Here is a 144,179-nt window from a genome sequence, read left to right on the forward strand (position 1 = left end):
AGAAGGATTCTACTGCCGTCAACGCGCGTTTCGCGTAAGGACCACGAAGATAAGATACGAGAAATCAGGGCTCACAAAGCGGCATACAAACAATTGTTTTTCCCTCGCTATATTTGTGCACGGTACTGTTCGTCACGCACCGTGCGATTGCTTGCCGAGTATGTATGTAGATGTGCATGTAGATGTGCGGACCAAACAAGGAAAAAATTTCCAGTAAAAATTGGCTCTAAACTGCATACCGTAAGATCTATGGGTACTGGTGCATATTCGATACTGTGAAACTTATGTCTTCTGTTGCAAGCTCTCTGCTTTTGATATCGTTGGAGGAGGTAGTATGGACCAAAACAAGACAAAAAGTCCACTAAATATGGACTATAAAATGTATATTTTAAGACCTATGGGCACTTGTTCAGTTTCACAGTAGCGAAGATAAACAAGTGCTCTAGCTCTTAAGGTGTATTTACTAGACTTTTCTTCTTGTTTTGGTTCATACTACCACCTCTGAAAGATGCCTATCCTACAGTCTTAGCAATAATAGCATCGGTACATGTATTCCATTGCCAGAGATATCAGTACAATATTTGCTCATAACTTGCGACTTCGTCTTTTCCGCACCAGGGCCCCTTACCTCAGATTCATAAAGTTACCCTTTCCACCACCCATGAAAGTCTGTAACATCATCGCGGAATCACCCTGCAAGCAATTTTCCTATACGAAAAAAGTATGTCTATTAGAAAGGAATTCACGCAACATATTCTTTTTTTTTACATTGTTCAAGAGGAACTTTTCACAGACGAAAATAAATATTTCTGTAACTCTGTTTATGTCTTTTTTTTACCAACTCATCTGTTTCTATTGTTTTCCAGTTTATTTGCTATCGATTTGAAAGGCTAACGGATCCATTTGAATTTTTGTGTACTTCTACTTGCTGATAAATGAATGTCTGTACGTTTCCTTCAGGTTCTCCATCAGACGACACAGGAGGCAGATCTATATCGATTCTCACATGCTTTTATTTTAGGATGGAGCAATTTGGTTCTGAAATGTGAACCATGCAAGCTGTATATTAATAAATACAGTTTAGTGGATAAAGAAAAAGAAATGAAAAGAGGGAGTCAGAAAGTATTATTTACCCTCCCTGACGTTCTTATGAGTTGACATAAGCCACTTTTTATTGCTGTGGAAGGTGTAAGTAGAAGATTATTTGTGGAAGCGTCAGTATGTATCAAATCAATAATTACAAAGAAGTATTCGATTGCAAGTAACAACTGCTATTGTTGTGGATTCAGCTGAAGTTTTACAGGGGTTTGATACAAAAGTGATGCTGCTACTTGCGCAAGGTAGCCGCGTGTTTAATTTCGAATCCACGACAATAGAGAAAGCTAGTCCTCTTACCTGGCCCCGAGCTCATCTCACAGGGGCAAGGGCTCACTAATTAAAATTAGAAATACGCGTTCGGTGCCCGGGGGTCCCCCCCGGCCCGCAGATTTATGTGCTCGCCTCCTGCCTCCCTCTCAGAAAAAAGGGTGGAAATTGAACGGCGTCTGATAGCCTGCCCCGACCCCGCGCGCTCGTAGCATACGCCTTCACTGGCGCCATGGTCCTCACTACACGGCTCAGGGGCAGCCACCAACAGACACCGACTGAGCACATCTTTTAACTTAAACAGGTCACGGTGTAAAGTCATTTTGCTGCTTTCGTAGTCGCTTTCAAGGTACCTCGGGCGTTAGAGGTTGTGCTGGTTATTTGCCCCTTCACTGTTGCCATTAGTCACGGTTGACGCAGCGCATGGTCGGTATGCCAACGTCCAACGGGAGGATAATACCACCGAGTCGGGCCGCCATCCATTTTCGGTACCTACGACGGGAAAATTAAGAATAATGTCTCCATTTTCATTGTTAACAGAGAAGAAAGGCTTCAAGTTTGGTTAAGAAACATCTGCGAATATTACCGTAAGGCAAGGTGATGCAAAGTGACAGCAAGTGATTGTTGAAATCTTCAGTCCGAAGAGGAATGTGGTGTAGGCCTTCACAACTAGTTAACCTGTGAGCACGCACACACACACACACACGCACACACACACACACACACACACACACACACACACACACACACACACACACACACACACACACACCTCATTATCCTAACTAATTAATTATTTATTAATGTCCTAGAATGTGTCCTATACATTTGGGTCTCCTTTTAGTGTTAACTTATTTCTCTTTGGTAGAAAAGCTTCTCTCTCCTCCAGAACAGCTTCTCTTCCTACAGCCGGCTGGGCAGTTCCACAGGAATCTAGCCCCTTGATTCGGCAGCGGCTTCTCTGTCTGTACCATTTCTCTGAAGCATCAGTTCTCTGACCGATTTGATGTGTTCCGCTACAATTTCCTCTCCTGTGCCAATTTAGTAATCTCACAGCAGCAACTACATCCAGTCTCTTCGATTATTTGCTATTTAATTAGCAATCTCTGTCTTTTTTTTTTTTTACAATTTTTGCCCTCTGCGGTTCCCTCTAGTTTCCTGCCTTAATATATGTCATATCATCTGAGCCATTCTTCTACTTAACGTTTCCCCCGCGAATTCACGGGAGAACGTCTTTTTTTATAATTTATAATTTTATAAGTCGACTTAATTTTCAGCAACCTTCTGTAGCACCATAACTACATCGGTGTGTGAGGAATAGCGTCCTGAAATCGAGTTTCGAATTCCAAGATTTCGTCCAGATATGGAGCTCCCTTTTTTCGGCACGACATTTCCGTACCACATACGAGCGTTGTGACATCTTCGACAATCCGACGCCTTGGGTTCACTATAATCGACCATCTACTTGGGCTTATCCGTTTGAGGACTTGACTCTCATAGCGATGAAGCGGTGCAAGCAGAGGTGAGTTGTGGCTCCGCCAACAAAGTCAAGCACTGTACAGTGTCGGTATCAACAAGTTGGTCTCCCGCTGAGAGAACTGTGTTCGTCGCCGGGGTCACTATGTTGAGAAGCAAATAACAATGTCTGGCATGGAGTGCAACAATATTATGAAAAGGATAGTTGCTACTCACCGTACAGCGGAAATGCTTAATCGCAGATACGCACAACAAAAAGACTGTCAGAAAGTGAGCTTTCGGCGAACTAGACCATAGTCGACGATAGTCGCTATACACACTTTTCGTAATATTGAGAAATACATAAATAGACATGGAGAACAAAGATGTAGAAGGTTAATAAGATTTGTTTAATTTAAATAACTTTAAGACTTTTAGACATAATAAAATCACTGGCATTACTTTTCAGCACGCCCTCGTGTCATGCAAGTGAAATCTGCAGTTAATTTCCGTTTCATAACGCGAGCTTTGTGTCCTGCGTGTCACTGTTTAGTTACGATGACTGACGTTACGTTTTGTCGCCTTATTGGCGATGACGATCTAGAAGAGAAGTGGGAGGATGTTGGCACATAACAACAGGAAAACAGTCGTCCAATTTCCCTTCATGAGACGTGTCACCGTCAGCAATATCATACGCCCTAACTGGACAAGTCAAAAGTCAAAAAATGGCTCTGAGCACTATGGGACTTAACTTCTGAGGTCATCAGTCCCCTAGAACTTAGAACTACTTAAACCTAATTAACCTAAGGACATCACACACATGCATGTCCGAGGCAGGATTCGAACTTGCGATCGTAGCGGTCGCGCGGCTCCAGGCTGTAGCGCCTAGAACCGCTCGGCCACACCGGCCGGCTGGACGAGTCATTGTTGATAGTTGTGTGACTTAATCGGAACCTTGGCGCCCAGTCTGATGACCGGGAATTGTGTACTAACATCTCTTATCCTTTCCGACCAAATACAGCTAGGATTCGAACTTGCAGCTCTCGGGTCAGGCACTATACACTAAACGATTGATGTTATCGTCTTTGGTCGTGGAAGGACATTTAAACTGTGAGCTATTCGCCGAGTTGGTCCTCCCTCTTTTAACGGGCGACCACGGCGGACGCCGCTGCACCGGCCACAGTGGCCGCAGTCCCCGTGCCGGCGACAACAAGTGCGGACAGCTGGCAGCAAGCGGCGGGGGTGGGGGATGGCCGAGGACGCGGCCGGGGAACAATGCGGCGGGCCCAGCCCGGCCCCCTCTGCTACATATGCATGCTGCGCGGCCCCCTCCCCTCCCGACGGGCGCGCGGCCCTTCGACGAACTATGACGGCACACTTCTCTCTCTCCAGCGGTCGGCCGCGTTAACAAATGCAACATGCCGCGCCGCCAAATGTGCCAGCGTATTAGGCACATTAACAAATTATTTACAATGGCTTTTGGCTCCGCTTCGGGGAACCGGACGCCTTTGACGCCAGAGTGAATAAATCCGCAGGAGATCGCCTCGCAGCCGAAATTTCATTTGAGCCAGTGTTGCGAGCCGCTCTCGTTCTGCGCAGAGAGCTGCCGGCACGCCGGGCGGCTTTCTTCCTCGGCACAGGTGGAGCGCGACGGCCGCGGCTGCGGCTGCGGCTGCGGCGTGACGACTGCTGCAGATCGGGTCGAGGCGCCGGCGCGGCCCACCGCTGCTGAACGGAATCCCACACACTTTCCTCAGAGTACAGCCTTTACTTGCACAATACAGGGGATCAACTCTATCTGCATATTTTATTTACGTAATGGATAAATTCCATTCTCAAATTTTTATTCCATGAAATTTCTGGATTTCAGCCGGATAACGTCGACATCTTGCCACGATATTTCGGCTGACTATCACTTAGCCATCGTCACGTAATTGTTTTGCACTAGGGAATTGCTATACATCGCTAACCTTATACCAAAAAATTGGCGCGGAGACATGCGCAAAGGCAACCGCTTACGTGAGCGACCTCTGTCGAGTTCCGCGCCCTCTTCGAATATTGCTCCATCTAACGCATAAAGGAACATGTGTAATGCTGGTCTGTTGGAATGTTGGCCTGTGAAGTTAAAATTCAGATGCAAAATTAATAAAATTAGGTGTCGCTAGACGTGTCACTAGTCATAAAATGTTTCCTTTCTGTAGATATTAAGGAAATCGCCGGGTCCCATGCCTTATCCACTTGAAAGTCGCCATTATGATTAGCACGAATTTCTGCCAAATATATTTCCACTGATTGCTTAATAACTAAAGCCCAACGGTATCACGTTGAGACCAAGATTTCTGTGGCCGAATAATTCATGCAATGTCCTGTGGAGATACAATGCTCGGCTATGACTGACTTACCGGACTGCGAAAGGCGGTGAAGCGATCATGTTCAAAGCATCTGTCACGCACTGTACGCGTTGTCTGACCAATGTAGACTTGGCCACACTGGCAAAGAATTCCGCAGATTCTAGCCTTCCGCAGTCACTGGTCGTCCTTTGCCGAACCGAGAAGAGCACAAGTATTTCTAGATGGGCAGACAATTACTTTACCGGCCGTTTGGCAGAGCGGTTCTAGGCGCTCCAGTCCGGAACTGCGGTGCTGCTACGGTCGCAGGTTCGAATTCCGCCTCGGGCATGGATGTGTGTGATGTCCTTAGGTTAGTTAGGTTTAAGTAGTTCTAAGGCTAGGGTACTAATGACCCCAGATGTTAAGTCCCATAGTGCTTAGAGCCATAAGAACGATTTCAATTTGAATGTTTACTTTGACACAGTTTTTCCTTAAGATTCGGCCCAATTTCAAAGAAATATTTCCAACCTACGGGAGGACTACCTTGGCCTTGAACCGCTCCTTCAGTTCTTGATCTTGTGAGTGGTCATATTTCTGCTTCCTTAAAGCTGTGCTGATCTGATGTGGAAACTATCAATTATCTTTGAACACTTGCGGTTGGTGTTCCAGCTCCTTTACAAGGCTGTCTCCATTAGACACAACATGTGCCCTGTGCCCTGTGTTCCATAGGCAACCGCAACCTTTTTTCCATAGAGGTACTGATCGTCTTGTCTTACTGTGGAATAAATGTATCAATAGGTATGGCAAGGTGTTTTTTCCATTTGTCTCGTTTTCATTCGACTACCCCTTATTTTGTCATGAAAAGCTAAATGTGACACAATTGAAACATAAAAAAAACCAAGCTGATATAATTTTATGTCAGAAATCCAGCATAATACGTTTATTTTTATGACAAAATTACTCAAATATTGTTCATGTTTTTGCATTCCCTTACAGGGTCCTGATGATAATACCTATGATCGAAACCGGTAGTCCATAAGAAAAGTTTTTATTCGAGCAGTGGTAACATCCGTTGAGCGTTAATGCGACAGCGTAACCGCCGTACAGGTTCTAACAGCTCCGCGCGGCTCGCACGGTGGACCAGTGGGCGGCGCTGATGCGGCGGTCTGGGCTGCGAGCGGCCGACCGGCCGACCGGCCGACAGGTCGGTGGCCGCCGCCCACGCGGCGCCTGCGCCGCGGAACGTTTCTATTTGCAGACCGTAAAACAGAGAGCAAATCACGCGCCTGACAGCCGGCGACGGCGGCACAAAATGTGGCCGGAACCGCACCCTGAATTCGCCCGCCAGACCTCGCTTCCCTCTATTATCCGCTCATTTTGCTCCTCCGGCAGGCGGACGCCAGGTGCACGCGCTCCTGTCTTCCGCGCCGGCTTCTGTGTGTGTGAGCGGGAGACGCTTCACCGCTTACTGCTGTCGCAGAACCACATGAGAAGTGGTACGATATTCGCCACATGAGAAGTGGTACGATATTCGGGAAAATACCGTTCACGAAGGCAGCAGCATATGAGAAATGGTGTTTATATTGCAAGGGGTAGTTTTCTGCAGTTTACTGGGTGCCTACAGGCTGGCGTACCTACGTTCCGCCTTGAAAAGTCCTGCCTGGCCCATGACCTGCAAAACATAAACATTCCGCTGAAAATTTCGCTTTCACTTACAGAAAGTGATGGACACTTCCGTTGAACAGAAAGTAGTGTGTGTGTAATTGAGAAAAAATGAATAAGATGTGCGGCTTTGTTTACGTGAGCAACAATTATGTGGGCGAGGAATACACAGAAAGAAAGTGTTCACTAAATGTTCACCGTGAATTCTCTAACGCTTCTCAACCCTCACTTCCGTTTTGAAATTTAAGCCAAGAGCTTCTTCAGGCTGTTCGCGGATGATGCTATTTTATGTAGGGAAGTCGCAACGTCAGCAAACTGTAGCGAAACGCATCAAGACTACGTCCACATCTGCATCTATACTCCACAAACTTCCTTGCAGTGTGTGGCGGAGCGTACCTTCTGTTCCAGTGGAGAAGATCGATTGCCGGTAAGCCTCCGTGTAGGCTTGAATCTGTCTAATTTTGTCTTCGAGCTCTTTTCGCGACATATGAATAGGAGGAATCAACGTATTTGTGGTCTCTTCTGGAACTGACGCTCTCGAAATTTTTACAGTAAACCACACCATGATGCAGATTTCCTCACATCTAACGTCTGCCGCTGGAGTTGGGGCTGATAATCTCCCTGACGCTTCCGTGCTTACTAAATGAACCTGTAACGAAACGCACTACTCTTCTTCGGATCTTCTCTATTTCCTCTATCAATCCTGTTCGTAGAATCCCTTGTGTTGGCAGAAGAGCCAACATCGTGTTACTAGAGGAGGCCGAAATGCACGCGTTTTAGCTCACGCAGGTTGGCGTGAGGAGGGAAAGACTCTACTCACGTGAGGTCTGGAACATGACAAGGAATTAGAATTCAGAAAGCGGACGTAATTAGTTTATACTTAACTTTAATCCATTAATGATGAACGTCGGTCTTGACGGTACATGATTCACAATATTATCTGTTCAGAATAGTAGCTGAATATGGCGCCTTGCTAGGTCGTAGTAAATGACGTAGCTGAAGGCTATGCTAAACTGTCGTCTCGGGAAAATGAGAGCGTATTTATACAGTGAACCATCGCTAGCAAAGTCGGCTGTACAACTGGGGCGAGTGCTAGGGACTCTCTCTAGACTAGACCTGCCGTGTGGCGGCGCTCGGTCTGCAATCACTGATAGTGGCGACACGCGGGTCCGACGTATACTAACGGACCGCGGCCGATTTAAAGGTTACCACCTAGCAAGTGTGGTGTCTGGCGGTGACACCACAGAATCCTGCACTGACGAGCAATATTCAAGTACTAGTCGAAGCTCAAGTAGTTGTAAGTTACCTATCTCTTTTTTCTGAGGGTTCTTCCAATGAATCTCAGTCTGTCATCTGGCTCTCCTGCGATTATATTTATGTGGTCGTTCCTCTTTAAATCGCTCCATACGCATACTCTTACAAATTTTATGGAGTAACTGCTTCCAATGATAGTTTTGCAATCATGTAATCTTACAATAATGGCTTTCTGCTTTGTATACGCTTGGTGTAGGGACGTACAATTGTCCCTTAACACAAACATTTGTGATAAACTGCGTATAAATAGGCGGAAAGTCGCAGTACTGTATATTTACACAATTAACGATCGGCAAAATATACACGAGTATGCATCCAGAACAACCTTAGCAGGGCCGACAACATAAAAAATGTAATTTACCTACGAAAAAGGCCGCTTACTAAACCCTAGTTCCACGTACTCTTGAGTGTTGCTCCCCAGTTTGATATCTTTTCAAGGTAGGATTAATCGGGGGGTAGAGAAGATCCAAGTAAGAACTACGTGTTTCATTACAGGTTTCGTAAGCTCAACTGTGTCTCGGAGGTGCTCACTCGACTCCACTGGCAGGCTTTACGGGACAGATGGTGTATATTACTGCGAGTTCTACAACTGAAATTCTGTGATCGCACGTTCTAAGACGAGTTGGGCACTATATTATTCACTCCCACAAAAGTCACTGGAAATCACCATTACGGGAAAGTTTGAAATATTGAAGGGCATGCCGCCGTTTACCGACACTCGTTCTTTCGGCGCACCTTTCGCGACGGGGACAGAAAACGGAAGGCACCCGAAGTACTCTCAAGCATACGCCGTAAGTTAGTGGTTTTTTGCGAAAACACGTGCAGTGATCAGGTGGATAATCTCTCAAAACATTTCTCTCGATCCCGTAGTCACTGTTTAACGTGTGTCACTCCTACGTGTGATATCCATATAAATGGATCTCCATCAAGCTAAATCGTCTGCGAATTGTGTCGCACAAAACGACCTTTGTCGAGATACATAGTTTTCAAATGTTTGAGTTTTCTCGATCTTGACTTGGCGACAGAGTGGTGAGAACGCGAAACGAGAGTGATGCTCTGCAGACGCTGAGGTCGACGCAGATCGTCGGAGTGGCGTGCTCAGAGGAAGCGTCATGTGCCGGGGCGGCGGGGTGCGCTGGGAGGTGGTGCGCGGCGCGGCCAGCCGCTTGCGTGACGCCGCCACGGCCCCGCGGCGAGGCCTCCAATTATTGTTATTACTGCGTCACATCTAGCGCTGCTTGCACAACACCGCTCCGTACGCTACCGACGCTACTTTGTAATGATACACTAACAATCTGAGGTGCTACCACAGGGCTGGGAGTGGCGCTCGAACCGAACCACTGGACCCGTCCCGGTGCAGTCCTCAACTGTTCTTAAATTTGCGCAGAGCTATCTCCGTGTGAAATACGGTTACCAAATACGAACCGAAAAGGACGCGGAAGGACACGATATTTATGCTTACCGCCCTGTCGATGATAAGCTTATGAGAAATGGAGAGCAAGGTCTGGCTGGACACGACTCTGTTGCCGTCTCTTCTTGGCCTACCCAAAGCAACTACACTTGCAGTCGCCTCAAGATATTTAAAGACTCTTAAATTTTAAAAAATTTAATTTTAACTACTTTTAAGATCGCTGACTATCTTTTCAAAAATATTATATTTACAGAGACAGCGGTAAAAAACTAAATATGCATGTCGAGACGGAGAAATGAATCGGATTCCTCCCGAATTCGAGTGTAATGTCTTAAAGAAGGCGTCATCTCAATCAATACAACGAGAACATGTCGATTAGGATGTATGGATGTATCTGTATCTTGAATCATAATTTTAAGAACAAAGTCCGTACCTATTTACATTTTTTGGTTTTCTACGCAATTAAGTTTGTTGAGTCATTTGATCACCGCGCCTCGTTCTTGGTGGAAGAAATTCTCAATATGATACTGTTTGATTGCAGTTTCTGCACTGTTTTCAGCGTCCAGTAGCCTGACAACTATGTCAGAGCCCCCTGACACTTTTTTATTTCCTGTCACAGTAGCTAAAACACTCAAATCTATTTGTTATTCGTTTCGAACAAACACAATGATCATTTTGATAGCACTATGTCAGTCTTAACCACGTGCAATCTAGTAGTGTATTTGGATACAACACTTGTGAACAGTTCACATTTATACATTTAATATATTTATCCTCATGAAACGTAAGTAAGCTTTGTTGTCGAAACTATTAACAAGTAAGCTTGAATGCGAGCGTAGCTACTAGAGAAAATAACATTGTAGCAATAATATCGCCAAAATGAATCTTCTGAAGCGGAATGCGCGCAGGTGAAACTTCCCAGCAGTCCGCCGGACCGCGACTAGAATTCGGAACCTTGCCTTTCTTCTCCAATGCTCTTACAGGCCGTTTTTCCTTTTTTTTCTCACCTCCTCCCCTTCGGCTCTTTGCTCTCACCAACACCCTGCCTTCTCGGCCTGGCTTCACCGTCGTTATTGTTCTTCTCTGGAACCGTAAACTACAAGGTGGAAACTACTGAAATTTAAATTCTTAAAAATATTATTTTCTTAACAAAAAACCGAAAATTTTCATTGGAACTTTAAAAAAAATCTTCAGTGACAAAACCGCCAGACCGAGTTGTGCTAAACCTTCTTGAAGCAGTTAATCTGAATGTCCAGTAAATGAGGCAGGTGCTAGGTGCAGAGCCGTTGCCTTTGTGTTCCGGAGTCGTGTGCGTAATATCTACTCTATAATTACATTAAACATAGTAAATTAAGGAAATCCGTTTTTAAGCAGAGAGAACGTTCCGTTGCTCTGTCATTCTCTTCGTTACCGATTGAGCTATTCAGAAGTGAGTCACGATCTGCCTTGTAAAGTAGGAGAAAGACACTAGCAGAAGTGATCCGTGAGGGTGGGCGTCGAGTTGCACCTGGATAGCTCACTGGGTCAGAGCGTTGCCCGTAAAAGGCAAAGTTCCAGTCCGGCACACAGCATTAATCAGCTACCAAGTTTCGATACTAGTTGCCGATTCTTCCTTCAAAGTTGCGTTGAAATTTCGTAAAACTTATTTTATTCAGAACGACTCACAATTCGATCAAGCTTACTATGAAACCGCTACGCAGTTTCTCTCTTAGAATAATAGGACTTTGTAGTATCTCTCGCACTGGTGATCGTTTCGTTTTGCTTCTGCTCTTCTGAGCAGTGACTTTCAGAACATCGTGTGCAGAAAAAGCAAGGGGGGGGGGGGGGGGGTAGGGTCACAGGGCCCGCTATCTGTGGTCAACCACCAGCTGAGAACCGTGATTGAAAATGTAACATACGTTTCAACTAGCGCCGACTAACAACTTGCAAATACGAAAAGTCGCTGAGCGCATTTTATGCAAATGCCGGCCATAACTCATGCGGCCACGGGCGTGAGATATTTAAATTTATGTCTGACGACTGCAAACAGAACCAATACTGGTAGTGGGAAGCAGCGGCGGCGGCGGCGGCGGCGGGCCCGCACTGATTAATGCCGGTCATTACGCGCCCGACAACGGGTACGGTTTCACAAAGTATTTTAGTGTGAACGGCTGTGAATGGGCGGTCCGGTGCGGCGTTCTGCGCGCGCGCGCACAAACACGCACAAATCCCGCGCGGTCCACAGTCGCTGTAAGCAATTAACACGCAGCCGTGAGGTAGGCGGCTATTCGAAAACGTCGGCTGCGCCGCCGTGGCGCAGACTCGAGGTGTCGACGAATCGACGTTGTTTGCCGGCGCAGATGCCGACTCGAGATGTAGGGAGTTAAAGGACCCGGCTGGACACTACAGCTGCGATATAACAGCAAAGAACTACTTACATTACGCAAATCAATAGCGTATTCCGGCATTCTGATAAGAACGCACATGCAAAACATCGCTACTTTTCATCTTTTCGCTCCATTTTTTACTTTTTATCGCCGGGTATGGGGTCGGTGGTTCAGTGGTTAAGTACCAGAGTACATACCCAAAAGGTCTAGGATTCGGTCCCTTGTCAGTTCTAAGATATGCACCCGTCACGTATCATTTCTTTCTCCTCAGGCAGTGTTTGTTAATGGAACAAATGCCCATCTGCACCGTGGTTCGTGACCCCCACCTCCCACCCTCGGCAAACGCCGCCCACCACTGTGCAACTGGCTCGGTAAGTCACTACAGACGTCGAAGAAAGGAAAGAGTATACCAACCCCAATTGGACAATGCCCAGTAAAGTACTGTAGTTTTCAAATCACCTTCGAGGTGACGACAGATTTGTCTTATGGCCGGGTAGGAACCAAAGGTACCACATGCCAAATCGAAATCCTTCCCATTTCTTGTTTCCTCTTCACGATGTCCGCTTTTTCTATCTTCAGACCACTCCACACTTCTTTTCTAACTGGTGCTTACTCGAAACCATTCTAATTTAAACATTGTCTCTCTGAAAACTTATTTCTGTTGCCCTTTCTTCTTTGATGTTTTATATTTCTATAGCTACTTTTTAACCTCTCAGATCCAGCTTGTTAATCTCTTTTCCAAAATACAGTCTAAGATACGTTTTATTACGATGTTGTCAGTATGTGTCTATAAATGTCGACAAAATAATAGTCATCTTTTCCATACTGCTGCCCTTTTTCTGCATTTTGATATATTTCACCACTGCTTCTTAATTTCCGGGCTTTTTGCCTCGTATTTGAGGAAAAAATTTCCTCCCACTTCTCCTCTCCTGCTAATTCTGGTTCGTCTTGTTTATAGCTCAGTGATCGTCGATTGCAAAGAGGTATTCTGGTTTTATTCCAGTGTTTTCATGTGAAAGGTTTGCATATCTCGAAAGAACTTTCTATTGCAAACATTCTTAGTTATGCCAAATCTCCTTCCTATTGAGTGAAACCTTTCACCAATTGCAATTTTTTCAAACCCATTTCCTTGCGTTATCTCTCCTAGATAATTACACTTTTTTTTTTGTTCTGGCTCTGCTGCCCTCTTCTTCCTTCTGGTTATCTGTTCGAAGAGGTTGATTTCTACGTCTGCTAGTTATTCAAGCAGTACAGCCAAATCATTCGCACATGCCATATATTTTATTATTTTTACAACACACAGCCTTTATTTTCTGATAATTATATACTTGCAAAAGGAGGAGGAGCAGGTGATAGTAATTACTACGATCAGTTTGTATTGTTAACTGGAAGCTACTCCTGTGACACACAGCAGTTTCATCAAATGCGATAATCAGTCCGTCCGCTTCCTACAAATGGCGACGGACGTGGAATACCGCAGTCGGTACCTGTGCTTCCTCGTTGTAGATGGTCCTTCCTGCTGTGAAATGTTTAATACGGTAATCGTTGCGGTTCCTACCGTCGAACCCGAGACGATAAGCGAGTTCATTTCCTGTCTGAAGCTGTGCAGTTTGCATCAGTTGTCTGGAGTTAACGCAAGGCCTGGCGCGGCGTGGCGCAGCGCGATTGGTCAGACACTGAGTCCACGTGCTTCGCAGGAACAGTAAACAATTAAAAACAATAGAGCGCGGCATTTAAGAGGCCGCTGGGGGAGGGGGGGGGCGGTGTGCGTATCAATGAGCGGCGCGCGGCGTCGGCGTCGGCGTCGGCGTGGGACGTGCGCGGCGTCCAGGCGCTGAGCGGCGTCCCGCCACTGTCGTATCTCACGCACGAGCGGCGGCCGTGCGCCGTCCAGCACGCATTGTATTTAAATACAGGAAACGTTGCCCGTGCTGCGCTGCGAGACCGACACCCCACCACCGTCGCCTCTGTTTTTGTTTTCGCTCGAGTGACAAAGCCGCCCTTTTAGACCCGTTAATGAACGAGCCTATTTTTTTCGGTTCATAAAGAGACATGCCGTAGTTGCAACTGGCCATAGTCGTACTTCAGGACGTTGATATTCAAATGCCTCTCATATTGCCTTAAGCTGTTTCCGCAGTATCCATGTAGGATTTGACGCTGTTCACTGCGATATTCTTCACTCGACGTAGTTGCCGATTCCTTTCGTCATCATTACAAAAGATTTCGCAAAGTAATATTCCACAAAGTGGGTTAAATTTCGCATGGTAAGACACGGGCTGTGATAGTTCAGCTGTCGAAGTAGAAAGAATTCCTCTCGCTTACTTCAACGAATACAATTTTCGACGAAATGTGACTCATACGAATTAAATGTAACCGCTAGGCGTAGATGGCCACCAATAAAAGATGTATCGACTGCTTTTTGTATCACCATAGTGAAGATAGCGGGACGTTTTCCATTCCTCCTGTTTGTTATTTTCGACTTCTCCAGCAGTCCATCTTCTCGCCATGTCTCGTCCTTTCCTTTCATCTGTCCTTGTTGTTCCTGATTCCTCATGTTTTCTGCTTCGAATGTCGTCTAATTCTAGTATTTCGTTCTTAACAAAGCTTGTTTCTGTTAATTCTATGATTTTCTTTTTAGTCTCCCCTCCCCCCTCCCCCCATAGTGGTACGAAAATGTGAATGGAAACACTAAGTTATACTAATTGCCTTGCCAGCCGCTGAGGAACCGAAATGTCTATAGAGGGGCGAGGATCCCATCCCGACTTCTTCGGAAAGCGAGTCAAGTCTTGAGCACTACGACTTCTCTTGTGCTACTGGCGACAGGTCTTTCGTATTTACTTTGAGAGTGGCACGCTGTGTGTTAGTCTCGAACTGTAAATCATAAACTCTCACCCAACTGCTACCAAGATGCCGATGACGGAAATTCATTTCCGATACCGAAATTCATAGCAGTGCAAGAGCACCCATTTGATAGTTTGGAGGGTAGGGTAAACCGGGAGGACGGGGGATATGAAGTAGCTATAAAGATGTTCCAGTTCCGACCGTGTTAAAAACCTGCGAAATAGAGACTTTTAATTCATTCTATTGAAAGAAAATCACCTGATTATACTGTATTTATCCTTTCTCTGAGTGGGAGGTGGGGGGTGGGGGGCTGGGAGCGGTTCTCCCCTTGACTCCTCGTAAGGGCGCCTTTGTATCATTATTCGCATTGTAGCGCAATTCCTTTTTCATTTTCCACTTTCAGTCGTTAAGGCGATTCCCACTGTGAGTTACCACCAACAGTTAAAGGCTGACATTTTGTATGTCGCTACCTCTCCACACAACTAGTAGAAAATGGCGCTGTCGCAGTATTACTGGTACGACAGCGGTCCCTGTAGACACAGTGAAACGCTGAAATAATTATTGTGATAACCATTTCAGCATGTAGCTAACCAGTGTACTGGGCAAAATGATTGAGGTCCATTTCTTCAACATAGGTGTTGCGCTATATTTCAGACGGCAGTAAGAAGACATGTGTAGTATGGCCCATGAGGCCGTAGTGTGACCGAACAACTTGATGCTACCAGGAAGGACTGTCAACTTCGCGAAAGTCATGCAAAAAATCATTCGTAGGCAACCAGTGTTATAGGAAGTTGTTCGCACTGGCTGTCGGTACAATTTACAGAAAGTCACAGAGCTATCACAATAGTACTACTTCCCAACACCACGAGGGAGAAACACGATTTGAATATTATGTACCTTCAGGATTTGAAGTGTAGCAGCGGCATGAGGCACCGGAGACAAAAGGACCCAGTCTTTTTCTCAGATGCGATTCTTGTTCCTTTCCGTCTCAAGGAAAAATAATACTATCGCTGTACATCACTGGGGACGTTAGCATTCACTAGAATGGACAATGTCCAAAATGAAATGCCTGACAACGCCAAGTATCATTTCGCCTGCAAATCACCGCGTTTGTTTTGATAATGGCTGCTAGTAAACTGTTTTGCTTCCTCGTATTGATTCTCACTGGAGACTAGCGAAATGCAGGCACAAGGCTCATTCTAGTGGCTGCGTCGTGATAGGCGTTTCACAACAAACAACGAACGTAGGCACCGCTTGTGCCTTGTCTCTAGTTGCCTGTCGACGACTTCTTTAACACTGACACACACATGTGCACCTGTATTCATGCACCTTCAAATAAATGTAGGCTATAGGTATATATGGTTTCCTCATACTCAATAGCGGTGTTAGTGAGGATGCAAGTAGGTAAACACGCTCTCTTGTTATTGACGTCAGCACAGGTAATACGGTAAATGCAGAGCACCGCCAGGTCAAATGGGAAATTTTATCACCTCACTTGTCCACAAACTTTACACGATATTTAGTAATGGCTATCAAACCCTCTTTCGGTGGATTCATCGTGATCATTAGTACGAATAAGGCCAAATCGTGGCAACTTGTTTCGTTTGTTCAATTTTTGAGACACCAGAAGAAGTCAATAGTGTTGCTGTCTTCCCCGGAAAGCAACACCGACCCGTTGGACGTCTGCTGCGAAACGCAAGTACAGCAGCAAAGAGGTTGGCTGGCTGGGTTCCGTTTCGGTCGGCTTGTCAGGCACAATTATCGGCCACAGAATAAAGAAGCCCGGGGAAAGCAGCTCGTATAAAACGGACTAACCACAGAGCAGGCGATATAAAGCACGACTGGCCTCTGTCAACACGCTCGCTATCGGCCGACGATGTACGCGCCACTCGCGAGCTAATTTTATCGCACACCATCGGCCGCTCAAATTACGATGTTTACCGCGGGCGAGATTACAGTATAACGATGACTTACACCGCCTAGCGTACAAACGAATCTGTAACGCGCACTCTGACACGGTAAATCCACGAAATCGATATCGCGACGGGGCGGCTGGGAGCCGATAGCGGTTGCAGCCAATTTACTTCCAGCCTACGGACATCTCCCCTTTGTAGACTGCCGCTGCAAAGATGGGTCTTCATTTTCGGTGAGTACCTACACACCACAGAAATACTTTACTGCGTTTCTTCACGCTACGTACATTGCTAGGCAATACCATGTTGAGCGTTTCAGATATTTTCCCAGTGAAATGTAGATGAACATCGCTCGCTACTAAGGACTAGGAGCGAGTTCGTAACAGATAATATGTGATTTGTACACAGACTTGCTAAATAATAATAGTTCACCCAGAGAGTCACAAACCATCAGAGACAATCATCTGTGGTGACGAACGCAGTATGTAAAGGTTGTGGTGCAGGGCCACTCTCATTTATGCTATTTCATTTAAGTATGTATTTACAGACAGTGAACAACTCTCCGATTGTCTGATAAGTATGTCTATTTTAGGTGAGAGTGGGACAAGTATGGAACGAATTTTAAAACTTTGTGTAGAACTCAGATTTTTATGAAAGTGCGTTTTCGATGCCTTTGCTATTTACTTTTCTTGCTAATGGCCAGTCCAACAACGTATTTCAGTCAGCATATGCCTGTACATCACTTATTTATTTGTGTGTGTGTGTGTGTGTGTGTGTGTGTGTGCGTGTGCGTGCGTGTTTGTGTGTGTGTGCATGAAAGAGAGAAGAGTGAAGCGGGTAGTACCTTTAGATTGAATTTTCACACGACATGACTGAAGAGCATTACTCCCTGGGTACTACATAAACGTTGTCACGCATGTTATTCCTCATCACAATGTGCTTTTAGGCACTGAAAGGCCTTGGATAATTGACACTAACATCTGTGGCAATCCACCTCAAACCGTGTTCTTAGCCATTTTACTAAATACGCAGTCCATCAGTGGAAGCGAATCATTATTTCCGGATTCAGTAAACGAAGTGTAGCGACATCTATGTAAACACAGTCTCTGTACTGTAATATTTTTTACCGATAACTGTACGCCAGAGCTTTTCCAGCAACGTAATGATGTCCTCAGTATGTTTCCTGAAAATGCCTGTCTGTTGCAATGTAGAAGAAAGAGTGGTACGTATCGGTTCAATTATAGCTAAACTTTCATTGTAAATGTCCACACTGCTGTGATGATAAGCGTTTAACTTATTCTGCCATTGAGAATGATAATATACGCGATCATTCCCATCTAGAAACACTGGATTATCAAATGGCTCTGAGCACTATGGGACTCAACTGCCGAGGTCATTAGTCCCCTAGAACTTAGAACTAGTTAAACCTAACTAACCTAAGGACATCACAAACATCCATGCCCGGGGCAGGATTCGAACCTGCGACCGTAGCGGTCTTGCGGTTCCAGACTGCAGCGCCTTTAACCGCACGGCCACTTCGGCCGGCCACTGGATTATCAATTCTTCGCTATTTTTATTGTAATATTGAAATGAAATGCTCGTTGGATTTTATTCGTATTTGTCGAAAGTTATAATGAATTAATATATACTATTCCTAAAGGGAAAGTGATTGCTATTACTCATATTGTCAAAATTTCATAGATGCATGTTTCGATTTTCGATTTCTGATATATTCGTTCATAGCAGCTCCGCATATAATAATTGATGTGATGTCATATATGTATTTACCTCATAACCGACGAATTTTCATATTAAATCAGATGGATTTCCTGGATTCCCGGCTGGCTGTTGGGATAATTCTGCTACTATCGCTAAAAGCACTGCATTGCGTAGCTGCTGCTATCAACTCACCAACACAGTTTCAAATGGTCCAAATGGCTCTGAGCTCTATGGGTCTTAACATCTGAGGTCATCAGTTCCCTAGAACTTAGAACTACTTAACCCTAACTAACCTAAGGACATCACACACATCCATGCCCGAGGCAGGATTCGAACCTGCAACATAACACAGTTTCGATTTGGTAAATAACGTATTTCACTGTTCTCCCATTTGAAGTATTGGCACATTACCCTCGCTTAATTTTTTTGTAATCTCTAATAGTTTGGTTTCTGGCACACCAATTCGATCTCAACACTGCATCTACGGGGAATGGTGTGCAGAATTATAACCATCAAGAATAATTCGACTGACTTCTCATGCGTTCAGATCTGTTGTATTTCATAACTGCTATGTCGTTCTTAGTTGCGAATGCAAAGTCGGTTCTGGACTATACCGACATACTTCATTACGTACCAGCGAGGACCATTCTAAAGAGAAAACACGTTACCGTTTGTTCTGTTTACAACTGATTTATTCTTATTTGCCCATGACAACTAATATTCAAATAATGGTACCATTTTCGCTGAATTTCGCCTCACGTTGACAGACACTGTGTTTGAAACTACTTCTTCTTTAATGCTCTGACGGGCTTTTGAAACGAGACTATGTTATTACTCTCTTGTAGATCACTTTTGCCTGTAAGCTTTTAACTTTGGACAACACCCAAAAAGTTATCTAGTTGAGAAAGATCGGATTGCTTCGATGGTTGCGCGAAAACACCGAGCAGCCGATACAATGACCACGACTGTTTTTCTTTTTTTTATGTGGCAATATGCAGGAGCTCCGTCCGGCACCATGTATGTTGCAGCATTATGGCAAACTGAGTCAGAGCACAACAGGTAAAATCGAGCGAGGTGGCGCGGTGGTTAGCACACTGGACTCGCATTCGGGAGGACGACGGTTCAATCCCGCGTCCGGCCATCCTGATTTAGGTTTTCCGTGATTTCCCTAAACCGCTCCAGGCAAATGCCGGGATGGTTCCTTTGAAAGGGCACGGCCGACTTCCCTCCCCGTCCTTCCCTAATGTGATGAGACTGATGAACTCGCTGTTTGGTCTCCTCCCCCAAACAACCCAACCCAACAACAGGTAATGCTTCGTTAATTTATATCATCCCATTCCCGGCGTTTCAAATAACTGTCTTGGTAATCATTAAAGACAGAGCTAACGTTTATATGATGTTTTTCCTGCATAATGATACATACCGTCACATCTTGGTCTTCGCATTTCCTTCTTTAACGTCACATACGTTCCAACGTTTTGGGCGCAATCCGCGCAAAGTGAAAATGTTAGTAATGATTACCGTCTAACCTCAGAAACTGGATAGTTTTGCGTGGATTATGCACAGTGGCCGCCTCGCAAGTTACCCGTTTTGCACTGGCAGTTTGGCCGTTCGCGAGCGCGCGCGCCGCCCGTCCGCCGCGCGTGACGGGAAGCTGGTGACGCGTCTGACGGCCGGCGCCAGGGCCAGGCGCCCCAGGCGGCGCGTACCTGCGGTAGCGTGTGCGTGCCGGCCGCGGCGGCGGCTGCTGCTCCTGCTCCTGCTGCTGCTGCCGCCGCCGAAGCCACCGGCCGTCAGCACGCGCCTGCCTGCTCCTCCAAATTCCGTCTCACTGGAAACTCACCCACTTCGCAAACCAGCTCCCGACCATCGCCAACAGCGACGGGTGCGCATGACTTACTACTGTGTACCCCACACACAAAGACATACATGACAAACAACAAGGTTGCTCACGATTTTTGAAAGAATGCCTCTCAAGAGAACACGATCAGGACAGGAACATTACGCACTTTAGCCCGTAACAATTTGTTGCCACTGTAACGTCTCTTAGCTTGCAAAGCATAGACGCAGCTTCCAGATGACAAAAGAACCAACTAAAAATTGCAGAAACATAAGTTTCGTTGGAATAGGAGGCACTGTTGTGTCAGAATATGTATTTCGATATTGAAAAGCAAACACTTGCAACAAATTTGCCACATAAACGTAATCACATTTCTGCTGCAAGCAACAAGTGATGCGAAAAAGGTTGACATAAGTGGTGTTCATACGAGCGTTAAAATCCGTCAGATCCCACGCTTTCAGGTCGATTTATATAGTAACAAACAAAGGTTTCGAATACTGAACCCCTATCTTACAGCCAGAGTATATAATCAATTAAATACCGAATTCAGTACGGAGACTTCAACGCCTGAGGCAGAAACGAACTCAGAATATAAACGGCCGGGAAAGTCAAAGGTCTACATTCCATGCCTTTTGATGTCAAAGTCAGCCTTTTGATATCAAAGTCGACACGGATACGTCCTTATTCAAGCTTTCTCCTGATTCATCACTCCGGCAGTCATCTCGTTTCAGTTTACTGAAGTGACTTAAATGCGTGACTGAGAACCGAACTCAGAATTGAAATAGTCAGGAGAGTCAGGCGTGCGCATATATTCACGTCTGATCATCCCGTTGACATCGAGTTCGACATAAATGTGGGAGGTAGTGCCGAAAAACAACGCCTCTGAAATTTTTATGTGAAACTTTATTAACATTTTACATCATTATTCTTCATGTCTACATATTTATTTCTCAACATGGTTATCCTGGCGACGAACGCATTTCTCGGATTCAGAGACCAGTTTGAATAGCCACTGTACAATGTTTGACTTTGTTAACTGAGCCAAAACCTAACCTCCACTTGCCTCAGCACCTCAAAGTGAAGTCCTCGAAGGCGTTCTTTGCGTTTCGGAAACACTCCAAGGTCTGTTACACACGTGGATGATAGCACCACTATTTCCTTCATTACGACCATGAACAGCCCAACTTCGTACATTACTGCCGGCCGCGGTGGCCGAGCCGTTCTAGACGCTTCAGTCCGGAACCGCGCGACTGCTACGGTCGCAGGTTCGAATCCTGCCTCGGGCATGGATGTGTGTGATGTAGTTATGTTAGTTAGCTTTAAGTAGTTCTAAGTTCTAGGGGACTGATGACCTCAGATGTTAAGTCCCATAGTGCTCAGAGCCATTTGAACCATTTCGTACATTACTGAATTCGATACAGTCATCAGCGTATACAGCTTTCATTCTTCTATGGATTCAAATTTGAGGCACCTTTTCTGAGGCTACAAACTCTATCATAGCACGTTGTTTCGCACGCAATGACATAGTTACGCTTCCCGAATTAAATTGCATCACTATGACAGCAGAGTGCCGTCTCATTACAGTTTATTGTCCCTGCCTGAAAACAAAAATTAAACAGTCTGGAGTGGCAGAGAACGTGGTCACATACTTTGTGTTCCAACGTCACACTGACCTCGAGTTCAACACAAACATCTGGTTTGTTCCGGGTCAATAGTGAATGGTAGCTCAAGACAGCTAGCCGTCCAAATCAGCACTTTAGTTTGTTTCAGTATGATTGAAAAACACGTTTTATATTAGTTCTAAGGATGACGTAGTTCCCCTCCCGCCGGAGGTTCGAGTCCACCCTTGCAGAATACTGTTGATTTATGGTTTACTAGTTGGAGTTTGTTATTTGGCAAAGACTTTTACTCTTCCACACGGGTGTACAATTTACCTACACATAAATACAATACTTTAAGGTATATTTTGTCACTAGAGTTCAACTTCTAATACTGGATAATCTAGCATCACATAACTTAACCTCCGAAAAAGTCTTCCGGAAACTTTAAGCTATGTTATACAGATGTGATTTTGATACCCGAAGACTTAAACAAGTAACACGTACTGATTTACTAACAGATTTATTTCTTCCCTGAAACAGTAGCGTCACTCGAATGTAATAGGTGAAACATTTCGTTTGGGAGCAGAAAGAGCGTGAAGTTTCTCCGGAGAAGTCTGGGCGAATTGCGGCGGGCAGGAAAGCTCGCACCGGACGCAATAAATCTGAGTCACCAGACGTCGCGTCTGTCGGCCGCTGACAATTTCACAGACCATAATTGTTAACCTGAGGTACACAGGGGACCCTGTCACAGAATTCTTCTTCTTACCCAGTTTTAATACGGAGGAAGTGTCGTTTCTACTGAACAACTCGATGCAACTATATCGTGTAACAACGTGTGGCGAAGACAAGTTAGATATGCAACACCGGCAACCCTTTTACATGCAAAGAAGACATCAACGCGAGTCAGTGACCAGTTTCAACTCCTTTCCTTCGCTTTGAGATTACCCCTGATTTCCTGCAACAAGATGACAAGTATGGAAGCAAAAAGCGTGTTGTGTCTGCTACCCAAGAGCACACGTCTTGCTCTCAAATTGTAGCACTTCATTCTGGGACTGTCCAGCTTTGATTATTTCACTGCCTTTGGATTTTCTTGTGCAGTAAATGGGAACCAAATTGCTTTTTATGGCAAGAAGAGTTCCGGAAAAAAAGAATCAGAGTGGATTTTCTGAACAGAACTTTGATACAAAAGCACAGACTATCGCTTCAGAAACGTTCCCTCTTTGTGCGGAATCTGATGGAATGAATATTTAACGGTACTGTATACCTTAACTAAAGCACAGACTTCTACATTGTCGTATGCAGTAAAACGACCGGATACTGCGTGGAGGTGGCTTTTAAGCAATTAATTCGTGTGACAGTGCCTTTGAAGTCGACGTTCCTGAAATGTTTTCAACAATCCTTTTCAGAAAGCTGTAGTCTCTCAGAGATACTGCCAAATTTCAGTTTTTACACACAGATGTTTCGATAATACTTGCACGATTCACGAGCAGATGGCGTGACAAACACATTCGCAACGGAACGAATGAGGATGAACTGAGTGAACGAAAGCTGTTTCCCAGTCTCAACAAAAGGTTGCTCCATGTGACAATACCGAAATTATAGGTAGCCGAAATATACAGTCTATATGGAGCCTTCACGTATTTAACAGACTGCAGCGGAAGCCAACGCTTACACAATTCTCTGTTGCTTAACTCTTTCTCCCAATCAATTGACTTGGCCTTGAACTCCAAGTGTTCGGCCTTGACTTTTACATCCCTTTATCTTTCCCGAAATGAATTTTTTACTATCTCGAAAAATTTCCACTTCTTCTCGTCCACATTTAACACCTCAATACTATTCACAAAGTCGGCATTGTTTGCTCTATCCAGTTCTGGTGCATCTATACCGATACATTCCACCAGATCTACACCTACACACAGTTCATACACTATGTGATCAAAAGTATCCGGACACCCCCAAAAACATACATTACAAACCAACAGACCCTTTTTCTGTATCCAACCCTTTCAATCCTGTGGAACCTCTGACCTCCTTCCTCTAACTCTATTCTTTACCAATAAATTCTAGTGGATGCCCCGTAATTCTTTAAAAGATTATCTCCCTTTATGAGTCATCATTTTCTATTTTAAAGTGAAAAAATGCCATGGTTATATTGTAAATGCAATCGAAGCAAATTATCATTCAGAATTTTAAAAACACCTGTAAATAATTCACCTTTATAATTGAATTAGACCGACTTTATGTGATTTAAAACTCTTATGTTGAAGCCGAAATGTTTGTACCGCCCACAGCTCACTCTGACACTCCACAGAGCATTTATGGCGAGGGAGACGAACCTGAATAAAAAGAAGTAATCGACCGACTTTGAAGAAAAAGATATAGCTGTCGTCAAGCCGAAAATTAGTTTGAGCGCCACAATCCTCTTCTAGGAGGTAATGTTGTTCCCTCCTACGACCTTTGAAATTACTTACTCAGCCTTTTTTGGGGGGGCATATACCTCAACGTGAAGACCCAAATACGGTGCAATCCGACATTTTTCACATTAAACAACACTACGAGCGATTTGGCAAAGATGTGCTGTTCTTCCTTTGTAGACCGGTGTGTTCCTCTGTCCCAGATGCTCAGTCCGAGTTTCAACTCCGTACAGCAGTCACGCGATTTTTGACAGCTCAATCAGAGAAGATGTGTTTTTGTTGTGTTTTATGAAAATGGAACAGCGGAATTCAGAGCAACGTTAAGCAATCGGTGTTTGTGTTAAACTCGGGGAATCCGCGAATGCGACCTCTGAAAAGGTGAAGCAGGCCTATAGCGCTGGCACAGATCATCTTTGGAAGGCGGAAAACACGTTGAAATGCACCTCACTCAGGGCGACCTTCAACTTCAAAAACCCACGAAAACACCGAACGTTTGTGCGCTCTTGCGAGATCAGACCGACGTTTAACAATTTGACTGAAGATTCGCACATTGCAGACAAATGAATGCTCCATCACGACAACGTCATATGTCGCACGGCCACGGCAATTTTTGGCCTCAAATGGCATTCCTGTTTCCAGAATGAGATTTTCACTCTGCAGCGGAGTGTGCGCTGATATGAAACTCGAACTCGGGACCTTTGCCTTTCGCAGGCAAGTGCTCTACTGGCAGAAGTAAAGCTGTGAGGACGGGGCGTGAGTTGTGCTTGGTAGCTCAGTTGGTAGAGCACTTGCCCGCGAAAGGCAAAGGTCCCGAGTTCGACTCTCGGTCCGGCACACAGTTTTAATCTGCCAGGAAGTTTCGGCATTCCTGTTGTTCCACAGCCCCCCTATTCAGTTGATCTGAGTCTCGTGGATTTTTACTTTTCCCGAAATCGTAAAATGACTTCAGTCAAAAGAGTGTGACCCTACCAGTTGAAGCCCTTCAGCGCTGCTAACAAGACTGGTAAGAACGACTCGATAGGTGTATAGCTGCCGAAGCGAACTACTTTGAAGGGGCCAATAATATTGTTTGAAAAAAATTAAAACTTTCGTAGATAAAAAAATCAGTCTCGTTACTTTTCTCACGCACCCTGTGTATCTTTCCAACATTTGCTCGCAGAATGACTTCTGGCCATCTCTACTCCTGCAAGTATGCGGACTCTGTCATGTGTGCGGCATTCAGGTAGCTGAGCAGCCGAATGAAAGCCGGAATCTAAGATAGTTGCGCACACTCTCGGTCATGTACGTCCGTTTGGCGGAGTGGCGCGGCTAGGTGCGGAGTGCGTCGAGCGGCGGGCGAGTGACATTCCTGGGTGCACTGCGAAACCTGTTGCGGCGGGCGCAGCGCAGCGCCGCGCCGCGCCGTCGAGCCATCGCGGGGTAGGCGGCACACGCGCTGCGCCCGCCACTGTGCGGCGCGCTCGTGTGTGTGTGTGTGTGTGTGTGTGTGGACGTGACGGGGCCGCGGGACAGCCACTCGTCCGCCTGTCACTTGCGGTTACGCCGCCTCTGACGGCTGGAATCTCAAGCAGACTCGCGTCGCAATCAGTACGGTTAAGTACTGATCTCAAAGTGCACCGTGCCGCAGTCGCCGTTTCGCCGGCAGAAATTTATTGCTGTTGCGTCATTTCGCTCCCTACTTCGACGGCAAAAACGGCACAGAGAATCGGCAATGTTGAGCCACTGAGAATGTTGCGTCTTCACGGAGAGGTTATCGAGTAAGCTGTATCGAGACGAAACAGCTATGCCTTGTCTAGCTCATACAATTAAAGTTTCTATCTGTTTACCCCCAGTTTCACGTGCACGTTTGGTACATTAGAGACCTTTACTTAGCCCTCGCCATGTCGCCAGAGGATCGCGGCGAGCATCTTCTTTCAGCTCGATGCTGACACTGATAAGTACGAGGTCGGAGAGTAGTAGCTACTGTTGTCATTTAGATGGAGACCCCTCAACATCAAACGCATATCTTCTACATTATAGCATTTTCTTATATATTCATTAATACTCTGTCCCTACGTTTAAGGAATATGAAAATCTGTACCTATGCTCTATTCAGCGAATGCAACATCCGTCTTCTCTCTATTTATCTTGCCCGCAGCTCGTGGTCGTGCGGTAGCGTTCTCGCTTCCCACGCCCGGGTTCCCGGGTTCGAGTCCCGGCGGGGTCAGGGATTTTCTCTGCCTCGTGATGACTGGGTGTTGTGTGCTGTACTTAGGTTAGTTAGGTTTAAGTAGTTCTAAGTTCTAGGGGACTGATGACCATAGCTGTTAAGTCCCATAGTGCTCAGAGCTATTTGAACCATTTTCTGTTTATCTTACCCCGAATAACGCTTCAGTGCCAGTTTTTGCTGAAAATGGTTCAAATGTCTCTGAGCACTATGGGACTTAACTTCTGAGGTCATTAGTCCCCTAGAACTTAGAACTACTTAAACCTAACTAACCTAAGGACAACACACACATCCATGCCCGAGGCAGGATTCGAACCTGCGACCGGAGCGGTCACGCGGTTCCAGACTGTAGCGCCTAGAACCGCTCGGCCACTCCGGCCGGCTTTTCCTGAAAGACTTAACCTCTCTCTCGATCTGGACATCTGTTCCTCTCTTCGTGTGTAACTTCGCTTACGTACATCATTTGCTTGTCTGTTGAGTGACTTAAACTCGATTTACACTGTGTCGGACCTCAGAATATACGATTCACAGAGCAAGATAAAAAAGAGTGAAAAATGCGCAATGTGCTCCAAAGAGTTAACTACTAGGATATACAGAACAATATTTCTCAACTGTCAAACTGAGCAGCGTGCGCATTACGCTGGTCACTACAACTCATTAAAAGCTCTCGTGTGCACACTCACTAAGGATTAATTACGTAATTTTTTTCTTATTTTTCAATTATTTACTTCACGCATTGTATTTATCGGTCCCTCCCAAATTTATTTAGCAACTTTGTTCCTGCTAAATTTGATCATTTTCACCTTACGTTTGCTTATCCTCAAATCAAACCTATCGTAAATATGCCGTGCATTCTATTCGAAAGTTCTACTGGAGTCTCATTCAATTGCGGACAAAAGTCGTCCGATGTCTGCGAACTAGAGCGTTGTTGTTGTTGCTGCTGTTGCATTCAGTCCGAAGACTAGTACAGTGCGGACACAGTATAACGTGGCAGGTGGCCGCGAACGGAAACAAACTAGAACTCAGACCAACCGAGAGGACAGGAGGAGTGTGGAGGAGAGAACCTTGCCCTCCTCTCAATGTTCTAAGCTCCTACGAAAGAAGAACAGGTATAATGGTCATGCGGATCGCCGATTCGTTCTGGCGTTTTGAGGGTCGTTCTCGAACTCCGTCATGTTCCACAATTAGTGTCTTCGATGACTTAAAAACAATGCCCGCATCTCGTGGTCGTGCGGTAGCGTTCTCGCTTCCCACGCCCGGGTTCCCGGGTTCGATTCCCGGCGGGGTCAGGGATTTTCTCTGCCTCGTGATGGCTGGGTGTTGTGTGCTGTCCTTAGGTTAGTTAGGTTTAAGTAGTTCTAAGTTCTAGGGGACTGATGACCATAGCTGTTAAGTCCCATAGTGCTCAGAGCCATTTGAACCATTTTTTTAAAAACAATAAAAGAAAATAAAGACTAGTGCACAGGACAAAGCAAAATGGAGACCACAAGGAATTTGGAACGGCTAGAGCACAATTGTTTTCTGAGACATGGATCAGAATTAGTCTCTTCGTTCATTTTAAAATAAGAAAAGAAAATCAGGAGTAGCGCACAAGACAAAGCAAAACGGAGACCACAACGAATTTGGAACGGCTACAGCACAATTGTTTGTGTAGGTTGCACTGTCGTAGTTCAGATCGAACAGCTACCTTTATCTGACACAACCGCAGGTAAATACACATCCCCCGCCTCCCTCAAAAAAATGGTTCAAATGGCTCTGAGCACTATGGGACTGAACATCTATGGTCATGAGTCCCCTAGAACTTAGAACTACTTAAACCTAACTAACCTAAAGACATCACACAACACCCAGTCATCACGAGGCAGAGAAAATCCCTGACCCCGCCGGGAATCGAACCCGGGAACCCGGGCGTGGGAAGCGAGAACGCTACCGCACGACCACGAGCTGCGGACCCGCCCCCCACCTGAAACTACCACGTTAAAGTCTATCCTGTACAACTCTTCATCTCTGCATAACTACCGGAACATACATATATTTGAACTTCCATACTGTAGTCAAGTAATGGACCCCCATAATTTTTAACAAGCACACTTCCCTTCGTTACCAGACTGACTATTCCTTTTGACCTCTGGATGTCTCCTATCAACCTTTCCTTTTAGTCAATTTGTGCCATAAATTTCTTTTCTCCTAAGTTCGATTCACTATCTTTTCACGCAGTCTACTCTTCTGTAGCACGACATTTCGACAGCTTATATTCTCTTCTTGCTGAACTGTCTACCGTCCGCGTCTGTCTCCGGCACAAGGCTACATACCAGACATCAGAGCACTGGCATTTGTTTCTGTTCTCCCGGCAGCAAACGTGGAAGTGGTGGGGCCGCCCAGGAGGAGCCGGTGCTATGAGGTGAGGAGGGGAGGGGAGAGGAGAGGCACCGGGCCCCAAGGTCAGCCGGCCGGCCGCCGGGAGGTTACGCACGGGCAACCCCGCCGCCTGCACCGGCGCGCCGAGAATTTCGCAAAAATATCGGGTGGGGGGCGTGCCGGCCCGGAATTAAACCTGCGCTGCCGATGTGTGCTGGCTGCGCCGCCTGCTCCTCTGTGCCGTGCCGGGCCGGGCCGTCCTGCGCAAGAACGCAGCCCCGGGCTCCACGCCGAATTACCATTTTTTCCTCCCTCCTCGCTCCACCGCCGAGAGGAAACCTACATAATTACCGGCCGCCATCTCACACGGCGCTATTAACTGCAACCTACAATCACCGACCATATTATATTGTTATATTTCTTGAAATAATGAATTTTTTCCTCCCCGTCAGGTAACTAGTTTACGAAATACAAGTTGCGGCCTTCGCTTACGTTGGCGACTCGCCTTGGGCTCGAGTTTTACGGCCGCCGCCTGCAGCTGGCCGTTGTTGTTTGGTCCCAACTTGCAACACACAGACCATCAGGTTGTTCTCAAATTCGCACATCACTAGCCACCGTACTTCCGTTACGCCATCAAACGCGGTATGACGCACCTCTGACTAATTCTCTGAACTGTGGGGGCCTGTGATCCTACATCACCAACCACAGAAACAGCATCAGCAGGCTGTCGTTCCTTTAAAAAGGTAAAGCTTTCATCAAGCCGAAGATTGGTTTCAAACTACAAGTATGCTGTTTCCTCACTCCGATCTCTGAATTGACTTAACCATCCAGTTACAGGGGCACTTACAGTTCAACAATGCCTCCGAATCACTGTGCAACTCCGCTTTCTTACACATAAAAAAATAATATCCAGGGGCGAAACAAGTGATAAGTTACAGATTAAAATTCTAGGAGTGACGATCTTCAGATTTGTAGCCTAGTATTTTACCATTGACCCAGCGACGGCCAAATGTGAAAACTCTCACCCGTCAGTTACTTACAGTGTGTATGTCATAAAAAACAAACCCAGAAAATGTGGACTAAAATCGCATCGATATAGTCCAGTTTCTGAAACTGGTAAAATGAGTTTTCATACAAGAGTTTCATGTAGCTAGAGCCTGAACAATAAAAAGATAAATTATTAATTTAAATTTTGTTGCCTTGAGCGCGAGTTCAGAATTGCCGATATCAGCGTCTAAGTGTCATTTAATAATATTTTAATGCCCGATTTGAGGGAATTTTCTGTGAAACTAGTACTATTGCGCGATTGGTCACTCAAAGAACTTAAAAATCAACCTTCCGTGGACGTTAAGCGAATGTAATAATTACTATTCCAGTATTTTTGATGTACTATCAAATGTACATTAATGACCAAATACTACCTGTCAGGAGACCATTGAATTGATCAAACGGCAACCAGCCATTACATTTACGATTTATTTGTCCAGTGGCGCCATACTCGTCTCGAGCTCTTTTAGCTTATTTTCACTGATAGTACCTGTATTTAAAGCATTCTGATAGCTACGATGTTTTCCGGTGACACATTTGTGTGTCGAATAGTCCGTTTCGCCTATGATAAACAGCAAACGGAATTATTGTGCTTCTTTACCTCTCATTCGCGAGAGATGAAGTTATGAAAGAGCTGGGTGATGGTGGTAGTAATGCTTATTAGTGTTGTGTATCTCTGCGAAACGAATTACGGAAGCATTGTGAGAAATCAGTTTCACTATGTCTTTTTAAATCTTAGTAATTACGCAGTGGCGTTTGATCTTTGCTCATTCTTTAAACTTGTTATTTATAGCAAACCAGTTAATCTAGTCAGTACAAGATTTATTATTGGTGAGACAAGAGTGTTTACTTTGACTAACTGACATCAAGATAGTTGTATCAAAGTACAGAGTAAGCGGAAGAGAGAACTAAACAAATAACGTTGTACTCGTACTACAAACAGAAGAGTAACATGTCTTGGCCTTCCCCTGACCACTGAATTGACGTGCCCTTTACCTGAACAACAGTTTAAGTCGGATTCCGAAACACGGTGCAAACTGACATTTTTGACATTCAAAAACCATTATCAGATGTGAAACAGCTGAGAGGTGACATCTAGGGATCATTAAAGACTGAACCCCTAATCTTTGTGCCTATGGACTCACAATTAGCCACTACCTTAACGAATCACGCGCATGGGAGGACTAAATGTTCAAGTAATTACGCTGTTTGAACGTAAAGAAAACCCGAAGATTTTAATTAGTTTTAATTTATTAGCATTATCGACTGAATTTCAAAGTAACATGGCACTGACTAGTACATAGAATAAACTAACACCTAATACGGGCGAGAGCCGTGACAATGATCTCTAACCTCGTTAAACTTATCAGTAACTTTGACTGATAGGCTGTTCACAACTCACTGTGTAAGTTTCAGTTCGTTTTAGGGACATTTGTAATGATTGGTTTTCCATCTGAATTTTCAACTGCAGATTCACTGCAGGTTAGACATGACGCAATTCAAATCTCATAACGCATTTTAGTTTTCATTTATAAGGTAATATCTGAAACGTTGGGACAACCTAGAATCTGACTGCGGGCAAGTATGAATTATGAATTATCATTCCTGGAATGAGTAAATGAGAATGAAAAAGAGAAATTACGTGTTTACCGGCAGTATTATGTAGATTGTTTTCAGTGCCTCTCCTAATTGTTGATAGAGGTAATATGGCTTAACAACTTCGTTGCAAAGTGTTCTCTACTGTAATGTAAAGCCATTTGAACCTGTAATGTAAAATGGTGAAGCATCAACTAATGGCTCTGAGCACTATGCGACTTAACTACTGAGGTCATCAGTCGTGTACAACTTAGAACTACTTAAACCTAACTAACCTAAGGATATCACACACATCCATGCCCGAGGCAGGATTCGAACCTGAGACCGTAGCGGTCGCTCGGTTCCAGACTGTAGCGCCTAGAACCGCACGGCCACTCCGGCCGGCCGAAGCATCAACTATACTAAAACTTTGACTCAGTTAGGTGCAAGAGACACGTATGCGGCAAAGAAATTCTCGCATTTTTGTCTATTCGAGATGAAGCAACGTTTCCTCTTCCTTATTTAAAAAAAAAAAAAAAACGTGAGGGAAAGAAGAGAGATAGAAGAAAAATAGGAGTAACTCGGAACGGAACAAACAGAAAGGTGGGTATTGAAAAAAGAAGGGAGCGCCGGGTGGGGAGTAACGAGTGAAGAGTTTAGCGCGGCCGCTGATTACGCGCTGCCACCGCAGAAGGCAACTGCGGCCCTCGCGCAAATTACTGGCCGGCGCGCTGTGCGGATGCACACGTGCACCGGCCGACTGGCCGTGGAGGCGAAAACGCGACCTCGGACTTGTTCACGGCGCCCTGTCGGCGCGGAAAGCCGCGCCGGAATAAACGACGAATTTATAGATCATTAAAGGCGGAAGAGCGTTACCAGAGGACAAATAAAAAAAAAAACTTTTAGGGAACAGCCACGTTTATTTATGCCCCTAACTTTTACTTGATTGATATTTAAATACGTCACTAAATGTCACTGCGGGCCAAAGCGAAACCTCGAGTTGCTTCTCACAATCAACCATTCCCATGTAAATTTCACTCAATAAAAAGAGAGGATTAACGTTATTTCATGACAAAGTAACCGTGAAAAGCTTTTAGAGGAGGCAATAATGAACAACAAAGACTAATCGAGACGAGTGATAGAGAGAATGGGAGTCGACCCGCGTGCCGCACCAACGCGTTCGCTAAGCCCTACTTTTTATTACCTCTTCTGCACTGCTCTCTCGAGGCGAGCAAACATATTTACACGAACATCTTCTCTTATCCGAGTTCAAGCGGCTGTCTGCGAGCCAACATTTCACGTATTTTACTGCTACGTTACACATCTGCATTTTCTAATTACTAGCACCCAATCCGCGAAATAATGACCAGCACAAGATGTCCTGTAAACAGCTGAAAACCGGCAAATCCAATTTCCCATACCTGGCTTGAGGACTTCATTTTCTGGAACTGAATAGTACACCGTGCCACGCTTTTAAGTGTCGAACACATTTTCCAGTCGCCGGCCGCTGGTGGCCGAGCGGTTCCGGCGCTACAGTCTGGAACCGCGCGACCGCTACGGTCGCAGGTTCGAATCCTGCCTCGGGCATGGATGTGTGTGTTGTCCTTAGGTTAGTTAGATTTAAGTAGTTCTAAGTTCTAGGGGACTTTGACCTCAGCAGTTGAGTCCCATAGTGCTCAGAGCCATTTGAACCATTTTGAACATTTTCCAGTCAAAGAAGTAACGTAAGCTATCTGGAATATATAACGTTTTCTACATTTTTGATTAAGATTACAGTTACACATACGGAATGGTTTCCAATGTTTGAATTTCGTAATAATTATTTCGGGTGCTTCCAAATCCAAGAAAAGGGTTAATTTCGTTATTTGGGAGACATTTTCTCAAAATAAACGTGCCACCAAAACCACCACGGACATAATATGTTTAATCGAGTGACTCTTTTTCTTCAATTTGTTCCATTACAGTACCGTATTTCAATGTAGAAATAATCTGCGTGCCATTCTCAAGAAGATATTTTGTAAAATTTCGAGAAAAGTGTGTTTGTCTTCGTGAAAGTAATGATGAGACAGACTGACCTGAGACACTAAGGGGATGAAAGGTTACACGAAAAATTCCGCTGACTGTCTTAAAACTAGAGTTTTCTTTTAATCGCCAATAGCTTGAACGTCAGGGCTTCATCTTAGTAAGCAGGGAATTTCGTTGGGATAATAAGTTTCCTGTGGAAACTAAAGGTGAAATTGGACAGAGGAATGCAGGGAGGTCGTTAGATCAGAATAGAATTTTAACTAATCATGTACCTCCCTAATGGAAATGTAATGCAGTTTCTTTTTCAAAAAAATGGGTCAAATGGCTCTGAGCACTATGGGACTTAACAGCTATGGTCATCAGTCCCCTAGAACTTAGAACTACTTAAACCTAACTAACCTAAGGACATCACACAACACCCAGCCATCACGAGGCAGAGAAAATCCCTGACCCCGCCGGGAATCGAACCCGGGAACCCGGACGTGGGAAGCGAGAACGCTACCGCACGACCACGAGATGCGGGCTTTCTTTTTCACTTTATTCGCTTATACATAATACTCGTATTTTCTAGTTTTCAACATTATCCGGAGTCCACGTTTAAGTGAAGGTCTACCTTATAACTGGCGTGTAACTCCATTCTAATGTCGGAGGAAGGCAGAGCGTACCATCTGCAACAGCCAAACAAAGCTTTGCAGTGTTCAAATCAATCTTCTGATGTAGGTCTGCGACACTAATTACTCGTAAAACTTATACTTTCAACGAGGATCTCGTATTGTGCACATACTTTCTTAATGCTAAATCTACACACATAACCCGCTTACCCACCATATGGTGCGTGGTGGAGGATACCTTGTACTATTAGTACTGTTTCCTTTCCTGTTCCACTCGCAAATACAGTGAGGGAAAAACGACTGTGTATATGCTTCCGCACGAGCCCTAATTTCTCTCATCTCGCATTCGTGGTCTTTACGCAAATTGTACATTGGTGGCAGTAGAATCGCTCTGCAGTCCGCTTCAAACGCCGGTTCTCTAAATTTTCTGTGTACTGTACCCAGTAAACAACGTCGCCTTTCTTCCAGGGAGACCACTTGAGTTGCCTAAGTATTTCCGTAATACTCGCTTGTTGATCGAACGTACCGGTAACAAATCTAGCAGCCCCCTCTCAATTGCTTCGAAGTCTGCTTTTAACCCGATCTGGTAGGGATCCCAAATACTCGAGCAGTGTTCAAGAATTGGTCGCACTAGTGTTCTATACGCGCTCTCCTTTAATGACGATCCACACTTTCTCAAAATTCTCCCAGTAAGTCGACCATTCGCCTTCCCTTGCGTGCTCGTACCATTTCCTATCGCTTTGTAACGTTACGCCTAGATGCTCCATAGATTACGTCACACTTCAAGGTTTTCTTATTGACGCAAAATTCGAAGCTTTGCTTAGAAGTAAATCGCCAAGTAACTTCTGCAGACACTTCTTCGACTATATTACAAAGCCACCTTGGAAGACAAAAAGTAATCTGCAACAAAGTCATTTCTCCGCAGTATCCTATCCTTCAGGAGTGCTAAAGTGCGCGTCATTTATGACGGCGGCCGAGTTTAGGTTCGTTCTGCGCATCTGACGTCACAAAACACAGTCAGCCAATCAAAAGAGAACGACGTTGCCAGAGCTCGACTGTAGTGCAGAGCACGGACGAGTGTCTTCAGTTTTAGAAACGTTCAGTCATAAATAAAGTAATTGAACAAAAGCAATGTCTTGATAGCAGACTTTCTTTTATAGGAAGTTTGGAAAAAGTATTCTTTATACCAATTGCTTAATATTCTATTAATTAATTAAACCAAAGAAGCAATAAGCCCCCTAATTCAGGCGATAGCAAGGAAAGGTGTTTGTATCATTCTCACTAACCGCTTTTTCGCAATAAAGAACAGCGGTAATTGTTTATTTCCTATTGTACTTCGACGAAACGTGAGTAATTCATAATCATACCAACAGTGTTTGTCGGTATTTTGCGTGATGTTTTAAAGTCCTCCGGGAGATATATTGAATGACGAGTTGCGTTAGCGTAATGGTTAGAGTGTAAGGCTGGTTGTGGGTTGAAAGCTTGGTCGGCGCGTAATATTTTCTTTATTTTAAAAACAATATCGAAGTGTCTTAATTCATGAATTTTATTCGTTTGAGTGTAATTTTTTGAAATTTATAGTGGCAACTAAAATCGACCATACGGAAAGTATACGCTATGGACTTTTACCTCTGCAAACTCTTCAAAATTTCGTGCAAACGGTTTACTACATCTAATGCTGCACAATAACTGCGTTGAACATCGAAACAAAATTGTCATTTATGGGGGGGGGGGGGGAGGTATCAGTCAAGAAGATGTGTAAAAATCAAATTTTTGGGCCAAATAGTTTTTGTGAAATCGAATGATAAGTGTGTCAAAGTAGTCGAAACACCCTGTCTCCGCACAGGCGAACAGTGCAATGATGACAAAATCGCGCACATCGCGGAATGCGGGGAGCACGTCTCTGTAGCAGCGAAAGGGTTAACGCGGCCGTGGTGGCTTTATTTCATAAACTGCGCGCTCCCCCCTAAACGAAAGTTTTCGAACTATGCTATGGCGCTTCTTCTCTTGGTGCGTACAACTGGCAACGCAGTAATCTCCCGCGTGTGGGCGGGCATGCGCGAACCGCCAACATAAAAGAATTGAACTATAGTGGCCGAACGATGCTGACAGAGCTGATGCAGCTAGCTTTGTTATAAACGTTGTGTTTGACAAAGGTGAATGAGAATTGTAGTCCCAAAGAGCTGAAATGGAACTAAGACTCGTCGGTGGTAGGAGAGAGGAGTGAGGGAGTGCGGTGTCCCTACGTCGGGCCCCCAGGTGCCGGTGAGGGATCGCGGCGACAGCCGGCGCGGCCGACACGGAGCCGCACGCCGCACGCCGGGCCGTGAAGTACTGCCCCGCGCAGCGCTGCCCCCCTGCCCTGCCCTGCCCTGCCTCTACTGTACGTACAGCCGGCCGGCCCGCCTCATTTGTTCCCGCAGAGTACACGTAGCAACCTGCTGCTCCTACTACGCTTTCACTGCCGTACTCGCTAAATCGCATTAATGTGCAGGCACGCGAGCTGGGAATTGCTCGCTCGAGGTCTGGCTGTGTAAGAAATTACCGTACCTAAATTCAGCGCGAAAGCTGAATCGCAGTACGTACTCTACTGTCCGGGCACAAATTCTGGAGCTATCCACATCGTCTTAAGGAGTTGCTTCCGGGAAGTACGTACGAGATTCCTCCGCCCTTCACCCCACTTTGCCGTGCGCTGTGACTATTTCAAGAGGACGTGGTTATGTTTTACCCTCTCAGTGAGATAACAGACGCAACTCTTCAATACGAAATCTGTCACCTGAGCTACACGGTAACCTGGCAAAAAGGAATGGGAAAACCCGTTTCACATAGAAACCTCGCTCGTTTACCACCACCAGTATTCGGCATGCACCCACTGCACACAATGTTCGATTCCTTTCCTTCTTCTGGATCTACACTGGAGAACTTTACGTGACAGCTCATCCTCTGACATGAGAATAACATAAAGGTGTCATTTACACTGGTTCCTTTGTACATTATTTACCATTTCTTCTACATGTCAGTGCGTTGTTATACTTCTACGTCCCTCAAAGATACACCACTTTGGAAACCTGAGATTTTCACATGTGTGCCGCTTATTGAGTTTTACCACTTTCGTGAAGAATCCAACTTTAACTCACTCATACAGAAGAGTCACATTTGATATCAAGTTGTGATCTTCATTCCTCATGTGCCAGATATTTACAATTTCGTTTATGTCATGTGTTGCTGGAATCACCCCAAACAAATACTGCTCATGCGAAGCCCATTTTCAGCGGAAACTATTTTTCTGTTTCCCGCCACAAACAAAGTTACTTTTAAAGCGGAGTTTTACGTGCTCCTCCGGAAAAGCGGTCTCAAATTAGTCTAGTGCGATATTTGTTCTATCAGTATTTATTAGCAGGGACTGTAAAACACCAACCGAAGATGAACAAGTGTTCGTAGCTCTTAAGGTATGCGCTTTAGCGCTCATGTTTACTGGGCAATTTTTTCTTGTTTGCGTCCATACTATCACCTCGCGAAATATGGAAAGCAAAGACCTTGTAGTAGAAGAGATTTATTTCTCAGTCTCGAAGACGAAGTGTCCATAACTCGCAAGGTACGCATCTTAGAGCCCCCTGATTTACTGTATCTTTTTGCTTCGACTGGTTGACTATTCCTCCTGGCATACACAAATAGATGATCAGATGTATGAATTCCCTCGACCAAATTTTAATAGATATCTACGTCAAGAATTTGTTGTTTGTTTCATTCATTACCTCCATTTCGCACTGCGTAGACACCATGCTACGATCAGTTTAAAGAAGCAAGCACATGTAGCGAGGTACGTCAAGTCCGACACCTACAAAGGTACCTGCAGCGATTTAAGACAATCTACTCATTTACAGGAGGATATGTCTTCTGACAACTTTCAACTGTCCTGATAAAGATTTCTAGAAGCTTCCCTAAAGTATTACGTGTGAGAAAGGGAAGGTCCCTTGAAAGAGTCCACATCCGTCATTGTCCAATACGGCTTTCAATCAATATCTGATGAGAAAATCTATAATGGAGTCAATCAGGGCTTTCAATTAGTGTTTGATGACAATATCTTTAATGACATCCTTAAGTCCTAAATTTATATTCTCGTTTCTGAAAAATAGTTAATCGTAAGGGCATCATTATGAACAGTTAATACCAAAATCTAACTCGAAAAAATTCACCAGCTAAAACTTTTTTAAATGTATGAACTAAATGATAGGAACAATACAGCAACCTAAACCGCTTATCCAATAAATTAGTAGCACTTAGTAACGCGCTGAAGCTTAGGGAAAAAGGAAGTAACATCAAAGAGGCTCTCGCTTTAGGTGACACATACAGTTCTTTTATCGTTAACAAGCTCCAGCGCTAGAAGTGGAGCGGATGTACAATACGGACTTTCCACTATGACTGCCACACGTACACTACAAATTGAATATTTACAGAGCATGTTCTCTACAAACAGTGTCAATGCAAACAATAATTTACTGTCACCGATCTGCGTGAGCAAAATAGCGCAAACACTATAACGAAACCAGAGAAAATAATGGCACTCTGGCGATATACGGAGAATAGATAGATAGGTGGAAGAGGGGTACTGTCTAAGGCCCGAAGGAAAACGTTCACAGAATTTCTGCCTCCTCCTCCTGAGGTAGAAACAGAATTGGCAGATAAAAGAGCATGCAGTCTCGTAAGGTTAAGCATCTCCTTTGGAACACTTGGAACTGCAGTAAAATTTAGAGTAATGTTATCATCGATCTCTTGATAACAAAAAAGACATGAAAAAATCTGTAATCTATGTAGCCACATATATTTCGAATCTTTGCTTCACGTTTGTTGTTTTCCCAGTTTGTAGGTAAATCGATTGATGCTGTTCCTTCAGTACACATAAAGAAAAAAATATCCGAACACTTTCCTGCAAAACAAACTGTAAACAAGTATCTTGTGAGGTATAATTATAGATGGTGATGAAATGAGTAGTCGATGACCGTCTGGAGTAACCCACACTGAGGGAGGATCGCTCCATCACACAACCCACTAGTGACTGCAGGGAGTTTGTCCCTGTAGAGCAGTAATAAACGAACGCTGGTTTTACCTTGAGAATGCAGCGTCCCCGCGGCTCGTTCTCGGGGATGGACACGTTGTAGAAGCTCTGGTCGAAGATGGGCTCGTTGTCGTTGACGTCGTGTATGGTGACGAGCACGGTGGCGGACGACGAGAGCGGCGGCGTGCCGTTGTCGCTGGCGACGACCGTCAGCTGCGGCACGGGGTCCGTCTCGCAGTCGATGTGCGCCCTCGTCGTGACGAGCCCCGAGCGGGCGTCGATCTGGAACCAGCCCGAGTGCGTCTCGGGCGTGTCGGCGACGGAGTAGGAGAGCGCCGAGTTGTCGCCCTCGTCGCGGTCCTGCGCGCGCACCTGCAGCACCGACGTGCCCGGGTCCGCCACCTCGAGCACGTTCGCGTAGTAGACGGCGCGCTCGAACTCGGGCGCGTTGTCGTTGATGTCGGTGACCAGCAGGTGGAAGGTGCGCGACGCGTGCAGCGGCGGGTCGCCCTGGTCCGTCGCGATCACGGACAGCGTGTAGTTGGGCCGCAGCTCGCGGTCCAGCGGCTGCGACACGACCACCAAGTAGATTATGTTGTCGCGCGTCGCCAGTCCGAACTTGCCGTCCCCTCCTCGCAGCGTCACGTTCACGTTCGAGTACTCCGTCTTGGAGTCGGGATCGTTCACGGAGATGCGTGCGACGAACTCGCCCGGCTGCGCCGACTCGGAGATTTTGGGCGTCGCGTCGTCGCTGAGGAATATCACGTTGATCGTCGGCTGGTTGTCGTTGACGTCGGTGACGCGTATCGAGACGAAGGCTGTCGTCTCGAGCGGCTGCTCGCCGCGGTCCTTGGCCACGACGACCAGCTCGTGTAACTCCTTCGTCTCGAAGTCGAGCGGCCTGTTGACGGCGATGAGGCCCGTCGCCTGATCGATGCGGAACATTCCCTCGCGGTCACTCTGCCGGCGGTTTATCGAGTACTCGACTCGTCCGTTCTCCCCGGCGTCCGTGTCGGTGGCGAACACTTGCAACACGCTGGTGCCCACGGTCGCGTTCTCGGGCACCGTCGCGAAGTAGCGGCTCTGGTTGAATATGGGCTGGTTGTCGTTGACGTCCTGTATGGTGATGTTGACGGTCATGGTGCCGCGCAGTGGCGGGTTGCCGCCGTCCAGCGCTTCTATCAGCAGGCTGTAGGCGGCGGTGGTCTCGCGGTCCAGGAAGCCGTTGATCTGCAGGTCCAGGTAGAGCACGCCGTCGCGCTCGCGGTGCGACGACAGCCGGAAGGCGTTGTTGGTGTTGCCGGAGACGATGTTGTAGCGCTGCGTGTTGTAGGCGCCCAGGTCGAGGTCCCGGGCCGGGTGCAGGGTGCGCTTCACGTCGCGCGGCGTGTTCTCCGGGAACTCGATGAGCATCCCGTCGGTGGGGAAGGTGGGCGCGTTGTCGTTCTCGTCGAGCACGCGCACCACGACGCGCACGTTCTCGCCGCTGAGCGGGATGGCCACCAGCGAGTAGGAGGAGCGCGTCTCGCGGTCCAGCGGCACCTTGGTGCGGATCTCGCCCGTCGTCTGCTCGATGCTGAGGTCGGAGTCGACGGCGCTGCCGGGCACGGGCACGATGAGGTAGGGCGGCCCGCCGCCGCCCGCGCCGCCCCCGCCGCTGGAGGAGCTGCCGCCGCCGCCGCCGCCGCCGCCGTCGCCGATGAAGCCGACGCGGGTGCCGACGGGGGCGCCCTCCGACACCTCGAGGTCGCGCACGCGCTCCGCGCCGGCGCGCCGGCAGCCGCCAGCCACCAGCAGCAGCACCAGCAGCAGGGGCGCCATCTCCAGCAGCCGCAGCGGGCGCCTAGCCGGCCGCCGGCGCCATCCTGCGCCACCAGTCACACATCAGCAAGCTACAGATGGGGAAGTATCACTACGAGCTATCACAAGATCGAGACATGACCGTTGCAGCAATGAGAGCAGTCCAGAGGCTGCGAGTGACAATCATCGTGAAGCTGCTAAAAACGTTATTGTTTTGCAACTAATCTCGATAGTATGTCACCGTTCGACAGACTTAATAATTATGTGAAATGGAGCTTACCACATATTTAAAGACATACACCATTTAAAAAAGCCTGCCAAAGTGTGACATAAGCTGCAGAAACTATTTCTAGAACAATAAAACTTTTAAAAGCTGTGAAGCCTAGCTGACAGAAGTGTATGGAAAATCAGCGACGAAAGGAGTGCTAACAGTAGTCAGTGTTTGTTAGTATAACTGACGGTGTCGGGTGGGGCGTTCAGTACCGTCTGCTATCGGGAGATATGTGGAAAATGGGCCCAGTGGGGATGCAGCGTCGGATGCCGTCACAAAGCCTCTCAGAGAGTGTAGAGTAACCGATGTGATACTTGGAAAACTTTCCAGACTACACATTGTTCATCTCTGGCTCAGAGAGAGGGAAAAGACTTCAAATGAAGTAGATAATGCAACGGAGGACCGAGTATTAGGCCAGTCAAATGAAAACGATCCGGGCGAGCAATAATTGGCCAAGTGTGAGTAGGATTCGCACTCTGTGGGTTCCCTATATACTTAATTATCTATACGAATAGTTCATCCATACATATGTACATAGGCACTATACTGTAGGTTTTGATGAGTGCGGTTGCGAGTGTCAAAATATGTGACACAGATGGCAGTACCTTCGGACTATATTGGCGGAGAAGCTTAAATGTTTCACATCGCCAAGCGACCGTATACCTTGGTATGTGACATAAATTTCAGCTTCATATATAGTCTCTGAGAAAAAGAGGCGTAATGCAGAGACAGACAGACACACGGAAAACAAACTGATCCGGTAAGGGTTTCGTTTCTACCTACTGAGGCAGGGAACCCTACAAAATAAGTAAACTGTTTATTATTTCGAAAGTAATCGCCATAAATGTCGATATATTTATCGCACTGTGAGGTAAGACGCGCAGTGCCTTTATGGAAAAATATTTGCTGTTGTCTATTGAACCATGCTTTACATTTCCTCCATACAGTTACGACCTCTCCACATGCGAATTCCAATATTTTTGGAACGCTGAAGTAAGACATCCGTGGCCGTAGATTTGCTTCGGGACGTACAGGTGAACGCCAGGGTACAACCATGGCTCTGTAGGTAACATTTTTCCATGAAGACTTTGACCGACTTGGCTCAAAGTGGGATAAAAGCACTGAATGATATTGCGATTACGTTTTAAATAGTTATAATTTGTTTTTCCTGAATAGTTGAGTGTAAAGTCTAAGTGCTGGAGCACCAGTTGCACCAAGAACACCTCGTCGTAATTCCTTTATAAAATGCACACCCATTCGAAGTGACACAACACTGATATTTAGTTCAAGAGATTAGGTGGTAGGTTATTGGGATGGATTATTCTATCTGTACAATGATTTTATGAAGGTTTGTTTTAATATTTGTGACTGTTTTGGCTTCATAAAACCGGCATTATGTAACGAGACTGCAGGTCACAACGCTGCAAAACGATGCTTTAGCCTCATTGAAATTGCTTTTAAGGCGGCCACACAAATTGCTACAAGCTTGACTAGCATGCATGCTCAGGCATTTTTCGCAAGCACGCACAAATCTTCTTCGCATCCATACAGTCCAAGCATACATCGACAAGCATCAGTTTGTGCATAAATTTTGTGGGATCTGGACGATGACTATTTGGTGATACTGGACAACTTCGCCATTGAAACATAAAAAGGAAACACACACCTCCCGACAGAGGGAACGTGATACGTAGTGCAATGTCTGGTTTACGAAATCACGTTATTGATATTATTATTTCGGAATCAATGAAAATGCACGTTAGAGCTTACTATCACTCGTAACATATTTTTATGGAAAAGCACGATTCTGCATCATGAAAAATGCCTTAAATTTAATACTTTTTATCATCCACAAATACACACTGGCTTCATTAACTACGTCCCAGTCGGCCATAGAATATCCGTCAGTTGAGGCGAGCTTCGCGCGACTGCTTCACACACCTGCGTCTTAGTGTTGCTGCAGTTCTAGCCGACTATGGCTCTGGCATGACGCTGGCATCTGCGACCTGTGCTTGAAAGCTGGCAACTGCCACGGATCTCACCTCGCTGTGCATAGCTGGGTTCATACAGCAGACACTGCACTTGTTAAAATGTAGAAGCTCAACACGTAACTACTCAAACAGAGACATAACTGCAGTACCAACTTGAATGGTCGTGCAAGAACACACACACACACACACATGCACACAACAGGGATATGACTCTTGACGAACTTCAAATTAAATCGTTAGACATGGAGAATAAAACACCGTTTGGTAAGACACGAACCTGCAATTTATCCGACGACTGTTACGGGCTAGGTGTAGCTCCTTTTCACTTTTTATGCTTTTCCGACCAGGTGACCAGAGCGAAGAACGATAGTATCTGGAATAAGTGTAATCCTGGGATAAAGGCAATGCTGACAGATCTAATTAATGTAAGAATTGTACAGGATGTTTGTCGTTTCGGGTAGTATATTCGTTTAGAAAAGTCAACCGGCAAACATAATGGTCTACGGCAATGGTCACGGTTATTACCTATGCCAATGTTGAACGCATATTATCCAATTAATAAGTACTTTAAAACAAATGGTTTTTGTAGTAAGGTAATATGAAAAGAGTGCCTCTTAGTCCTGATTAATAGCTTAGCTTCATAGAATACAGATACGAAGCTGGGCATCCATTAAGATCTTTTGCCTATGATAGGTAATAGTACCATTTATGTTAAAATGTTTCCCAAATGGTAAGTTCGGCGCAAAATCGGTATGCATTGTCAGAAGCCGGTTAAAAAACCTTTCTAACGGAACTTCAGTTCATACCTGTACGATTAGCATGTGTTGAGAAAAACGGACGTTGACTTGACTAATAATACTGATGATAACTTGGTCCAAGATTGTACTTCAATATAAGGAATAGGTTAGTAATTTATTTGAACGTACAAGTTGTAGAACCAAAAGGATTACTTCATTTGTACGCCCTATTGTTGTGTTCTAGAAGATATAGCTTTACAAGCTGTACCAATAGTGCAAATACACGGTCTTTAACAAAAAGTGTCACATACTCTAACAGAAATAGCACAGGTCAAAAACACAAAAAACATCCTGTAAATATCTATCTGGAGACAGACAGATATCTGTTCAGATATGGGCCATTCTGTTCAATTCTGGCTGTCTATCTGTTGGCACTACACGGTGTGCTCACTGCGACTCCATAGATACTGTGGTGTCACCGCCAGACACCACACTTGCTAGGTGGTAGCTTAACTCGGCCGCGGTCCATTAGTACATGTCGGACCCGCGTGTCGCCACTGGCAGTGATCGCAGACCGAGCGCCACCACACGGCAGGTCTCGAGAGACTAACTAGCACTCGCCCCAGTTGTACGACGACTTTGCTAGCGACTACACTGACGAAGCCTTTCTCTCATTTGCCGAGAGACAGTTAGAATAGCCTTCAGCTAAGTCCATGGCTACGACCTAGCAAGGCGCCACTATCATTACATTGCATATCTAAAGAGTCTCACTTGTATAGTCAAGAGCGATGTACCACAAGGATGGATTAAAGTTAAGTATTGCAGAAGCTACGTACTTTTCTTTATAGCATTCATTACGTATCCTGTTTCAGACCTCACGCCATCCTTCGTGCGCTTATAGCGTGCATTTCGGCCCCCTCAAACACACTGTGTCGGCACCTCTGTCGACACAACAGATACTTCAGCCATCTTTCTCAAAGAATCGTGAACTCGTGCGAACACTTCATGGCAGCCCTCGCATTTGATCACATGCGTGACATACGCTCCTGTAAAGTATGCACGTTCTCAATGGGTGTAAAATGCAACAATGTCTTTAAATGACCCATGATCAGAAATCCAAGAGAATAAGGTCAGGTGAACGGGAAGGCCATGCTACTGGATCTTCTAGACAAATCCATCGCTTATTAAAGTTTGTGTTGCCGGCCGCTGGTGGCCGAGCGGTTCTGGCGCTACAGTCTGGAACCGCGCGACCGCTACGGTCGCAGGTTCGAATCCTGCCTCGGGCATGGATGTGTGTGTTGTCCTTAGGTTAGTTAGGTTTAAGTAGTTCTAAGTTCTAGGGGACTTATGACCTCAGCAGTTGAGTCCCATAGTGCTCAGAGCCATTTGAACCATTTTTTTGAAAGTTTGTGTTAAGTACTATCGTACGAGACGTAGAAAACGGACCACCGTCATACATTAACTATTTCCGTTGTCTTTCTATAAGCTTGATGTTCTCCAAAAGAGCAAATAATTTGTCTTGCAGAAATTGATTATAGTTTCGGTCCATCTGTCCCGTAAAGTGTGTCGCCCTAAGAGCATGTCATCATTTTTGCTCACTCATATATACACGTTACTAAAACGATGTCCATCACCGCGTTTTTCAGTCTTTATGTAAAGGCTAATTTCAGGAACTGCTGCAGCGATTTTGATGTGTTTTTCACTACTACGCCAGACAAGTCGTCGGCCGTAGGTACACAGTGCTACCTGTGCGACGCCGGGGAGGGTCGCTAATTGATACTAAAGCGAATCCTGTGGCACGCTCCCGTTAGCACTCCCATTTGCGTCCGCACGAATGTGGTTATGTGAAAACTTATTACCTCGCTCTGTGTGAATCTTGCCTCATCTGTAAATAAATCTCAAGTTGTAACTGCGGATCCGCAGCGCTTCTTTTTAAAACCCACTGGCAGCGCTGTAGTCTGTATCAGTGATCGTATAGCTTGAGAGCTCGCACACGGTGTATGCGATACGGATAAAATAACGGCTGTTGCAGAATTTACGACGCAAATCTTTGCACAATTGTTTCAGCATCTTCTTCTACTCGTCTACTCACTCCTCCGTCCCCGGTGTGCGAACTGCGGCGGATCTTCTGCGGCACCTCGCCTTTCTTACGAGTGATCCCGTGCTTGAAAGTGGCTGGAACATCCTGGAGAACAAGTTTTCAGATGGAATGCGGCATTGACGACGCCGTTCGGCGTACATAACACGTGCCTGTCATTAGTCAAACCGCAACATTTCCCACGTGAAATAATAGGTCTCCGTTTCACTGTTTAAGTTCTTCGCACTCCAGAGAATCTGTGATCTCGTTCCAGTGCTAACAGAACCTGAAAACGATACGTTAGGAATGGCTGACATAGGAGATAAGAGTAAGTGCTGCCTGACAACAGAATCACAGGGAACTAAGCACAGCGACAAACACAACGAACTGGGAATGAGCAACGGACGTCAACAGGAACATAGCCTACAGCACGGAATACTGAACGTTCTCGACGCAAATAAAATGGCCCGTACGTCAACAAGTATTTCTTTCCAGACGCATGTTCGTTGGACTTTTCTTTCTAGTTTTCACCAGTGCCATGTGGGACACGTCTTTCATAAACATCCTGCGCAAATAGGATGAGTGTCAAACGATGTAAATCCCCGTTTACTTCGTTAACGGTTCAAAGGGTCTCCGGTAAATGATAACAGACAGAGGGGCACTTATGTTCATTATGTGATTAGTATTCTTTCATTCAACGAGATTTTAAAGAAAGTATGGTTTTCTTAACTGGAACGATGTATTGTTTTCCTACAGCAACAAAAAGTGGGGAGCTTTCTTAATGTTGCATCTGAAACTTTTCACCAAAGTATCTAAGAAGCGTGACACAACTGAGAGGCGAGGCACGTGGACTCCGGTAACACCGCCATGCAGGTGTCTCTTGCCAAACTCCAGTCTCGTGTCAAGCCTGTCAGCTGTTTACCTGTCAATAGAGCAGGATTATGAGGTAATGTGTCGTGTATTGACCTGCCTGTTATTTATTATATGACAGCTCATTTCTGCTACGTGTCTCGCTCTCATACAAGTAATCAATGGTGAGGAGTTACATAACATGCTGCTTGTTACCGTGAATGTTGTCAGAAAAGGATGGCGGTATAGTGACATATGTTCTGATCGCCAGTGTCCAGCGCATCAGGCACTTGCAGGTATTATCTGGATACCAGCGTGGACAGGTAGCTTGAATGAAAGAGGATGTAAAATGACTGCAACTGACAGATCGCACGAAGAAACTGTTCTGGCTACGAAGCTTATCAGTCGGAATGGTAACATGACAAGAATCGCCAATGACTATGGGATCAGTCATCGTTTTATCTGTCAGTACTTCAGACACTCGAAAGTCGTGGCTTCGTACATCATGTACACTTTTATCGGTTTTCTCTACAACTCCGGAGAGACGGTGCTATGTTTCAGTAAAATGTTTCATTCACTGACCTGTGTATTCCATTTAAATAAGTATTCGAGTAGTACCTTCATGGGGCGTTCAGAGGTCTCCGGGAAAAGACAAGCCAGATAATCTCGTAAACGGAGAATCAAATACAGATATTGATTTTCTCCGTGGAGAGGGCGCTTTTCTTACGGAGGCCCGACGGATGACGGTTTCTATTTCAGTGGTAACACGCGTACGCATCTAGCCAGCACCCCCTGTCTACGTAGTGCGTGACGTCACAAGATGGCTACACACAAAGTGCCTTCTTCAACAGTTTCACGGAACAGTGCTTGTGAATAGTCGTTCGGCGAGTTTCGCGTCAGTTTATTATTATAGTGAATGGTGTTCCTGCGTTAGTGTACGTGATTTGGTTGTTTAGTTTCTGTGCACTAAACTGGTGATCTGTTTTTCTTGCCTGTGAAAATTTCGTTTGCCTGCAAAATGCCGTATCGTTGTTGTGTGCCGAATTGTAGAGGAAATTACGACGGTGGACCAAAAGTAACCGTGTTTAAATTTCCGGAGCATGAAGCAACGAGGAAGAAATGGTTGTCAAGTATTCGCAGAGATAACTTCACTCCTTCTTCAAGTTCAAGAGTGAGTATTTGTTTTGTTTATTTCTTAAAAGAGGTTAAGTGTGCTAACAAAGAATAGGCACTTATCATGGAGGTATGAGGGGGGGAGATGCCATGACGTCACAAACTTGAAGCCGACAGAAACCGAGCTCCGCCATTGCAGTTTGGTCAGAAGACTCGTTTCCGATTGTGCTACTGTCTAGAGCTGCTGAAGGTTTTTTCATTTTAAAATGCCGGTTTGCGTTGTTTACGGGTGTACTAACCGTTGGAATAGTGCTACCAAGTTAAAAGGAATCACGTTCCATGCGTAAGTGGCCCCGTTCGTAAAATATTGTCGTTTATATTCGTGAGATGTGCGGCCTTGTTTACGTTTTGTGAAACTGTTTTCTTCTTATTGTATTTCAGATTTCCGATCAATGAAGCTTGTAGGGCTCTGTGGGTTCATATGCTTATTTTTCTTGACAAAGCACAAACGATGTTTGTATTTACAAATGAAATTTTGTATAAGTGTGTAAACGAGTAAGAAATATCATCCGGTATGTAAACTAGCATAGCTTTCGGGTTCTGCTTTCAGTTTACATCGACACAAATACAGTAAAAGGTGATTTGAGTTTGAAAAGAGCTTTGTACACTGTTATTTTTCATCATTCGAAGTTCGTATCCAAAAGAAACACTTAAGTTAACGAGACCAAATCAGTTTATTGCTGGGGCAAAAACGCATTAAAAACAAAACGAAAACACCTGAAAAAGCTATTCTGACGTTGTGTTATGCATGTAAACATTGTAACACTCATCATCTGAAATTATTTCGCAGAAATAACGTTAAATATGAAGAACACGCAATTCTAACAAGAGCTCTGTCACTGTTTTGACCAATCAAACATGGCGGCCCACCGGCTTCAAACAGACGTACAGCAGACGGCCATAGTGCCATCTCCCCTCCTTATACCTCCATGGCACTTATGCAGTAAGGAAGGTCAGCGACATTTTGACTAATATATCAGATCTTAACTGCATAAGTGGCGAAGAAAATAGTGTTTCGTTTTCTTGCCCTGGCAATTCTACAGTTGAGCTGGTATAGGTTATATGAATTCTGTATTCTGCAAGTTCAACCAGTATAGCCTAAGCACAGTCATACTTACGTAGTTAAATATCTCAGTATATCTTTATACTTACTGTTTATGCTGCCTGTTGTTAGGAATAAAAGTCGGTTTATAATTAAGTACATGCACTTAAGATACAGGCGACTTTCGATGTATTCTGCTTCTGTATTTAGTGTTTCTTTTTGCTGTAAAAGTCTTTAGGAAGTTGCCAGTTCAAAAACAAGTAATGTGGTGTACCCAGAAATTGAAAATGAAGTAAAAACATTGTCTCAGTCGCTTGTTTTTAATAAATTATTGCTGGGAATTTGAAGTCAATGCAAGGAATGTTACTATTAGGGAATGTAGTAGGCTTTAGACTTTACAGTGAACCATAGACGGGAAAAATGAATGAGTACATGAATGGATTAACAGGCCATCACAAAATGCATAGGGAGAAACTGTGAAAACATGTAAAAAATAAAAAATACTTGTGGATTTTACAAATTCTTACTTTCTGGGTCTGGAATTTCAGATACATGCCAGTGGCCTACACAGCTGTCTTATAGATACACAGCTAAAGTACTTAAAAGCAATTGTGTGCTCATGTTTAGCCTAATAGGTAGCACATAAGTGGCAATGTATTAGTTCATCATATTGTTAGTTTTTATGTAAGTTATGAACTGATATATTGATTAGGAAATAGCAGCTGAAATACAAAAGCAAAACAGTGTCTATCTGATAAAAAGCACTACCTTTAAGTATTTAATAGTTCTGAAGGTTACACGGTGTGACAATTACTTTGTATTATTCTGTTATTGTTTCACAGTTGCTTCTATGGATTACACCTGTGTGAGTTTGGTGTCATCATGCTTTCTTGTGTCTGAGGTGTGTGTGTGGGGGGGGGGCAATAGAGCAAGACATTAAGCAAAAATCCCACCCCTCTAGTGAATATATGAGCTTCAAGGCTAAATTATAAAAAAAAATTATCACTGTTATTGAATTATGCTACAAACATTAGTCAATGTTTGTAATTATTGATGGGGCAAGTACTTTCTTCATTTCACCATCTCTGTAAGAGCTTGTTGCCATGACATGTAACTGCATGTGTTTTGATATTGTAGTGTTAGTGTTTTATAGAGTTACTGTGCCATGGCCACATTTATCACTTGAGTATTCTTCTGCATTTTAGTTGGGAGTCTATTTGTATTTTAGAACTAGAAACTAACTTTATATCCATACATTGTTTTCACACTATTAATATTGTCATCACATTCAGTTGTAAGCACCTTTTTCATTTTTTTTTTCATTTTTAATTACAGGTATGTCACGTTCACTCCCACAAGGATGATGTTATTTGGGAAACACAAATTGTGGATGAAAGGACTGGTCAGTTATTAAGAGCCCAACTTCTCAAACCACGTTTGAGACCAGATGCAGTTCCATCACTACTCCCAAACTGTCCTTCCTACCTATCAAAGGAAGAAAGTAGACGTGAAGGGCCAGAGTAAAGGCTTGAAAATGAGCAGTTAGCTGCAGCGTTACAATATAGTTTAGCATCACAGAAGGACTATGAAAACACTTTCAGCTTCAGTTCTTTAGAAGAGTTGATGTTGCGTAGGAAGTAAGTGGATTTGCCCAACGAGTGGAGTGAGATCGAAAAACACAGTGATTTTGTTTGTTTTTTAAAGATAATAAGAAATCCAGCACCATTAATCACACATTCTGTCGTTATAGATAGTAATTTAAATGTTTCATTGTTTAAGAAATATGTACAAATTAAGACATTAGGAAAAAGATCTTTTCCTGTAATTGTAACCAATATCCATGAAATTGTCAGTGTACTGCAGGAGTTTTCAGACACAGATTGTGGGCACTCAGAAACTTCTATAGATAGTATTGTAGAGATAGTGAAAGACAGTCTAGGAGTGCTGAAAGACAGTTTACAGGAGAGTGAAAAGGAGATGGTAGACTTTATATATGAACAAGTTAGTCTCATAAATGTCAAGAAATTTAATCATAGGTTTAGTTCTACATTTATGATACTGTGTTGTTTGCTATTTTCAATTTCATCTCATGCTTACAATTTTTTACGTAGCAGCTCTTTAATGAAAATGCCACATCCAAGCACTCTGCGTAGGATCTGCAGTAAATTTAATGTGAATCCATCTCACGAAAGGCTTGGGGGAAGTAATTTCCTGTCCTATGCAAGACAGAAATTTCAATACTTGAACAGCGATGATGTCAATGTTGTTTTGAGTGTAGATAAAATTCATCTAAATTCTTATTTGGAATATAAAGGAGATAGTGTTTTGGTCATGTCATATAACTCAGAATGTGCTGCAAATTCAGCGTTTGTATTTATGTTGCAGAGTGTCAAGTCTTTGTACAGGGATGTTGTTCACATTTTACCCGTGAAAACCATTTCATCTAATGCATTATACGATGTGCTACTGGCCATAATAAATGGCCTTGAACTAATAGGCTATAGGGTTTTTTGTGTGGTAACTGACAACAACAAAATCAATAGCAAAACCATGTCCATGTTTTCTGTGGATAAAGCTGTTAATATAGTTTTTAAACATCCATCTGATCCTAATCGCCCACTTTTCTTTTTAATTGATGCCATACACATTGTTAAATGCATAAGAAATGTGTGGCTTAACCAAAAAAAATGATGGTAAAGATATGTTTTATCCTCAGTTTCCAGTTTGAAAAGAAGTGGAAGAAAATACGTTTTCTGTAGCTTCTTTTAAAACACTGAAAGAGATTTATGACATAGATTCCAGTTCTTTGGTAAAATATTGTCACACATTGTCTCTCAAATCACTTTGCCCTACATCGTTAGAAAAATAGAGCATGAAACTAGAGCTGCAGATATTCAATCGATATGTGTCAGAGGGCCTTGAGGTAGCTAGTGATAAATTTGATTTGAGACATGCACCATCAACAGCAGAATACATTCGAATAATAACAAAATGGTTTGATGTCATGAATGTGAAATCCGTGTTTAAAGGGAAACACAAACAGAATCCTTATATGGATCCGTTGACAAATGATAGCGTTTCTATGCAATTTTTGCTAAATTTTCTACACTGGCTTGATGTGTGGAAAGCAAAGGGTTTGTCAAGTGGGTTTCTCACAAAAGAAACATTTTTTGCTATTCAGCATACAACATATGCCGGTGTAGAGATTGCTCGATACTGTACTGAAGAGCTAGGTATGAGCTATTTACTGACAGCCAAGCTACAAACAGATGTGCTTGAGCGGCATTTTGGAATGTATAGACAGCTTGCAGGTTCCCAATACAATGTTTCAGTGACACAAGTCTATGAAGCAGAAAAGAAGCTTCGAATTCAAAGTGTAATGCCTTTAGTTTTATGTTCTCCTTCCTATGGCAATATCACAGTAGGGGCCATAAAAAATTTTATGTTTTCTGAAGTTGAAGAAACAGACACATTAGACATAGAAGTCAGTGTAACTGTAGACGATGTTCTTTCAGTGAAAGATATTGCAACGTCTTTAACTTTCATTGCAGGCTACTGTGCTCATGCAGTGATTAAGAAGCTGAAATGTGAGAGTTGCCTTAGTGAAATTGTGATTGATAAGGAGTTGCCAATAAACGAACATTTTAGTTTGATACAGACACTTGATCATGGAGGACTAAAATACCCATCAGACACTATTTTAAATATGATTGTCTACACTTATATTGTCATCAGCAAACTTCTCAAAGAACATGAAAGAGATTTTCTTGCCTGTACGAATCAACGTGCTATTGCCTGTGCAGTAGCACTTGCTACTCTTCACGAAAATGACTTTTTATTATTTGATGGGGTATGCTGCAATGGACATTCATCCCAGGCAATAATGAAAAGTGTTGTTTGGGTTGGTGTCAATATATTTTTAAACAACTACTGTAAAAAGGTTAATGGAAAAAAAGTTCAAAAAACACTCAGCGAAAACTGCAAACTCTTAAAACATAATTTTGAAATCTTTATCTTAGATTCTTTTTAAATCATTCAAATGGTTCAAATGGCTCTGAGCACGATGGGACTCAACTGCTGTGGTCATCAGTCCCCTAGAACCTAGAACTACTTAAACCTAACCAACCTAAGGACATCACACACATCCATGCCCGAGGCAGGATTCGAACCTGCAACCGTAGCGGTCGCACGGTTCCGGTCTGCGCGCCTAGAACCGCGAGACCACCGCGGCCGGCTTTTTAAATCATTAATACAAAACCTGTCATCAGTAATATTGCCACATCAACAAATGCCTCTTAAGCTGAACTAATTAGGTTAATCTGAAACTAGTCAAACTTACCAAATAGCAACTTATGGCTGAGAGTTTATATAAATATTTTAATATATAGCTGCTAACAGCTATCAACACTAATAGCCTAACTTGAAATTTTTATCAAAGAAATTAATCTTTAATATAAAGAATCTTACACTAATTCTTTCTCAGTTGACGTTGGGTGGTGAATGATACATACAGGAGGGAGGGGAGGGGGTGTGGCAGGCAGAGAGGACCAATAGTAATCTTTTTATAGTATGTGAAACCTAAAAATCAATTCACTTGCTTTTCCGAGTATGACTTAAACCACTTCTTTGCTGCACGCCTTATTCATAGTATTTCTAATTTGTGTAATAAAGTTATGTGGCCCAACATGGCACATGCCTTTGACAAAGACAAGACAATGCCATTTTGATCACATTCCTTTATTATTTTGAGAAAAACTTACACAAACTGTGCTATAGCAGACTCCACTTTTTTTTGCAGACAAGGTTAGTTTGTTTTGGTGATAAATGGAAGACAAGAGCAAAATTGCTCTATAGTTCTCTACATTCTCTGCAACACTTTTCTTTGTATACTGAAGTTATTACTCTAGCTTGGGATACATGTGAGAAATCTGCCAATTTGTAATGATTCATTAATTGTTACTGTTGAAAAAGCTACTATAGTATTTATGCATTCTTTAGGTAGACAAACTTCGATTTCACGTAGTGTTTGTGGTGTTCCTCTGTCTTCTACTACTGTCACTGTTATGAGTGCAGATGTGCATGCTGTGACAATTGCCTCTCTTTTTCTGAGTTTACTACTTTCTCTGCAGCTGTTATAACTGTTGTTCTCTCAACATTTTCTTATGTAGATCATGTTTGTATATATTTTATTACCATTACAAATGGAGAAGCTGGTAGGGGAGGGCTTTGCAGTACTTTCATGGCCTTCTTTGTGTATAATGATTGGCAGGTGTCCTCATCTAATAGTAATGTAATTGTGGAATAGCTCTCACTTCTGTTACAAGCACTATTAAGTGCCACTAATCCTCAGGTTGACTAATTACTGAGCTCTTTAAATAGATGCTTACTCTGTGCCATAAAGTGCCTTCTTGTTAGCTCATCTTTGCTGAGGAGGAAAATATCTGAGGTGGACTCTCAGGTACGCCCTTCTGTTGGCTTTTTGAATATATTTGTTTATAAAAGAATATTCGAAAAGCTTAAGCCTGTCACAATTGCTTTTCACTCACCTAATCTAATTAATGTAACCAGATCATATTCCAACACCACTTGACACATTTTTGCCACATAACATACACTTAGAGATGGTAATTACTTGCAATTTACAGGGTGACATAATATAATGTCTATATGCATCGACATTTTTCTACTACAGTGCTTTCATATGCATTCTTCCTACACAAAACTTTATGGTGCAGTGTTTTATTTGCATTCTTTTAGTGTCCTACGTACTTAAAGACCTTCCATTACTACCCTGGAGATTATAAAATAGCAATTTAATAATTAATGTTGTTCAAAATTTATCATTATTATTCCTAAAATTATGAAACTTAAGTCTCAAGAATGTGCTTATTGTTAATGTTTGGCCTTGGTGTCCATAAGTCTTAATTATTTTGTCCCTACATAGTATTCATGCTGTACATCTACACTTTTCTATTGTGAACCACTATAATCTAAAGTTTTTCTCATTCCATGTGTTAGTGATTATTGACAAGAGTGTATAGAAGATGAATAAAAGAAATAAATAAATTCATTCATACACAGAATTTTTTTACTTCATTTGCATTCATTCATATCAGCATGGTCAGTAGATGAAACTTGTGTTCCACTTCTAAACAATTACCAGTATATATATTTTGGAATGATGATCTGTTAAAGTATTGCAACTAAATAGAGCTGAACCACCACCCCCACCCCTTTCCCCCAACTTATGGAAGGATTAAGTATCTAAGCCACTGGTGAGTGCAGCCCAAATGTGATGCCAAATGAAGGTAAGTGTTCGTTTTTCACAATTATTTCATCACAGGTCACATCACGTCATAAAACTTCTCAACAGATGAAATGAAAGTTTACTTCGTAGTTGAAATTTATTTATGTGCAATTCATGCAAACAGTTTGTTTCAAAGTATATATTTCTTAGTACAGAAACATTCTTTCTTCAAAGGTATTCAGTTTAGAGCAGCGAAATTCTAACCTGGTAATCTGTATTTTGAGACCTCATGTAATTTCAATGCATAATGGAAATTTAGTTAACTTACTGAGAAAAGAGAATTCATTGAAATTTGTATTGGCATACCAAAACTTTATGGCAATACCATTACGTACTCATCTTAGGTCAGTGAGATTTTCTTAATGGAAAGAAAGTTTCTTAGGGAAAGGTGCACAAACTGAGAAGAGATATCATATCATTCATTAGAAGTGCATTTCACTTAAAAACTATTAACAGGAGAAATTTCTTTAAATAAAAGAAAAGCATGAATACAAGGTTGCTGAAATGGTGGACTATAACATATGTAGAACATGTCTTTCAGGCAGTGTTAGTTTTTGAAACGACTCATACAATTGCTTATTACCAGTGCCTCTCTATAGGGGGTGTTATAATTCGAACACTATTTGCCCAATTTTCGTGTTTCTTTTTTTAATTCACAGGTATATCATCCAATCAGGTTTTAAAATGGATTTTGCTACATAAGGAACAAACAGCGGCAATAACAGTGTCCGTAAAATGTTAGCTGCCAGTGTGCTACTTTGCAAAGTGCCGTCCACATTATTAGACCTGCGTCAAAGTGATGCAATATTTAACTTAAAAAACAAAACAAAAACCCTAATAGAAAGTCCGCGAGAGCATACGAGAATCTTTCGCGGGTGGCTTACAATCAAAATTTTTGTGATTAAAAATCGTCTTACACAGGAACTGCAAAATGTAAGAATGGTGAATGGTGGTCAGCCATAAAAGATAAATGTATACCGTTGCAGACGTTTAGATTTACAATTTATACTACAGCACTTCCAGTTTAGGAATGGTACTGGGAAAGAGCACACTGGGGGCAAACACTTGCACTTTGTGTGGCTGACGATCTTTGAACGGCTAACCAGACTGCCATCAAACAAGTCATGGCAATCCCCATTAAAGCAACTTTAAAATAAACTACAATGAAATGGGTCCATTCATTTGGGAGTTTTGATGCCTCAGATAGTGACAGTTATTACAGCCACTTTTTACGTCGGGGCTAAAAGGTATGCAGAAATAAGTTACAGACAAAAGAACTGGGTCATTTAAGAAAGGAAATCTTGTAATTCATGAGAGAGGTATGTCAGATTTCTTTACGAATTTTCCTCGTGCGGTCCCCTTAACAGTCTACTGCTGTGGCCAAACGGACTGCGAGCACCGGCACCCGACTACGTGCGTGACGTCACTGAGCGGGCGCGCAGGCTTTCCTCTGTAGGGGGCGCTGATCTAGCCAAACGCTTGGGCACAGACATAACTGAAAAACTACGTCACCTAACTGCAGCTGTTTCCATAAAAACTGTTCGCGCAAACACTATGGCATACACACACTTGAAATAGTTTTCCTAAGCGCCTTTTGACATGCTAAGACTTAGAGCAGTTCTGGATACAAAAATCTTTAACTCTGCCACATAAACTGGTGTCAGTAGAAATTAGTTTTATATCAGTAGCTCTGGATTATCTTCTTTCTGCACGTACGGACGGCACTTGCCACGAGTTCCCTGCTTGGCGCTATTTACATAGCAGTAGCATACTGCGGCTACATTGCCTCGTGAGTACTCTTGCAGAAACCTGAAAAACTTACGTTAAGAGGCGTTCACCATTTAACTCGCCTCCTTACTTTTAAAAACACTACGCCGTTCCATTGAATAAAAAGAATATACTTTCTACAATATAAGGGAGATACAAAATTTCAGAGTATTGACAATATAAGAGAACTACGTCCCTATCTGCGTACTAGCGTTTGGTGAAGATCTAGTTTCGATATTCTCAGCTGTTCACAAAATAAAAGGATTATTACGTCTTACGCAGCATATCATGTTACATATGCTCAGTAATGGTCTCCTCTGTAAAATGAAAAAAGTTATCTACACTCTTGTAATCAACACATTCACAAGTCCGCGAGCTTCGTCATCATATACGTTTATTTAAAATAAAAAACATGGTTTCAGAGTTACAAAAAGTAGAAATGTTATAGATAAGCAGAAAATATCGCAGAAACAGACAGAATTATCCCATATGTTCGATCTCTCACTATGGAAACACAACAGACATCATTCATGAAAGAAGTAGCTAAAAATCGGTGCATTGAAGTTTCTCTACAAAGTCGTTGCCAAGGTTTTCTTGTTTTAAAAAAAACTATGTCAAGGACATCATAATCGAGATGCTTGTGGACCTGTTCTGGAGTACTGTTCAAGTGCTTGTAATCAACGTCACGAAAGTATGATAATAAACGAACGAATTCTGAGAATCATGACATATCGATATAGCGCACATCCGAAGGTGAGGTGGTGTTGCTCCAATAATTTAGAGCGAATCTTCAGAAGGAAGGTGATATTGTCGTGAACCGTCATGATAAATTCGGATAATCGATTTTCAGCTCTTCTGCCTCCACAGTATAAACCACGCAAGGATCCCTAAAATTAACAAAGATCAGGGTGCATACGGAGGCTCGAGTGAAATGGACCAGCCCGTGATTAGTACTGGTACAAAGCAGTCTGAACCACGTGATATACGGAATATGTATGCGGAACTGTAACTCCATATGTAGACCGCCTGAGAAGAAGAGTGAAGCGCTCAGAAGGCGAAGACGAACCAATGAGAAACTTCGCGAGTTCAAAGGGTATGTGATGTTTTTCCAATGATTACAAATTGTGTGACATTCACAAACAACTTGGCAGTAAAACCGTGTCCGCAGCTCGTGGTCGTGCGGTAGCGTTCTCGCTTCCCGCGCCCGGGTTCCCGGGTTCGATTCCCGGCGGGGTCAGGGATTTTCTCTGCCTCGTGATGACTGGGTGTTGTGTGATGTCCTTAGGTTAGTTAGGTTTAAGTAGTTCTAAGTTCTAGGGGACTGATGACCATAGATGTTAAGTCCCATTGTGCTCAGAGCCATTTGAACCAAGTATGACCGTACTTATCTATCTGATGCTGCACCCGTTCTGCCCTGCATGCGTGCACCGATCCGGTTGGTAATGGTGTCAAATCAGTATCCTCTCGTAGGGCAAGCTGGCCCACAACCGTTGTAGCTGGGCTGGGCTAGAGCTCACCTCCGTGTTTGTCTCACGCAAGTCATAGTCAGCACAGATCTGGGGATATCGTTCGCCACGGAAGTGCCTCAAAATTACGCAGACAGTTCATAGAGACTCGTGCCATGTCCTGTTGAAAAATGACACCACCGTACTACCTTACGTGAGGTAAGACATGAGGGTGCAGAATGTCCGCGATGCACCGTTGTGCCGTCAGAGTCCCCTCATTCACTACCAGCCCTGTCATGAAGTCATACCCGATGGCTTCGCACACCAAGACTCCTGGTGCAACACCACTGGTTCTCCCCCAAAACGTCAACACTGGGACCTCTCCCCAGGTAGTTTTCATACTCGCCGACGATTGTCATTCTGGGCGGTACAGAATCTCGATTTATGGCTAACCACATTGCGATGCCATTTATCAGGAGTCCCGGTCACCGCACGACTCCAAACGCAGCCGGATGGCAGGCGCAGAGGTCGGGGGTAACAATACAGCGATCCGCCCTCATGATGCTCAGACGTGGCCACCGGATCCTTGACGGCGAGTACGCCTTCCCTAATGTTCCTACGCTGTCGGCATCAGGCCACTGGTACATCCAAAAGCCTCACAAATCTGGATAGTGCACGATTCGACCAGCCTGCCAAATGGAGACCTACACCGAGATCTCTTTCAGATTCTGTCAGACGCTGACAACACCGTCTCACACGAGTACGCGAGATCTACGTGTCCTTCACAGTGATCACTCACGTCTGACGCTGCTCGTGCTCCTTATATATCCGACAATACCTGTTATCAACACTAATGCACTCTGGTGGCTGTCCACCCGTCACAGAGAAATGCAACTCTAACCATTTACATACCGACGGTGTACACGTGTGCAAAGTTACACTGACATCCGCCCATGTCTTATGGATGCTTTATTTTTTTCTGTTAGGCAGTGTACGTTGCTTATGGCCCAGAAACCAATGCAGTTACGCCATTAGACATAACCTCCGTCGGCTGCTGACGAAATTAGGGTTTACACAGTACCGCAAGCATTCAATGGAATTTCAGTCAACTTCGATGAACTAGATATACCTCTCATTGTTTCTGATATCTTTAAATTTTAAATAAGTGTTAGAATTAAAGATTGCATGGTGACAATTTTATGATATGGAAGCTACAAAAATAGTTTAATTGGTAACTGATAATATACCCCGTTGGCTCCGGGCACAGCCTCCCCATATTGCCTGGGTAAATTAATTTGGTCACATGACCGCAACCGGCCACCACCAATAGAAAGCAACTCTTATTCCACAAACTTACATAAATTGCCTCTTCTTGGATATGGCTATGCGTAAAAAAAGCCCTTTCAGACTATGGTTTAAAATTCAAGTTCTGTTTTTTTTCTCTCTCTCTCTCTCTCTCTAAGTGCATCAAGAAATAATGTAACACCTTTTAACTACGTTTACCTCCATGACTGATTTTTGGTATCACTTTTGTATGCTGGAATATTATTTAATCTCAGAGCAGTTCTTGTTACCTCCTGCACGTTCTCTGCTGGTGTGTTATTTATTACTTACAGTTCAAAATGGTTCAAATGGCTCTGAGCACTATGCGACTTAACATCTTAGGTCATCAGTCCCCTAGAACTTAGAACTACTTAAACCTAACTAACCTAAGGACATCACACACATCCATGCCCAAGGCAGGATTCGAACCTGCGACCGTAGCAGTCCCGCGGTTCCGGACTGCAGCGCCTAGAACCGCACGGCCACCGCGGCCGGCTTACTTACAGTTGTAGCTCAGTTTGGAGTATGTGCGAGTGATGGTTATGATTCTCAGAATTCGTATGGAGGGAATATCCATAAAAATTAAAAATATTCCACAGTTATCTGAGAGGATATTGTTGCGACGCGCATCAAAACACTCAGAAAACTGATGAAAAAAAAAACGGTCTGAGACATCTTAATGATATAAAAAGAAAGGAAAATAATGATTTAGCATCTTGTCGTTGAAGACGCCATTAGATACGGAGCACAAGCTCGTACTAGGATAGGATGCAGAAGAAATTCGGTTGTTTCCTTTTTCAAGTGAATGATCCCGGTATTGACCTTAAGCGATTTAGGGAAACCACGTAAAACTAAATTTGGATGGCTCGACGTAGATATCAACTGCCATTTTTCCGAATGTGTGTCCAAAGTCTTACCTCTGGTCCAGCTCAATCGGTTGGCTGGAATATCGTCAGTCTCTTTGAGTCAGTAATAACAACGACCTCGACAAGAGACAATGATAGTATCAATAAATTAATTTTGTAAGGTGATGATGGGCAAACGTGATTTTAATACGCAGACGAGGAACGACCCGAACATTTACCTTGACGAGTTATAAAAACTGTCTAAAAGCCATGGACTCACTGACCGTGCATCAGAGCTGTGGTTGTTAATCGTGGGCGTGGTTGGTTTTGACCTGCGACTGAGTCACATTCCTACCTCGCAAAATGGAGCACTGAACGTAATACGAGCTGGTCTATTTTGCTGTTCCGGAAGGTAAAAATGGATTACACCTTTAATCTGTGGTTTCCCTGCAGTACTTCCATGCACGATATTTATCTCTTCAGCGGAAAGCATTACGCTTCACTGGTGGAACATCTTCGTCTTAACAAACAGTGATCAGGATTAAAGTCGGATCTCCGCACTAGTGCAGTATTCTTGGCAAATGACATCTCTCTGGCTTTAACAAGATCAAGCAAGAGTGAGGGAACGTATCAATAACGTAAATCCAAGCACAGTATTCCAGATTATTAGTACTCTGCGTTGTACCAAAAAGGGGCCGAGCTGCAGGAGCCTGCGACCCCAAAGAGGCGCCCGCGAAACACGGCTACAGCGTCCTCTTTAAAAGTACTGTCACTCCGAATGTGTCCTAACGGTGTTGAGGAGTTTATTTCGTTTTCCTTTTAAGCCCGTGAAGATCTGTCAGGAGAGATTACAGCACACGCCACCGCTAATCTCCCCGGTGGGACGAGCTGTTTATGGCCAGCAACAATTCCCTCATTCAATGCCGTATGACAAATGCATCATTTCCATTCCTCCGGTCCGCGCCTGGGCTCGGAAATATGCAAGCACGTGTGTCTCGCTGGTCGTGTTGCGACGATCGTCGTAATCACATCTATTGTCTGCTGACAGCGACGCATCAGCCAACCGTGTCCCTGTCTGAATTTCCGCTGCTCTGAGGACTTTTATTAAGTTTTGGGCGTCGCAGACTTCTATTTTCGTCCCTTATACAGCCGTTAATCATTAACAGGCCGAAACATTTCTACGTTAATCTTGTCGGGTAAGTTACGGATCCGCGTTACTACGGGAGAGACAAATGGCAAGTACGAAGGGATGGTTTATTCTAAATAATAATTTGCTCTCTGGCTAGCCACAGCAAGAGAAGAACATTTACTTCCAAATGTGTAATTCTTTGCCCAAGTAGAAGGCAAATATTTATGAATTAACTAAGAGATCGTATTCCCTCGTATCAGCAGCTCCCGTTTTTAAATCGGCAGTACGCACAGCAAGGAATACACTTCATTGAAGAGGTCGATGGAAGAAAGCGCTAACTCAAAGGAGAGTATTTTGTATTATCACATGTTATATTTCTGGATAAATTCAAAAACAAGAGTATAAATACAATAAGACAAAACAGTTTATGTAGTAGACAGCACTAACTAGAGATAAATATGGAGCACTTGTTACTAGCACGTGATGAATACGAAAACACAACAGACAGCATGATCCGACAAATCTTTACTAAATTGAGGGTTAGCAATTTCTCCTGCCGACCTCTTCAATTACCGTCTTACCATTTTCATAGGCGTTCTGATTGGATGTAAGAGATACTTAAGACTACTGTTGAAAATAGGAGTTTAGTGTTTTTTTTTATCGTGATAGATCCATTTCGGCTATATTGCAAACTTCAGACCATCTGCGAAAGTGACATAATACTTTTATTTTATTACATTTTACTGTAATCTTGATTATTGTATTTTCAGGTATACAAATTTTGTACTGTCGTCCATACATCATCAATGGCCACTGTGGTGTAGATTTAGGACTCTTGTGCTACAAGCTGTTTTATGGTTTGCTGCTGTTAATCGTTCTTTCTCGATATTTATATAATCTGACGTTTTATAGTCAGATTTGGCAGACTGGCGATTGTCACAGTTGACCAAAAATGCTATATGGTTACAGTTGCTACGTTATATTAATGTTACCATTTAGGACTGCATGTATGATCTTTTTTATCGATGTGTCTGTGGTTAGTTGTTTGTGTCCATCCGTTGTCTTTGGTTAGCAATTCTATAAAATTTTGCATGAAATGTTTATGTCTCAAATCGATTGTTCATTTAAAATGTCATCACGACGTTGTATTTCGTGTATGAAGATCTCTATCTCTTCAAGTACATTCATTATTAAACCTTTAGATAGCACGTGTAAAATTTTCATTGCTAACTCCATTCGTTCTGCTCTATGGATACCGTTCTTCAAGTTGGTGAAGAATGAAGAGGGATATTTTCGCTAATTTTCGTGCGCTCTCGATATCTTAAACTGAAGTTACGCCCTGTGTGTCCCGCGAAAAATTTATTGCAATTGTATATGCCTCGGTTTGCGTATGTTGGTAATTTTGTCTTTCCTGAGGAAGTTTATGGCGATATTGCTTTTGGTTGTATATGCGAACTGGATACTTGTGTTCTTCATTAGTGCGTTTAATTTGTTTGATATTATGCCTTTCATATGTTATTGGCATATATGTTGGTTTAGTCTTTTTTGGTGTTCCTCTGGATAATTTTATGTCCTTTATGTCTTTTTTGTTTGTGTAGGTGTAGTTTTTCTCCTGTATTTCTGCATTAATGTGTCTGGGTTGATACCGTTTTGTTGTGCCGTATATCGTAATGTATCGAGTTCTGTTTGTGTGGTAGCTTAGTTTAGTGGTACGTTTTGTATTCTGTTGGTGATGATTTCGAAGTACGAATGCTTATGTGTCTTTGGGTGGCATGAATTAGCACGCATGAAGCTGATAGTTCTTGTTTGCTTTCTGTAAATATCGAAAATGTGTGAATTATCATTGTCAGTGATTGTGAGGTTCAAGAAATTAATTGGCATGTTCGTTTCTGTTTCAATGGAGAGGCGCATCTTAGGATGTAGTATATTTAGTGCTCGATGGATATGTTGGAGATCAAGTTCATCTCAGTCTGTAAGGATAATTGTGTCATCCACATATTTGAAATAATAGATAATTTTCTTGGTTAGGGGATTTGGGGGTACCATTTTTTTTCTAATGTATTCAAAAAAATTTCTGCTGAGGTGCCGACAATACTGCAACCCATGGTTACTCCTCTTAATTGGGTGTATGTGCTATTGTTGAATTCAAAATAATTTTGTGTTTACCTAAATTGAGTAGGTCCATTATTTCTTGTATTCCTGAGATTGTAATTAGCTGCTGCACTGGTATATTTGTCTACGGATTGGTGATATCAAAGGATGCTAGTTTGACATTAGGAGGAATTTTGATGTCCTTCATTTTTTGTGCCAGTATACGAGAGTCCTTTTAGTGAATTTGAAATTTAATGTATATAATTTTGACAGTAATCTGTTCAATTTCTTGCTGACAAGGTAAGTGGGTCGGTTAATACTGGACGAATTGGAATAAGATGATTATGAAGCTTTGGTGGCCCGTGTAGTCGTGGTGTTCTTGGGTTAATTATAATAATTGGGTTCATGATAATATTTCGTCTTCTTTCAAAATCTGTTAGTTGTTGCAGCTTTTTATTACCTTTTTTCTGTTTCAGCTACACATTTGATAGTAGGATTTCTAGGGATTTGCATTATGTTATTAGTTGCGAAAAGGTCTTGTACTGTATTCATATAATCATTTTGATTGATTATGATGTGTCTGCTGCCCTGGGCTGCCTTGACTGCTGTTGCTTGATTTGAGGTGAGTTTGTTATTTATGTTTTAGATGATGATGTCTTCAGCTGTTCTGTAATCATGTTTTCTATGTTGTTGGCTTCTTTCTCTTTCTATGAGCTGAGCTATTCTTAGAATTAGTGTATTTCGCTGCCTTATTGATAGTTTTGCAGTGTCAGTGGCTATTTTAGTAGTTCCTATTACATTTTATGTTTATTTCGTTTAGTATCTGTTGGATATTATATTTCAATTCTCTGTCTACCAGCGTTTGTTCGTCTGTTGTAAACGTAATGTTTGTAAGGTTTCTTGTTCTTGGATAAAACTATATTGGAGAGGTGACTGTGGCTAGTGATTTTTTGTACATTTTTGTTGATACGTCACATTCTGTCCTATTTTGTTATGAGCGCATCGTACGTTATGAATTGTGGAACTAATATATTTATCAATGAATCTAAATAAATGATCCGCTATTAGTGGAGGGGAGGTATTGCTAAGTTCCAGATGAGCTACATATAATTCACGATTTAATGAGACTTTCTCGTTCAGTTTGTTGGTTATTTCTTACAGCATTTGTAATTTTGCTCCAAACATCTTGATTTATGCCACAATGTTGGGTGCTGTGATGATTTTGATGCACACATAATTTGGTATAATTTTACCATGGAGACATACCTTATTGAATTTTATGTTTTCGGTTCTTTTTTGTAATTTAACACGTACGCTTATATAACACAGTATATTCCCCGTAGAGTTGAATGACATTAATGTCAATAATTTATCATCCAATGGGACCGCAGCAAAGAAGATATCTCTTAGAGACATAATGTTGGATCGTAAATTATCGTAAACGCGAATGTGCTCGATACGAAACAGACAATTCTCTTTAGATACAAAATGGGGATCACACAATAGTGGAAAGCGTATCTGGTGCTTATCAGAAAGATTTGAAACGTCTTGCTATCTGTAAATGTTAAAAATTAGGTGGACAGTCAGATAAAGTACGAAATGGAGAAGTACTAAAATGAAAAGATGAGCGAAGAACCTTACCAGAAGAAGCGACATGATAGTGTGTGACAGTGAGGCCGCGGCATCTAGGAACCGTGAACTTCAGTAATGGAAGGAACAGTGCAGGTTGAAAATAGTACGGGCAGCCAAATACAAGAATATAAAAAACAGATTAAAAAGGATATTTGACTCAAAATAGGTATAAATCGAATACAGTACGAAACCAGTTGATAGACTACGGTTTTAAACTGTTTCACATGTGCCCACTTCGGCACTTCCGTTTGTTGACATCAAAAGAAGAAAGAAAATTTCGGGACAGGTCCAGCAAATCAAACGTTAGTCACCAAAGCTTTAAGAATTACTGCGTACGAAACAGTTTCAAAACAATGCATATCATTCATCTTCACAAAGTGTCTACATTGGGCCTGCCGTTACTTTTATACGTCGCTAAATGCTGTCTTTGCGATTTAAAAATAGGGAGTGAATTATTTTACAAATATAAATCAAGTTAGTCGGCACACTGCCACCGTATCCAAACAGCCTTCTGGAGTTCTCAGATTTGCTGTCTTGTACTATGGTCACTCTTAGCTCCTACAACCATTGAATTCTAGATCATTGCCGCACATCCAAAGAAGATGCGCCAGAGAAGTATCCTGCTATCCTACTGTCGCAAGTTTGAACCATTCATGTCTCGAACAGATGAAAGACATCCACTGTTGTGTAACGCAAGTTAGTTCGTCGCCGCGATCAGCCATGGAGACGAAACCTCCAGCATCAGGTACGCTGCAACACATTTCGATCAAATCACTGGCTTCTCTCTCTCTCTCTGTCTCTCTCTCTCTCTCTCTCTCTCTCACACACACACACACAAACACACGCACACAAATCAAGCTTTTCGATTTGGGAAAAAATTAAGATTAGCTGCGATCTACCGGCTCCGTGTAGCACATTTTCGGGAGGTTTCCCTTCGTTGCGAAGTAATTACCGGAACTCGACACTCCAACCCAAATATTCTTAATTGCGAATTTGCCCTATTCCCAGCAATGAGGTTTAGCTAAGGTGCGTAACCTTTGCCAAAATCTAGGTTTTGATTGTATCTAAGTTTTCTGTGTGAAATGTTTACTTTGTTCCCTCAAAAGTGTGTACTTTGTTTCTTATGTGCAAGCACCATTGAGATCAGTGTGTGTAATACAGAATCGTGTTTGTGTCTCTGATTACTTTATGTGTGAGAGAAGGGAGAAGGCAAAATGCGGTGTCGGCCTGAAGCCTTGTGCGCTTCAAGAGTACGAAGGGAGGCCGCAGAGCTTAGCGTCCCCATCCGAGCGGCCAGTTATCATCAACAGTTCCACACCGCCCTGTGACTCCAAGTGCAGCAGTTTAACTGAGGCTGGTGAGCAAGAATTGGTTGCCACAACTAACAGTTACCTCAACTCATCTTGCTGGCCAAATGCTGGGGAATCAAATTTCTTCGACACTACCTCCACGCTAAACTGTCACGAGCGGGGAATGTTTTAGTTAAATGTAAGAAGATAAGTGGAGCAATTTCGACGAAGCTTCTAGGCTGACATCCGTGAGTGTCTACCGACAGGCCCCACAAAGGCGAGGCAATGTTCCAGAAGGGTCGTGTGTAACCAGCTCCGAGTGGAGAATGTGATTTAGGCCATGGGAACTAGTGACGGCTATGGAGTCAGTGAGTGGCCAGTAGCAAAGGAGGCGTCAAGGAGTTGGGTGACAGCAGCTCCTGATGGAACAGTAATACTTAATCCACGAGAAGACAGTACCACTCCGACTGATGCAACAACTGATAGATGAGTAGCAATTTTATGTTTTATATATTTTTCATTCAACACTGTTGAACAGAGACAGTTTTTCTTTGTCTGAATTAGCAGCGTAGCGGATTTCATTTGCTTATAGGAACAAATAGCTGAACAGCAGTTTTCTCCTCTAAGTTAGGCCAAGGAGTGAATGGCCATCGAGTTACTAGTTAGGCTAAGTAGGCACTGATTCAGAAGACGACAGAACAAAAAGCAATCGCCACCGTTGTTTCTGAGCTAGGCACCCCAGTTAGTGCATTTTACACAGATTAGAAGAAGTAGCCAGTTGGCGCTTGCCTCTTGATAACGTGAAGCCCACGTCTAGTAAGAGAGAATCATAGTGAAATGAGTTACGGCAGTAAAATGGCTGCACCAGGTGTAACTCATGTCTGTATCCTAGTTGGTCAGCCACGTCACATACAAACATAGCTAAAGATAAATAAACTGTCGTCTTTGTACGTCGACCCTGTCAAAGATCCTTCTGTGTTGCTCGGCACCGACCCTGGACGTTCCACTCTCTCTCTACTCTGTTATAAGGGTTGATTAGAGGAAAACACAAGGAACATTACTCTCGTCAACGTCCTGATTGCGCCACGGAGACCACACTTAATCCACATTGGCAGCTTGGACCAGTGCCGGAACGCGAGAAAGCAACACCATACTGTCGCCGGTTAGCGATCATTGCATAGGAACACTTGGTAAACAATAACTAGAAGAAGGGACAGGATGGTAGCCTTCCATGGTTCTACCACGGGGAGCCGAAGACGGCAAAGATGTATAGAGGGAGTCATTATATACATTATAACTAAACTACTTTGAGATGATGAAACTGATACAGAAGAGGAAATCGTGGCGGACCGCACGAATCCAGAGCTCTAGAAAAAAAAAAAAAAAAAAAAAAACACTCCAGGAAGGAGATATGGATTTGTCATGACAAGAGATCGAACCCACATTGCATGAAAGGTGATACAGATAGCAGAAAGAGGAAGAACTGAGACGAGGCGGATCGACGGTGTTCCTGACGGTCAGAGCGGGAAACAACTGACGGAGGGTTGCACAAAGGATCAGGTTAAATGGAACATTTGCCAATAACGTCGACCCTGCCCACGACACGAAAACATGCAGCAGAAGAGGGACACAAGCGAAACACATATATGCACTCATACGCGACTTCCATTGTAGATGTTCACACTTTCCCATAACCGTCCAAAATATCTTCGCCTTACATACCACTGATTTTACGTGTTCGACTCATTTTGTATCGCTCCTTAATGCTATGCTACTCGTAAACAAGCACACTGGTAGCAGGCAGTCGCGTGATCCTCCGCCGTTGACATACGTCATGCGTCATGTCTTTTCTCTCGCTCGATTGACATACCCTTAAACTCTATGAACACTGCATTGCTTTACGCATCCGTTTACCTTCCTCACATGGATTCCGTACCATCTCCTCAATTTACCACTCCTCCTCGTCCACACTGAACACCTACGTGTTTTTTACACCACCAGCAAACATGAAACTATTTTGCCTATAACTGGCAGTCCTGGTACGCTGCCTGCATCCACTTCATACACTGTCCCAACGATACTACTTGTAACTCTTTTCGCTAGTGAAATCTACCTCGGTATTTATCCGTCTTGTTGTTGTGGTCTTCAGTCGAACACTGGTCTGATGCAGTTCTACACCCTCCTCTATCCTCTGCAACCTTCTGCAACTCTGAATAACTACTGCATCCTACGTCCATTTGAACCTAGTTATGGTATTCATCTCGTGGTCTCCCACTACAATTTTTACGCACCGCAATTCCCTTCAATACTAAGTTCTTGGTCCCTTGAAAGCCTCTTAATGTGTCTTATGAACCGAACCCTTCTGTTAGTCAAGTTATGCCACAAATTTATTTTATCCCCAATTCTAATCGGTACATGGTTACATAATCTATCCAATTTTCAACATTCTTCTGTAGAACCATATTTCAAAAACTACAATTCTATTCTTGGGTGTCGGCCTTTGCAGCCGAGCGGTTCTAGGCGCTACAGTCTGGAACCGCGCGACCGCTACGGTCGCAGGTTCGAATCCTGCCTCGGGCATGGATGTGTGTGATGTCCTTAGGTTAGTTAGGTTTAAGTAGTTCTAAGTTCTAGGGGACTGATGACCTCAGAAGTTAAGTCCCATACTGCTCCGAGCCATTTGAACCATTTGAATCTATTCTTGGGTGACCTGTTTATCGCCCTCGTTTCGCTTCCATACAAGCCTACAATCCAGACAAATACCTCCAGAAAAGACTTCCTCAAGACTTAAATCCACATTCGATGTTAACAAATATCTCTTCTTCAAAAACACTTTTCTCGCTGTTGTCAGTCATCAGTTTTTGATGTCCAAATAGCAAAGCTCATCTACTGTTCTTAGTGTCTCATTTTCTGATCTAATTTCCTCAGCATCGCCTGATTTAACTTGACTGCATTCCATTAACCTTGTTGTGCTTTTGCTGATGTTCATCTTATATCTTCCTTCAAACACACTGTCCCTCCTGTTCAACTGCTGTTCCAAGTTCTTTTCTGTCTCTGACAGAATTACAAAGTCATCAGGAAGCCAGAAATTTTTATTTCTTATCCCTGAATTTTAATTCCTACACAAAATTTTTCTTTGACTTTTTTACTGCTTGCTCGTTGGAAAGACTAAGTAACATCGGGGATAGACTACAACATTATCTCACTCCGTTCTGAACCACTGTTCCCCTTTCATGTCCCTCGATTCTTACAACTGCCGTCTGGTTTCTGAACAAGTTGTATACACTTATCGTGCCGATAAGCTCTAATTCTTCTATTCCTATCGCCCTCCCCCCAACTCCTTTAGTCTTCGTGTCATGGCGACGCCCATGTTGCAGTCCTCTTACCCAGTTCTACCACACACCTCATACCCTCCTATTCTTCAATATGTCCACCCAGCCACTTTGTTTATATCTATGCTATTTGGCCCTACTGAAATTCTAGCTTCCCATTTCTTAGCTCCATCCATTCCCAGTGCATGTCCTTCAAATTTTGGTGAACGTGCTGCACCTCTTTCTGCGCTGAAGTGACGAAAAGCCATGGGGTAGTGATATTCACGTACACACTTGGCACTAGAATCTCGTACACAAGATATAAAAGGGCAGTGCATTGGCGGAGCTGTCATTTGCGACCAGTTGATGCCCGCACGGCGGGAATTAGTAGACCTTAAACGCGGAGTGGTAATGGGAGCTAGACGCATGGGACATTCCATTTCGGAAATTTTTAGGAAATTCAGTATTCCGAGATGAACAGTGTCAAGAGTGTGCCGAGAACACCAGATTTCAGGCATTATGTTTCAGCACTGACGCCGCATTTACTTAACGACCGAGAGCAGCCCAGTGGCATTTGTCGATAGTTGTCAGTGCTATCAGGCAAGCAACAGTGCGTGAAATAACGGCAGAAATCAATGTGGAGGTAAGGCGAACGTATACGTTAGGACACTGCGGCGAAATTTGGCGTTAATGACTCATGGCAGCAGATGACAGACGGGAGTGCCTTTGCTAAATGCGCGGTGCCACCTGCAGCACCTGTCCTGGGTTCGTGACGATTTCGGTTGGACCCTTGACGACTGGGAAACCGTGGCCTGGTCAAATGAGCCCCGATTTCATGCGGTAAGAGCTGATGGTAGGGTCGGTGTGTGGCGCAGATCCCACGAAGCCGTGCTCCCTAGTTGTCCGCAAGGCACTGTGCAAGCTGGTAGGGGCTCCGCAACGGAGTAAGCTGTGTTTACACAGGATGCACTTCGTCCTCTGGTGCAATTGAACCGATCAGTGACTGGAAAGGGTTATATTCGGCCACTTGGAGACGACTTGCAGCCATTCGTGGACTTCGTCTTCCCAAACAACGGTGGAATCTTTATGGATGACAATGCGGCACGTCACTAGGCCACAATTGTTCGCGTTTGATTTGAAGAACACGAATGTCATCGAACCATTTATGGGACATAATGGAGGGGTCAGTTCGTGCACAAAATCTGGCACTTACGGATGGCTATAAAGACTCGGTACTTCTGCAACGGACTTGCAGTGACTTGTTGAGCCCTTGCCACACCGAACTGCTGCACTACGCCGGGCAAGATGAGGTCCGACAAGATGTTAGGCGGTACCCCACGACTTTTGTGAGCTCAGTGTGCGTTTTATTTAAAAATGGACCAAGTCCGCAGCGGATACAGTGGGTCCAAATCGTCTTTCAAGAAATTGTGCTTCCCAGAGTGTAGTGGGAGGACGGGGCAGGGGGCAGCGGCTGCGCAGGCGGGCCGCCGCGCCGCCGCCGCCGCCGCCGCCGCCGCCGCCGCCGCCGCTCGGCCCTCGCGCCTGTCCGCTCGCGTTACGCGGCGCGCCGCCTCGCCCGCAGCGCGCATGCGTCACTCGAAACCTGCCGGCCGGCCGGCCGCGCCGCGTCCCAATCTCAATATTCCTCTCCCGCCTTCACGGCCGGCGAGCAGAGCGGCCACTGCGTGCGCCCGGCCCAGCTATTTTGTAATGGCAATTTTTCTTTCGCGCCACCGGCTTCTCCCCCGCCGCCCCCTCCCCGGCCCCGGCTATTCGCGAATGTTACGGCGCGAGACGGGATAATGAGCCCGTCTGCGCGCGCGAGTGGCAGGCCGGGCGCTGTCGGCTGCGGCTGCGGCTGCGGCGGGGGCGGGGGGCGGCCGCGCTGCGCCGAATTACCATTTCCGCGGCGCGAGCTTTCCACTCTCGCACCCCGCGGTTTCGCTTCGCGTGCGACGCGGCCGCGAGTTAATATTCGCACGTCAGGCGCGGAAATGCGAGACTACTACATCAGAGGAGAGCTTCGTTTCTGAATCGAATCGACTGCAGCAGAAAAAAGATCCTTTTTCTTCTGTAACTAGAACAATAAGTTTCCACGAAATTTCAGTAATTTCGAATTACTCAGATTACAGCTACTGCTGAATGCTTCCTGTAATGAGTAGACGAGAAAGAAGGCTACTAAAAAACATAAAGGCAACAAGAGAGACAATTTTTCGACGCACGTTTCGTGATCGGAGAATATTTTACTTAAATGTTGGAGTATAAGTGCATCAGGTTCGTACCAAACTTCTCGTCTTGCATGCATGCACGTACGTGAGTATGTGAGGAGCAACCCAGAACGTCAGTTGGAACGGAGTCGTCACTTGAAGGTCGGCCAATACGCCAGCACATGGTCACCACTTGTCAAAACGTGAAGCAAGGCGAGGTTTGGGACCACGCTCGTGACAGGTTTCATGTGTCTACGACTCTTGGCTATTATACAGAGCCGGCAGCGGTGGCCGTGCGGTTCTAGGCGCTTCAGTCCGGAACCGCGAGACTGCTACGGTCGCAGGTTCGAATCCTGCTTCCGGCATGGATGTGTGTGATGCGCTTAGGTTAGTTAGGTTTAAGTAGTTTTACGTTCTAGGGGACTGATGACCTCAGATGTTTAATCCCATAGTGCTCAGAGCCATTTGAACCATTTTTATTATACAGAAATTAAGCGATCTCGTGTAGACTGTATGTACCAGAAAGATAACGAAGCACATAACCAGATCCGAGTAGAAAAAGGCCCTTAATAAGGGTTCAAGGGACAGCCATAGGCTCTATGAAATCAGTAATAGTAAATCGCGCAGTTGTGCAGAGCAGCAGACCAGCAGAGTGGAAGAGTATCGAAGAAGTATGCAGAAGGAGCCGGCAGCATTTGTTGACAGCAGTCGCCAGTGATGGAGGAGTAGGACTCCATCTACCTGACAACAGCATCACTCTGGCAGCACAACTACGACTGATACATGAGCAGCAATTTTATGTCTTATATATGTTTCATTGAATAGTGTTGAACACAGAAAGCCTGATTTTGTCTCAAATAGCAGTGCAGCGGATTTCATTCGCTATTAGGAACAAGTAGCTGCATAATACTTGTCTCCAGTGAATTAGGCCAAGAGGCCGATTTTAGAGTTATGCCAAGTCACTATTAGCACAGTAGACGGTAAAATAAGCGACAACGACTGTACTTGTCTCTGAACTAAACACACGTAGTAGTGTATTTAATAGTGCTCAGAACAACGAGCGAGGTACGTCTTGTCTCTTGGTAGCAGGGAGCCCATGTGTAATAGGTGAAAGGGATTACAACAGTAAACATTTGGTATCAAGTGTGGCTTATCCACAGTTGTTAAATTTGTTGATCCCACATCTCACATATAAATATCCCTGATGGTAATTAGATGTGTTTGAAGATTTCACATGATTTTGCCGCTTTTGCAGATCACAATTCCTGTCAAAGATCTTTCTCCGTTCCGCAACATTAACCGCCCCCCACCCCACAGACAAGAAAAGGAGATTCTATACTCGTCATCTGGGGTAGTGCAGAACCGAGATTCATGGTTCATCACATTGCATTGCCATTCATCAGCAGTCCATGCTACTTAGTCACAGCACAACTCCAAACGCAGCCGTTTCTATTATGGCGTTGACTGCAACCTACACAGTCGCTAGGCCAGTTGCTGCTGGTCTCCGACTCACGGTAATGGATGACAGAGAATGTCGCAAACGTGTTATGGTGTGCCTGGTGCACAATACGGCGACCCTCCCATGTCATGGTCAGATGTCGTCGACCGGAGCCCTGACCAGTACGCCTGCCTTCACGTTCACATGCAGTCCAACATCGGGTACTGTCACATCCGAATGCCCCACAGATCCAAAGTGATCACTCAATATCTGACGCCATTCACGCCCCTGTATCAGGTCCGGTAACAACACTAGACACCAACAACACAAAAAATGGTTCAAACGGCTCTGAGCACTATGGGACTTAACATCTGAGGTCATCAGTCCCCTAGAACGTAGAACTACTTAAACCTAACTAAGCTAAGGACATCACATACATCCATGCCCGAGGCAGACTTCGAACCTGCGACCGTAGCGGTCGCGCGGTTCCAGACTGAAGCGCCTAGAACCGCTCGGCCACACCGGCCGGCCAACAACACAAAGGCACTCAGGTGGCTGCCCTACTTTTCACACAGGATTACAGCTCTAATCATTAACATACCTGCTGATGTGATGTACGAAGTTACACTGACATCATCCGACCATGTCGTCTGGGTCCTTCACTTTTTTTTTTTTCTTTTTCTTTTTTTTTTTTTGCTGACGAACATATACAGAAAAGCCCAAAACGAGAAGGAAAATTATGATACGAATTACGCGGCTTGAACGGAAATAACTGAACCGAAGGCCGTCACCATGTCAGTGACGAGGGAACAACTTGAAATAATATCCGTCAAGCCGTTCAGAATATTCACTACATCGCAGTTACAGCATATCTCAACGATTAGCATTTACATTATTTCATGTCAATGCATTTTCGTTGATTTGATCCCTATTACATTTCAGTGTATTAAGCTCTTTCAATATACAGGCTGAACAAAATGTCTCGCTCTTGGACGCCACAGCGCGAATTCTTGCATATTAAAGGCACAACATTGTGTATAACAAAATTTCGTCCAGTGCTTATTTTCGGTGGGAAGTGGACGCCAAAGAAAGGCAATTTAACAACAGCATTACCATAAGTAAGACATTTACAGAGGTGGGACAAAAATATGGAAACGCCGCGAGAAATGCATGTTTGAACGTGCTACCCGAGCGTGCTGCTTACGCAGTTGCATTTGACCACGGACGGCAAGTGTGCAATCTGCTCGTGTTAGTCGCTGTCAGAACAGTGTTCTGTGAAGCTCTGAGTGCAGTGCGTCGGAGCTACGTGAATTCTAACGCGGGCAAACCGCTGACGCAACCGAGGCAGCCCAAGAGTTTAGTGTTTCAAGACACGTCCCATCGAAGATTTACACTGCATACAGGGAAACTGGAAAACATCATCCGGTAAGTTACAGCACTTATGAATGGTTCAAATGGCTCTGAGCACTATGGGACTTAACATGTGAGGTCATCAGTCACCTATAACTTAGAACTACTTAAACCTAACTAACCTAAGGACATCACACACATCCACGCCCGAGGCAGGATTCGAACCTGCGACCGGAGCGGTCGCGCGGTTCCAGAATGAAGCGCCTAGAACTACTCGGCCACGGCCGGCACTTATGAATGTGTGTGTTGAGTGACTACGACAAAAGGCCACTGAAGAAAATAGGACGACAACTGCTAAAGTCAATGCAGGACTTAATGTCGCACTGGCGAATCCTGTCTGCGCCAAAACAACGCGAAGGGAGTTCCATCAGCAGGGAACAAGGCGAGCTGGACTTCCAAAACCATTCATCAGTGATGCAAGAGTGAAACGTGACGGGGGTTCGGTGATTATTTGGGCTGCGGTATCGTCGTACTCAATGAACTCCACGGTTACTCTACAAGGTCGCGTTACTGCCAATGTTTATGTGTTTACTTTGGCAGGTGATGTCCATCCCATGGTAAAATATTTGCTCCCAAATGGTGATGATGTATTCCAAGGCAACAGGGCCCCTGTTCACAAAGTCCGCCTCGTCCAGTACTGGTTTGGGAGGGATGAATCGTCTCACCTCCCGTGGCCACCACGGTTACCAGATCTCAGCAGTATGAGCCTTTGTGGTCTACTTTGAAGAGAAGGATGCATGGACGTTAACCGCTTCCATAATCGTTAGCTGAACTTCCCAATACTTTGCAGAAGGAAGGGTACAAGATCCCCTTAGAAATCATACAGGACCTATATTATCTATTCCGAGTCAAAGCCACGCAGGGTAGCCGTGCGGTCTAGGGCGCCTTGTCACGGTTCGCGCGGCTCCCCCTTCGGAGGTTCGAGTCCTCCCTCGGGCGTGGGTGTGTGTGTTGTCCTTAGCGTAACTTAGTCTAAGTTAGATTAATTAGTGTGTAAGCCTAGGGACCTACGACCCCAGCAGTTTGGTCCCACAGAACCGTACCACAAATTTCCGAGTCAAACGGAAGCTGTTTTGAATTTCAAGGGCTTTCTTATACCGTACCAGGCATACTAATGTGTTGTGTTTCTGGTATTTCCATACTTCTGTCCACACTGTGTACCTGCATTGAGTACCCTTCAACTGTGCTACCCAGTTACTGCTGTGGGTACAGTTTTTCCTTAGCATACCCGAGTTCGAGAGTTCGATTACGGATCAAGTTTATTTTTTTCAATTTTCTAACTTTGATTTTCCCAGTTACAATGCAGAATACACTGTATCTTGAACTATACATATCACGCAACAGTAGTTTTTGCAACGTTGAACGTAACAGTTATTGATCAGACATGTCGTAAATATTCATGGAAAGTAATGACCAGTTAAACTACCCATGAAACTGGTTGCTACCCCTACTGGTAACGTAATGTCGTAAAGAAATGTATTAGACACGATAATGGTAAGTATGATAGTAAGTATGTTAGTTGTGTGCGTGTGTGATTTGCACAGTTGCAGGGAAACTGCCTAGGATAAAGGAATCAGGGATAAAACAAGAAATAGAGGGATGGAGTCGATTTTTTGTACCCAGGACGAAGGAGTGTAACAGCAGAAAAGGGAAGAAATGCTGACATTGGACCAGAAAGCGTGGAGAGGTGTAGGGCGAGGAAGAGAACAGTGGAAACGTGTTTGAAAATTGAATAATAAAAACGATTGGACCCTCATTTCGGTGATGGTATTATATAATTGTCAGAGTTTGTATAAGACCTGCTGTAATTCCTGTATCGCGATTAAGATGCACCTTATCATGAGCCAAAAATTAGGAAGTACACCTACAATCGGAATCGAGCTCTCGTCCTCGGGTGTTCCACTTATTTGTCTTGCATGTGATTACAGTGTTTTTCTTTGACGGGACGAAATTTTATTAGAGATATGTTTGCGCCGTTAGTATGTACAGAACTGCGCTAAGGCGTTCGAATGTGTGAATTTTGTTTCACCCTTTACAAACCTTGCGACAGAGTAAGCCACGGTCCCCAAGCCGTACTATTCTTACATGCTCTGTAGAAGAATATACGCAGTAATGTTTGGAAATCATTAGTGGAAACAACGTGACAATGAAAGTTTTGAGTCAGTCCTGGAGACGTGATCAGCTGGTCCACTGGTTAAGGTGACTGGCGAAATGCAGGAAACCCACAGATTTCTTAGAAAGAAAATTGTCTGAAGTGAAACATAAGTCTTAGGAGACCTCAAAAAGTACATTCGTTTTTTTCCTCGTACTCTCTATCAGATGATATATGTTATGGATGTAAATCAGTTCCCGCATCTATATGCCTAAAGATGGCTTTGAAATCTGTAATATGTAAACTGGAAAATAATAAATAGAGCCAAGTGTAGAAAGAAAAAGAGATAAAAAGTGGAGAATAAAAAAAGTGTTTTCCTCCATAAGGAACATCCGCGCAATATCACACGGTTCCGTGTGACATACTTGTAATATGACTGGGAGACGACTCATTAGCAGTTGTTATACATTTACGTGGCATAAACATAAGACCACAGTATCAAACATACTCGCAAGTGACTACAAAAAGCTTGTAGTGTACTTCACAGGCCACTCGAAATGCAGGTTGTTCACGTTGAGATGAGTTGAGGTTTAAACCGACCACAGTCTGTCCAATGACGTGTAAGTGTTTATCATCAGTTACATTTCTAGCAGAAACAAGCGTACCCCAGGGTTGATGCTTCTCGACTATCTTCACTCTTCTTGTTACCTAATAGTCTCCTACAAGGATCTCCTGAAGCCACTTTGATTGTTCAGCTATAAAATCAAGATAGATATTTTATTATGTTCTCTTTCGAACAACAGGAGAAAAAAGAAACTTCACAACAGTTTAGTAGTCTATCGAGTTCGTCTCTCTTGTAGCATCAGAATGCTAACAGTAAGCGATGAGAAATTTAAGTGCCCACAAGACTTGTACACTGTAAACAAATTCTAGCAGGACTGTTTTATTTCCGAGACTATCCATCTGTTTATCAGTTTTCGAGAAAACTCATCAGCTAAAGTAGAATCCGACCCGCAAATTTTTCGCATCCGAATACGTACCAGTTTCTTCCAGCTAAGCACGGGAAAAAATAATTACCTTCTTCTCCACAATGTTTAATGTAATGCGACCCTCAAACATAAATGTAACTGTCGATTTCATAATACAAAAACAGACGTAGTAGCTGGTTCATAGTTGAAATAGATTTGTCATGTCCTTCACGCTGAGTGAAATGGAAGAGCTCTCATTGACAAAAAAGGATGGTCATTACTGTTTGGTGCACGGTTTTGACACAAATGTGCATCCTAAAGAAGCTTTCGCTGTGGTCCTAAAATACATTCCACACAAAATGCACCTCCATGTAATTGTATTCACTATTTAGATAAATTCCCACCATAATGTGTTTTATTTTTCGATAGGCTTTTCATTTAATTCGTATCATTACAGATGACCGCATGTGAGTCTAGTTAATGGTAACACGAACCTTACTTCGACCCACAGATCTTTGATTATATTCAAATATGTTCATTGCTGTCAAGGCGTACATGCGATCGATGCCAGGGTCACCTGTATTTCTGTATCAAAGATCAGCCGCATCAACCTGCAGTTAACCAGCTAAACATGTTGCACACAGAGAGCCGAGGAACACTACGGCAAATCCGGCTGGTCATCTTGTTTTTACTGCACAGGGACTTTGATTGTAATAAACAACGCGATGTAAGTATTGTTCGCAAATTTTTAAAGAGTGTAATAAAAAAACAAGTCAAGGTAACAGACAGCCACATAAAGTGAATACGTCACAAAAAAGTCACTTCAGACGAACAGAGTAGGCCACGTGGCAAGACAGAATACAAATACTTTGAGATATGTGTGTACTCATGCTAACTGGTTTTATATTTCATATTTTGACTAATAAGGTTATACGTCAAAGCATATTGCATTATTAAGTAATTTAAGACAGTTAAAGAGGAATTGTGGCTGGTAGCGATCTCGGCAGAACCTGTTTATAAATATCATACGGCTCTTCCTGTAGACCCAGGAGTACACACAGTTCTCTCTGTAATACAAAGCTGTGATTTACTACTTCGTTCTTTAATTTGACGTCATGCAAATGCTATTTTTCCTTTGCGAACGACGCCTATACGAGAATTATGTTATTTTATTAACCACTATGGCGCTAAATGGCCCACATATATTCATATTTTACGGGGACTCAGGAATTTATTCCCATTGTTCTTAAGGAATCAGGTACCTCTTTTCTGACGCGGAAGTATTATAGTAAACCGAGCTAGGATCCATCCCGATAAAAGTGCAGCTGTTGTTGCGCTAGCAGTGTTATTCCCTCGGTACGGTTAGATAGTCTGTTCTAAGTTGCATGTAATGTCACAAATGCTTCCTTGAGTAATATTTTCTACTTTGAAAGTACGCCGTAAATTCACAGTTTTAAGGAATCTTTTTTCGACTTCGTTTCTTGTTGCATGATACGAAATTTCAAATCTTCTTATATTTTTAATTCTCCTCCAAATACATTTTAAAATGAAACTAGTAGCAGTAAATGGAAGTAACTCATATAGCAGCACCTGTGTATTATAACGCTGCGTCTCACGAAGAACCTCTTTCACAGAGCAAGAAAATCTCGTTGATCCATGTAATAATGATATCTACATGTTTATGCATGAATTCGGCAACATGGAAACACTATTTCTGTAGCCTTTTTTATGATTAATTCTTTGGACTATCACCTCCGATAATAGCTATGAAACATTAAATATTGCCAAAATTCAATTTATAACGAAATAACAAAACATGAGAGATACAGAGTACCATATTTACTACCGACGTACAGAAGTTTACGACGTCGAAAAATAAAATGAGCTCAATCTTCCAATACTAAACACATCACGTAACCTGAAATCAATATTAAAAGGCTGTCAAGGAGTAAAACTAATTAACTATAAGCTGTGAATCAAACTGGAGACGTAAGGAAGATGCAGAGTATTATGCAGCTATGTAACAGACGCAAGTAAACTGTGAAATTCCCTTACAAATAGAACAATTGAGCAGTGAGAATTACGACACTGAGGACAAAGAAGTAGCTAGCTTCGAATTTAATATGTTGTCGGTTACGGAATTCTGGAGATGAAAGACGAACTAGTGAACCTTTAAGATCGGTAAGGTTCCTGTGCGGCAAAACACTCGTGTCCAACACAACGCGTATCTGCTCAGGAGAAGTAACTAGAGGAGCCTCTTACTGGAACTAGACTGAGTGCTCGCTGATAAGCTGGAGTGGTCGAAGCAAATCACGCATCTCGATACACGATGAAGAGCATTTCCTGAACGACGATCGTTGACACAAATTAACTCTGTCAAATGATCACTAAATGGTAAACAATTTTATCAAATTCATTTGCTAGCGTGTAATCGTCGATTCTGAACACGTTTCCTCAGAAAGCCCAAGCATAAAAGTGAGTTACAATGTATGAGGCACCACGGAACTCTTGCCGACATGGAGAAGTTTGGACAGGTGCTGACAGTCATACAACAGAGTTGTTGTGGGAGGTCAACAGGATAGAGGTCGCGCAACATTTGCATCACTGTCCATAAACCAGCTTGCAATAGTATATTGTATCGTGGTTTTAGCCATGCCAACAAATTCCTATTGCAATCTTCCTCTGTAAATTAACAAATTAAGCAAGTAAAATTGTTTGAAAAAATACGTGTCAGATAGATATGGGAGACAGCTGTTGCCTCCGGAACGACGTTCTCTACCGAACACTAAATACTAATACAAGAAATACTTAGAAATACAGTTGTTTCGAAAGGTATCATATTAAATAACTAAAGAGTCAGAGAGAGACTGAGGCGTCGTTCGCTCAGTATTAAAGCAATGACGGTAGTTACGACAAGGGCATGGAGTTTAGTGCGGCGGTGTCATTCTTTTCCTGCGTAAAGAATGTTAACGCAAACGGAAGAAACGGTATTTTCAGTTGCCACGAGCTAAAAAATGGAAGTCGTTACAAGTCACTGAAGATCAGCTTGAAGGAATTACAGAGAAAATTGTATAGTGTGAAAAGACACAAAAAGCGAATAGTTCACTCCTAAAGTTGCACTAAGGTACTGCAAAAGTACAGCAGTCACAACCGTAAAACCCCGTACAGCTGAATGACAAGGAATCCTGTAAATAACGTGGTACGTGCCTCAACATCGCTGTTTCCTAGAATATTCTCCGAACGAACCTTAGTGCGGCATCTGACTTTCCTACATAAAGATTTTTGGTGTTCCCACTTCGCGTCGCTCCGGAAGCAAACTCCTAGATATTTCGGCCGTTTTGCCAGTTTCCAGTGGTTTATCGTCAATCGTGTAATCTAGCAGTAACCGGTCTACCTACCTACTATGCGCCGTACGTTACATTTGTTTGTGTTGAACGTCCACTGCCAGTCCCTGCACCAAGCTTCGGTCGCCTGCACTCTCCATGCAGCTCGCTACAGTTTTCCTGGTGGTGCAGCCTCGCTACGAACAGCCGCACCAGAACAGCATCCACCAGATGATACAAATAGTGGACAGTTACGATCCTATAACATTCTTCTGGAATACGCCTCAACTTACTTCCTCATCTGACGGTTTCTCTTCGGTAAGAACCATGCGCTAAGTTATATCTGGTAGGATGCCCTCAGTCCTAACAATACTGTGATTCCAAATTCCGTAAGATCGTTGTTCACTAGACGGCAATTGTGTTCTGAATGCCTTCCGGAAGTCAAAGGACACACCAAAATCAGTGGCGTTATCAACTGCGTTCCTTTCTCTCTTCTGTATCATTAAGAGAGATTTCTGCATAGTATCTCTTACGACTTCATTATCGTACTTCAGATCAGTGTCAATAGACACATATGTGTCAATAATAGAGAAAGAGTATATGAATATAGGTCAATGTGAGCTGCAAGATTGTTGTCACGCAAAAGTACTGCCGACCATTCAAATGCATAGCACATGCACTTTTTGGTTGTATACATACTGTTTGGCGAGTTATGAGACTTATTTTTTCACGGAAAAAATATTTTAATAATCACCATAACAAATTTAGTTGCTGTAGTTGCAGTATTATCAGATATTCTTGTATTCATCATCAAGAACACACTTCGCCGTAACTAACAGATTTCATGCAATAAATAATGTAACTTCCTATTTAATTTTTAGGGATTTTTATACCTAGTCCAACTTTATACAAAGTTTATGAAACACAAGTTCCTATAAATTTATCAGTGCTTAACATCAGGAAAAGGGGAATTAAACAGTGCCAAGCCTTCGAGCAGACGACACTTGAAGGACTTATTTCAATAGTGGTACAAGTCCATTTTTGTTCATTCTGAGATACAGAGTCCTAAAGTTAAATGAGTGCTGAAAAATCTGCAACTGCGATACCAGAAATATTCAAGCATATGGCTTCTTGCTAGAGATGAACCTTTCTTTCTGTTTGTTTCGACCATTAATTTCAGAAGCATTATAGACAGAAAAGTGGAGGTAATGGACTTGTACCACTATTGACATAAGTCCTTCATTTCATGTATACTGCACGCCTATCCTGTCAATGTCATCGTTAGTTGTTTAGTGACGGAATGGACTTCAGTAGCTCTTAGCTATTTTGAGAATGGAATCCCACATTTTCTTGCGTAATGCAGAAGCAGTTACGCAAATACTGACAAACATGACGTTGTCTTACAATTTACTTTGCTGATATCAGCCACAGTCAAAAAGTAGTTATCTTAATACCGAAACTTCTATCAGGCGGAATGTGTCCAAGTACTACCTTCAACCATTGCATTACTGAACCCCTTGAAAGAATTTCTTCCCTAAAAATATACATATAAGATTGTGTTACCCTTAACGGCTGACCATGTAATAAAATATAATTGTCATATACTGTTCTTCAGAAAACCACAGAGTAACAGATACGAAGGGAAACAGTGAGTGGAGAATTGCACACAGATCGGTGGAGAGAGACTTTGCTATTTAAAAACGTTACGGTGTTCACTATAGCCGTGCATAAGTTAGGTGACTCACGAACAACACTTATTACCATTTACTTGCGTTACTTAAGTACGTACTTCGTTAAAGACGAGGAATGCGCACATATTCACTAGAAATCTATTGTTCTTTACGAGTGCGACCTATAGGCAGAAAATCACTTATCTGAGAACATTTTCAATAATTCTATTACCACGTCTTCACATCGACTCTCACGGAAACTTCTTTGGCAGTGGCAGCCAAAGGCATTCTACAAATATTTTTCATATTTAATCACAAGCGTATTTATTGTGTGAATACGGTCCACAAGTTAACTAAAAATATGGGTATTTCAGTAGTACCACGGAAAATTATTTTAAGTGTATTATTAGCTGACCAGATGAAGCCGTACGCAAATCTCACAGTTTATAAATGTTTAACAAACAACATGGACTTCATACTCTAACACCCTGTATTTTCGCGTACCAACAGTGCAAAGAAATGTTGGTCCAAATACGCCTCGCAAATGTAATATCCAGCGAACAATAGCATTTTTAGGCACATTCTTATCAAATTTCTTTCCCCTGCTTTCAGTTCACTTACTCAGGAAAACACATAGAATATATGTAATTTTCCGGATGAAATGATACAAAATATATCATGAAGGACTTATTAAAAGTGCTACCCGGTAATTCATTTTCGGCACACGAAATCTTTAGGAAATTTCATTTATAATATGCATCAGTAGACTAAGTGTAGTGCAATTTAACTGTCAGCTAAGCCAAAAATATGTTAATCCTTTCACAACAATGCTTTAGTTTGATTCCCAAAGCATTATCTTCTTTTCTATCCGTTCCTGGAGTTAAGAATTTGTAAACATGTCTGTGCCGACCTTAGTCTTCGTCAGGGTGCACAAGTCGTTGTCTGGCACAGTCAAACGAATTATCTGATTTAATTTAAGGTAATGCAACATATCACTGTCCATTGTATGCGAGATCTGCGCAACTGGCCATCCTGTGAAGATGCAGATCTGATGGTACCCACCCCAAATAACGCCTGCTTCCTAACATGGTTGTGTTTTGTCGACGCTTGTTATGGAACAGAGTTCTTACTTCTTCTTAGTTCTGATCATCTTATTTACAATTTCAGTATACATTCTGATCTCATCACCTGATATGTGACCAACAATACTATAACGTAAATTTTACTGAGCAAGTACTAGAAAATCTGTAGGTAAAACTGTTCTAAATACTAGCTTAAATATCTGAAACCAATGCAATGACAGGAAATCCGCTTAAAGTTTCTTCTTAAATAAACAGAGCGGGGTAGTATGTGCAAGGCAATGTAGGTCTTACATTTCCGTTGCAACGACGGAATATTTTAGGGATCGGACGCCACCCTCGGTTTCTCCTGCATCATCCGATCTCTGAAAAGGAAATCAACTACGTACAAAAAGTACATAAATTGACTTCAAAGATAGAAGGATAAGCCAAAGTCCACGGCATCTTACCACTAATACAGATCTCATGTCTGCTGATTTTCTTCCCTTTTTCTGAGCTTTAACCCACCTGTGCGAAAATGGAAATTAAAGATAGTTGGCCGTAGTGCAAGTATAGCCAGAAACCACTGTGATGTCACAGGAAATTATAGGTCAGGAGAAAGGTATAACACACAGCATGGACGTTGGCAAAGGCATGAAAAAAATATCTCCGGTACCTCTTTCAGTTACAGCGAAGAGAGTTGTGATGTCAGCTCGGATGAAAATGATGTGAAATTCGCATCTCGGATACCATTTTCCTCTAGACGTTTACAGAAGGAGTGGCGGGTGTAGCGTCCTGCAGACACTGAAATCATTACAGGCAGACCTCAGATGGACAACGATCGTGGTAGGAAACATGAAACATTCCAGAATTCAGCTGAAGCCATGTACTGGACATCCGCGGCAAACATCATTCACGATTGTGGGGTGAGATTTCTCCTAACGAGTAATAGTAGTGAAAGTTACGGGACTGTGTCCATAATATTGGAGTTGCTGTTGTTCTAGGAATAACTGACAAGCACTCACTTTCATATTAATAAAAAAGCTGTTTTCCAAATACTGTTAATCTGTAACGCGGGTGAAATGCATAAAAACAACACCTTTATTTAGTTTTTTTCTTTTTTTTCCAGTCGTATCACGATGCATTAGGGTCTGAGAAGATGTGAGGGATCTGGAAGCTCTTAGACATCTCTCTCAAAGCGTGCCAACCTCAGCAACGTGCCCTAACGTAACACAGCGTTTGTGATATCGATCTTATACAGTAACACAACAGTTACTTCTATGCGATCACACGCGAAATTGGTGAAATCCTTCTTTGGTCAGTCCTAAGATTTGCATCCGTGACGGAGAAGACAGGGAAAATGTCAATTTCAGTAAGCATAGGAGCGTCCAATAGATAATCAGCACGTGAGATACAGACGTATGTCCTCTCACAGTGGCACGGATGTTATCCCGGCGGCGGCACGCTTTGGAATGTCAATGAGCCACTGCCTTAAATCTTTGCACCGAGTGGACTCTCGCGGCGAGCGTCAAAGAATAGAAACGTTACTCATCAGATTAGTAGCAACGATACAGAAATACCTGAGCCACCGCGGGAAGTTCTTCTTCCACTGCGATACTACATTCCTTGTCCTCCTGGAATGACGGAGGCGCTCCGTCTTTCTGCCACTTCGTTCCGCGTTTATGACTACCGACATTAGTTTCCGTATTTTTAAAATGTTTTTCTTTTTTTCTTTGGCGCTTGCTACCGCGACAGCGGCAAAACTCTGAATAGCGAACGCGTTAACAGAATGCCGTACATCTTCCGTAAGATATCAGAACTGGTCATTGTTGACAACTGCAGAACTTGTTACGGAAGAACAGAGGCTAGGAAACAAGGTTAGGCTCTTTGTGTGCCGTCGTTACAGCGTCGTCTTACAGAGTGTGTGTGGCCTACATGGCAGCTACCTGCCAGAAAGCGGTAACACAGAAAATGTCGCACTCTGTCGAGGTAATAACTGAAAAACTTGCCGATATACACATCTTCGTATGATAAAATAGGAACACATCACAACACGGTTGCGTGAAACCTCGAACCAGTAATTGAACACTAGGAGTTCACCGTGCTCATACGAAGATAACGGCAGGAAGCAGCTCATCAACTAGTAGGAGGTGAAATTTCAGTCAGACCTGGTAAAATACCATAGCACATGCGGAGCCAGACATTTTTAAGCGTTAAATTAAAAATAGGGCACTTTTGATTCATTACACACAACGATTATTAATTAACATTCATCATTCCAGAAATAAATACATGTTGTTTTCTTGTTGTGCACGTGTATCACAAGGAGCGCAGTATTAGTTGAAATTTACCTATTTTCCTGAGAAGTAGATGTTATCAGAAATGTCAAAGTGATAAGCAAAGACTTCATGACGCACAAGGGAGAGTAAGAGCATTCATTTATATTGCACATGTTTGCCGCCAATCAACGCCTACTATAACAAAGGATTGACCTTTTAAAATAGCCTGATACAAAACGGCTCAGTTTTATCCTCAGATTAACATGTACATCTCTTATCATATGAAAACTGTACTTAAATTGTCACTGAAGGCAAACGGCATATTATCGAGGTATTTTATTGTGATGGAAAGTACGTGTCATGAACGTCATAGAAACAAATGAATTCACAAGCTATAAATGGAGGGGAAGAGAAAACCGAAAAACTGTACTTACTACAGATTCATTTGGAAAAAATAAACTGCGCAACACTCAGCACGTTTTTAAAATAGTACGTAGCAGCAGGAAGTAGTAGGAAAACGTGTAGAAAGAATAATATTAACATTCTGAAGAAATAAGGTATTGAAGTAAACTTTTAAAAATGAACTTCAAGGACTTCAGTTTTTTTACGACTTTAGCTGAACTTACCTAACTTGGAACTAACAAGACACCTCTTCAGTAACCGGCGCAATAAATATAATCGGAAATGTGTTCCATTAGCCAGAAGTGCAAGCGTTATAAGTGCTGCATGGTGAGAAATCTGAAACAGTAGGCTGCGAATGTACACAAGTATCAAGTTGCTTGGCCATGAATACGTCATCCAAAGCAAGTGCCTGTTACCTGCACCTACTGTAAGACGCAATATATTGCTAGCATGGGCGTCGGCCCCGTAAAACAGTGTGCTGTAACACAGCGGAACAGAAATTTACGCACTCCGCTTCCCGGCACAGACGTACGTACAGCGTTACCTGTATCTGAGTTTGTTAGCTTCGCCCGAAACACAAAGTTTAGCAAACAAAGTGTATAGTTTAAATATCAGGTTCTACAGCTTCCTTGGTAGGCAAAGTGTGAAAGAAGTTTGCAAATGACAAACGTAGATTATTCTCTGAGTGTGTGTTTGCAGTAGCATCACGCAACATAACCACAAAATGAGTGACTATCATCATAGAAAACACGGTGAATTAATGAAAACATAATCTGATAATAATATGGCTTACTATCAGGAACTGTAATTTTAGTATTTCCGCGGCCGGCCGAAGTGGCCGCGCGGTTCTGGCGCTGCAGTCTGGAACCGCGAGACCGCTACGGTCGCAGGTTCGAATCCTGCCTCGGGCGTGGATGTGTGTGATGTCCTAGGTTAGTTAGGTTTAACTAGTTCTAAGTTCTAGGGGACTGATGACCTCAGCAGTTGAGTCCCATAGTGCTCAGAGCCCATTTTTAGTATTTCCGCAGCACAACTGGTATTTTGCTGTCATTAAATATCCGCTTTGTGACTTTGTAATTTGAGTTCTTTGACAGGCTGTTGTTGACTTCCTTCGTGTAATTCAACTATCTACAACCTCACGATTTACTCTACAAAACAATGTTCTGGCTTGTGTGATGCCTGGAGCGCTTGTCATTTAAAATGTTTAAGGCAATTCACATCAGGGGGCCCTTAGACTTGGATTCTATTCGTATTTACCTGCATCACTACTCAGATTTATGTTTATGCCCAATAACATTTGACAGATTTGGGCTGTCTCTCTCTCTTTTTTTTCTCCAGGCAGTACTTTGTAGTATTTTATTCTTCTTCGAATTGGTCGAGTGAGTCCAAGAAAGATAATTAAAAAAATACACATTAAACAGGAAGATCTTTAGTTTCTCGACAGCAGTTAAAAATTTAAAAAAGGAATTGGCTTGCACGCCCTCGCAGATGTAAGCGTTCGTTTTATTTCCTTCCAGTTCTGGCTAGAAAGCCACTATTACTTACTACACCCGTAGTCTAAAGAGGTCCCTTTGCAAGATGGTTGTTGGGAGTAGCTGAATCAACAAAAATCGATATAAATTCATTCAGCTTTTGAACAAACTACATTTGGACCATCTTAAGCTAAATGGTAACTCTGTCTTTAAAGTGTCTAAAGTGTCTAAAGTGTCAGTAACAAATATAAAAACAATAAAAAATACTTCAAATGAAAGTAACAAATAACACAGCAGTGATCGGTAAGTGTTCGTGTCTCTTCAGTTTTCGCATATGAAAACGCGCTGCACACAGTGTTTCTGCTAATTATCACTGCCAGTGACTAGGCAGAAGCCAACGCGGATTGATGTAATTCGATTTCAATCACCTGACCTACTCCCGTAAGCTGCAGCATCAGACTTCGGCGCGCAGTCTCTCGTTTCCAAGTCACAGCAGTTGCTCTTCTCGATGGAGACTAACATCAAAAGAAACGACGATCAAAGGAAACGTCCTTTACGACAACAACTCTTCCACAAAATTTACACATCCATTTAGCAACTTTTCGAGAGGAAAAAGCTGCTGGCGGAGTCAAGTAGCGCCGGAGCGAGACTGGGCCAGTGGTGCAGCGCGATGCTACGGATGCGGCAGGAAAATCGCAGGGCTCGATGCGGCGATAAAAAGCCAGCGTGCGCATATAAAGCAGCCGAGTTTAGTGCGCTTTGTCAGCGGGGCTGCTTACGCGGATTTTTAAGTTGTGAGCGGCGTAAAAACAATTACACGGCGCCCGGTGTAAGACAAGTGCGGCGCGCGGCGTGTGTGCCTGGCCGGGGCGGCGCGGCGCGGCCGGTATAGCGAGCGCGCCCCTCGTCACGGAATTCTTGCGGCCATTGTGAGCGCCGCTATCTCTCCAACACAATGGAGCGGCCAGGCCTTCCCGTAATCCCCCGAAACAAACACACGGGGCGCTCGACCGGCCCCCTATCTGCCCGCAGGATGCGAGGATGCACGCCTCTGCTCGGCGCGCGCCTGCGCGAGCTGTCGCCACCCCCGGCTACCGTGCCACCCCACTAACACGCGCTTTCTTTCATATTTATTCGTTACTCACATTCCCACCCCCAAGAGGGGTGGGCTGGTGGCAGCGTCCGAGTTGGAGCTCTTCACCTGTGCTGACTACTAGCGTATGTGAATGCTACAGGCTGACTGAGAAGTCCCGTACCCTTGAAGAAGACGCGAGAGGAGGCGTGTGCTGGTGCCGTTCAATCAAATGAGCCGTCTCCCCCCTACAATGCATAACCGTACTGAAAAGGATTTGAAAATGAAACGATTTGGGCCGATGTTTATATGAATGAATTGTCTGACAATGTATGCAGCAGGGAGTTGCAGCCTGCCGTGCTTTGTTCTCGTAATTTCTAGACGCCGTGTGTCGCCCAACAGAGTTACTTTTTGATGAATGTACGATATATCGCATTTCACAGAGGAGGGATGGGTTTTCTGGTCTAAAAATCTCCATTACGTGTCAGAACTGGTAAGGAACCTGCCTCATGTTGTGGTATGGGTCATAACAGACAGCTCCTTTAGTTAGATAATATGTGGGTAACGTTGGTACAAGGGTAATGAAGAATTCTGTAAAAGTGTTGCTGAGTCTATCGAAGCATAACTCCTGCGTTGTTTCGCAAGATGTCTAAAGGGGACATAGATTTCTTCTCAACGCACGAAGACGCACCTAAAGGTCGGCTGGATGCATTTTTTTTTATTTGTAAGAACTCCAATATGCGTTATACTGTTTTGACGTAGGGTACAGGAAATTCTTCTACATTATATATTCTAGGCATGAGACAATACTGATCACTACATTGTACAGGACGCATCATACACTTACATACGCTCGTGGTAGAAGCTTAACAAACTTACAATGGTAAAATTGTAAAAAGGATTGTAATGAAATGTGATTGGTGATTGTCACCAGAGAGCCAAGAAAGTAGTGTACATTAGAAATTAAGATTACGGCGTTGACGAATATAGAGAAATAAATAGGACAGCAAATGCTCCCATGTAAAAAAAAAAAAAAAAAAAAAAAAAAAAAAAAGGGAAAACAGAACCTAGGTAGACGCAGGACCATGCTTTTTCAGGGCGGGAGCTAAAAGTATTTGCTGAGGTTGTCGCTCTCAAATGGAAAGTAGCAGTAGATCGGGCGATGGCTATAGAGGAGCGACGGGCTCAGTAAATCTAAGCTCTTTGCCGTCTTTCTGTCTTCTTAATACACAAATTATTGATTTTAAGCATTTCCCTTTCCTTAATAGTCTAATGTTTCCAAGTGTAAGAAATTGTAGCTTTGTTAAAGCACTAAGAAACAAAATTAGCTCCGTTCCTAGTAAAACTAAATTTAATAATGTGAAAACCCATTACTCGTAGCAACTAGTTACTGCTAGCAAATAAAATAAAAAAATAAGATCTCCGGCCTTTGCTTTACAAATAAAAAAATGTAAAACCTAGCCTTTGACAACGCTGACTAGAAACTAGCCAGACTTTGAAACTATAAAGTTATCAGAGGTAATACATATGAGTGTAACGTTGTCTACAACTTGTACAAAAAAAAAAAACAGATTGCAGTTAGGAATTTGGAAGGACATACTCGAAACTGACTGACTGTAGCAGGAAAAGCTCGTCTGAAAGAGAGAAATATGTCAACCTCTGTCACACATCCAAGTCTCAGAAACTCTTCTCTAAGACACGGTTGTAATATACCCCACGCGTTATTCAGTCAGCATATATGGCAAGCAGCAAAGGAAACTGAGGAGAAATTTGGAAAGAGAATAATAACCGTTCCGGGAGAAGAAAGTAAAACTTCGAAGTTTTCCTATGACATTGTAATTCTGACTGCGACAGCAAATGACTGCGGAGATTCGTTGAATGGAATGCATAGTGTCTTGAAAACAGATTACCTGAATATCAATAAAGATAATGAAAGGGTAAATTAGCTTAAAAACATAAGGGATTTTGCAAAATAACTGAGAAGGGCAGAAGTAAAGAGGCTAAGTAGTGTAGACTGACAGTAGCAGGAAAAGCTCGTCTGAAAGAGAGAAACTGCTCTGGAATGTAACATTGCGTGGAAGCGAGATGTGGACGATTAACGGCACAAGTAAGAAGTGAATAGAAATGTTTGAAAAGTAGGGTTGCAGAAAAATGCTGACGGTTAGATGGGTAGATCGGACAATCAACGAAGACGTACTGAACAGAATTTGGGAGGAAGGAACTTTAATGGAACAACTTGGCCAAAATACAGGACATGTTGACGAGGTACATTAAGAGGTATTAACAAGTAGTTAATTTTGTAATGGACGTAAGCAAAGGTTTGACTATACTGAGCTAGTAGACGTAGAATATTATAGGTACGCAGAGATGAAGACACTAGCATGGGATAGACCTATACCACAACAACAGGATGGACAGATCTCAAGGATTATCCCAAGATCTTTGACAGGTGGTTAAAATTGCTCTGGGAAAGTATATGGAGCATTTGGGATGTTCTCATACAGGTGCGGTGACAGGCCGGGATTCTCAATGGTAGGGGGATGCTGTAGTGACGGCATCATTGAGAATTCCGGCCTGTCACCGAACCTGTATGAGAACATCTCAAATGCTCCATATACTTTCCCAGAGCAATTTAACCACCTGCCAAAGACCTTGGGATAATCCTTGAGATCTGTTCATCCTGATGTTGTGGGACAGCTCTCCGCACTGGTCCTCTCATGCTACTTGGTACTCAAGTTTACGGAAGATATGGGACTGATGAGCGACTTCTACGTAGCCTAGTATGACTCGGGACATACACCCCAGCAATCAACGTTGGAAACATTTGGAACACGTGTCAAAGAAGTGTAACTGAAGGCCTAAACCACTCCTCGAAAATTATAAATGGAGTCCCTCTGATATGTTGAGGCATCTATAAGATAAGCAAACCACTGCTCATTTTTTTCCTGTAAACAACATACCATTAGTACCTCCCACAGTGACTGTAGCAGTTAGCAAGCAACTTACTTTCTGAATAGATAGCGACCTACAGCCTGTGAAGAGGAACCGAGTCCCTTCATAAGCCAGGCTAAAAAATTACAATGGTCTTTTCCTTGCTTCCTGGAGCTAGTGCCGTCCCCATCTGCCGGACAGTTAAAATGCCAGACTAGTCAGCTTATAATATAACTGTAGCTGAGTACCTTTCATCTCACCAGATCATCGCCCAACTAAACATGGGTGGGGGAGTCTTGTGTGCCAGCCGTCTAAATCAGTTTCAAGCGGCCTTTGTGTAGGCAACATTTTACCACATACAAACTATACTCAGCCAGGTATAGAAGTCCTACGGTCGTTAATGCACCATACCGATACAAATATAGAACTTTAAGAAGCCACAAAGTTTTCTTGTTTATCTAAAAGTAATGAACAGAAATTATTGTCCATGAAGGTTGATCAGTATATTCTTCCTGTAAAACTTGACGCATTGCCCTTTAATTATAATTTTGTTACTTACAGCGGTTCCAGTGCAATAAGAAGGCAGTTCTCGCTGAGGCATAACTGTTACAAGCAGTCAGTCGCACCCGAAGCGAACTCTCGTAGCCTCGATCCCGCAGGTGTTCCTAGCATTTCTCGCATTATTTTAAGTTATTTTTGTAATTCTGGTTTGTACAGTAAGAATTTAAAAATATTAATTTACCTAATTCTGTCGAAAGATTGAACTGCCGTGCAAATTATCAATACGAACATAAAAAATAACATCATGGTCTAGGAAGTGTGCGTCGGTTAAAAGATGGTCTTACGTGTTCTCAAACGAATTTTTGCAATAGCTCACACGTCTCAACAGTGCGGTGATAGCAAGCCCAAGTCCTACTGAACAAACGGGGAACTTTACGAGCGGTCTCATATACAATTACAGGGCTGTCATCAAGAGCTTCCAAATTTCCAATTTATGCAGGGAACAAATAATGTACATTTCAGTAGTTGAAAGTTTCGTTGAAGACGGCTAAACTGGTAATCCTCTTTATTTTAACATATAAGTATTATTTTCTTTGCGTGGGTTACTATACTCGTGTCAATTTCTCGTTAACTCGCCTAGTCAGGCCAAAAGATTTCTAGGTTTACGTTATTGTATAGTCGTAGTATAAGCTAATATCTCTCTATTTTCCAGGTAGATTTACCAGGTGGTAATAACTATTTGTACTGTCGTTGTCTACAGTCCGCAGACTCGTTTGATGCGACTCTCCACGCTGGTCTGTCCTGTACAAACGTGTTCAATCTACATCCATTTGAACGTGCTTACCGCACCATCCCCTAGTCTCCCTCTACAATTTTAAGATCACCTCTCTCTTCCACTTCCCTCCACAACCAAAATGATAATTCCTTCGAGGTCCTAAGATGTGTCCTATTGACCGATCCCTTCTGTTAGTGAAGTTAAGTCATAAATTTCTTTTTTCCCCCAATCCGATACAGTACCTCCTCAGTAGTAACCTATCCAATCTTCAGAATTCTTGAAAAGCTTCTATTCCCTTATTGTCTGAATTGTTTATCGTCTATGTTTCACTTTCGTACTCCAAATGCCTCCAAAAAACTTCCTAATATTAAAATTTACGTTAGATGGTAACAAATTGCTCTTTTTCAGAAATTTTTTCTTGCTACAGCCAGTCTGAATTTTATGTACTCTCTGCTTCGGCTTTCATCATTTATTTTACCGACCAAACTGCAAAAGTGATCTACTTTCAGTGTCTCATTTCCTATTCTAATTTCCTCAATATTCCATGAGTTAATTCGGGTACATTCCATTAATCTCGTTTCACTTTTATTGATGTTTACCTTATAACATCATTTCAGTACACTATCCACCCATACAACTGCTCTTGCAAGTCCTTAGCCGTCTCTGACAGAATTACAACGTCATTGGTAAACCTTAAAGTTTTTATTTGTTCTCTCTGAACTTTAATTCACAGCTTGTTCTGTGTCAGCTGAATAACACCAGGTATAGGCTGCAACGTGTCTCACTTTTGTCTGAACTACTGCTTCCATTTCATGCCCGTCGACTCATACTGAAGTCTGGTTAATATACCAGTTACAAATAACCTTTCACTCCCTATATTTTATTCCTTTCACGTTCAGAATGTCGAACAGAGTATTTCCGTACACACAGTCCAAATCTACAAATGCTGTAAACATGGGATTGCCTTCTTTAACTTATCTTCTAAGATAAATCATGTTCCTATATTTCTCCCGAACCCAAATTGATCTGCCCCGAGGCCTGCTTTTACCAGGTTTTCCATTATTCTGTAAATAATTCGTATCAATATTTTGCATCCATGACTTATTAAACTGATGGTTCAGTAGTGTCCACACCTGTCAGCACCCGTCTTCTGCCTCTATTTGTGTAGAAATATTCATTGATATTCGTCCCGCATCCAGTTTTGCGGCTTTCAAGTGTCCGATAAAGAACAAAATCTCATAGAGTTATTTTCTTCATCTATTATTGTTTAATAGTACTCAAGAGGAAATCTGGAACACAACTCTCAAGCAGATAAAAACCTATTTCTTTAGAGCATCATCTAATTATTTGTGTTATTCTGTAAGCTTTTCTTTCTCATTCGGTTATCGCATTTGCACCAAATGCGGCATCAGGAATTCTGTTCCTTAAAAAAGCACACTGATGAATGATAAATCAGTATTACAAAGAAAGTAACTACTACTTAGAAATTTCGACGAAAAAAGTTGATCCACTTATTTCAAAGGAAGTCACGAAATTCAGTGCTTAACAGCACAACATACGTCCACACTTGTTTTCTGTGAGTTCGTACCACGGGAAGAAGTTTGACCGTAGCGATATATTTCCCAACAAATAAGAATGTCACATTTTCAGAGGATGATTTGATAAAACACTATATTAATTGCTTCCGTCTAAATATGCACTTCCTTTTTCTTTTTATCTGTATTTAAAACCCTTCGTTATTATTCTCGTCAGCTAACTTCTTAAATGTACTTATTCTGATGCCGGATTTGTCAACATTAGGGTTTACGTTAATCTGAATGGACACCTGGGTTGGGAAACCACACGTTGATTATTTCTCATGACCGTGAAATTATGCTTTGATTATTTCTCATGACAATGAAATTATGCTTGTTTATTCGTTTCTAAATACAGAGGCTTAAGTGTTTGGAATATTTAGAGTTGTATGTAAGTCGAATGCCAAAGGATCGGAAAGAAGTGCTACGTATAGCGTAGTTCGGAACTTAGAGAAACAGCACAGCATTTACTTTTCTGTTTTTGTTTAGATCGGCGGTGGACAGATTGCCAACACTGCACGTTTTGCTTTGAGGACGTTTTTTTTCTAATTATGTGCAAGTGATTGTTGGAACCAGCCATTACCAATAAACACCATCAAAATAGTCATAGATTCTTTTAATTTGTAGCGATTCCGTACACTCATACTAACGTTGCTTCCCTTGGTAGCAGAAAATTATTTGATGAACGTAAGATTGGATATTCTAACAAGGCAATTGCCGACTCTTTACAGGCATGTAGTAATGCTTCGCCTTTAGCCACTTCACGATTGACAGAACGTTAAACCATCACGAAACAAAACAAAAAGAGAGAGAATATGAAGTTGGACACTGTTTCTCTACTACATTTTTTTTTCTTTTAGCACATTGAAGAACGCGACATTTTCATTCATCTAAAACGCAAGGATCTGATGACTCGTACATTAGCAGATGTTTCATAAACGTGTGCCCAGTACTCTATTAATAGTTATGGGGAAGATATTCAGGAGAAAACATCCCATTTAAAACAGGTTTAAGGTACCTTCCAGTTTGGAATACACAAAGGAAATTATTATCACAGAAGTACTTTCTCTTCGATTGGTGCTTGATACGCCACGCATTAAACTCAGACTGCAGTCCAATCTGTTTCACAGTTGACTGCTTTCTCGAGATGCGTGGTTTGACCGCGAGCACAGACGCGCAGCCTGCATCTCGCAGCCATTCTGGCCCCTTCCTCCATCACCCGCATTAAAACGCTTCCGAACTCCGAGTGTAATGGATAATCACTGGCAGTCACGAAGCACCAATCGGAAAGCGCCAGAGGCGGATAGACCAGAAACTGTGTAATTTACGGCGTCATTTGAAAACCTCATTGCCACCGACGCCACGGTACCTTATGATTTACATACTTAACCTGTAAAGAGACCAGAAACGCAGGCCCGCGCCGCTCTCCGTCCCCTGCCCTCCCCATCCATCACGGTCCGTACAATTTCTTTCCATTTTCCGAACGCTATGTATTTTCCATGGACGACGTTTTTCCTTATTTTGAAATATCCACACTTTCATGCGATGGCCGCGACAGCACTTTAAACACAAGCAACTTCATTGGAGAGTCGGAGGTTTAGGCACATACTGTTTGATACATGCTCTGTTTGAGAGTGTTCTCCCAAGCCGTAACTTAACATCTCTCTGTGAGCCAAAACTTTCAGTTCGAATCAATGGATACAGTCAAAAAATATTTTGTTTTTGTTTATATCAAAGAATATTTACCGGGAAACAAACAGAATCAGAACTTATGTTTGACTTGTCACTTAAACTTTCTGTTCTCAAATGAAACATCTTCACCCATAATTCAGCTTAATCCCTTGTCGTTAAAAAACGAAAGTAACTTTAATAAAAACAACAGTAAAAACTGTTTAGTGCGGGAAACTATAAGTTCATATTCACTACTGATCAAAATGCTAGACGAAATTGTTTTACCAAGAAGGAGAACGATGGCACGGCTGGGAATTTGTCACACATTCGAAGCATCGCTGAAGTTAAAAGTCGTGTAAAAACGAATATGAGAACATAACACTCGAACACTTGCGACATACAATACGGCATGCTCTGACACAAAATTTACTCGCTTTGGTCTCCGGCCACACCATAAGTCTAATACAGGGTTTTGTCCTCTTGCCTCGAGGGGCTAAACATCGTCGGCTTGTAACTCTGCCGCAGCTGTTCTAACCTGTCGAAGTACGACATTAAAGAAGCAGTGAGGAAGGGTATAGAAGCAAGTCCGCGGGCTAATGACCGCACCGAAAATTCACGACCCCAATAAGCATCAACTGCAAGTGCGGGGTGAGCGTGGCGGGTAATGCGTCAGAGGATGAGGTCGAGATGCGCGAAATAAAACAAAAGCATTTCCGTTTTCAGTGCGACGAGACGAGGCGTTTTTGTACAGAGCTATATGTTTCCAGATTGCGGGAATCCTCTGCCTCATTACGGTCACTGTCATAAAGCGACCACCAAATTTCCTGACGAAAATAATCTTTCTTTTTCTTCTTCTTCTGCTTTTACCTCCGTTTTGTAGAAGCGGAAGGGCGGGAGGGAGGCGGAGGGCTGGAGAGGACGAATTTTAGTGCAGCTCTTGTGTAACGCAGAGGATCTTGGGAAAAAATGGAAGACGTGAACGGCGGTGGTGCCCCGGACTAAGCCTAGGTATAGGTTTGACCACTACCGGCACACTCCGAGCAGTACCCACTAGCTACGAATCCAAGTGCGACTCGCGGTCATACGGCACAAGGCAAGCTCACAAGTGGGCGCCACTTGCTGATAGATGTATTCCAGTGCTCCACACGACTACGCGTCTTTCGTACAAGAACAACACGAGAAGGACCCAACCTGTCCTCGACATGCCTTGGAGCATCATCATCACCATCATAAATTTGATTTCCACTGCTTGGTAAAGCCCTCTGCAACTTTTCCATACATTATGGTCTTCTGTTATACACATCCTGTACTATCAACCTACCTTATATTATGTTACCCGTCTGTTCTTATCTCTTGAAATCCGGCAATGAAATTCCTCGGTCCATCTGTCATCCATTTTCCAGGTTACAGTCCTGGCCCCTCGCCCCCCCCCCTCCCCCTGCCCTACCTTTCCCATGCAGCGGAAGTACGTCTTCCACTCCAATCTGCTGCTTGGTCTATTTGTTTGTTTTTATGTTTCTGATGGTAATTCCTAACATACAGCTATCAACTGCTGACACTATTAGTGAGTGTTAACTCTTATTTTCAGATCCATCGGAAGCTTGTTTTTGAAAAACTAAAAGGACTCCACAGCACATTTACTCTTTCGTTTATTTCTTTTGCTGTCCATCTAATCGTTGTCTTCCATTGCCCTAAAAAAAAAAATCATCAACTGTTTCCGTGACAGCATTGTTAATTTACACTTTACTTACTTCGACGAATTCGTTGTAAGTTATTTTATTGTTATTACAACTGACTTTCAGGTCTAATTTCAACCTTGTTCTATTAAATACTCGCTTAGGTTGTTGAAATATGACCTGGAAGTATACACAAAGAGCACCATCTCGTCAGCAAAACAGAAGTGGTTCAGATTCGCTCCGCTAACTTGAATTTCTTCTTCGACATCTCAGCCTTGGGATTTGAGAACTTCTTGACTGCTGAGAATATTTTTGGTGACATAGAACTACCTTGCCTGATTCATTTTCCCGGTGATGTCTAATGGAAGATTAAGCACTGAATCAGTGAACTCTTTTTATTTTACTGGTACCTACTTCACAGTAACCTAGTTCAACGTCAACTTAATCTACAGAATATGTTTGTTTGCACAGATTTACAATATAGTCGTATTTTACGTATTACGTCCAAAATGATAAACTCGAATACCGTGCTCTCGAACATATAAATTGTTTGTGTGCTTTATAACGAATCAGCTCCTTCATTTTCAAATTTTAAGAAATAGGCGGCCAACTTCAGATCTCATTGCCTTCTCTTGAAGATCATTCATATGAAGGGCGTCCACAGAGGAAAACGTCTAGAAAGTACACGTTACGATTAAAGTTGTATGAAATACCTGACGCCATAGACTTATTGGAAGAACGCCTTACACTTTACATTAAGAATGGATGAGAAAATTTTATTCAAAGTGTGCGGTGACTTTGTAGAATGCGAACAGATAGCTAATGCGAAAACAAATTTATCAGCTATGTTTGAACTGTTCTGAGAAGAATTTATCTGGTTTTACCCGCACATTTGTTACTGTGGGTGATACGTGGGTCTACCGCGTAACGCCCGAAACGAAATAACAATTGAAGCAGAACAGTGGGTGGACGCTGGTGGCCCTGAACGAAAAAAAGGTGATTTTAATTTCATCCACTGGAAGCGTTGCGGAAAGTGGGTTTTCAGGGATGCAAAATGGGTTCGTCTTACTGATCACTCGATTAAACGAGCGAATAGGTTGATAGGGCCTTTCATTCGGCATCAAGGAATTAGTTACCTAGTAACTGGGCTGGAGGCGTTAAAATTGAGGATGGATGCCAAGACTTGAATACGATGAACAACAAGCAGATATAAGTCGACGTAGCCTAGGCTGTAGTTATGCAACGTTTTGGATGCAATGAAAAGGTTATGATAGCCGCAGACGGATATTTTGCTGACCTTCTACATAGAAGGGGACTACAAAAAAGTATTTCTTTGCCGCACTTCTGACCCTCGTGTGATTTTACTGTGTAAACAGAACATGCTTTTCTTCGTTAATGTCAGCTTTCCATAGAAGTACTTGTCTCACAACATTCTGTGGTACACACCCAAGACGGAAACCACCACCCGTTTCCAACAGTTCGTCTCTGTTTCTGCAACTGCGAGTTTTACTTCTACAAGTGTTCACGAACTGAGTATCTGGAGCATTTCAACATTGATGAACTCACATAACAGCGCTGTAAAGGTTTAACAACGACCAAAGGCGCCTTCTAGAGTAGCAGTCCTCTCAGTGAAATCAAATGGTTATTTAGCATCAAAAACCCTTGATGACTCAAACAGATTATCATTCGTAGTTGACACATGATTATTATGAAAGATGTCTGTGTAGGTCATCGCATCTGGACAACTGGAATTCCCACACACAAACCGCACTTTTTCCTTACGCTTGTTAAGCATAAATTGTCGGTATTTTTGCTACTGAGCGTTCAAAGCTCATATTTTATTAAAGCGATTCATTTGGCGAATTTTTTTCTTGGGACTATTTCAGTGGACCTTCGTGACCCTTAAATGTTTTTTCATTATTATTACTACTGTTTCAGTTTTTTCATTTTATAGTTACATGTTTTGTTATTCCGGTCTAATTTATTTTAGTATGCAGTGAGAAGTCATGTATATGCAGTGAGATATTGTATGAAAGTATTCTACTGACACGTAAATCCAGTGGAATAAAAATAAATAAACGGGAGATGTGAAACATAATATAATGTCTGGTAACTATTTATACGTAAAAGACCAGTGAGCACGCCAAGAAAAATAATTAGCAATGTTGTATATAGTCTAGAAGCAGAAGATGTTAACACATTATAATTTCTCAAGGCCCGGATTATCTAGGCGCATTCGGAAACATTGGAAACAAAATAGGAACAAAAAGGTATTTTGTTTACCACATATACCTGTTGGCCGAGTCAGTTCCCATTAGACCATGAACAGCTATTTCAGCTTTTAACACTTTCCTTGTAGCGTTGCTGTTGATGGAAGCTTACGACTGCCACTTTTGCGTTTGGTCAAGCAACTACAGTGCTTTTGACATTTTCTGCGCTCCAGTTACTCACTTTCGGAGCAGTGTCGTTATTCACTTGTGGGAAATCTTTACACCAGCCATTCTAAATGCAAACTGATATGTTTTGGTACATGTGACTACTATACACTGCAGCAACCAGAAAAATATTTATATTTGCCCTTTAATAATGTTTCTGTTGCTATTTTTATAAGCGTGGAATGCTGAGTAAAGAAGAAAACTAATGGCTATAATCGATTCACACTGTTTATATAATTTTATTTTATTTTTGCACTACCAAAAAAAAACTTGACAGGAAGTGATCCATAAGCAAAGGAAAAATCACATGTCAGCAGCATTCGAATGATATTTTGTTACTTTTTTTTTTTTTGAACTGCAGAGCCGCAACATAAAATTTCAACTTTAAACCCTAAGTGTTACTGACATGTTAGTAGATGCATAGCCTTCAAGAATGAGTGTGATGCCGACCGCCGGCCGCGGTGGTCTCGCGGTTCTAGGCGCGCAGTCCGGAACCGTGGGACTGCTACGGTCGCAGGTTTGAATCCTGCCTCGGGCATGGATGTGTGTGATGTCCTTAGGTTAGTTAGGTTTAAGTAGTTCTAAGTTCTAGGGGACTGATAACCACAGCAGTTGAGTCCCATAGTGCTCAGAGCCATTTGAGCCATTTTTTTGATGCCGACCGTTGTCAGTCGAGCAGCGGTCATGTACCAAATAGTTTTGTCTTGTGACTTGCGTTTTACATATCTTATGGAAAAGAATGACCATGAGAGCAGTTGTTTTACATTTTTTGTGACAATGATTTTATATCAGCTGGTCTGCCTCATGTATCGTTACATCCAAATGGTTTATAAATGTTAATCTACATTCAGATCCGATGATGGCACCTTTAGTGTGTTGAAACCGGTTACCAAGTAAACAGTGTTTAAGCGATCTTGGCTTTTGAATTATTTCTACAACAGAGTGATCGCCCCACTACCCACGATGTGTTCACTGCAAAATAAATATAACAGCTGACAGGCTGAAGAGAAAAATATGATGCAATGATTAAAAGTCTTCGTGGAACGGCAAGAAGTAGGAGAATCTACAGGCGTCGCAGCGTTGTCTCTCTGTATTGACGTAGAAGTTAATATATGAAGCAGGATACATCTGAAGTATGTAAACGCACGACAATGAACAATCTTCCTAGTGCCTTATTTAATATTCTTTCACAGACATTTAGATCAGTGTTGTTACAGATATATAAATAATGCATATATGTAACATACTACGTACAACAATACTTAGCAAAGAGAGACTCTTAAGTTTACTGTCACGTTTGAGCAGTTGAGACAGCGCAGTACAGCACTTTTTTAACCAGCAGATGATTCGCCTTACTGTACTAGCAGAGTTCTCAGTTTACACTGATTTGATTAATTAAACGATTCTGAAACAGAAATCTAGACCGCTTATTCACGAAATAGTAAGACGCCTGAGACCTAAGACAATGGTATTGCTAGTATTGTTGTCGGCAGTACGCGACCTATTGTGTAAAAATGTGTAGGAGCGTTTAGTGTTTCCGAGCACTTACACAGCGTCCTTATACTACTTTCTACTGGAAGCTGATCACGGACTAGAAATAGTTCTGCAGTCTATAAAAATTACGAGCGGCTAGTTTTCCTTTGAGTAGAAGCGTTGTGCCTAAGAAAGCATATGAAATAACTGTGCGAACTACTGATACTGTATTTTTTTTTTTTTCGTTTTATGGCCATGAACATTTTTTAGGTTATAAAGACAGTGTACTTTGCTTGCTATAACGTATCGTTGCAACTATTTCTGTTCCTCGATTCTTCTTTGTCGGACACAGAGAGAAGAATTTCGCTTGCACAAATCACCAGTAACATTTATTTTTCGGTGTAGAGACCAATAATGCACTTAATGGACACATTTTTGCAGAATCATCTTTATGTGTACTGTGTGCGGCAAATTATTGTTTTTACCCTTTCACTCGCGAGGCGAGCGTGGGACGAATAAGGACGAATAACCGACTATCCGGCTCTGTTCTGGTTGCTACAGTGGACCGGAGAATGAACACGAATTGCACACTGATAATTTTCCCCGGAATTCTGGGCGTCTTTCATCGAGTGTCGGCCACATGGAGCTTAGCAGCATTGCTGTCACAGTCTCCCGCGAATCAAGGCCTTCCATGTGTGTGGCCGGCGCTGCCTGATATCGATCACACAATCTGGCAGTCACACATTGTAGCTCTCACGACAGCCACCTACACCAAACGAGAAGAAACACTCACAGCAAGCACGAGTTTTTCGCTGTAATCTAAATCTGCCACCTCGCTAAACAACTTAGTAATAGTTTTTTAAAGATCAAACCCAGTAATGAATGGTGAAGGCATCACACGCAAAAAATTGACCATACTATACTAACAGATTTTTGAAAAATTTCGATTGAATAATTAAGTAAAACAAAAGAAAAATAAATTCAAAAAGAGACAGAACCGACTGTTCTTATTTTTCATTCTACAATTATTATTATTATTCTGATCTTACTTTTTCGACAAGAATTGTACTTGCTATGATACATTTCATTATCATCTGTTACTAACGCAGATTCCAACGGAATAACAATAAACAAACAAATAAGTTGGCTCTGAGCACTATGGGACTCAACTGCTGTGGTCATAAGTCCCCTAGAACTTAGAACTACTTAAACCTAACTAACCTAAGGACAGCACACAACACCCAGCCATCACGAGGCAGAGAAAATCCCTGACCCCGCCGGGAATCGAACCCGGGAACCCGGGCGTGGGAAGCGAGAACGCTACCGCACGACACGAGATGCGGGCAACAAATAAGTGACGTGGAACATAATACTATGTCCATGTCGTTCGTGCATCAATAGAAATGGACCATCTATTTCTTTGTAGTTCCCACAAAAAAAAATCTTTTTTTGACAAAACTACCTAATAAACGTAAATAATTGGTTAAAATTCAAAAGACCGAATACTGAAATAACCACCCCAATGGGTCCAGTATGGTACCAGTATGTGCAAGAGAAATGCAAAGTTCTGCACTTCACGGAACGTGACTGTGACTACCAGATTAATGTCACCCGCAGTTAATAATAGAAAAAGATTTAGGATACCGCATACGAGGTGGCCCGACAATATGGCTTCAGTTTTGTTCAAATGGTTCAAATGGCTCTGAGCACTATGGGACTCAACATCTTAGGTCATAAGTCCCCTAGAACTTAGAACTACTTAAACCTAACTAACCTAAGGACATCACACACACCCATGCCCGAGGCAGGATTCGAACCTGCGACCGTAGCTGTCCCGCGGTTCCGGACTGCAGCGCCAGAACCGCTAGACCACCGCGGCCGGCTTCAGTTTTTGTGCGAAGCAAGTTTCAGACTACGATTTATTGGTAGGATGCTGGGAAACTGGAGTTTGCCTACAAAAGAGAGTGCAGGTAAAATACTCGGACGACCCGCTCAAGTGTACGGGACCACTATTACGTCAGATTAGCGGAAGGCATCGATCAGATACGACGAACTGTTGGGTAGATGGTTTCAGGCTTGTCTGACTGCAACACAGCGTATCTGGCATGTTGATAAACCTTAACTGGCAGCAGATACTTGAACATTTCACCGTATTATGTACCTCTCTCGGAAAGCTGCTTAACAAACTTCAAGAACTGCGTTTCACGGCAGAAACTACGTAGATTTTTCAGTCATCCACGTACCTGTTGCACAGTGATCGTGCAAACAGCGCGCACAGAGCAGTTCAAACAGTCGTGAAAGGAACGGAAAGAAACCGTAATATTGTTGCCGTTGCGGTCTTCAGTCCAAAGACTGGTCTGATGCAGCTCTCCACGCTAGTATACGCGATGCAAGCCTCTTCACCTCTACAAGCCTGTAGCAACTCACATCTGTTTCAACCTGCTTACCATACGCAAGCCTCGGTGGATGTGTCCTGTCAATCGATCCCTCCTTTTTGTCAAGTTGCGCCACAAGCTTTTTCTCCACGATTCGTTTCAGTATCTCTTCATTATTTAGCCCGTCTATACAATTAATCTTCAGCAATCTTCCGCAAGACCACACTTCTGTTCTTTTCTTGCTTGAAACATTCACTGCCCACGTTTCACTTGATACCGTACAATACAATACAGAGTACCACGTGCCAGGCACTTCTCACTGATTCGTCGATATAGATCTAGAAGTTAACTGCCGTAATGTCTTCATGTCGTCTGTGCAGTTTTAGGAAAGGAATACTTATTTCTTAGTAGTTTCCATTTAAAAAGAACACTGTCTTGGTGAAATTACATCATGACTGGATTCGTAACCCGTTAAAATTCGAACAACTGAACAAAAGTCCCTTACTGTATTGGTATGTAAAACACTGAAAGCTCAACGTACGGTAACGAAGCAATTGTTGCGTCCTTGCATTTGAAGACGCAAGCAATGGAAGCCAAATATTGAAACAAACAAATTTGTGGGAATAATTTTTTAATAAAGCCGTTCACGAAGACGGACGCAGAGAAAATGATATATGAGATTCAAGAAAGCTTTCGTCGACGTAACACGAGTAGTGGGACAGAATCCTTGTTAATCTCGAAAGGGACTGGCTGAGGCAGATAAGAGGGGAGCTCACCACAAAGGCAGCCGTGGACCGGCCGCGCTGTGGCATGCGGGGAAAGTGGACCGCCGCCGCTGCGAGCCGGCCACGTGCCTTTCCGCATTCGTCGCCATTTCAAAAGCGCACGCCGTAAAACTGTGAGGGGGCGACTTTCGGTAACGTGCTGTGCCAGCGGCCGGACACTTCTGGAGAGACAACGAGCAGTGAAACTGTCAACTCAAAGTAACAGCGTGTAGTGTCCGCGAACGCAAAAAACTTGTTCAGTAGTGAACATTTTCCTTAAACTGTAATTTATATTTCACATGTCGATAAATTCAGTTTGTAGTTATTGGCACCTTAAATGTAGCCTACGACCAAAACAATGGTCTAGTGAATGCTGACATTATTGCTTGTCCTCATTTAGCCCTGTTTCCGAGTATGCGACGGTAGTTATTAGCCGTATGTTTGTGGCCAAAGCTGTATTTGTATACATTTTCCCAAGTGGCAAAAACTTTTCAGCGTGTACGAGTGGTGCTTTACGAAGTGCTTCATATACTCTGCACAATTTCGTAAAGACAAGCGAACAACGCTGCAAAACAGTGGCGCGGATTTTCGACGTAAGTAAACAACTCAATATCAAAGATTTGTTTATATTGCGTTCAGTCGTTATTAGAGATAACTACGTTTAAACAGGTCATTTCTGACAGTTTATTGCTGTAGGGTATCGCCACCCCAAGGAACTTTCACCACAATAATGAGCCGGCAACTAACGAAAAACTGGTGTCTGGACGTGAACAGCAGCCTCAAGATGAACTATTCGGTTAGAAAGCGGTAATGACGACATTTTTGTAAGTAAATAGCTTTCCAAATAGTGACTGATTGGTGTTTCCTTCTTAGCAAGAATCAACCTGTACTTTGTACACAGCAACGGTGTCAAAATGTCAGTTTTCGGCAAATTATCGTAAGTGTCGAACATTTATTAAAACAGACACAGGATCTATTTAATTTACGTATCAGTTTCGTCTACAACAATTGTCGAAGCGCGTCGATTTAAGTTTACAATAAATAGTATAGAGTTGTCCATTAGGAATTCTATGGTTCTCACTGAACTATTAGCTGGCCTTGACTACGATCCATCCTCGAACCTGCAGTAAGGTTCCTATCGTACGTGCAAGAGTAATACGTGTAATAAAGTGATTGAATAACCAAGCATATTAAAGATGGGGACGTCGAAGAGATATTTAAAAACTCCGAACAAGAGCGATCAAAAATCGATTATACTATTCTGAGGAAAATTCTATTTTATTTTTTCTTAATCACCCAAAATCGTTCAAAAACACCGAGCAACACTACATTCATTATGGTGTAGAACTATACTGCTTGCAGAAACATCTAACAAAACTAACTTTTAAATATTTTTTTGGTAACGAGTACGAGCAAAAACGAGTTTAAGAAAATTTTAAAGCGTGAAGTGAATATTACCAATATCGAAATTCTAGTAGAAATGAAAACGTTGAAAAGTGATGCTATAAAATTCTGCAGCGTGGAAAAATTGTTTCTGCTGCTCACGGTTACATTACCTAGAATTAGGAAAACTCAATAATTACTCTCAGAGTATCTTAAAAATGTTGTATTCTGTCCCCTAACTAAACTTACGTTCTATACAAAATTTGGGCGAGACCACACCAACAGATTCAATCAGGAACTGTTGTCAGTCAATATTACACGAGCGGTTGTTCTGTTTGTTTTACTAACACAGTATATTCTATATAAAATTTGAAGGAAACCATACTCACAGATCCAATAAACAAAAAAATCTGTATATTCGATGTTTACTAGTTTTTCTAATACGGTATGTTAACGCAATTTCTACAGCCCTATGGAAAACAGTTACAAGCTGCTCCATTATGGAAAACACTTGCCCGTTCGATTGTTTTTCTGAGTCCTTCATAATCTTCCTCTAACATTGCTACTAAGCCGGTCTGCAAGAATATTACGTTAGTTGACATTCTGGTAAAAATTCTAACCAGGATCGTCCACGGGACGGTGACCCTACGTGTCTTATCCATTGGTAGAACCACGCAGCGTGGCAGCTAGACTGAACTATTGAATACCACTTCTGCAACGGCTCATTGCAGATCAGTTATTTTCGGCCGATCAGGACACCAGAAGTCTAATACCTACTGTGTGTAACTCGAAGATCTTGTAGCTGCTTTCGTCTTTGTCGCTAGTAACCTCTTGCGTCTCTGCGTGATGCAATGTATGCACACAACTGAAGCTTCAAAGGTTACTCTCCGACTGACGGACCTAATATGCTACTACACTATATTTTCTGCGCATTTAACGAAATAATTTACCCCCTGTAACATGCGGTTTGGATCGTAGCAGTTATTATCAGTAACTAATTAATAATTTTACTTTCTGACCCGCCTGACAACTACAATTAAGCTCACTTTTACAAAATCTTGTTGCATTAATGATCTCTCATTTCTGGAATTCTGTCACGAACAGCTGGAGAAACACAGCGAATGGCTCCGCATTTCTCATGCCACTGACCAGCTGAACAACAGATGAATGTATACAGACGAATGTCTACTTAAAAAACATGAGGTGAAAATTTTGTGAACATCAATTATGAGTATGTGCAGGTTTTCTCAAGTTTTTACAGTTCCCTTTTTGACATGTGATCATGTCATGCTGTAAAATTTTTTTACGTTTCGGGCACTTTTGCAGCGATCTTCGTCAGACCGGCGCTGTTTAGTTAGTCATTTCAATAGCTGGTCTATGTATCGATCAATACACGGTCCCCCTGATGAATGGTTGCAACGTTTTACACCAACGCTCGGTCACTACTTGAGAAATTTGTTTGAAATGGTCTTCTTGGTAGTCACTCAATTCAGCTATCCAACAGACTTTATTATTATATACCTGTGACGTTTAACAGCAACAAAATCAACGAAAAATATCCGACTGATTACAAAAGTGTATTTTTTTATTTTTGTATTTGGTTTCAACTATGAATTATACAACCGAACTCGTACATCGTCACCACAAACTGTTAAGCATCTACAGACACATCATTAGTATTTTTTCTGGCTTCCTTTTTGTCGAACGTGCTCAATTGTCGCTAGGAGAATGAGTCTTAATGCGACACAATTCAACTGCAGGAGGGAGGAACTCAATACCATCAGATTATGACATTAGTGGTACCGTTCTAGAGTTTATTACATATTTTAAATATCAGCTGTTGACACCACGAATCGATATGGCATACGGTGGAAATGTGAGGTAAGTGTTAAATAAGGCGAATGGAATACCATAATTTGTTGAAAAGGTACCGGAAAAGTGCGTTACATGTGTTAAGGTAATGCCATAGAAGGCAGATATTGCCCCAGCAGTTAGGTTGTTATGAAGTCCAACTGAACGAAGACAATTAATTCCAAGATGCTATTCTACGCTCGCAAAAAGGCGGCATAGGTGGTACGTAAGTGAAACAGAGACGCTCAGGGAATTTAAAGTGGATTCTCTGTAGGAAAAACTGTCTTCGTGAAACCGTGTTGGGTAAATTTAGAGAACCGGTATTGGAGGAAGACTGTGTAACAATTCGCCCGCCTCTGCCGTATATCTTGCGTAGCTACAACAGGAATTAAATATGAGGGATCAGGGAGATTACGGAGGTATAGGAACTGTAATTTTTCATAACTCCCTACATTAATAGAGAACTCGTAGGGCGGAGCATGTCTAGTACACAGCATATCTTCCGTTACACATTCTTAATACTTCAGTCGGCAATAATAACACGTGAACGTGTATACTGATTTTAAAGACAGTTTATAAGTGCAGCTATTTTATATGGCAGGAAACAGAAGATTTTAATTTTTTTCTTAGTGGAACTATGCGCATTTCTTAGCGGCATGTGACGGCTAGTGAAGTTAGTACGAGTACAGTAATGCAGCAAAGGAAGAAAGCCGGAAATGTCCTAAAAGTCCTGCTTGTAAATAGGACCTGTCCTGAAAAAACGAATGGTCGGAAAAAATATTTCAGTTGGCATTATGTCCCGAATGAGCAGTGCGTTTGAGGCACGTGTCCGTAAGCTGCTTGCGTTGCTGTTATCAACGTTTGTGGTGCTGACCTCGAGAACATTAACCAGTCTTCTGTTCAGTATCCACGACAACATTTTTTTCCCTTTATTGTTGCATGACGTCGCTGGTTAGAGGCTGAAGAGGAACTAGATAATAGGGTCTCAGTTAGCAGTCTCAGTGTACAACAAACAGGGATACTTGAGAACGTGCATTATAAGATATATATTGTTCATGTTAATAGAAAATTAAGTGTTTATTTCCAGCTGTTAGGTCTTTATCTCAAATTAATCAGTATAGGATCCTCTGCCATCAGTATAGCCTTAACACCAAATGCTAAGGACACTGATTATCTTGCCAAAAACAGTTTTTGGCAGAAACACTATCGAAAAACATTTGTGTGTTTGCGTAGATCTGAAAACATATTCCGCGAGGCAGTTCACCATGGAGAGTACTTCGTTAATATCAACGATTCTCTGCTGTATTGTAACGGCGTAGTAAGTGAGGGGAAAATGTCTTCACGCCTCTGTGCGGGCCTGATAACTCTCATGTTATTCTCACGATCCCTAGGCGAGACATGCGTTGCTGGCAGCAGAACTGTGGCACAGACTTGCTCGAATACTGTTCCTCTAGATGTATACAACAGGCGAGAAAATCGTTTCCTATCTCCTGCAGATTCTCGCTCAGTTTCCCTCAGCGTCTCTTACTCTTGCGTATGGGCTGTGCCGACCCGACACGGTCCAGGCAGCTCGTCTCCGAAAGCATTCGATGTCTGCTGCCGTGACTCCCTGACAAGGTCTCCAAAGGCTGCAGGAATGCTCTATAATTCTAAATCTACAAACATACCCTGCAAACCAGTGCGAAGTGCATATCGTGGCATTGTTAGCACTAGCACCTCGGTGCAACTTTCTTAACAGATGCAGTGTACTTTCTCACAACGTTTGAAAAACAAAAGCCACTGGTTTCACGTGTTCGCCTCATTCCGAATCGCTTGTTAGTATTACCACTGAATATTCAAGCGATGTAACGTGCTCCAGATGTTAGTCACCAAGCTTGTAATAGGCTGCCATCAGGTGCCGGAAAAGTCTTTCCACGTCGAATGTATTGCGGAACGGAACCAGTTGCCCCACGCTGTGTCTATTGTTGTGGTCTTTAGTTCGAAGACTGATCTGACGCATCTCTTCATGCTAGTCTACAACGTGCAGTACTCTTCATTTGAGTACAACTATCCTTTTTGAACCGGCCTATCTTCATTACCCTCTACAATTTTTACCCTCCGCACTTCCTTACATTACCAAACTGACGAACCCTTGATGTCTAAGAAGGCGTCGTATGTACCGATCCCTTCTTTTAGTTGTGCCATAAATTCTTTTTCCCCGATTCGGCTCGCATTCGGGAGGGCGACGGTTCAATACCGCGTCCGGCCACCCTGATTTAGGTTTTCCGTGATTTCCCTAAATCGCTTCAGGCAAACGCCGGGATGGTTCCTTTTGAAAGGGCACGGCCGACTTCCTTCCCCATCCCTCCCTAATCCGATGAGACCGATGACCTCGCAGTTTGGTCTCCTCCCCCCCCCCCCCCAAATCAACCCAACCCCCGATTCGGTTCAGTACCTCCTTATTAATTATTCGATCTACTCATATCATTTTATAACATTCTTCTGTAGCACCACACTCTGGATATATTCTCTTCTTATACGAACTGTTTATCCTCCACGTTCCTGTTCCATACAAAGCTACAATGAAAATAAATATCTTTACGTAAGACGTTCTAACATTTAAATTTATATCAGACGTCAGCGAATTTCTCTTGTCAGAAATGCTTTTCGTGCTATAGCCAGAATGCGTTTTATATCCTCCGTATTCGGCCACTCTCAATTATTATGCTGCAAAAATAACAAAAACACATTCACTACGTCTAGGGTCTCATTCCCTAATCTAATTTCGTCAGCAACGCCTGATTTCCTAGGGATTTCAAAGTAAGTTACATAGTCCTCCCACGCTGAGACCATTGCGCAACAAGAGTGACGCGTTGACAGAGGGCAGTACAAGCCCTGGGTTTCCTGCAGACACAGTTCTGCGGCGGTGCGGATGACAGGTGCATCGCAGCGTGCGGGCGAGAAAGCGCGGCAACCGGGAACGTACTCCCAAGTTGAAGTCCGCGGGACAGTTCGATTCTTGTGGGTTAAACGTCTACATTGCGCGGAGATTCACGGCGCTATTCTGACGGTACGTGGACCACATGCGATGTCGCGCCCAGTCGTAATGAAACGGTGCCAACAATTTGACGGAGCCCGACAGACGTCGGTAACGCTGATCGGAAAGGGAGCCAATCGACCATAGAGTACAATGTCCAGGCAATCGAGGAAGTGAGTCGCAGCACTCGCAGATTTTCGACTTTCGGACTTTCAGACAGCGGATCCCGAATGGCTCAGTGACCGAGGGACGCATTTCTGTCGTCGAGGAACTGAACGACTGGTAGAACGTTTCGACAGTCGATTACAGAAACTTGGTGAGTATGATAAAAAGTACTTTCACGTATCTGTGTCACTTTGAAGTGCAGTGCAGCATTAAAAAAAAGTTACTCGGCCTGCGATAATAATGTACAGCTCACTTTTTGAAATCCCGTCGTATTCTGACAGCATTTCATTACCCTCGCTCCCAGAATGTCATCGGATGTCTCTAGAAGCACATGTTATAGAGACAGATGGAACACGAAGCATTACTACACGCGACGAGGTACAAACGGGTGGATGTGGGTGCCGCTCCGTCGTCACCTCTGGCGCTGAGCTACCAGTGTTTGGCGCGGAGGCTGAGACACGGCGAGAGCATGCGCTGGCGGCGGCCGACCTGCGCTGGAACGCGAGCGGGCGAACGAGTCTTGTGCAACGGGCTCGGGCGCGGGTGGGGCCGCGAGCGGCAGCCGTCCGAGAGACGCGCAGCTCGGCCGCGCCGTGCAGAAGACGGGCAGCAGCCGCTTCCATTGAGCGCGTGTGTAGGCAAGCGGCGCGCTCGGCAGCGGGGTCAAGCGCCAGCCAGCGTCGCGGCTGTCTTTTTACGCGGAGCGGAGGTCACTGCTTCGATGTCGCAGGCGCGGGCGCGGCGGCCGGCGAACTCGCGCCCAGCGGCACCTAGCGCCTCCGTCCGTCGCGGCGCGAGGTCGCACCTCCAGTCGCCCGCAACGCCGGTCCTGTTTTCCGGGTCGAGACATTCGGTATCGCCTGACACTCACGATGCTTTACGGACTACCGTGGTCAGAAAGGCATCTGTCGTAGGAAGAATAGTTTACCCTCCGTGTACCCACATACTCGACACAAGCAGCAGCAAGGAGTGTGGCAGACGGTACTACAGGCAGCACTGTCGTCTCCCCTCCTTCCCCCCACGTCTTCCAGTTTTTTTCTCCAGTGGTGCGGTGGAAGAACTTGTGGTGTGTGGTCACAAAAGCAACTTTGCTGACAAGTGGCAGTGTAGCAGAAATATTGTTAAACCAATACGTATACGTGTGTACCTGTATACTCAACTAAAATAGTTAGGGCGTAAGGCGGAGGATTTTTCCAGATCGTGCGAATGGTGCGTTCAAAAAAACTACCGTAGCTAACCCCTGCTGTAAGCTCCAATTTCTATCATTTTTCCGTTGCGGACATTTGGCAAAACACCTGCAACGTGTAGCACTGTTTGGAAGTGAAATGCAGACGTTAGACAGTTCGCCCAAGAAGAGAAAAGATCTTTTGAAATGTGATACTACAGGAGAATGCCGAATATTGGACGGGTACGCCAGTTAGCTAATGATGAGGTACCGAACAGATCTGGGGAAAAAGACACTTATGCTTCAAATTGATTAAAAGAAGGATTCATTTGATAGGACACATGCTGAGGTATCGAGGGTTCGTCAGTTCGGTAATGGAAGGAATTATGGCGGTAAGAACTGTCGGAGGAAACCAAGACTTGACTACAGTACGCAGGTGAAAATGGTTGTAGGTTGCAATAGTTGTGCAGAGGTGATGAGGCTCGCAAAGGATACAATAAAGTGAAGAGCTACATCAAACCAGTATTCGGACTGAGGACCACAACAGAAACTGTGCGAGGTATTGCAAGTTGCTTGACACTTCTTGGTCCGGGTGTTTTCAGACTTTCAGCCATACGCCCCTCTTTTAGGGTCAGCCAGTGCAGTCTGGTGAACATCTATGTGTCTCTCGTCCTTACAAAAAAAAAAAAAAAAAAAAAAAAAAAAAAAAAAAAAAAAAAAAAAACGGGGTTCTGTATTTTCTCTGCCTGATTCAGTAGTCCTATTGCGTGTGGGTGGCAGACCGACGAAAATAGATCGAACAATGATTTTATCTTTTATTAGTCTTCGTAGTTCACGTTCGACAGCGCAGACTACCGTGTTCGCAGAAGGAAGTGCACACTTATTAAGTAAGAACTGCAGTTCACGAAACGTGTCCGAGTTTGACAGTAAGAGGCGCCGCATTAGAGGGTAAATTCGTAGCACGGGGCAAAGCAATCGGGTCAGTGGCTCACGAGCGCAGCCCGCGGCGGTGGCTGCCATTATTTTCATCTCGGCGGTGCAGCAGCGCCGGAAGGGAGGTCGTGCATCTGGCGACCGGGCCGGCGCGGCAACCTTGGCCGCCCCTGGCCGCCGGCCTGCCTGACAGAGGAGGCATGCGAAAAGGGGAAAAAAGGGAGCACGGCGAGCTGCGAACCAAAGAAACGCGTCGGCCAGGAATTTCGCCGCTGCCCGGATCCGCGACCGGCCTGCCGAATTTGCCTGGCGCGCACCGACGTCACGGGGGCACGTGCGCACCGACACCCCCTCACTGCCTTATTCGACGGGCCGTTTTAAACCGCACGAGTACAACGCGCCAGCACTGCGGTCACCGTGCTATCGAGAAGCTCTGAGAGTAGTGACACACCGTCCTTTCCTTTCCGATCAGCTACGACGAACACACTGCCCGGTTTCTCCTACTAATCTTGTGACGTACTCGAGCGTTTGTAAAGCACTTCACGAATGTAGAAAGGTGTGTCGGAGACAAATTTTGAGTTAGCAGTCGCACCCAATCTCATAGAACAGGGGACGTACCTGCAGTGTTTCCTTCCAATATCCTGAGGCCGTTTAAGCACTGCAAGTAAAACACTGAAAAAAGCCACTCGTACGAATCCACTGTTCACCAGAACGGAGTAATCCACTGTACAGGCCGGAGGAGGCGGTCACTCGCGCACGGCACACACAGGAGGCTCGGCTCGGCTCAGCACAGCGCCGTCACACTCGTCGCCCTCACACGTGCTGCTCGCAGGCCGTCGCGGCGCTTCCGACGCCGCTCCATCGTCCGGGGGCGCCCGGGTGCGGACCGAGAGGTGGGAGCGAACGCCGCGCCGTGCCGACCGACGGGGAAGGGCGAATAGCGAGTGCGGCGACGGCGAGCGCGTGGCGGTGCCCGGGAACTCGCGGCGTGACGCCCGTCGCGGTCTGCAGCCACCTTGCCACTGACTGGACGGCGAGGGACTGGCCGGCCGGCCGCGCCGCCGCCGCCACAACAGGTTCCCCGGCGGGGGCTCCGGAGGGGCCGCTCGGAAACGGGAAACGCGCCGCCAAGATGGCCGCCGCCGCGCGGGCCGCGTGGTGGGGGAGGCGCGCCACCGTTTGAACTGCGCCGACACCTGTTGCCCTGCACGCTGCGTGTCTCCGGCTTTTGACGCGTCTCAATCGACACGTTTGCGAGCCACGCGACTTCCGAAAGACGAGACCTATGTTCGGACCCCCTTTTTTCGTATGTTTATGTATCACAACCTGACTCGATTTTGCCAACCGTATCGAACTTCGGTTCCCGAGCGTCATATGTTTTACACGAAAGGCGTCTACAAACAGCTGTTCAAATTTCCTCAGGTTGACCGAGTAACGTTATCAGTACTTTCGCTTTTTTCGTGCAGTGCACGATTACGATTTTTTGATTTCCTTGTGAATGTCAGAAAATTCGTAAAGAGGAGAAAAACGATATTTTACAAGGGACGTTCAAAAAATTTTAAAAGTCTATATTTCAGCCCCAGATCACAGAAATTGCATCATTATCGGTTTGGACCAGGGTTCCGGAGAACACCAGTATTATTGGTTATGATTTAAAACTGAAGCACTCATTGAAAAAAATGTTTCTCTCAGATTAAAAAAAAATTATAAACCTTCAAAATAAACATGGTACCAGGATTCTCAGAGAATTCTGTCAGAGATAAAGTTTGGGAACTACTGGTTTAGACTTATTAGCAAGTCTTCATCGGATGATCAGTTCCAAAAGAAAGTAAAATGGGAGATAATAAAATACCAGAAAACTAAATTGTAAATCAGACTCATTCCAACACACTACTATACGTACTTGAATATGTTACATAATAACACGCTAACTGAACATACCCGCAGAGACTCTCACAATCTAAACGTAACTTTACTCTCATTATTCGAACTGCATAACAGTATACAGTGGCTAACTCATAAACAGCAATTATAATTGCTGTGTCATCCGAACAGGACACGGTCAGGGAAAAAGCACCGCAGGCGCAAAGATGCAAGCTCGCCCCAGTCCCACTGACACTCGCCATTCGCGCGACTCCCACCAGCGGCACGGGCGGCGCTGAGGATCAAGATATCGACTGTCTCGGCCAATTGCTGGCCGAGTATAATCCGCCAATGACCGGATGACAGCTGACAGAAGTCTACTAGGGAGATAGAAGAGCATCTCTCGCCCACTTGGTTGTAGATCATCGTCCAGGGCTGACTTAGACGAGAAACGTCATTCAGTGAACTCTTAGAAGTGAACAGGCAGTTGTTGTAAATTGCATTTGCTATGTACTGTGGAGTTTACATACGATTACTTGCTCTTATTCATTGAGAGCCTTTTGTGTTATATTACAAGCAGTGTTGCAGTGTGCGGTGTATTCAAGAAGTCGCAAAGATAAGTAAACTTTTTTAACTCATTTGTGTGACTTTGTTATTAATTTGTTAGACTGTTGTAGAACCTTCGCTCTCCTATCATGTTACCTGACCCTGGAGCATAGCTATATAGTAGTGGCAGGGAGAAACTGTATTAGCGGCGTACTGCACTAGAAGCCCTTTCACGAACTCACAGTCCGCAGCTCGTGGTCGTGCGGTAGCGTTCTCGCTTCCCGCGCCCGGGTTCCCGGGTTCGATTCCCGGCGGGGTCAGGGATTTTCTCCGCCTCGTGATGACTGGATGTTGTGTCCTGTCCTTAGGTTAGTTAGGTTTAAGTAGTTTTAAGTTCTAGGGGACTGATGACCATAGATGTTAAGTCCCATAGTGCTCAGAGCCAGAGCCACGAACTCACAAACTAGGCCTACCGTAGGACGTGGCCTTCACAGCAGTAGCGACGAGGCCTTCACACAAGCTGGCAACGAGCGTTTACAAAAATAATATTAAAATTTACGTTAATATGAAATTGATTGTGAGAGAAAGTCCTCTCAAAGAAAAAAATTAGTAAAAAATAACTACTGTTGCAAATAAGCTAGATGTGCACTACAAATGGGGTAGATGACACAGGTCTGTAGGAAAAGAGTTTTGAAAGGCTGTCACTGACTTTCAGTAAGACAGTGCACCTAATCCTGCAAGATTTTTATAAATTTTATCCGCTCCAATTAATGGATTCGAATCTGTTTTACTATACTCACATAGAGCACGTGCATTATGGAAATAAAGCAAGTGATCGCTGCTGGAAGGTTATTGCATTCCAACGTTTCCAATACTTAGAATGGCTAGCAAAATGAGTGAGTAAAGCCATATTCTTATTCCTACACATAGATTTAGCAATTTTTTTATCGTCAGCCATTTATTATGTACGAGAGCATTTGCGGCTTAAAAGGGAGAATGAGTATAACAAGTTACAAATCAGTCAGTGCTACAGCTATATGGGGTTGCTCCCAATCCACTCGATTTGCCTGATTCATCTAATAAATATAAAATGTGTTTCACTTCAATTAAAAGAAAGAAACGAATAACTTGGAGATCAGTCGAATACGTCATCTTTTTCTTAATCCACATACAGCTTCTTCATCCACACTAAACAACATCTCAAAAAGAAAATAGCACTCATACAACTCGAACACTGCGTACATGTGGTAGAGCGTTCATAAGGTGCTATCAAAAGTTTCCCATTTGTGGCCGTTACTGCAGCGTATATGAAACGTAGCGTGATTTCGATGCGGGCATGTAAGTTCAAAAATGGTTCAAATGGCTCTGAGCACTATGGGACTTAACATCTGTGGTCATCAGTCCCCTAGAACTTAGAACTACTTAAACCTAACTAACCTAAGGACATCACACACAACCATGCCCGAGGCAGGATTCGAACCTGCGACCGTAGCGGCCACGCGGTTCCAGACTGAAGCGCCTAGAACCGCACGGCCACATCGGCCGGCGGGCATGTAAGTACCGACACGTAGGTAAGCGATTGGTGTAGTATTCGCGTCTTTCCGGCGTGCGTACGGCAAACGAGGAAACGTGAACAACGGCGACTTTATTACCAAATGCGTCCTGTTATCCTTTTCTTGGCTGCCGAATGACAAACATCGGTACACATCCACGGAGAATGGGGCAGCACGTCTATCGAAGACCACCGTTTTGAACGGTGCGACATGATAACCGACGTCCCCTTACTGTAAATGTCGTAACGCAGAAGTTACGCTAATTCGAGTGGGAGGCACTCGAGCAGCCGACCTATAGTCCTGATTGCTCCCCATGCGATTATACCTATAAAAAGGCCTCGAAGAGTCGACGATTCCTGTCGAACGAGGACGTGCAGCAGGGCACAGTGTTTTACCAAATGGGTATCTTCAGTCTGGTGCGGCGGTGGAATGATTGCCTCAATGCTCACAGCAGTTTTGTCTGACTGGCATACCGATTTTGGAATGTACGGCCTCCGAACGGAAACTTTCTGATCGCCCCTTATAGAGGGAGCGAATACCGACTGCGGAAGCTGAAATCTAGCAACCAAAAGGGCTTTTCCAGAATCTATGTTGGAGTGTACAGTACCTGACCAACCAGAAGCGATGGATATTGGGAAGTCAGTTTACAGCGGCCCATGTAAACGTAGTGAACGTGCGCCACTGCGATAGGCGTTCGCAAGGAGACGCAAGAGGCGGTACTTGCCCCTCCTGGAATCTGGGTGCAAGTTTTCTGTCGAATATCTAACAATCATTATCTACTACTACATTAAACTACAGATTCATCACTGCACTGCAACAGCTTAGCCATCACTGTAGATCTTGGCTTTTTCTTGGCTGACAGTCTGTTCAAGATAAATTATGCCGATTAGTTGGTGCGGCTGCGGTTTCATCGCTCTCCTGCAGTAGGGTGCCGAAATAGTGTCTTCAGTCTTCTTTTGTCGCTTATTCTGTCACCCCTTACCAAGCTGCAGAAAGGAGCCAGTCTCCATCTCCCAACACATCATAAACATGGCAGTAATATACGTGTCAGTCATCCCTCCCACACCATTGCTCCATTGCTCCATAGTGGAATCACAACAGCAGTTAACGTTTGTCGGTGGACAAGAAAAGTCCATGATAGCTCGCTGATTCTTCAATCAGTTTTACACGGCTGAGCTCTTGTAGCGCCCTATTAAGAAAACAGCCATGCTAAACTCTAGTTGTTTGCATATCTGTACTTAATCCCAAACACGTAAGACGAAAAAGAAAATACTGTTTTTGCGCTAGAAGGGAGGGGAAAAAAGTGAAATTTCGAGGTAGAAGAGATTTCCTCTTCAGGAATGGGACGTTCTCAACATCAATGAGTATAACAAAGCACCACATACAGTCGCACAGCTACGAATTCGGCATTCCACTTGACACGGCTGCACAATAGTGTGACAAAGTGGAGACATGAGGTGACCGTGTTTACTCCTGGACTGCTAAAAGTCGATTCTGCCGTGAGCATGGTTTTGGGAGGTTTCCTACATTCATCGTGTCGTATACTGACACTGGAGTACATTTTACCTAACTAACAAAATATGTAGCCTGCAAAACACATTTTGTTCTACTTCAGTTACGTCACTCACAATAAAAATTACATATCATGAAAGTCATGCCATAAATACATTAACGTGATCAAATGTGAAGTTTTATGAGCAAACACATTTGTGTAAATGTCATCTAAGTACAATAAGCCATTTTTTAAAGTTTGTTCCCTGTTTTCTCATATCGAGAAGATTTAATGTGGCATTTTCTGAATCATGCTGACGTTTTTCCTTTTGCCTAATTTTAATTTTTGTTTCATCTTAATATTATGGGAATGGGAACATATTTTTTCTGGCAGTTTTCTGGCGTTATTCCATAACTCGTTCGATACCCTAGATTTAATCATATGTCGACGAATTTGATATCGTTGAATCAAAAAATTGACAGTTGTATTCATATTAAAAACGTAAAATATGTACTTGTATATACTACTGAAATATTATAACCTTTTCGATGCCAAAGTAATGTACCTTGTTGTTTCTTATGTTTTTTTGTACGAAATAAAATGTAACTCTCATTAAATCGATGCTAGAAATGTACCAATATATAATTTTTACTCAGTTCGTAAGCCTATAGGCGTCCTACACGATGATTTCTGATTTGTAATCTTAACACAAAGGGAAAAAACAAATAAAAGTTATTAATGCAAAGATAAAGCAGCTTCGACTACAGTCGAATGGTGCTGATATCACAATCATAACGATACTTCTCACTTTCCGTTATGTCTTTCGTATTTTCCTATTTGTCATCATACCATCACAACTGAAATAGATATTGAGCTCAGGAACATGGAAGGTGGTCAGTATGTTGTCCACTCAGATCTTGAGCGCATTCCACAGTAAGATGTTGTAATATCTCTTTATATTCGATAAATTATTCTGATACAATTCTACCCTTGAATGACGTTAACAATTTTCTATCTTCATACTCGCAGAATCCATGCGCAAAGTAGTTTCATACAATAGCTATTCCATGAGCCCATAATTATTCTTTGTAGTACTAGGTGTGTAACAGTTTACATTATTTGACATTTGAGAATTAATGATATTCATCGGTGTATTGCATAGTTGTTAATCAGAAGGGAACTTCCGGAAGACTGGATACGAACCTGCATTTAATAATCCAAGAGCTCCATTACTTCTCCGGAAGGTTAAACTTCATCAAAGCCAAATATCCGCTTGATCTGAGGTTTCCCGACTGATTACACAACGCTCCCAAAAATACGAGGCATTTTATTTGTACAGATTAGCAGACTGCCGCAAAGCACCAGCCTGCAGAGAAGAAGAATCATCGCCTGATTTCATTCTAACAAGTAAAATTTACGTATCATTTTGAGTGAGTGAGCTATGACTCTGTTTCCTATTATGAATGATTGATTGCTCGAACGAATTGAGAACGACATAATTACATAGATAGGAGGAAAAATTACAATGCACTACATATTGACTGTATACTGTAGAATGGCAGACCTTCTTATTATGATTAAGCTACATTAGATTTTTGTTAACATTCACCCTTGGTTTTACACATAATACTTAACAGTTTAGCATGTATTATTTAAGAGGTATGCCTTAACAGAGTTTTAAATATGTGGGTTTATTTGTCGTGTGGTTTATGAGAGCTCAACGGTGAGATTAGCAGCGGGTTATAGCTACTTCCTTAATCTCCTAAGGCAATTTATTGTACATTTTTATTCTCCAGTAGCAAAATAAATTTTATATCTCTTGTTTATTTGTTCTCGGTAAATGTACATTGCGTTTGGATCTTATTTCATTATTGTTAATGCCACTTTAATGCAATAATTACTGATATTTTTGTTAGTGTACATAACAGATTGGGATTTGTTCTATAATCTCGAGCTGTTTTAATGCATCTTTACGCTGAAACCAGTTCCTATTCTTCTTCTTCTTATTATTATTAATTACTATTAGGGCTCTTCCCTGTGATATGAAGGTTGTGTCTATGTTCTATGTTTTGGGTTCGTCATAAATGATACCATAGCTAATAACTGAGAGCATCCATAGCTAATAACTGAGAGCATATAGGAAGGACAGGTAATTAAATGGCACTGTGAACAGTAGACTTTTATTTCACCATTTTGAAACCCGTTTTGCCATATTATGGCTCTCTCATTCGCTAAATTCAGTTAGAATGACTAAGATTAAATGTAAATTTCCTATGTGCGACTTTGTGAGCAATGTATGACACTGTCTGCAACTACTATGCGAAAACGGACCCATAGGTTACCCACAATACCATACATTAAAAAATTTACATTTAGGTTTACAATTTTTAAATGATTCCGTCTGATGATGCGCATGTAATATTTCTTAATATACCGTGGAACAGTAAAATAAAGTGAGTAGTTACAAATATTTGTGTACTTGAATTTATATCCGTAACAGTCAAGATTAGACGTAATCAAAAATGCCTACATTCACTTTAACCAAAAGATTGGTTCAAGCAACGTAGTGTTTTACTAGCCATTTTCTTATTGGAGATGGTACGTCAGTACCTGCCAGGAACCTTGTCAAGAGTGAATTATTTGTTATAACCGATATTGCTGCACTAATTGTTGCACTTCCGCTTGAATGCGTAGTGAGTTAGCCAATCTCTTTAATCTTTCCGACTAAATAGCCAAATAGTTTCATCATTCTTTTACATGAGACGTCCTCGTCCCACTGGAGTCGAGATGAAAATAATTTTTTGATGTGGTGCTTGTTGCTGTGACGGTGTTCTTCAGCCTGAAGACAGGTTTGACGCAGCTCTCCACTATCCTCTAGCCTCTGCAAGCGTCTTCACCTCCATATAACTACACATCGATTTGAACCCGCTTACTGTACTCACCCTGGGCCCCCCTGCACTTCTTTCCATCACCAAACCGACGATTCTTTCACGCCCGACGATGTGTAATATCAGTCAATCACTTCGTTTAGTGAAGCAGTGCCATAATAACTTATGAAACCATTTTATGCATTTTATGAGGAAAGGGAGAGAGAACAAAAAGCAGTAATATTGTGTCAGTACGATTCAATAGTTCAAAAGTTAACGTCTATGAAACTTTTTCAAAGGAAAGTTTGACACGTAATGGCACTTTGAAATCATTACAATGTTACTTATTACCTTCTGTTTTCGTACGCTGCATTGTTTGATAGCCTTTTTGTCGTCTTTATTGGATGATATTTTCCTGCTAATTCCAGCTAACTACAGTCAAGAACTCCACAACTCCTCCTTTGACTTTGTGAGGAATAGTGGCATCGGCTTCTCTTTCTCTTTCGCCCTATCGAAATCTGCCGCACAAGGGCAACGTGAAAAATACACTTGGTCACACCATTACTACAGCCTACATCATGAACTTGTTCACTATTGAGATTTCTGATAGAAAATAAAATTGACGATGTCACGTTCTAAGAAGGAAAAAAAACTGTTCGTAGAAACAATTCAAACCCAAAAACGTATAGAAATAGTTTTGAATACAAATAAGGGGATAAAAAGTCTATTTATGTACACTTGCTTGCTGCAGGGGGAAACAATATGACCCCTGCAACGGTCGTAGCAAACTGTAATCATTCAGCAAATAACATGAAAAAGGTAAGAAATATCTTCGCTGACCTTGTCTCTCATAAAAATAACTGTATAACAGCGGAAACTCGCTCAACACAACAAACTCGACCTCAGTAACGAGAAATCAAAACCCTGCCCTTCAGGTCCCACTCTACGCGCTTGTCGGTTTCACATATTTCGTAAACCCAACAACGTGTCGCAGTACCACACGGAAGTAGCACAGTCCTGACCCTGTGGGCAGCAGGAAGCATATCTATTGGTCGGTGACGTAATGTCCCGCTGATGGTAGAAGAGTTAACATGTGCAAGTTACCAAAACAGTAATTGGAGGAACAGTTATTTTACGCCGAATTCGAACCACGTCCCAATTTTACATCTACAGCATGCAGAAACGTAGCCAGATGTGAATGTCACGCTTGAAAAAAGACAAACATTTCCAAGGATCGACACGGGATACAAATCCAAAACTTAGAATTGATTGTTTGACATTTATTTGCAACACCACTAAGTTAACAACGCTTGCTTCCTAATAGCGTTCACCGTCAGGTATTATTTTTAGTTCAGTAGTGCGTCATCCGGTCATATAGAGTGCTCATAAACTTCACATAGCTCACAAAGTAATAACGTCACGTCAGGTGTCTGTTACGCACATGCGCTTGTTGAGAAGGAGCAGCTAATTCCTTTCAGTGAACCAAGGGACGAGGAGTTACATACCTGTGGGGAATTCGTTTTTGTTACCGTTCAGAAAAGTGTGTGTCACGCGAACGGCATACGATCAGTGACGGAGCATGTACTTTCAAGAAAAAGTTTATGTGTTTTCTCTTGGTAAACTCGTTCTACTGGCCGAAAGAATGCATGGCGTCGCAATGGCGAGTACTGGCGTTATGCTGGTGTCATGCTATATCATGTCATCACGCGCTGCAGAGGCAGTGCTCAAAAATACTTGTATTTTTTATCAGTCATGTGCTGCTGCTCTCCATTCGAGGCATTTGTTCTGTGGAGAGGTAATCAGGTGACACAGTCAGAAGCAGAGTTAAAAAAACAACGAGATAAGATACTTTTGACAGTACATCATAGCATAGTCTGTAAAATGTTGGTCGAGTGGCACCAAATACGGAAATTTGTAGGACGCCAAGTCTGGAAATGGGTAAAACTTGATGTAACTTTGGAAAACAGGTAGGGTGCCAAAACTTTAAACTCGTTGAATACGCCAAAATGCAATTATACCAAACTGAACACTTTATGACGATGTATATCTCCAAATGCATCCATACCCGCGGATAAAGATACCTGGAAATTAAATAATTAGCTGATGTTAAGTGTACATCTTCGCCAGAACAGCACTCGAGCAAGAACTAATGACAATATTACAAGTTAGCTTGTAGTCAAAAGTATCCGAATGATATGAAATATTTATCAACCATGGGCTGTTGCTCTCAGCAACCAGCCGTGGGGTTCCACTGCTCTTGGGCAATTTGCTCTCCATTCTAGGTCTGTGCTCTCTAGTGAGAGGATTACGGTGAGGGTGCTAGTTATAAGAAATTAATTAGTTACTATTACTCCACTACATCAGTTTTCGTCATTCACTGCAGCGAGAAGATCATTAGCAGCAGAGTCAAAAATCTGCAAGGCAAGAAACGTTGACAGTATAAATTAATGACGTCATATAGGTAAGAAAAGGGGGTCACTATGCTTTCGACTACTTTTCAGGGTCACTCAAGTACCCACTTCCAAGGTCTGACATACATGCATGTAGGTAATCATAAACAAGGAATACAATGAGGGCTTTCACGACCGGATGTTTCAGCTGCCGAGAATTCTTCCGGGTTGTATGGTCGTGGTCCATGGAACTCTTCTATCCCTGGCGCTTCGTCCAAAGCTACGTTGGACATCTTCGGAAGTGCTCCTGGTTGTGCTGAGTCTTGCCGACTGACGAGTCGGACGTCGAAGAACGGCCTAAATACCGTGGAAAGTGGGCGTGGTCTGGATTTCGTGTGATAGCAGAGATAAACCTTGTCAGGGATAAAATATAACTATCGATCATAGTACGTCAAAGATTAAAAATCCTGATCGATTCTGTAGCGCCACTGTCCATATATCGCTGAGTTTCATAGCTTCTTCTTTTCTGTTATAATTATCCCCATGTTTATATATTTCGATGGCTTCTCTATATAGCTGTGGATAATAATTCGTCATAGTACATAAAGCTTCAGTTTCCGAAAATTTCACTACGTAATCACCCGACTGAAGAGAATGTTCCGCCACGGCTGACTTTTCTGTTTTCCCTAGTCGGCAAAAACTTTTACGTTCCTTCAACCGTGAATTCACACTTCAATTTGTAGTTCCAATGTAGACCCTACCCCATGTACACGGAATCTTGTATACACCACTTTCAGACAGAGGGGGACGTCTATCCTTAACAGAACGGAGTGCTTGGCCTATTTTCTTAATTGGTCTGAAAATAGGTCGAACGTTATGTTTCCTTAAAATCTTGCCGATCTGATCAGTTACTTTTTTTGATGAAGGGTAGAGAAACCGTGTTCTTCCATCGCTGTGTCCTATCGTTGTCCTTAGCCCTCCTGTTCTTCGGTCGCAAAACTCTATTTATTTCCTTACCAGAGTACCCATTCTTCTGCTTGAGATGTTTTAACTCGCGCGTCCAGGTATTCCGGCGCACAAATCCTTTTATCTCTGTCCACTAGAATTTTATTACACCTCTTTTGTGTTGTGGATGATGATTGGAATCCTTATGCAAGTATCTGTCGGTTTGTGTACCCTTCCGAAAGACTTTATGTTCCAAGCTGCCATCAGTCTGTTTCATAACGAAGACATCCAAGAAGGATATTGCATTGTCTTTCTCCATTTCCATGGGAAACTGGATTTTAGGATTTTTACTATCTAAATAACAAAAGAATTTCTCTAAAGCTTTTTTGCCATGCGACCAAACTACAAATGTATCATCCACGTATCGATACCATCGACATGGTTTCTTATTCGCTTTTTCCAGAGCAAATTGTTCGAATTTTTCCATGTAAAAATTGGCGATCCTAGGACCCAGTGGGTTACCCATGGCCACACCATCAACCTGCTCATAAAACTCATCCTCCCAATGGAACTGTCTAGAGGTGAGACAGTGTCTGCAAAGAGCGGTCTATATAAGGATATTCACGACTTCTAATAGACATCTAGTTTTCTCCTGTAAAATATCAGTTGTCTGGCTTTAAAATTAGTTTCGTCTCCACCTGCAAATTTTCAGGCTGAGAGCATATAGGAAGTTTAATTTTACCTCTTACTTCCTGCATGACGCTACTGTTACAACACTCCACATCTTCCTTGGTGTCTGCTACCGGCTCTATTGCTGCACATTCTTACGGAATTTCCATATAGAACTTAAAGTTTAGAAGTTCTGCAAATGAGTGTCCATTAAATGTAGTTATCCCAGTGTTTTTAAGCTCTGCAAATGGCTGGTCTGTTTCTAGCTGCACAGTGACCAGTCCACCACATTTAGGTACGATGTCACCACTCATTTTAAAGCGATCCATATGTGAATGTAGATTCGTGTACCTTTTAATGTAGTAAACATTCCTGATACGATTGTTTTTGGCCAGTACTGCAAACCGTGACATATCTCCACTGCTGTTTATTGTAAATGTATCTATTTATATACTGAGTTTTTGACTTCAACGTCTTCCAGTCTGAGTTATTTTTCTTTTTTGTGTGCGCATAACACATTAAGTACACTTAAAGGTGTAATATCTTTCATGAGGAATCATTGAAGTCCATTCGGTACATTTACCATTTTTCTTAAGACTTACGCTATAATATTGTTTATGGGTACCAGTCGTAGTTCGGAAATACGCAAATTTGATGAAATTGTGGAGAACAGTGCCCTAGATTGCGAAAAATATATGGCTTGTGCTTTAATATAACACTTCTGTATGATACTTATATCATTTTTGGTGCGGACAGTGTTAAAAAAACTCCCTTTAGTTTATGGGCAAAAGTTTAAACTGTACGCATACAGAACATAGCTTATAAGATTTTCTAGGCATCGAGTGTCTTGAAGATTTACTTGCACGCCTGTCAAATTACGGATATTGTTATCGCCTAAGTAGACAAACTGCAAATTGTGTGAAACACCACACCACCGCCAGTCGTAAGCTATTCGTTACTTAGCGCAGCATGCTAGCGATTGGCACAGGATGAAGTGGAGTACTTTGGTGAATAGTGTTATTTAGCGTTAAAGGACATCATCGTCTTGCGCAGGGTCAAACACACGATCCATTCAGTAGCTGTGTACTGTAGCCTCCAAGCTAGTGATACCACGTTCTTTAGATAAGGAGGACATAAAAGTTTCTCATAGTCGCATATCAGAAGCCTTCATAAAATCGATAACATGGTTACCAATGACTTTGGAAACTCCTGGTCCTGTGATGTTGCATATACTTTTGCTTTACCTTTTTACACGATAAACAGTAAATCTCAATCCCTTTATCATTTTCTACAATCACATTTCTGTTTCCCTGGCAGTCTCCTTCCAGGCAGAAGCCTTAGTTTCAAACGAGAGACGCCCGGAAAGTAAATACCTCTTTGGAAAAGAACTCATAAAACCTTCTTTTTTAGAGCCAACATTTATTTTTGCAAGAATGAGTACTTTTCTACATTGTTGCCACCATTTTTGAGATATTTGCTATAGCGGGAAACCAACTTCTTTAAGTCCTCTTTAAAGAAAGATGCCGCCAGTGAAAAAAGTCGTTGCTGAACACCGATTTTTGCGTCATCTTCCCTGTCAAAATGCCTCCCTCCAAAGTCAAGAGATCGAAATGCTCTCAACCGAACTTCTGAATAAGGATTTGAGGGATCACAGCAGAAATTGGACGTGCTTTGTCATAAGCAACACAATGCCTTGACTAAACATGACACGCCTTTTGTTTTGAATTTGCATTCACCGTATCGTGCCGCACTGACAGGTACACCTGTGCGAAGAAACCAAGCAGAATGCCCTACCTGTCCCTCAAAACAGTGTACGTGATTCTTTGCGCTGACAACATTGTTTTGAATTTTTGTTTTTTGGGGATCGTGAGTGCCTACACTCTGTAGACTGTTGTTTTGGATCTGGAGTGACATGACAACCCAAGTTCATCACTGGTCATAATTCTGTTTAAGAATTCATTTCCCTCATCACTGTACCGTGTAAGAAATGTCGCCGGCCGAAGTGGCCGTGCGGTTAAAGGCGCTGCAGTCTGGAACCGCAAGACCGCTACGGTCGCAGGTTCGAATCCTGCCTCGGGCATGGATGTTTGTGATGTCCTTAGGTTAGTTAGGTTTAACTAGTTCTAAGTTCTAGGGGACTAATGACCTCAGCAGTTGAGTCCCATAGTGCTCAGAGCCATTTGAACCATTTTTTAAGAAATGTCAGGGCTCTGCCAAGTCACTTCGTTCTGTGGACATTGGTAAGCAATCTAGGAATCTGCGACAATCTCAAGTAAAACATTTTTTTTAACTTGTGGAAACTCATTACAAAGTATTGTAATTGTAAATCGTCTGTTTTCAATAATTTTCACATTCACTTTCCCCGACCAAACCATCACTGAGATCAAAGGCCGCCCACTCTGTGCTTCAGTTTGAACATTGGTTCGTCTGTTATTGAATCGTCTCACCCACTTTCTCTTCATTCAATCAGTCATTACATTTTCGCCATAAATCTCTACAAGTTGACGATGATTTCAGCTGGCTTAACATTCTTTGCATTAAAAAATTCTACTACGGAACGTACTTCAAAGATGTCGGCCTCTGAGATATTTTTTTACAAATTTTGAACGGTCACTAGCAAATCTAAACGGAACACATTCCGGCTGTAATGATGAAAGTTGGAAGACGATGAACCAGAGAGACGAGTGCAAATGTGCGAAAGTACTTATTTTCTGGAAACGCCTCGTATTAAGTAGTCACATATCTCCATTTTATTAAATATACCGACAAAATCTTGCTGTCACAGTCATTCCCATGTAGGAGAAATAGGAGCTTTGTCTTTACAGCGCTTCTCGTGGTGACTTGCTTGGAGAACTCTCTATGTAGATACTTGTTGAATCTATGAGTTGGAAAAAGGGTCATGTCCACTTTGTTTTTCAACTTACATTTACCAGAGACAACTGATCGTTGTATCTGTAAGCATCGCGTGGCATAACATCGGATAATATCTCATCAACAGAAGTACTTGTTAGAATGATATTGAGTTAGAAAAGGGGCCATGGTTGTATAAAGAAGCGTATAGCAGACATGTTCCAATAAAAAATAAGAAGTTAGACAACGTACAGAAATTTCAACAATACAGGGTTATTACAAATGATTGAGGCGATTTCACAGCTCTACAATAACTTTATTATTTGAGATATTTTCACAATGCTTTGCACACACATACAAAAACTCAAAAAGTTTTTTTAGGCATTCACAAATGTTTGATATGTGCCCCTTTAGTGATTCGGCAGACATCAAGCCGATAATCAAGTTCCTCCCACACTCGGCGCAGCATGTCCCCATCAATGAGTTCGAAAGCATCGTTGATGCGAGCTCGCAGTTCTGGCACGTTTCTTGGTACAGGAGGTTTAAACGCTGAATCTTTCACATAACCCCACAGAAAGAAATCGCATGGGGTTAAGTCGGGAGAGCGTGGAGGCCATGACATGAATTGCTGATCATGATCTCCACCACGACCGATCCATCGGTTTTCCAATCTCCTGTTTAAGAAATGCCGAACATCATGATGGAAGTGCGGTGGAGCACCATCCTGTTGAAAGATGAAGTCGGCGCTGTCGGTCTCCAGTTGTGGCATGAGCCAATTTTCCAGCATGTCCAGATACACGTGTCCTGTAACGTTTTTTTCGCAGAAGAAAAAGGGGCCGTAAACTTTAAACCGTGAGATTGCACAAAACACGTTAACTTTTGGTGAATTGCGAATTTGCTGCACGAATGCGTGAGGATTCTCTACCGCCCAGATTCGCACATTGTGTCTGTTCACTTCACCATTAAGAAAAAATGTTGCTTCATCACTGAAAACAAGTTTCGCACTGAACGCATCCTCTTCCATGAGCTGTTGCAACCGCGCCGAAAATTCAAAGCGTTTGACTTTGTCATCAGGTGTCAGGGCTTGTAGCAATTGTAAACGGTAAGGCTTCTGCTTTAGCCTTTTCCGTAAGATTTTCCAAACCGTCGGCTGTGGTGCGTTTAGCTCCCTGTTTGCTTTATTCGTCGACTTCCGCGGGCTATGCGTGAAACTTGCCCGCACGCGTTCAACCGTTGCTTCGCTCACTGCAGGCCGACCCGTTGATTTCCCCTTACAGAGGCATCCAGAAGCTTTAAATTGCGCATACCATCGCCGAATGAAGTTATCAGTTGGTGGATCTTTGTTGAACTTCGTCCTGAAGTGTCGTTGCACTGTTATGACTGACTGATGTGAGTGCATTTCAAGCACGACATACGCTTTCTCGGCTCCTGTCGCCATTTTGTCCACTGCGCTCTCCAGCGCTCTGGCGGCAGAAACCTGAAGTGCGCCTTCAGCCAAACAAAACTTTATGAGTTCTTCTACGTATCTGTAGTGTGTCGTAACCATATGTCAATGAATGGAGCTACAGTGAATTTATGAAATCGCTTTGTAATAGCCCTGTACATACATGACTTTCAGGAACCATATTATGAGTTTCTGTCATGCTGTATTTCGCTTCTGATTGTACTTTTGGTACATTATGAATAAACCTGTGTGGGAATAACACACTCTTTTATTTCTATAATGAATATGAACACTATAAAATCTTAAATGGCTGCGAAACTGAAACTATGTAACTCTGAAGAGGCTGAAACATCAGCCAAACAGTTGAAAAACAAAGGTTTATTAGCTCTTGAGCTAGGTTTCGATATTTTTAAGAAGATCTTCTTCACAATAAGTCCACCTTCTGAAGAAGATATTTTTAAAAATATCGAAACGTAGGTCAAGGGCTAATAAACCTTTCTTTTGCAACTGGTTTACTGACATTTCAACTCTTCATGAACAAAATAAGCTTCCACCACACAACCCTTCCCCTGCAAACAAAACGCTAGTTGCCTCATCAGTGTCATCAGGTTCGAAAAGCGGTAATCTCTAGTACTTTCAAACTCAGTTGCTGACCTCAGTCAATGGCTAACGTATGTTGCAATGGTGTATATTGTTTCACTCTGAGGCCAATTGCTACATGGCGGCTCCACGACGTCATGCTTGCATTCGTTGTGTGTGGTGTCACTGCCAGACACCACACTTACTAGGTGGTAGCTTAAATCGGCCGCGGTCCATTAGTACATGTCGGACCCGCGTGTCGCCACTGTGTGATCGTAGACCGAGCGCCACCACACGGCAGGTCTCGAGAGACGTACGAGAACTCGCCCCAGTTGTACGACGACGTTGCTAGCGACTATACGGACGAAGCCTTTGCTCTCATTTGCCGAGAGACAGTAGAATAGCCTTCAGCTAAGTTCATGTCTACGACTTAGCAAGGCGCCATTAGCCTTACATAGTTTGATAGTTATCGTATGAAATGTCTCATCAAGAATGCTGTATTCACAACAAGGATAAATAAAAGTTAAGTATTAGAGGAGCTGCATACTTTTCTTATTAGAATTCACTACTTATCCTGTTCCAGAATTCACGCCCGTCTGCGTTAGATAGCGTGCATTTCGGCCTCCTCTATCTACAAGGTGTTGGCACATTCACCAACACATCATTTGGCGACGAGGGAAAAGTGTTCTTTCTGATTGCTTACATTTACTTGTGTCATGGCTTCGCCAGATGTACTGTCCGAATTTTATCGCTTGGAGAATCAGCAGACGCAGGCGTTCTTGAATGCCCTGGGACAGATCGTCCAGGGTCAACGTGCGCTGCAAACCGATGCGGCCGCCGCCGCTTCATCGCTACCGCAGCCACAACACGCCGTTGCGCCGTCCTTCCATAATTTTGATTCAACCCACGAGACCTGGCAAGAATGGTCTCGACAGTTCGGCTTCCATCTAGCCGCCTACAGAATTCAAGGTAATGAGCGGCAGCCGTTTTTGCTTTCTTGTGTCGGTGTGTCCACCTACCGTGTGATAGTGAAACTGTTTCCCCGACGCGACATAGCAACTCTGTCCTACGACGAAATTTTGTCTGCTTTAGATGCCTATTTCAAAGAAACAGTTAATGTAGTTGCCAAAAGGTATACGTTCTTTCGTACAAAACGTACGGCCGGTCAGACTAATAGGGAGTGGGTTGCAACATTGCAAGGACTTACTAGGGATTGTGATTTTGCATGTGAATGTGGACTTCCGTATTCAGAGACTATGGTGCGTGATGCAATAGCACAGAACGTTTCTGATGTTCGCATACGGGAACAGATTTTGAAGCTAGTTAATCCCTCCCTTCAACAAGTGATAGACATATTGGATAGGCAAGACACACTTGACTTTGCTCAGGCATCATTTGCAACTTCGCCAGCAGTGTGTCGCATTGACCGGCCCGCCGGGCGCGCAGCAGGGGACGCTAAACGGCCCTCGCGCACGTCTGCGCAGCTGCAGCCTAGCTCGCAAACACGTGTGCCGCGTCAGCATGCCCATGCAGTTCTAAAATCATGCCCGCGGTGTGCCACTAGACATTCGCGTGACAATTGCCCGTCACGCCAAGCTATTTGCTTTTACTGTCATAAGAAAGGACATGTTCAAAGTGTTTGCCAGAAAAAGCTACGATCAGACAATCAAAACCATTCCAGGCCCTTTGCTTCGCGCCGGAATCGAACCAGGGACCATCAGGCTCGTGGACCTTCGCCCATGGACATTCATGTCGTTAATTCACACCGTCCAGTGCCACTTTATCTAACAGTGACTGTGTTCGTCCCACAAAAAAAGTGTGCGTCGACGTCGCCGGACATCCCGTAAAGTCGCAAGTGCTTCTGTACCTGTATCAGTTCAAATTGCACGTGAAAGTCGCTCTTGTCGTCAGCAGGACAATAAACTTTTTGTAGACTTAGACTTTGGAGGCAAAGTGATACCATTCCAGCTCGATACCGGAGCTGCAGTTTCATTGCTCAATCAAGACACGTACAAACAACTGGGCAAACCTCCGTTGTGTGCCGCAAATGTTCAGCTCAATAGTTATTTAGGACAGCAGATACCTGTGTTAGGACAGTGCAGCCTTCTTGCCACATACAAGGGACAAACAAAACTTGTGTCATTTTACGTTCTTCGTTCTTCTACTGCAGTGAACTTGTTTGGTTTAGATTTGTTTCAGTTGTTTAACTTGTCAATAGTAAATCAGGTCCTCTCAGTGAATCAGACTGTGCCTTCCGCCAGTGTTTCTAATCTATGTGAGGAATTTGCAGACATTTTTGCACCGGGCCTTGGTTGCGCTAAGAACTATGAAGCACATTTGGAACTCAAAGTGGACGCGCAACCGAAATTTTTCAGAGCGCGCAATGTTCCCCACGCATTGCGTGATGAGGTCGCAAGAACATTAAACGATTTAGAATCTCAAGGTGTAATTGAACGTGTGCAGGCTTCTCTCTGGACCTCACCCTTAGTAATTTTGCCAAAACCTTCCGGAAAATTGAGACTTTGCGTGGACTTCAAGGCAACTGTGAATCCACAACTTGTGACTGCAACTTTTCCTTTGCCCCGCCCGGACGATCTTTTTGATAAACTGTGCCCGGGTAAATACTTTTCGAAATTGGACCTAGCAGATGCGTACTTGCAAATACCAGTGGATGCAGAATCCCAGCGCGTATTGGTGGTTAACACGCATCTTGGATTGTACCGATTCAAAAGACTGCCGTTCGGGTGTGCGTCCGCCCCTGCATTGTTTCAGCAATATTTACAAACTGTTTGTGCGTCGGTCCCTACTGCTGCGAACTATCTGGATGATATTGTGATCTCCGGCAAGACCGAAGACGAACATTTAGCCAACCTACGAACGTTATTTCAGGTCTTGCGACAAAATGGTCTTCGCTTGAGGAAGGACAAATGTGTGGTTTTTGCTCGTGACTTACCGTATCTGGGACATGTAATTAATGCCCAAGGCATACATCCGAGTCCAGAGCACCTCCGTGCCATACAGGACTTGCCTTCACCGCAGAACTTGAAACAGCTCCAGAGTGTGTTGGGAAAAATTAATTACTCTGCCAGGTTTGTGCCGCGCGCTTCTTCCATTTCAGCTCCGCTTCATCGCTTACGCCGTAAAGGTGTTCCGTTCGTCTGGACGACGGAATGCGAAGGCGCCTTTCGCCAGTTGAAATCGGCGTTGCTTTCAAATACTTGCCTTACGCCATTCGATCCCCGGAAACCCCTTTTGTTGATGGTAGATGCATCGGATTTCGGGATCGGTGCTGTGCTTGGCACAAAGATGGATCGCATGATCGTCCTATTGTCTTTGCTTCAAAATTGCTCTCGTCTGCGCAACGCAATTATTCCCAGATAGAGAAAGAAGCTTTAACTCTCGTGTTTGGTGTTACTAAGTTCCATGATTTCTTGTATGGTCGTCACTTTACCATCATCACAGACCACAAACCTTTGACATCGCTTTTTCATCCGAACAAGCCTGTACCTCCACGTACAGCGCAGAAATTCATTCGCTGGTCGACTTTCCTCTCGCAGTACCGCTACGATATCTTGTATCGGTCCACTGCTAAGCACGGAAACGCTGATGCGTTGTCCCGTTTGCCTGTTGCTGAGGATAAAGCATTCGATTCTTCCGAACTTGCTTGCATGTTCATTGATTCGGAAACCGATGACGTGGTCGAATCGTTTCCGATTGATTTTCGTCGTGTCGCTACAGCCACAGCTGCTGACCCTGTCCTTGCTCCTGTTTTGCGTTTTGTTGCTACGCAATGGCCCTTGTCAAAGTCACGGATCGAGGATCCGTTGGTTCGCCGATTTTTTGCTCACAAGGAGAGACTTTTTGTACGACGTGGTGTTTTGTTGTTGCGTTCGGATAATGATCAATCCAGAGTCGTGGTCCCACGTTCGTTACAGTCCTCTGTCTTAAGGCTTCTTCACCAAGGACATTGGGGTATAGTGCGTACGAAACAACTTGCTCGTCAGCACTGTACTTGGTTCGGCATCAATGCTGCGATTACGAATATGTGCTCTTCTTGCGTGGCGTGTGCCGAAAAACAATCCGCCCCGCCGCGGAAATTCTTTGCATGGCCGCAAGCCACTTCCCCTTGGCAACGTTCGCACATCGATTTTGCTGGTCCATTCTGGAATGCTCGATGGTTGGTTGTGGTGGATTCCTTCAGTAATTTTCCTTTTGTTGTCCGGATGTCTTCCACGACGTCATCTGCCACCATCCACACGTTGTCCGCTATTTTTTGCATTGAAGGTCTTCCCCAGACTATTGTTTCCGATAATGGCCCACAATTCATGTCCGCAGAATTTCAGTCATTCTAAAAAGGCCAATGGTATTCAACATCTGACATCCGCGCCGTTTTCGCCTCAGTCAAACGGTGCCGCTGAACGGTTGGTCCGGACTTTCAAGTCACAGATGTTGAAGCTGAAAGAGTCGCATTCTAGGGAGGACGCATTATTGCTCTTTTTGTCTTCGTATCGCTCTCAGCCCCGCGATGGTCGCTCGCCGGCTGAGTTGCTCCATGGTCGTCCTCATCGAACCTTGATGTCTTTGCTGCATCCGCCGCATCAGGTTCCAGTGCAGCGGCAGACTACTGCTTTTGCTCCTGGCGACGTTGTTTTCTATCGCAACTATCGCGGTTCACGGCGTTGGCTCGCAGGGCGCATTCTTCGCTGCCTCGGCCGCGCGATGTATTTGGTTTTGGGGGCCTCTGGTGAGGTGCGTCGGCATCTCAATCAGCTGCGCCTCTGTCGTCGCCTGGGTTCTGCCGCTCCCCGTCTGCTTACAGCGACGGTGCCGTCCGGTCAGCGCCCTGGGGACCCATCTACTGGCTCGCCTCATCCCCAGGTGTTACCGACGCTGCCTTCCATTTTGCCTCATGGCGACGCGCCGCTGCCGCCGCCGCCGCCGCCGCCGCCTGTTCTCCCGCCGGCGCCGCCCGCAGTGGACGCGTCGCTGCCACCGCCTGGCGCCTCACTGGGTCACGCGCCGCCGATCGCTTCCCGTGACCAGATGTCCTCCGCCATGGAACTCTTGCCCGCTCCGGACCAGATGTCGTCTTCGCCCGTCGGGTGCCCCGACCACATGGAGGTCGACCCTTCGGCCCCTCCTGTCTCTCTACGGGCGCATACACCGCATGTTGACGTGCACCCTGGACTAGGTTTTCAGGCGTTTCCTAGCTCCCCTCGAACCGAATGGCCGGGTGCGGGTGGCACAGCCTCGCCTGTTGTTAGGCTCCCCACCTCATCGCATACGTCAACATGGGGTCCTCCCCACGGCGGGCGGAAGCCTTATAACACGACCGTTCGCCGATTTGCGGGGGAGGAATGTGGTGTCACTGCCAGACACCACACTTGCTAGGTGGTAGCTTAAATCGGCCGCGGTCCATTAGTACATGTCGGACCCGCGTGTCGCCACTGTGTGATCGTAGACCGAGCGCCACCACACGGCAGGTCTCGAGAGACGTACGAGAACTCACCCCAGTTGTACGACGACGTTGCTAGCGACTATACGGACGAAGCCTTTGCTCTCATTTGCCGAGAGACAGTAGAATAGCCTTCAGCTAAGTTCATGTCTACGACTTAGCAAGGCGCCATTAGCCTTACATAGTTTGATAGTTATCGTATGAAATGTCTCATCAAGAATGCTGTATTCACAACAAGGATAAATAAAAGTTAAGTATTAGAGGAGCTGCATACTTTTCTTATTAGAATTCACTACTTATCCTGTTCCAGAATTCACGCCCGTCTGCGTTAGATAGCGTGCATTTCGGCCTCCTCTATCTACAAGGTGTTGGCACATTCACCAACACATCATTGTGTAGTAAAACAGTTTTATTATGTCTCCTAAAAAAGTTGATTTCTGGGATATGACCTCTTTTCCAACTCACTGGTTCAACTAAATGACCATTTCGGCTCCTTCTTTAACATTACTAAATGTTCCTTTCCTAAGCGCTCCTGACAGACCACAGGTTTTTTCTATCATAATGCTATCGGATAACAGTACAGTTGGTGTAAGCACATTTAAATTCTTCTTGCTAATGAGCATATCATTTTCGGTGTAATTTAGTTTCCAACGTCGGTAACAAGATTGTCCAGATTATCCCTTGTTGTTGTTATTGTGGTCTTCAGTCCGAAGACAGGTTCGATGTAGCTGTCCCTTCTACTCTATCCTGCGCAAGCCTCTCCATCTCTGAATAACTATTGTGATCCACGTCCTTCTGACTCTACTCACTGTATTCATATCTTAGTCTCCCTCTACGATTTCTAAACCCCACACTTCCCTCCAGTACTAATTTGGCGATCCCTTGATGTCTCAGAATGCGCCCTGTCAACTGATCCTTTCTTTTGGTTAAGTTCTGCCACAACTTTTTTGTATCCCCAATTATATTCAGTACCTCCTCATTAGTTAGGTGATCTACCCGTCTAATCTTCAACAATCTTCTGTACCACCACATTTCGAAAGCTTCTATTCCCTTTCTGTTTAAACTGTTTATCGTCCATGTTTCACTTGCAAAAAAGGATACACTCCAGACAAATACTTTCAGAAAAGACTATGTAAGACTTAGATCTATATTCGACGTTAATAAATTTCTTTTCTTCAGAAATGCTTTTCTTGCCATTACCAGTGTACATTTTATATCATCTCTTCTTGGGCCATCCCCATTATCTAGCCGCCCAAATAACAAAACTCGTCTACTACTTTCTGCCCCATTCCTAATCTAATTACCTGGGCATCACCTGATTTAATTCGACTACATTCCACTTCGTTCAGCTGCTGTCTCTGATAGAATTACAATTCCACCAGGAAACCTCAAAGTTTTTCTTTCTTTTTCCAAACCTTTAAGTCCTACTCCAAATTTTTCTTTGATTTCCTTTACTGCGTGTTCAGTGTGGAGATTGAATAACACCGGGGTAGGCTACAACCCTGTCGCACTCCCTTCTCAACCGCTGCTTCCCTTTCATGCCCCTCGACTCTTATAACGGCCGTTTGGTTTCCGTACAAATTGTACTCAGCCTTTCGCTCCCTGTAATTTACCCCTGCCACCTTCAGAATTTCAAAGATATTTTTCCAGTCCACAATGTCAAAAGCTTTCTCTTAGGCTACAAATGCTATCAAAGTAGATCTGCCTTTCCTTAACCTATCTTCTAAGATAAGTCGTACGGTCAGTATTACTCCATGTGTTCCTACATTTCTCCGGAATCCAAACTGATCTTCTCTGGGGTCGGCTTCTACCAGTTTTTCTATTCCTCTGTAAGGAATTCGTGTTAATATTGTGCAACCGTTACATATTAGCATAGTTCAGGAATTTTCACATCTGTCAGCAACTGCTTTCTTTGGAATTAAAACTATTGTACTCTTCTTGAAGTCTGAGGGTATTTCGCCTGTCTCACACATCCTCCTAACCAGATGGAAGAGATCTGTCATCGCTGGCTGTCCCAAAGCTGTCACTGGTTCTGATGGAGTATCGTCCTGTCCCGTGGCCTTGTTTAGACTTAGATCTTTCAGAGCTCTGTCAAATTCTTCTCGCAGTATCATATCCCCCATCTAATCTTCATCTACGTCCACTTCCCTTTCCATAATATTGCCTTCAAGTGTATCTTCCTTTTTTCTCTGCCTCGTGATGACTGGGTGTTGTGTGCTGTTCTTAGGGTAGTTAGGTTTGAGTAATTCTAAGTTCTAGGGGACTGATGACCATAGATGTAAAGACTCATAGTGCTCAGAGGCATTAGAACCATTTGTATCTTCGTTGTCCTTCCGTCCTGTTTTTGGACGCTCTATATACTTCTTCCACCTCTAAGCTTTCCCTTCTTTACTTAGGACTGAGCTCTTGATATTCATACAGCTGTTTTTTTTCCAAAGGCCTCTTCAATTTTCCAGCAGGCGGTTTCTACCTTCCAACCAATGAAATATGCTTATAAATCCTTACATTTGTCCTCTAGCTACTCCTGCTTAGCCATTTTGCACTTCTTGTCAATCTCATTTTTTAAACTTTGTATTCTCTTTTGTATGCTTCATTTGCTGCATTTTTTAATTTTCTCCTTTCATCGGTTAAATTCAACATCTCTTGTGTTACGCAAGAATTTCTACTAGGCCTTGTCTTTTTACCTAATTAGGCCTCTGCTGCCTTCACTATTTCTGCTCCTAAAGCTACCCATTCGTCTTTACTGTATTCCTTTCCCGTGTTCTAGTCAAACATTGCCTGATGATTACTCTGGAACTCCCGGCAACGTCTGGTTCTTTCAACTTATCCAAGTCCCATCTCCTTAATTTCCTACCTTTTTACAGTTTCTTCAGTTTTAATCTACTGCTCATAATAAATTGTGATCGGAGTCCACATCTGCCCCGGGAAATGTTTTACAATTTAAAACCTGGTTCCCGAATCTCTGTCTTGGCATTCTATAATCAGTCTGAAACCTTCCAGTGTCTCCAGGTCTCTTCACATACACAACCTCCTTTTACTATTCTTAAACCAAATGTTAGCGATGATTAAATTATGCTCTGTGCGAAACTCTACCAGGCGGCTTCGTTTCATTCCATTCGCACGGTCCATATTCACCTACTATTTTTCCCCTCTCTCCCTTTTACTACTATCGCCCTCCAGTTTCCCTTCACATTTAAATTTTCGTCTCCTTTAACTATCTGAATAATTTCTGTTATTTCAACATATATTTCTTCAATGTCTTCGTCATCTGCGGGGCTAGTTGGCATATAAACTTGTACTACTGTGGCGGGTGTGGGCTTCTTGTGTATCTTTCCTACAATAAAGCGCTCACTATGCTGTTCATAGTAGCTTACCCGCATTCCTATTTTCTTATTCAAATGGTTCAAATGGCTCTGAGCACTATGGGACTTAACATCTTAGGTCATCAGTCCCCTAGAACTTAGAACTATTTAAACCTAACTAACCTAAGGACATCACACACATCCATGCCCGGGGCTCGTGCAGCGCCCAGAACCGCACGGCCACCGCGGCCGGCCTTTTCTTATTCATTATTAAACCTACTCCTGCATTACCACTACAGTGATGTTGAATTTATACTCCTGTATTCATCTGACCAGAAGTCCTGTTCCTCCCACCACCGAATTTCACTAATTCCCACTATATCTATCTTCAACCGATCTATTTCTTCCATTTTTAAATATCCTAACCTACCTGCCCGATTAAGCGATCTAACTTTCCACGCTCCGATGCTTAGAATTCGAGTTTTGTTTCTCCTGAAGACGACATCCTGTTGCGTAGTCCCCGCCCAGAGGGAGACTATTTCACCGCCAGAATATTTTACCCAAAAGGACGCCAGAGCTGTGAGCCCCCGGGAAAAATTACGGCTGTAGCTTCCCCATGCTTTCAGCCGTTCGCAACACTACTACAGCAAGGCCGTTTTCGTTGGTGTTACAAAGCCGGATCAGTCATCCAGGCTGTTGGCCCTGCAGCTACTCAAAAGGCTGATGCTCCTCTTCAGGAAATACATGTTTGTCTGGCCCCTCAATAGACACCCCTCGGTGTCTGAGGCTGGCAAGTCACCCCACCGAGGATTCAAATGGCTCTGAGCACTTGGGACTTAACATCTGAGGTCATCAGTTCCCATCACACACATCCATGGCCGAGGCAGGATACGAACCTGCGACCGTAGCAGTCACGTTGTTCCGGACTGAAGCGCCTAGAATCGCTCGGCCACAGCGGCCGGCCCCACCGAGGGCAAGGTCCACGGTTCATCGGCGAGGATTATTCAATAATAACCACATCTTCCCTAATAGCTGGCGGACGTGTAACACTTTGGAGGAACTGACGTTAAAATTTTCAGCTGCCACTAAAGACTGATCAGTCGTGTCTGTGAAGCCTCCTTTTATGCTCTACAGAACCAAGGTGGCAGCACGCTGGACGGTTACCACTCTGTAAGGCATTCCATTAAGTGGTGGCACAGAGTACAGTGGAGTAGATACTGTTTGTTGCTGTTTGATACACTTAAACAGTCTCGCGCAGTGTAACACACGATGCTTTCTGTCCACAGCTATACTATTGTGGTGTAAAGTGGCAGGCATCCTTTTGTCTGCTAAGCTGCTTCTTCTATACGAGTACATAAGCATACAGGGAGGAAAAAGTCGCCGACGTGCGCTACGTTCACTTACGTCAACTTGTCTTATTACTAGTGTAACGTGTTTTTAAGATACTCTTTATTCGGATTCCAAATTCTGTGGTATTCTCTCACAATAAATACGAGCTGCAATTAAAAGTTCTGGCACCACTAACTGAGGCGAGTAGTGTAAGGGCGTGAGACGCCTGCGTGTATGTGCTGCTCGTGGGGCTGCCTGCTTCGCGAAATGCCGCAAAAGCGATTTGGCATTGCTGCTTCCACATAATAAAGCGCGCATGTGCAGTCCGGAGATCTGGCAAGTCGCATTCTCGAAATTACACATATGTGCGCCGGTGGCAGAAACTACGCCTGAGCCGTGGTATTTCGCACTACCGAAGCCGCCAGCCTGCCGTCGGCACGCAGTTGCATAATGTTTCAGGAGCACAAATTCCCGGATCGTCAGACTGCACATGTGCGCTTTATTATTTGGAAGCAACAATGCCGAATTGTTTTTAAAGCATTTCGCGAACAGCCAGCCTGGCCGCCGGTTCCTATATTCCTATGTATAGAACTAGTAGGTTAGGAGACGAATGGGTGCCTGCCAGTTCACACCGTAATAGAACATTTTAGCTGTGAACAGAACGGATCGTGCGTCTGACACTGCACCAGACTTTAAAGAAGCGTATGAAATACCAACAAACAGTATCTACAGTGTACCCCACTGTACTCTGTAGCAGTCACTTCCATGTAGTATCAATTAATGAATAACTTATGGAAAAATTTCTGAGATGTGGTAACACGCCAGAGTGCTGACATCTTGGTTTTTATAGCATAAGAGGAGACTTGACAACGGCAACCAGTCAGTCATCGGTGGTACCGGGAAGTGTCAACACAGATTCCTCCAAAGTGCTACACGTCCCTCAGCTATTAGGGAGGAAGACGACACCAGCGGATGAACGCTTTTTATGGTTACCACTGGACAAAGTGCACAGTCTTATCACTACATTGGCAACATACGTTACACCGAAAATGGTATGTTCCTTTAAATTTTCTTACAACCATTACAGAACTGTTTTGCGATAAAGTTACGCTAGAAGAAAATCTGTGATCGAGTGGATTGTTTGGATCATTAGAAAAGTAACAGTCAGTAAGGAGATGTGTTGGTCATTTAACTGAGTCAGTGAGTTACAAAATGGGTCATGTCTCAGAAATCAATTCTTTTAGGAGACACAGAAAACTGTTTTATTGCACAATAAATATAAGCATGATGGCGGGAGCCGCCATGTAGCAACTGGCCTTAGAGTGAAACAAAATACACCATTACAACATACGTTATCCACTGACTGTAGTCAGTAATGGAATTTAGAAGGGCCACAGATGGCCGCTTTTCAAACCTGATGACACTGATGAGGCAACTAGCGTTTTGTTTGCGGCGGACGTGTTGTGTTACGGAAGCTTATATTATTCATATTCATTAGAGCAATAAAAGAGTGTGTTGTGCCCATACAGGTTTATTCGTAACGTGCCCAAAATACAATCACAGGCGAAATGCAGTACGGCAGAAACTCGTAAAATGGTTTCTGCTTGCCAGGTATGTATTGTTGGAATTTCTGTACGTTGTCTACTCCCTTCTCTTTTTACTGGAACAGGTCCATTATACGCTTCGTTATCTGTACATGCCCTCTTTTCTAACTCAGTACCCTCTAACGAGTACTTCTGTTGATCGGACATGATCCCTTGTTATGCCACCGATGCTTATAAATATAAAAATCAGTTAACCCTGGTAAACGTAACTTGAAAAACGAAGTGGACATGACCCTTTTTCCAACTCATTCAACAAATATCTACATAGTCAGTTCTCCAAGTACGTCACCTCCAGACACGCTGTCAAGGCAAAGCTCCAATTTCTCACACATGGGAATGTCAACGTGACAGCAAGAGAAACACTGGAAAAAATCGGGAAGGAAGCACTGGAAATAATTTCAAAGAAATAGACAAATCCTGTGGATATTGAAACACCCCCGTTTAAATTCCTTAATTGGGTGTTGTGTGATTTACCGAAGCCGCCAAACAGTTAATTATTATGATTATATGACCGTGTGCTTAATGGATGAAAGGCTATCGGTTTTTCTGCTGTGGTTTCTTGGGTATTTCAACCAAGTGCGGCTGTTCTGAGACGGAATAGTTAATTATTGAGAGTTTGTCTATTATTAAAAACCATAAAAGTTGCGATGTACAAACTGATATGTATTTCCTACGAACACACAAATTCTAAGGCATTTGCTACCTTCGCCTTACACGTTTAATTACGGTTATATCTTTTATTGGTTGCTGATTTTAAGTACTCTGTCACACGCAATTCTGATGGTTAACATTCACAACAATCCTCACTGCAATCCATGGTTGTTGCTGGCCGACGCGGTTGACGCGAAACACGTAATCCGGCACTTTTCACTTTTGGTTTCATATCACTCGCGAATCGAAATCGATGAGGGTCCACCCCACGACGATCAGGGGGAGGGACGCGCTCATATGTCACACTCCTATTAATTTACCGTTGCTACTCACTCGACCACCATTCTTGCCCGTCTCTCCAGTACTACTGCTC

At 43.4% G+C, this 144,179-nt stretch overlaps 1 protein-coding gene across 1 annotated transcript; it reads right to left on the minus strand.

Annotated features, from left to right (window-relative positions):
• Positions 1–28,902: 28,902 nt before the first annotated feature.
• Positions 28,903–115,277, minus strand: LOC126195215 (protein dachsous-like). Its single transcript, XM_049933734.1, has 5 exons — positions 114,886–115,277; positions 39,161–40,974; positions 36,337–36,582; positions 29,301–29,357; positions 28,903–29,055 (listed from the first exon to the last, which is right to left on the minus strand). Exons 2-5 carry the CDS (start codon positions 40,928–40,930, stop codon positions 28,903–28,905), a joined length of 2,226 nt encoding a protein of 741 aa, XP_049789691.1. The 5' UTR covers positions 40,931–40,974; positions 114,886–115,277.
• Between the last annotated feature and the right edge of the window lie 28,902 nt (positions 115,278–144,179).

Source organism: Schistocerca nitens, chromosome 7 (genome assembly GCF_023898315.1).
Source record: "Schistocerca nitens isolate TAMUIC-IGC-003100 chromosome 7, iqSchNite1.1, whole genome shotgun sequence".
NCBI classification, from domain to species: domain Eukaryota; kingdom Metazoa; phylum Arthropoda; class Insecta; order Orthoptera; family Acrididae; genus Schistocerca; species Schistocerca nitens.

Excerpts from the sequence above, each read along its gene's own strand:
- LOC126195215 (XM_049933734.1), bottom strand. The coding sequence starts at position 40,930 with ATGGCGCCCCTGCTGCTGGTGCTGCTGCTGGTGGCTGGCGGCTGCCGG. Across the intron at positions 36,583-39,160 it reads GGGGACGCTGCATTCTCAAG|CCAGACCTCGAGCGAGCAAT; the intron begins GTAAAACCAGCG and ends TTTCTTACACAG. Across the intron at positions 29,056-29,300 it reads CCGTAAAACTCGAGCCCAAG|GACGGCCCGGCCCGGCACGG; the intron begins GCGAGTCGCCAA and ends GTTCTTGCGCAG.